Genomic DNA, 144,179 nt, shown 5'->3' with positions numbered 1-144,179 from the left:
TGGCTATATTTTGAATAGTTTTATTTAAATATTTTGGAGAAACCTCAATACATATGAAAATAATTATTCATTCTCTTTTCTCCATGATATTTTCTCTGAGATGACTTTAGCACTTAAAATTTGATCATTAATACCATTTTATGATTATTGCCTTCCATTCCAGTCTAGTCAGGGTCCTTTATGAAGTGTCACTGTGAAATCTACTTTTTGCAGTTGTTATAATGGTGAGGCAATGGCCAAGTTTATCTTGCTACCAATGTGGATCCTGAAGTTTGCAGTTTGATTAAGTACCTAAGTATCAGACAGCTTTCCATATCTAAAAGTGTAATAAAATGCATTTTTAAAAGTGGAAGATTGATTTTTATTATCCTTTATTACTTTAGACTTTTATACCATTTCTTTTTATTCTGTTTAATAAGAAAATTGTGAAGTCTGTTTCTGAAAACCACGAGTTCATTTTATACCTGCATAGTTAAGTGATGTGAGAGGTGAGATTATTATCATTGAAGTATTACGACAGCTAAGTATTCTTTGACCACTGAATAGAAAAGAAAACTAAATTAGAAAGGTATGACTTGTAAAGTGGATAATTACATAAAGTGCCTAATAAGGCAAATGCATAAAATAATATTTTAAGTAATTTTTGAAATAATTATTTGTCTCATAGAGTCAGTGAAATGTAAAAACAAACCAACACAAGACTAGAAAGTTCTCAGCTATGACTTGTGTGAAAAAGGCTCTCAAATCTTTATCTCAACATTCCAAGGAAACTTTTGATTATACATTTTCTATTGGTAGACACCAACTAATAGTCATTTTATTGGATTTCCAAGACTTAGCACAATGCTTACCACCTACAAGGGTTTATTTATTTCTATTGTATTTAACTTCAGTTTTGACCAGAATTGAAATTTACTGATAAATTTCAGTTGGACTTTTAAAATCTTTTCACTTGACATTACTAAATATTCTACTGAAATATCACATGCATTATATTTCTAAAAGGAACCACGTATTCCACCCTACTCTTTGTGCCACAAAATGGCTTCCTTTTTTCTGTGTTCTCATTAGATTTTTTAATGATAAAGTATCTCAAACATACAGTAAATTAGAGAGACTAATACAATAAACTCCAAAATGCCTATCACCTAAATGCAATAAGACTGTTGCTTCATCTGTTTTAACTCTTCGCCCTCCTCTTCACTTCCCTCTTACTGAATTGTTTTGCAACAAAACCAGATATTATGTCATGTTATTTTACTGTTACATGCTTATTACAATATACATCTCTACAAGCGTGGGCATTTGTTTTAAAGGCCTAATTAGGTTTAGGTCCCTCTAGCCAATAATAATTCATAAGTGATACCATATACTTCATATTGAATTACATCAAGAATATAAATGCCTGGCTTTCCCACTTTTAGTAAGGTTTAAGTAGTTCAGTGAGGTCAGGGGGTGACATCCATTTCTTCCAATTGTAAGATTTTCCATTCACCTTTCATTTATTGGATTCGTCCATTGATAGGCATTACTAAACCTACTAGTTTATTAGTGATTATAAAGTATTGATCTTCTACTTTTATTATATTTTTATATTTATTATTTAGGGTGGTTTCATAAAGAAATACTTTTACTCATCAACTAAACCTATTTAGTAACCCTGAAATATGGTTTCCCCTGTTAAGACAAGATTCTCTCCAGGTAATTGACAATTTTGGTGTGTGTACTTATTGTAGTTAAAATGGTGTTGATGGAGTCCATTTATTTGACTGTTTTTCTTTTTATTCATTTTACTTTCTCCTGTGTGTGTATTAATAGGAGCTCATAACTTTATCAAATAGTCTATATTTGACATTTATGATAATTTTGACATTATATTCACAAGGGCAAGAAGTTACTGTGTTTTCTTTGCCATTGTGGTCCCATTGCTCAGTACAGCAAGTACATGGCACCATGTAAGTGCTTAAAAAATGTTAAGTGAGAGAATACGTTAATTATTTAAGGCACTTATGTTGCAATTACAGTGTAGTTTGATAGTAAAACATTAGACAATCAAAATACCTCAGTATTCTACACTCTAGGATGTACTTTTTATATCCACATCTACACTTTTTGCTCAAAAAATCAAATGCATTCTTTTGTTAAACAATGGTTAGTATTAATTAACAAAGAGGATGCTTCTGTGCAGAAATTTCCACCATAATAATTATGTTACATATTGCACAGATAATTTAAAATTTAAAATTGTTTACATTAGAAGGTTTGGGTAAAATATTTACTTCCGCTTTGGTTATTTAAAAATTTTTTTTCACCAATTTAAACTTTTAAGATATTAAGAAAAGGTCATCATGACCAAAATTATATTTTTTTGTAGAAGTTTTCACATTTTTGACTCAAACTTAATTTCATTTTACTGCTCTAAAAATCTTTCACTGAGTTGTTTTTTTTTTCCGCAAGACAGAAAGTAACTGGCATTAGAAATATACACTAATAAAATAAGTAGCATTTTTTAAAAAATAAAGCAACCAGAAGAATTATACTGAAAATTAGAAGCAAATGAATTCAATCAAATACATTCTTAACTTCTATAATAGGTCATATTTATGGAAGTTTTAAAAAATTAAAAATAAACACAAAAATAACCAACTTTGTTTCTATTAAGGAGTCTCAGTACTATGAACTAAAAGCCACTATCCAGTTCTAATAAAATATAGTAACTGATATTGCTAATAACCCACCTTGGCCCTGATTATAATTTGCTATTTATATAATTTATGTGGAAATGAAGATATTAATACATTATGTTAAAATGTTTGTTGTTGCTGTTACTGGTGAACAACCATAATAAGGTGTAAAAATTGGAAGTACTAATAAATGAACACTTTACAGCTTCATCAAAACTTTCATGTTAATAATTATTGTGACTTTTACTTTCTTTTATTCACTGTCATTTATAACTTGAATACTCTAGACGCATGTGAATTATCTTTAACATTCATGAAATACGGAGTGCACACCAAGCATAGAGGGAAACAATGTCATATCACCACAGGAGGAGTTGGGCCAGTGCTGGCTAGACATAGGAACACTCAGAGAGATCCTCTACTCCCACCACGGGAATCTAGATTTCTTGTTTTTCTTTTTTCTTTTTCTTTCTTTTTGTTTTTTTTTCCCCCAAGACTTATATCTGAAAAGACTCCTTAGAATGCAGCGTCTTTGACAGCTCATGTTCTTACATAAGGGTCATTGTAGTCAATAGTTGGATCACTAGAGACTTTATGGAAAGGCATTGGGGATGGAGTGTGCAGTTTAATACGTTCTTCAAAAATGTTTCAAGCCTGGTAATTGGGCTGTTTTCAATATGCTGCCAACCGTTGACCAACATGGGTATGAACTGTGTGGGTTCAGTTTCTGCCTCTGCTATACCTGAGACAAAACAGCAAGACCAATCCCTCTGCTGCTTCCTCCTCTTCAGCCCATTTAATGTGAAGATGACAAGGATGAAGACTTTTATGATGATTCACTTCCATAGTAATAGTAAATAAATTTATCTTCCTTATGATGTCTTTAATAACACTGTCTTTTCTCTAGCTTACTTTATGGTAAGAATATAGTATACAGTATATAATATATATTGCATGCAAAATATGTGTCAATCAACTGGTTATCAGTAAGGCTTCTGGTCAACAGTAGGCTATTAGTAATTGAGTTTTGGAGGAGTCAAAATGTATTGGCAGATTTCTGGCTGAGTGGAGGGTTGTTCCCCTAACCCTCACATTGTTCAAAGGGGTCAACAGTTTTGTTTGTGGTTTGGGTAGGGAAAGTCAACACCTCAAAATTCTCAAAATTCCCTTTCTTTCACTGTGTTTCCTTATGTTGCTTAGATATGATACTTGTTAATAGATATGGCCCCATTTTGCTTTTTTCTTATAAATTTTGTCTGGTATTTTTTGTCTTGTAATCAAGAGTTTAGTTCATTTACAGTACTGTGATTAGGAACTTCTTTGAATTCACTTCCAAAATCTTATTTCATGCTTCCTATTTGACCTGCCTAATTGCCAGCTTGACCTATTCTTTAAGTTTGTAGTTTTAATTATATATAAACATATATTAGTCTGCTCAGGTTGCCATGACAAAATATCATAGATTAGACGGCTTAAAAATACATTTATTTTGGCATAGTTCTGGAGGCTGGCAGCCCATGATCAAGGTGCCTGAAAACTTGGTTTCTAGAGAGGGCTGGCTTCCTGGCTTAGAGACAGCCATCTTCTCTCTGTCTTCACATGAGATTTCCTCTGAGTGCACACAGAGACAGGTCTGTACTGTCTATTCCTCTTCTTAAGGACACCTCTCCCATAGGATTAAGAATCCACCACTATGGCCTTATTTAACATTAAAAACCCCTATAAAGGCTCTATCCCTAACTACAATCACTTTGGGGATTGGGTTTCAACATACTTTGGGAGCACACAATTCAGTCCATAACTATAAGTCTGTCTTACAAAAATTCTCTTTTATTTTTGCAATTATGTTTGGTCACTGTTGTAGGTTGGGTCCTCAAGAAGTGAGTACTGAAATGGATTTTAGGTATTTGAGATGTTAATTTTGTATTATCATCTGTGAATGAAAAGGAAAAAAAGCAGAACTGCGCAAAGGAAGAACTGGGATGCAGGCCTGTCCAGAATTCAGCCAACACTTCTAGGGAGCTCGGGAGCAAGTATTGCCTGACAGAGTAACCCACATAAAGCTGAAACAGCTAAGCCTTTATACCCCCACCTTGCTTTAATATCAGTTGCAGCTTGATTCTGAAAGCGTATAACTTCAGGTATAGGGGCTCTCTGAAGCTGATGAAGACCTTGAAAGATGTGAAACCTAGAGATTGGCTGCTAATTGCCTTCTCTACTGCTGGGCAATGAGTCCTTTCTTCAATAAGGATCTCAGCAGCTCATCTCAATGTGTACCACAGTCCCTTTTCAAAACTTTGATAGTCACCTGTTTCTTTGTTATGTATCTTTTATTTTAAAAATTATACACCATATAAAAGTATTTTAATATTTCAGTTTTTACAGTTATAGTTTTCTATTTGCCTTTTCCTTGTAAATATGATTTACTTTTGTTATTAATTCATATTTCTTGATAACTGCTCTAAGACAACTTTCTAAAGATTGGGTTTGAAGAGCAATCATCCATAAAGGGTGTTTGCTTCTTCCAGGAACTTGCAGTTAAAACCAATTTAGTACTTAGTTTTGTGTGGAGGCTTTGCCTGGTTTTGGTGGGGAAAGTTGCAGGAATAAGGCAGAGTAGATCAAGATTTCTACCCAATTGAGTGTGGTTAGAAAATTCTTAGAGAAGACTTTAAAATTATTTTTAACTTTACCCTGAAACAAGAGCCCATCTAATATGTATTTCCACAGTATTTTCTTGTGGGAAAGCTTTTTGTCATTCACCCATATAGGGCGATGAATTACAGGGGTCCTATCTCCAAATCTATTGGTCACATTGCTCAGACCTAAGTTTTATCTATCAGTAAAGGGTTCTCCCACTTTTTATTATCTTCATCATACATACAAAATCAAGCTTTTTTTTTTTTTTTTTTTTTTTAATTGAGACAGAGTCTTGCCCTGTAACTCAAGATGGAGTGCAGTGGTGCCATTTTGGCTCACTGCAATCTCTGCCTCCCGAGTTAAAGCAATTCTCCTGCCTCAGCCTCCTGAGTAGCTGGGATTACAGGTGAGCGCCACCATTCCTGGCTAATTTTTTTTATTTTATTTTTAGTAGAGATGGGGTTTCACCATGTTGGCCAGACTGGTCTCCAACTCCTGACCTCTAGTGACCCGCCAGCCTCCGCCTCCCAAAATGTTGGGATTACAGGTGTGGGCTACCGCACCCAGCACAAAATCAAGCTCTGATGAATGCACCTGAATATTTCCCAACTGCATACAAAATCCTCTTTCAATCATATTAGTAACTTTATGAGGTACTCAGTGAAGATTTTAAAATATTTGTATGGTGGCACAAAGAATTTTTAAATATAGGTTCATAAATAAAAATGCCAATATTTTTTGTCTGGTTAAATCTGTGCCCTAATAGACAAGACGATGGCAAAAAGTAATACCTGTGAATGTCTCTTTGGGTAGAAAAAGCTTTATGCTAAGACAGATCTCAATTCTCATTTAACGTGTCTTCTTCAATAAGGTTTATTTTCCTTAGCAGACTATCAGAATTTTATACATTAGCAAAAACTGACTTAATAGGTACATACATAAGTAATTTATCTTCTTAGTTCCTAATCTTTGTTTTAATAGGTACTAAAAAATCTGCTGTGATTATCAGTTAAATCAATTTATTAGATTATGCCAAGTAAAATGCTTCATTCAATTTTGAGGTAGGAGCAAATTTTTTTATACTTTAACATTTACACCTCCAATTTTTCATTCTACACTCAAGGTTTGTTTACCAGAAAGAAAAAAAATTGATAAATGTTATCAGTGTACATTTTTCTCACACATATTAATATTAGTAGAAATATATTTTAAGGGACAGTTACATTATTATTAATCTAGCATAGACATAAGAGTGTCTAAAAATATCAAAAATGATAAACTAATATCTAGGTAATAATCTAACCTTCAACTTCCCTTTGGAAAAACAATAATTTATCACTTGTAAATGTTGCATTAATAGAGCCACATCTGCAGATGGCCTGAGGTGGAAATTATCTATTCAATGGCAATTTTATTCTACTCCCATTGTATTAGGAACAACAATAAACTATGCTAAGTAACCAAGCTTTTTTTTTTCTTTTTACATTTCCAGACGAAAACATTGGATATATATCCCTAGGAAATAGCCCTTATTTTAGTAGCTCCTAATTAAATATGTGATTAAAATAAATTATGCCTTTTGTTTAAATACTGGAGAATTTACTCATTTATAAGTAAGAAAATAAGTTCTTGTTTTACCATCAGTGTCTGCATTATTACCACACAAATAGATGAGCCTTCAATTTTAATAAATGTGTTTGTGGTAGATGTTATATATTTCGCACAGAATTGGTATAGATATACATACTCTTCTAGGAATCTCCAAAAATTCAGTAACACTTTATTTATCCAGTAGATATTTATTAAGAACTAAAGATGTAAAGAAAACTTGTCAAAATAGATGCTCCCCAGTCAAAGTGAAATGTTTAGAAAATCAGGACAGATACAAACTTTGTAAAAATAGAATTTTGTAGGAAAATTTGCATTCCCCAGTTTGGCTGATTTTGAATAACCAATTATTTTTCATAAAAGTTATAGTGATTTTATACAGCTTATGCATCTCTCTGAAAATGATTTTCAAACATGAAACTTTATGAATGGATCAAGTAGATATCATTGTGTTACTGGCAGTGAATCTCTATGGGTTTACAGCAACCTCAATTCTTACCCCCTCGGAAGAAAGAATTTGACTGAAGGGTATAAGGCAAAGTGAGAGACTGAGGCAAATTTTAGAGCAAGAGTGAAAGTTTATTTACAAACTTTAGAGCAGGAATGAAAGGAAGTAAAGGACACTTGGAAGAGGGCCAAGCATGCGACGTGAGAGATCAAATGCCCCATTTGACTGTTGACTTAGGGGTTTATCTGTTGACATACTTCCGGGGTCTTGCATCCCTTCTCCCCTGATTCCTCCCTTGGGGTGGGCTGTCAACATGCACAGTGTGTTGACTAGAGGCTCACCTGAGGCGTTTTCTCCTTACCAGCCAAATGTTCCTAAAGGTCATAGGCCAGTTAAACTCTGCCATTTTGTCTCTTAATGATCATGCTTTAGCCCACTTGCGCAACTCCTGGGATCTTATTGGGAAGCTGCTGACCACGTTTCAGGTGTTTCTGTTTATTGGGAGACTGTCTTTCCCTGGCTCTGGCTGTGACCAATTATTACTTTGGAGAGGCAGTGTGACAACTGCCTGACCATCACCTGATTGTCGCCTGACATTCCTACTGGTGGGGAGAGCCCTCTCCTGCCCTGCTCATGCCTAACTAGCTACCTACTGTGACAATTTAAGATCAATGAGACTTTCAGCAAATTATTCTCTTACTCTTAATTCCATCATCTGTAAGTAGTTATAATACCCATAGTAAAGTGCTGATACAGTTCCTGGACAAAGTAGGAAATCAACAAATGGTAATGCTAACAATTAATATTATTGTATTATAGCATATAGAATAGCATACTAAGAATACAGTATTAAAATCATTAATGCCATTACCTTAAGTACTTTAATATAAACTAAAAATAATTTATTTTGATGCTTTATTCTTTATATTCTAGAATTAAATTTTTAGTTTTTTTAATGAATTATTGGTGTTTGTGGCTAAGACAATAACTTCTTTTCTCACCTTGTTGAAGTTCTCTCAACAGTTAACTTTATTTTATTATTCAATTGTTGCTGAACTTCATCTAAGTGCCACATATTAATCGTCCCCAAACTCTTAGATGAGTTTAGCTATTACTTTCTTATTCAAGGCTTTCCCTACATTTTCACCAAGGCCTTGGTTTTAGTTATGAACTTAAAGTTATTTTAAAATAGACTCTTTTCTGTAAGTGATGTTTCTTCAATATCTTTTTCAAAATATGAACTGCAAATTTCTTGTAAGACTATGAAGGCCTTTGTTTTTTAGTGAAGTTTCGGCCTCAGACTTCTCAGATCTTATCCTGCTGGCTCTACCTTGCATCCAGTAATTCTGCTGTGCTGGCCTCCAGGAATGTTAAATTCTCTCTTATAATAAAAAGCTTTTTCAAATTAAAGATAACCTGAAACTTGGTTTCTTATTGTGAAGAAGAGTAATGCAAACTGTTTCCTTTGTTATAGCCAAAACTAAACAAAATAAAAATGTACACAGAGCTGCCATATTTTGTGAAGTAATAATGCTAAAAATAACTAATATATTTCAAATAAATAACATGTTCTAAACAGGGAAGTATAAACTGTGTAGATATTATTTTGTATAACATTTTCAAATGTCTTTCAAGACAGATAAACACATTTTCTTTCCATGAAAGATGATTGGGGGACTTTATCCCCAGGATACTGTATGCTAAATCTGTACTGATTCTCATGTACTTTATTAGTAAGAGAGCTCGTGTATCATCCAATCAGTACCTAATTATATTTATTTTAGGTTTTAAAAAAGAATTAATGCATATCTACGATCTTTGTTTGTTAAAGAACAGAAACATAAACTTTTCTGTTTGAGGAAGTCGAAAGTTGTTAGATATTAGTAGCTGAACCACCAGTGAATTCCAGAATGGTTTTTAGGAAAAGGCATATCTAAAAGGAATTTACAAAAACAGAAAATGCATCACAATGTCCAGTTATTTAGTAAAGGTGAAAGGAAACATTTGATTATTATATATAGCATTGCATTATAAGAGTAGCTAACATCCATTTTGTGTTTACTATTCTTGTTTTTTTTTTTTTGGCACCATGCTTAGTGCTTTACCTATATTGTCATAATTTATTATAACAACTTTTGAAGTAGATAAAGTAGATATATTATCATCCTCTTTTTACAAATAAGAAAACTAAGACTTAGGAAAATTAAATACATTTTCCATGATCACAGTAGACATTCACAAAATGGTAATTCTAATCATCACGGATATTATGAATTTAATTATTTCAATGACAATATAATGATGTAGAGATGTTCAGAGTCAGAATTGAATAATTCTAGAGATGAGGGAAGTGGGCTTTATGCATGAGGTATCTTTAGAGTCAGACTCTGAAGTATGGGAAGAGTTTAGAAATGTAAATCAACAGGTTAAAAAGTGAGAAAACTTCAGCCAGAGAAAAGTGTTGGAATGTGACATCCAGTGCCACATCTAATGAATGATTACCTGAAGGTAATTCTCCAACAGTATAACTTAAATTAATCTTATAAAAAACAAGACTCCAGGTATGAAAAATAAAAACAATAACATTTTCTTCACGAAATTACTAGAATTCATTTTTAACACTGTGCTTTAGAACAAATGAATCAAAGCATCTGCTTTATATAGTGTAAAATTAAAATAATTCTTTTGGCATTCAGCACTTTCCAAACATTTGTCTGTTATGAATATGATGAAACTGATTGGCATCAGAGATGGTTAGACTTTTTTGAAAAAAAAAAAAAGTGGAAAATTAGAACCAATTGAGGAGCATTCAATGAAATACTTCCTATGTTTTCTAAAAATATAAAAGCTGTCATATATAGTTTTGAATCATTTGACACAAAAAATAAGTCGAAGGCTGGGTGCCGTGACTCATGCCTGTAATCCCAGCACTTTGGGAAGCTGAAGCGGGTGGATCACCTGAAGTCAGGAATTCAAGACTAGCCTGGCCAAGATGGTGAAATCCTGTCTCTACTAAAAATACAAAAATTACCCAGGTATGATGGCGGGTGCTGTAATCCCAGCTACTCAGGTGGCTAAGGCGGGAGAATCGCTTGATCCCACGAGTTGGAGGTAGCAGTGAGCCAAGATTGCACCACTGCACTCCAGCCTGGGTGACAGGGTGAGACTCCATCTCAAAAGAAGGAAGGAAGGAAGGAAGGAAGGAAGGGAGGGAGGGAGGGAGGAGAAAGGTCTACTTAAACAGTCACTCTCATGTATAATCTTTACTCCTTCTCTTGTCCATCTATACAGTGGCTTGGGACTTGAAGACCCCTCCCAAACCTCACTCTAACATGATGCCAAAAGACAAGAAGAAGTACTGGAAAGACCACTGGTATATCTCATCACCATTCCTCTGATTCATTTTCTGTTTACTCTGGGACAGGAATAGAAATGAAACAGATGTCTCATTTAATTAGTGCTTTAGTTGTTTATCTATCAATTGTTGCTGCTTGGTCTATCACCTGCCCATCAAAGCTTGTGCATGGCACCATCAAAACACCAGCTCTCTCATGAGTGTCTTGTGTAGATTCTTCAAAGGGCTACCATTGCACTGTCTTAGGATGAGATACACAGGACCACTCCTAACTCCTTCATTTAATAGTACTCCTTCAGTAGTATCCCCTGTGACTTCTTCCTATTGAAGATCCTTTTGGGCAGATAACAATCTAGGATGGGGAATGGTAACATTATTAAAGTATAGCTCTAATCTTTTTTTTTTTTTTTGGTGGGGGGGATGGAGTCTCGCTCTGTTGCCCAGGCTGGAGTGCAGTGGCATGATCTCGGCTCACTGCAAGCTCTGCCTAGCTATCTTAAATACTATCCTAGGTAACGACAGTAGCCTTTAATGAAACCCATAAGGAAACTAGAGTATGTAACTGTCTGAGATGATAATCTACTTCAAAATCTGCATTTATGGTGAAGAAGAGAAGGCCTGTCATTGCTGATTAGTATTATAAATGAGGGAGTTCTTTTAAGTATTCTATGGAACAATAGAGTTCAGAGTATCTTCCTTATGTGACACTCGAACCCCTATAAATTACCCCACAAAGAAAGCTCCCTGTTGGCTCAGAGGCTAGGAGTTGGCCTGATTGGGGGTGCAGGGGAGTAGAGGGCTGTGAAGGAAGGACTATGGGATAAGCATGAAACCTCCCAAGGCCTGGAACTGACTTTACTCTGGGCTTGCTTGTTTCATGTGTTCAGTTTGGATCTGGACCTGGGTCTCTGAAGGAGATGGGCTTGTTGTCTTTGGGAGACATGTAACGATACCTTAAAATAAATGATGCTTGCAGTGTGACTCCTTTGGTCCACTTAACCCTCAAGAAATTCACTTGTCCCTGTTACTCCAAACTATGGGAGTTGAAACTATTCATCTACTATCCTACTATTTTCCCATTATCTCTCTCTACTTTTTCCTTTGCTCAGGTAAGCACAGAGCAGGCCAACAGACTTACTTTTTAGAAAACTATCATATTAGAGAATAAAATATGAAATACCCTAGATTGTTAAAGACACTTGGAGCCCTCTTCAATTGGATTTTAGTGGGAAGAAAAGAAATGACACCTTGTCTATTATGTTGATAATTTGCAAGCCAAAGGATTTTCTTTCTGTCATTCCCCAGTCATCTTTCATGTAAGAGATGAATGATATGTGTGTATGGGGTGAGAGAGGGATAATAGAGTCTCTTGGTAGTATTTAAAGACAAGTCTTCTATAAGGAGCCTAATCTCACCCCCAGGACACCCAATGGTTAAAAGGATTTTAAAAATCTGAAATTCAAGAACTGATTCAAGGAATAGAGATCAGTTAACTTTTATTATTAATATATGGCCTGCTGGCATAAATGTGAGTAGGCCCCGAAGACGATCAATTAAGACCTGACAGAAGTGACAAGTAATGTAATACCATACTCTGGCTGGTGGTAGGTATCTGGTTTTGAAGTTTCAAATCTATATTTAAATTAGATTTGCTTTTTATTTATTCAGGAAATAAGTATGCATAGATTTTTTAAAAATCTACTTTTCTTTTATATGATTCCTATCTGACGTTTCACAGTAAAAATTGTAGGTGAGATTCCTATCTGACCTGGACAATATTGTGCAGTAACCTCTAAGTGAAGTACTTACTATTTATATATTTAATATGTGTGATTTTGAATGCTTTCATAAGACCAGATGCTTTATTTGATTAATTTTGTATAGAATTGCAGAAAAGTCTTCCAGCCTTAGTTCAACTACCATTTCCTCAGAGAAATGTTAACTGATGACTCTCTACTTACTTCATTTACAATCTTTTCATCATGCTCTGTCCTGTATTGTACAAACTAACATCTATATTTTATTAAATTACTTACCAGTTATTCATTTTCATTCTTCTCCAAATTAAAATATAGACTTTTTGAAGACAGATACCATTCCTGTCTTTTGCACTGCAATATATTTATTACTCAGAACAGTGCCTCACACATAGCTGGTACTCATTAAATACCTGTTGAATAGATAATTAATAGAAGAAATAAGAAGACAAAGTCAGTATGTTGGACTGTCAAGAGTGTTAGAAAAACCAAAAGTGTTATTCTGTCAAGTAGGAACTCAATAAAAACTCAATAGATATTGATCAATACTTTATTTCACCTCCAATCTTACTAAATTATCACTGATCTGTGAATTTGTATTGGTTGAATAATTGGAAGTGTGAATGAGTGGGTGATTATGTTCAGCTGCTGTGTGCTGGTATCTCTTTTTCCCTACATTCTGCCACATTTGTGTGTTCACTTTGTTAAAAAATCAATAAAAAGAGCTTTAATTCAATCTTCCCCATACTGCACTCATATCTGGAAATGGGGCTCAAGATGTACCTTTTAAAATGATTTTTTGCATATTCTTTTAAGATAAGAAAGATTCAATCTTTAGTGTGTGTGTATGGGGAGGGGGCATTGGCTGGTCATTCATCTTTTCATTGGATAATCTTACAATTAATCTTACAGTGCATTTTTTTAATTTGGAAAAGATAATATGAGATTAAGAATAAATATATTTTCTCATGTATGTTTCAATAGGTTGTTTTCTTACTATTTATAAAATGCAGAATTTTTTATTTTGAAAAAATAGGGATCTCTCTCTTCCTCTAAATTATCGAAATAATACAATAAATATACTAAAAATATAAAACTATGGTGAGGAATTGTCTCTAATCCTCCTTCCCTGAAAACCACTTTTCTTTCTTTTTTTGTGGTTAATTTATTCTAATTTTTGCTCACATAAATGCATTTTTTACCAGTTATAATACTTATTTACATGTAGTCTTGCTTTTATAAAATTGCTATTGCTTAAATGTTTATACGACAACATGGATTATAGTTATGGTCATTAATTGATAACTACCCCAGTCATAGGATTCATTTCTATATTTCTAAATAGCAATTTCTATATTGTTGGTTTAAATAAGAGCATAATGAACATGTGTATGTCTTTCCCCATAGTTTGCATTATTTCCATATAAGTTCCTATAAACAGAATCAGAATGGTCAAAGATAATAAACAAAAATTCAGCTAACCTAATTTGGTGAATACTCTGATGTTGCTACATTTTTACTTTTCAACATTGGGTATTTCATCTCAGATTCCATTATGTAGAGTTTATGTGTTGATTATTTCAAGTAACATAATTGTTCTCATTATTCTAAAATATAATGTCTTGATCACTTTAGTAGGAGCAAATAAATTTAAACATATTTTTATATTTAGTACATTGCAAACTGTTTTACTAAAAAATATGTGTTGAATAAGATATAGAAGACTTAAAAATTCTAATTAGCTACTTAATGAGACTTTAGGAGGGTACTGAGATTTCTTCAATAAGGCGAAACAAATGAAAAACCTCGAGAAGTAATTTATATATTTAAATGATATTCAAATCTATGCTTATGGATTGAAAAAAATCAAACACATAATTTACTTTATCCAAATTACAAAGCCAAAATGCCTATTAACTGGAGATTTGAAGAAGAAAGCTTATCTGTAATGAGCCTTCCAAAGTCCACTTCTAAGAATATCAATCCAACTTAATGACATTAGAGAAAGATAAGACAAAACAAAACAAAACAAAACTTGCTTGTTGAGTTTTCTCTGGCATACATTTAACTTTACTTTTGATTTGATCAATAAAAGATATTTACCACGAGTAATAAAGTACGTAATGCTTTTACATTTGCATGGATTTTACACATACGGGTCAAAAAGGTTTTAATATTTAATCTTCCACTCTTAAGTTGACTAAAAGTAGTTTTGCTTTCAGTATTCACCCCAATTCTCCCTTCTAGGTACATCATTTATGTTTCCCCATTGTCATAGATCAAGAAGCAGGGGCAAATTGAAAGAAACTGGTAGATTCTGTAGTTCAATATCCTCTCCAAATAAGCATTTTGTTCTTATTTTACTACCTCAAAGAAGTAATAAATTTATTTTTTAAACATTTTATAGATAAGAAATAGTAACTTAGTGGAATTGAATAAATTTAGTCCTGGTCAAAAAGCATGTTATTAGCAGACCTACATATATATATATATATATATATAAAATTTACTTATTATCAAAAATATTATATATTTATATATTTATAAATTTTTATATATAAATTTATGTAACTTATATATATAAATTTATATATCTCATGACTTTTTTCACTTTACAAATGCATCATTATAAATAACATATTGCAATAGAGTAAAATTAAAATTTTGCTTACTATCACGTTTTAGTGAAGTTTAGCTTTATAGGGATCTATAACTTCCATTTTAATTTTCATGAGAAAAACTTAAATTCTGTGAGAAATGATTAAAAAACAACAGTAAGAACAAACAAATTTTTCTGCTTTTTATATGTGTCAGAAAAATATCCTATAGAAAACTGCTCATAATCTTTTTGACATGGAATAAGACTGCTTTTCTACATCGCATCCAATGTAGAAAAAAAGATACCAGTTTCTCTAGATCTGTAACAGAGAAGTTAAATCATTTAAATAGGGGTAATTGGAGGTTTTAAATTTGAGAATCGCCTTGATAAATTTTCCCATTTGTGACAAAGAACATCTGACCCTGTCTTAGCTTCTGTCATGTCTACTTTTGTATAAAGGAGCATGTTTCATAAATAATATCTGAACTTTCAAAAAATAAAACCATCTCTGAAATATTCTGAGAAAATATTTCTTCTCTGGGATCATGATGAATTAAAAAAAGATAAATACAAAACTAAGATGGAAGTCTGCTACTTATTAGATGATATTGATAAGTCAATTAATCCAGTTTATCTCAAAATATGGGCCAAGAACACCTGAATTGGTATTATCTGTGTTGTATGTTAAAAATACAAGTTTCTATCCTCACTACAGGCCTATGGGATCAGAATTCCTGATGATAAGTTATCAGATATAGTGTGCATGTCTGCAAGCATTCAGGTGATCATTATGCAGGATCCTTATTTTAGATTCAGGAATAAAATCTCCTTACAGATTTGTCATGACAACTAAATTAACTTGGTAAAGTGATAAGGATAGAACAAGCTCATAATAATTTTAAATGTTATTCCCTTGTTCTTTTATCCTTGACAGAGATTTTGTTATATCTTTCTCTTAATTTTTTTGGTGAAGTACTTACTTTGGAGCATTTCTCTGTTTAATTATTTGCTTTCACGGTAAATATTTTCAACATGTAACTATGCCCATGTAAGTATACAGGTAAGTAACCATGAGATAATTGCACATGCTCTCCATAATTCATGAGAGAGAGTCACTACATTAAACATTTGGATGATGTATGGCAAAATTGCATCAATGTTGGAAGTAGGGTAGTTTAAACTCTACTGTTATTAGTGTGCCCAAACAAACTATTCTCTAAAGGATCAGGAAACACTTCAGGAAAGTCACTAGTCAGAATGATGGAGGAGAGACTGGAAAAATAGGAGACAAATGTGTGACACATATTTCTTCTAACTTGTTTCTCTACAGTTACAGTCTTCTATGAAGGGACGTTGTAAAGTCACATTAGGTCTTGTCCATGAATTTCTCTCCAGTCACAAACTAATTTTCTAGCCACACGTCATTTCCTCCAGGATCTCTAATATGCCACAAACAAATGTTTTTGCCTTTGCTTAATTCATCTCTTTGCATCAGACATAATTTCTCATCTCTGAGCCTGAAGAAAATCCTATTCATTTTACAATAGATTTTAGGAATCACCTGTAAGAAAGCCTTTCTCGATATTTCCCCAAATTAGAAGAAACCATGCCTTCCTTTTTAATCACATCTTATTTTGTGCTCACGTTGTATTAATCATGTCTTTTATTTTCTATATCCTGATACTTTAACACCTACACCCCTGCTCTCCCTGGAGGAACTGTCCCTCTCAGGGTTATCAGGTTCACAGAGATAGTATACAATGTGCCTGTCTGTGAACTTTTCAAAAACAAAGCAACCAATGGAGAGCCACACCACAACTGCCTGCTTCACTGGGCCGCTATGTCCCTGCCCTAGTCATCCCAGGTTCAGGTACCACAAAATGAAGGAAAACCTCTATGCCCTAGAGCATACTTAAATTATTCAAACTAACCAATACTAAGTCATCTTACCCTTCTCTATTTGTTCTTTCCTGCAGAAACTACAATAAAGGCTCTTTCCCACAGTTCTCCCATCTCTTCTACCCTTGTACCTAACCCTCATGCCTCCCTGAGTGGCTCCCCAAGGCATGGCATAGCCCTTTTCCTTGAACTGTGAGTGATCAACTATCCTCTCAATGACAATAGCCTTCTGATTTTTTGTCCTTACTATATTTCAAATGTTTTAATTAATGCACTATATTTTAAAACAAGAAATCCATAGGATTGGTACTTACCTTGGTCAATGAATTCACAGCCTCTTCTTTGGGGCTCACTAAAGTTTAATATGTCCTCACTTGGATAGAAGTCCTTAAACCCACACCTTTTCTCCCTTTCGTGGTCTTAAGACCTTGAATATTATTTGTTTACATTTATGTCTCTGACCATTCTTCCTGTATGCCTTCTGGTGTTTTGCTTCTAAAGGGGTGATCTGGGAAGCAGCAGCACCCCCATCTTCTGGGAGCTTATTAGAAATACGGAATGCCAGGGTCTGAATCAAAATTAACATTTTAACAAGATGCCAGGTGACTCATATGCATGTTAAATTTTTATCAGCATTGCTTTAGGATAGCAATTCCTTTATTCTTTTCAACTAGATGACCTTAGGTATTAAAACTACATTATACTTCAGAAGTTGAATGCTTTTTTTCCTCTATCTGTGTACACAACAATTAGTGTTGGATGGCTCTCAGTACCTTTGTCCTCTTTTCTATTTATTTTTCCACAGTTTTTGTTTGATTTTATGATCAATCTATCTGTATACTAATATTACATTCACCTGAATTCCAGAGACTTTCTTAGAAAACCTCAAAATATTTTTCTGCTCTTACATAAAATTATAATGCTTTTTCTTTCTTATTGTGTTTTCTTTTCTACTTCTGAATAAATCGTATTATAAGATTCAAAATATCCCAAAGGTAGACTTTGCCAATTTTATTATTTGTCCCTGGAACTGTAAAGATGTACAAAATATATTTCATCTCAACACCAACTCATCGTAAAGGCAGATGCCAGTTTTTCTTTTTCTTTTTTTTTATATTTTTGTATGTGCATTGATGAACTGTGTTAGTTCTCTATAGAATAAATTTATTAACTTTATCATGAATTATTCACCACCATGATTCAAATTTAAGTATATATAATATGTACTAGTCAAACTTAAGAGCACAGGAAGACATTATTTCTAAGATATTGTGAAAAAATAACATAAGTCCTCAGAGTTAGCAGCTCTAAACTTCCTGAGTAAACTGTACTTAGGTATGACTGGCTTGTTAAAAGATTAAGAAATCTGTTTTAAAGATGGGTGTTCATTAAAAGTATGCTTTTCCTCCTTGAGATTTTAAAATTATTTGGGGTATCTTCAGAAGGTGATGATTGTGATTAATATGAAGCTTTATTTGGATAGCAAGTTGTTTGTTAATTCTTTAAATTTTTGTATATGAACATGGAAAGGGATTCAGGAGCATAGATGAAGATTATTCTGGAAATAAATTAAGAGTTTGTTGAAGTTGAGTAAAGAGATTAAAATAACAATAAGAAGAGTAAAATGGCAGTCGACCAACTACCTGCTGCCTGATAGCACTGAACCAAAGCCCTAAAGAGCATATAATATTTCTCTTTTTATTTTGTACTCAGTTTAGATTGAATCATATAGGATTTTGTGAATTATTAATTTAAGTCCCAAACAATCCTCCCCTGATCCTCATAATGTATTCAGAGTTATACTTTCTCCAACAGGAGACATGTTGTTGAAGGTATAAAATACTTCAAATATCTTACAATGTGGAAAACTCATTTTATTTTCTTGAAGGAATTTTGCACCAAATTCTGTTTGCATCTTCCTCTAGTTATTCAAACTTCCTGAAATTGGGATTAGACTAGGATAATTTTTACTAATATGAATCCAAGAATACCCAGCCTTGCATTTGAGCACCCACTCAGAGTTCGTGTTTTCAGGATCTACGAAGAAAATAATTAAACAAAGCAAAGCAGCTATTACTAGCAGAAGTCCTTCCATCCCAACCCCAAGCCCCAGTGTAGTATAATTGTCAAGTATATTAAGCTAACAACCTAGAATAAGTTTCGCCTAATTTTTCTAGGGCCAAATGACTTATAGTGAAAGCAAATGGAGGTTCAATTCTTACAACTTTATTCCCATTTGTTCACAATTTCATATTTAGCATTCTCATTTGAGGAATGTCTATCTAAGGAATACCTGCCATTAAGAATCAGAATACCTTTTGGGGAAGTGAAAATCAGCCCTCCAGGTATAAGACTATTAATGAGACCTGGACAAGGCCGTGGAAACAATGTTTCTATACAAGACTCTAACGCGGATGTTTTATAAAGAAAATAAAAACTTTTATAAACCATAAAACTTCCTTCTGGGAGACTTGCTGCTTTGTTACCAATAATATTCTCAATCCCAATTTCATTCCACTTGCTTCACAGACAAAGATTACTGAGATATTAACTGCTGACTGATCATGGGGTATAGTTGACATAAAATAACAGCACATATTTAAAGTGTATTATGTTGATATAGGTAAGCATACCCGTATCCAAAACCACAGTTAAGATAATAAACATACCCATCACAAAGAAAGCTTTCCATTCTCTCTCTTCTATGTCTCTTCTCAGTTATCTTTCCATCCTCAAGCAATCACTGATTAAATTTGTGTCACTACAGAGGTGTTTGTATTTTCTGGACAATTTTCTCAATGTAATCATACAGTATGTACTCTGTTATTCTGTCTGTCCTCCATTCAGGAACTTGCTGATGGCTGTTATTGTGTGTCAAGAGTTTGTTTCATTTCACTTCTCAGTAACCATATAGCACAATATGTATTTCTGTTTACATATTGGTAGCCATTAGAGTCGGTTTGAATTTTGGACATTAGCTTTCGTTTCCCTCAGTAAATACCTAGGAGTAGAATGGTTGGGCCATATGGTAGATGTAAGAATAACTTTTAAGAACTTGCCAAACTGTTTTCTACAAGTGGATCTACCCATTTACATTCCCACCAGCAGTAAATGCACATTCAGGTTGTTCCAAATCTCCTCCAACCCTTGGTATAGTCAATCTTCAATTTGAGACATTTTGATGAGTGTGTTGTGGTACCTCATTGGATTCTAATTTTTATTTCCCTAATGAATAATGATGCTGAGCATTTTTATGTGTTTATTTGCCATCTGTGCATCTTCTTCAATGAAAAGTCTGTTGGTTTTTTATTACTGAGGTTAACAAGAGTTCTTATACATTCTGAACACAGTACTTAAACAAATGTGTGATTTTAAGATATTTTCTCATAGTTTGTAGCTTGTTTCTGATTCTCTTAATGATGCCTTTTGAAGTTCATGTTGGTGAAGTTTAACTATTTATACCCTAATAAATCATCCTTTTGGTATAAGATATAAGAAATCTTTGCCTAATCCAAGCATAAATATTTTAAAAATTGCTTTCCTTGACATTTTGGAATTTAGGGTTACTGAACTTTTAGCTATTTTTATATGGTATAAGATATTTGTAACCATCTTATTTCCTGGCCTGCTTTTAGGCTGTTGGCTAGTTCTTGGTGTGGGGAGCCTTGAGTCCTAAACCTCTCTGTCAGTGCCAGTCTCCACCAGAGAAAGGCAGAGGGTCTGTCCTGGAACCGTGGTTGTTATACAAGCTAGAGTATTCCTATCCAGCAGAGGAGTTATGCTTTTATATATGATTAAGAAAGCATGAATCAAACAAGAGGTTTTCCTACTTACAGCTGAAGGAAAATATATTGAATAAAATGCTTTCCTGATGTGTCCCTCAGGATCATGGTAAGAGAGGAAGGGAGGCCCGGATTAAAGAGGAGAACAGAAAAGGTGATTCTGGAGCCAGAAGAAAGTCCACCCTCCTCCCTTTAACCTCCAGAATCACCCAGGGCTCCTGGATGGTAAGGGCAGTCTGAGCTGTTGGATCTGGAGAGTCAAGCCTTGGGATCCATCAGTCCTGCTGGCCCATTTGTGAGACTGGCTGTGGACCTGGTAACCTATGCCTCCATGGACAATCTGCTTTCCAGTGGTCCCCACCACAGGCTGGACAGGGTCAAGTGGCTTCCTCTTGCTGCTGTGGCAATCCTTCTTAAAATGCCCTAGTTTGACACACATGTAGCAATTAGCAGGTGCTCCTTGGGGATTTTGAGTTTTATAGGTCTGAAGAGCAGCCACTAGAGCCTCTGCCTTTTTCTTGTGTCTCTTCTCTTTTTCCTGGGCTTCCTTCTGACCCCTATTGTAAAAGACCAAGGTGGCCACCTTCAGAAGGTTTTCTAAAGTGCCATCTGGTCCTATGGCCTGCTTTTGCAGCTTCCTCCTGATAATAGGGGGTGCCTGAGTAATAAGCTTATCCTTCACAAATAGCTGTTCCTCAACCGAATCAGGAGATAGGGAGGTGTTCTTCACCAAGGTCTCTCCTAGACTTTCTAGAAAAGTAGATGAATTCTCATCTGGTCCTAATTCTAGTCTTTGTAAGTTCTCCACTATGTACATTTTAAAGTATTTTCTCCCTCATTCTCCCATGTTATCACTAGCGTCCCTTATAGGGTCCTCCAATGGCTACTACTGTCTTTCCAGTTGGATAAAGCTCTTCCCTCTCTCTGGCACTATATGAAATACAAAGCTAATCTCCAAATTTCTTAGCTGTTTGCAGGGCTGCCTATTTCTCAGCAGTGGTCAGGGTTTGATTTAAGAGTAACACATTATCCTCCCAGGAGAATTTAGATGCTATTTGAAATTAAATTCTGGAAGGCCTATATACATGAGTGAAGTTGGGGCTTTCTCAGAGCAAACTTTAGGGTCTGAGGGTTAAAGAAGTCCCAGTGATCCAGGCTGCACTCAAGGGTAGTGTCAGCTGAAGACTGGTTGTTACCCATCTGGAAAGAGAGGGGAGAAAAGTTGTATCTTACTCTCCTTCCCCTTTTATGGTCACCTGGGATATATGTGTGTGTATATATATATATATATATTTGTGTGTGTGTGTGTGTGTGTATATATATACACACACATATATGTATAATATCTCTCTCTCGCCATATAATGCCTCATCCAAAACTTATCGAAAATTTTGCTTATTAGGTGTAAGCAAATTAATGGGCCGAATTCAGCTTGCCATCTGGCAAATCTCTCCATGCCAAATCGCTTATGCAATGTGAGGTCACTGTTTTTGCGCTCCAAGTACAGAGTTCAATAGTTGCAACAAAGACCTTTGACCCAGAAATCAAAAACTGTTTACTTTCTGTCCATTTGGAACAAACGTTTGATAACCTCTGATCTAGATTCCAGCTAATACATGACCACAATTCATGCATAGTTTTTAAATTTTTAATAAAAATGTTAATAAAAATAATTTAATTTTAATAAAAAATAATTAAAATCAAATGAAATTAAACATTAAGCTTTCCAGTCACATTGCATTTCAGGTGCATTGTAGCAACATGTGACTGTTGGGCTGATACAGAATATTTCCATCATCACAGAAAGTTGTCTTGGATGGTGCTTGGTTTAACCTTTCTGTTCCCAGACTGTTCAGTAAGTTTCACCAGCTACTTGCCAACACTTTCTGTAGCCATCGAAGGGAAGCCAGAGAACATTCAAGCCCACATAACATCCCTGTCTTGTTAGGAAGTGAAGAGTGTTTATCTCATCACTGATCTCCTTTGTAAGTTCCACCCAGTAAATCCACACCTAAAAAAAGATTATTGACTCAGTGAAACACAAAGAAAAGGGGATAAAGGAGTGTTTTCAACCACTGCTAAAAAGTTCCAATGTTTGTGCTGCATTTAGAATAATGTACAAAAAATTTTATTGTAACTTTGCAGATTTAGAGTAATTCGTATTTTCCATATGTTTGATGAAGGAAAAATTTAAAACTCTGACACTTTTCCTTGTTCATGCATTTAGTTAATAAGCTTAAAATTGTCATAAGAGGTATGCCTCACTAGTTTGCCATTCAATTGGTTTATTTTTTCTGACAGAGAGAAATGAAGAAGTTTACATGTGTTTTAATTAGGTAGTCTTGAAAGTTATTGAAAAAACTTTTGACCATCCTACACATAAATGTGTTTTCTAAAAAAACTTTTTATGTTTTGTAAATAGAATTTAAAAAATAAAACATTGGCAAAATACTTTGACTAAATGTTCTAGTTAATTTTTCTTCAGATACGGTTTAATATTTTTGATAGACAAAATTTAAACAATAAACACTGGATACCAGGGATCCATACCAGTAGAAGAATAATTTCAGACAATGAAATTATATATTTTTTCTCTTTATTAATCACTTTTATCAGCAACCTTATAGGAAGACTTCCCTAATAAAGAAGGAAATACATCTTTTTCCTCCAGAGCATGTAGGCAAACAGAAAATATTTAATAAAATTGTATGTGTTATATTTGTTTTGCAATTTAATCACTATATTGTATAATATAATTACATTGATTTATGAAAACTTAAAAGTTGCAAAATAAGAGGAAACTATGTACTTTTTTCTTTCTTCAAAAAAATGCAAAAATTGAATTGTAAAGTTTATCTGCTATTATTGTCTCCTGCATTTATTTTGACCCCTCCACTTAGTGTCATTAATTTTACTTTAACCTGGTAATTAACTCTTAAATTTTTTTTTTTTACAAAATGAGAAAAATAGCCTACCAGATTTCTTTTTTTCTTTATAAAAATCCAAGTTTTCACCTGGGATCATTTTCTTGTGCCTAAAAAACTTCTTTATAATTTCTTGTGGTGCATGCTTGCTAGGGACAAATCTCTAAGTTTGTTTTTCTGAAAATGGCTTTATTTCAGCTTCCTTTTCGAAAGTCTTTTTAGCTGGTATAGGTTGATTCTTAAAATGTTTTTAGTACTTTAAAGACGTCACTTTATTGTCTTTTATTCATCATACTAGATGAAAAACCTATAGTCATTCTGTTGCAGTAGGTGGCTAGTCAGTCATAAGTAGGACATTAGAGGGCCCTGGCCACCCAACCCTGCCAGGAATGTCAGGCAACACATCAAGTGATGGTCCACATTGACACACTGCCTCTCTAAAATAATAATTGGTTGCAACCAGAGCCAAGGAAAGGCAGTTTCCCAATAAATGGAAACACCTGAACTTAGTGGTCAGTAGCTTCCTGATAAAGTCTCAGGAGCTGGGTGAGTGGACTCAAGCATGTCCCTTAAAAGGCAAAATGGCCAAATATAACTGGTATATGATCTTCCTCCAGGAATGCTACATTGGTAAGGGAAGAACACCTCAAGTGAGCATGCATACAACACTGGTAAACACTCTGTGCATACTCCCCTCCCAAGTGCTATCAGGCCATTGTGCATGTGGACAACCCGCCCCAAGGGAGGAATCAGAGAAGACGGATCACAAGACCCTGGAAGTATACCAACATATAAAACCCCAAGTGAAAAGGTTAAACCGTGCACCTGTCTTTCAAGTCACTGGCTTCACCGTCTTCCAAGTGTACTTCCCTTCCTTTCATTTCTGCTCTAGAGTTTTAAATAAACTTTTACTCCTGCTCTAAAACTTGCCTTAGTCTTTCCCTCTCCTTATGCCCCTCAGTCAAGTTCTTTCTTCTGAGGAGGCAAGAATTGAGGATTGTGATTGCTGCAGGTTCTTATGGATTCACTGCCAGTAACTTGCATACTCGCCATTAGTAACAATTTTTTTATTGTTCCCTATATGTAATTATTTTCCCCTCTGACTGCTTTTACAGTTTACTCTTTCCACTTTTTTTTTCAGCCATTTGATTATAAGGTTCATAGTCGTAGCTTTATTTTTGTTTTACCTGTTTTCTGTTTGTTGAACTAGTGGAAATCTCTGAGTTTATAAGATTATTATTATTATTATTTCTTCTTTTTTTTGTTTTTTTTTTTTTTTTTTTTTTTTTTTTTTTTTTTTTTTTTTTTTTTTTTTTTGAGGCAGAGTCTCACTCTGTCGCCCAGGCTGGAGTGCAAGGGCGCAATCTCGGCTCACTGCAAGCTCCGCCTCCCTGGTTCACGCCATTCTCCTGCCTCAGCCTCCCCAGCAGCTGGGACTACAGGCGCCCACCACCACGCCCGACTAATTTTTTGGTAGAGACGGGGTTTCACCGTGTTAGCCAGGATGGTCTCTATCTCCTGACCTCATGATCCGTCTGCCTCGGCCTCCCAAAGTGCTCAAAGTGCTGGGATTGTAGGCGTGAGCCACCGCGCCTGGACAAGATTAGTTTTTTTATTTGTGAAACTGTTGCATAGTTTCTTCAGCTGCCCCCACAACTCTCATTTTCTTAGACCCCAGTATGTTTCACTTCCAGATGCTGTCCTACAAATCCCCGAGGCTGTGTCCGTTTTTGTACAGCACTTTTCCTCTTGGTGCCTCAGACTGAACAGTTTCTATTCCTGTGTTTTCAAGTTTACAAATGTAAAGTTCTGTTGTGTATAAAATACTTTTAATCTCATCCAGTGAAATTTTTATTTCATATGTTTTATTTTCATCTCTAGAAATTACTTTACTATGACTGCTATCACAAATTACCACAAACCAGGTGGCTTAAAACCACAGAAATGGCCGGACGCTGTGTCTCACGCCTATAATCCCAGCACTAGAGGAGGCTGAGGAGGGCAGATAACCTAAGCTCAGCAGTTCGAGACCAGACTGGGCAACATGATAAAACCCCGTCTCTTGTATAAAAAAATACAAAAATAAGCCTGGTGTGGTGGCAGGCGCCTGTAGTCCCAGGTATTCAGGAGGCTGAGGCATAACAATTGCTTCAACCCAAGAGGCGGAGGTTGCAGTGAGCCGAGATCATGCTACTGCACTCAAGCCTGGGTAACAAATTAAGGCTCAGTCTGAAACAAACAAATAAACAAGCAAAAACAATGAGAAAAAAACCCACAGAAATGTATTATCCCAAGTTATGAAAGCCAGAAATCTGAAATCAATGTCTCAGCATGATTACACTTCCTCCAGAGTATCTAGGTTCTTTTATTTGTTTCTTCCAACTTTTGGGTAGCTGCTCGGCACTGCCTGACATTTCTTGGCTTGTGGCTTCATCACTCTGATATCTGCCTCCATCTTCACATCATTTGCTTCCCTGTGTATGTGTGTCAGCTCCATAGGTACCTCTCTTAGACATGACAGAATTAAGGGCCAACTCAAATAATGTAGAATAAGCTCCTTCACACAAGATGTTTAATTTAATTACATCTTTGCCACATAAAGTAATTTATAGTCTTTTGCCAAATAACAGGCTATTCAGTTATTCTAGAAAAAGAAAATGAATGTAACTTTGAAGGAAGTGACTTTTTTTAGTCTACTGTAGACTTCTGGCCTCCCAAGAGTTGTGTGTGGTCCACATACAAAATAATCACTTGTTCATTCTAACATTCCCCAGTGTCTCAGTCCAATACAACATCCATTTGTAACCAAAACCTCATCTAAATGTCATCAGTCCTAAATCTCATCATTTAAATCAGGTATGTGTGAGACTTTTAGTATGCCCTTGAAGCAAAATTCCTCTGTAGCTATGCACCTGTGAAATTAGAAAACAGGCTGTTTCCAACATACAACGGTGGAACAGGCATGGAATAATGGTCATAAATATTCTCATTCTAAAGGGGAGAAAATTGAAATAATATATCGATTTCTGTTCCCAAGCAAGTTCAAAATCTAGCAGAGAAATTTTCATTCGTTTTCAAGGCCTGCAAATAATTATTTGTGACTCACAGTGCTGTCCTCTAGGCCCAACACTCAGCCCTTAAAATCATTTTTCCTTTTTTCAACTTTTCCTCTTCAGTTGCACAAACATGAGAAAAATAGAAAAAAGAAAAATAATTCTACAGTGTGCATCTGAGTGGTTTTATCAGCTGGTTTTCTGCCCGTGGATTTTTTCGTTTTTCTACTTTTCCTTTTCAGATGCACAAACACGTGCATCTAAAGGGTTTTATCAGCCGGCTTCCTGCCTATAGAACTTTGGGACTCTGACAGATTTCTCTAATGTCATTCTGGCTCTATCGCTTTCAGTTCACTGTTTCTGTTTGTATACCGTGTTCAAAAACTTTGTAGGTCACCTGACAGGGATTCAGACCATTAGACAGGACAGTCCTCCACAGATATTTCCTGGATAATCCTATGTCTATTCTTGCTTTCTGCTGAGATAATTGAGTTGATCCATGAGTCACATGCCTAATGTTTTCATAAAAATTTGCCCAGCCACACACTTGGGCTTCTCTCCAGAGCACATCTTCCTTAAAATGAATCTCCTAATTTTAGCATCTTTTGCAATCTGGATAGGCTGAGGATTTCCCAAATCATCAAATGCTGGTTCATTTTTGCTTAACAGTTCATTTCTCAGTTTATCTCATGTTGCTCACATTTTACAGCAGCAAGAAGAAACCAGGCTGCCCCTCCAACACTTTGCTTGGAGATCTCCTTGTTTAAATATCCAGATTCATTACTTACAAATTCTGCTTTGCACCCAACAGTGGAACACAATTCAGCCAAGTTTTCTGCCACCATATGACAAGGATAGCCTTTCCTCCAGTTTCCAATAATGTGTTTCTCATTTTCTTATGAGCCTTTACCAGAATTATCTTTCATACCCATATTTCTACCAGCAGTTACTTTAAGGCAATCTAGGATTTTTCTATGATGTTTCTTAAAATCCTACCCAGTGCCAACATCTCCTAAGGTTGTTGTAACAAATTACCACAAACTGTGGCTTCAAACCACAGAAATGTAATCTCTCCAAGTCTGGAGGCCAAAAGTCTGATACAAAAGTGTAGGCAAAGTCACAGTCCATATGAAGGCCATAGAAGAAAATCCATTTCTGGCCTTCTCCAATTACTAATGGTTGTCTAGCATTCCTTTACTTCTGACTACAGCTTTTTCTGCTCAGTCTTATTCACACTCCTTTCTCCTCCCAGCATCTTAACTCACTCTACCTCACTCTTATAAGGATACTTTCGTGTCCACCAACATAATCCAGGACAAACTCCTCCTCTCAAAATCATTAACTTCATGACATTTTCTTGCCATATTAGGTAATATTCACAGGTTCAGGATATTAGATTATGGGCATATCTTTGTGGTCAATATGCAACCTACTACTTTGCATTTAGATTGTTTACATATTTCATTTATCTCTTCATTATATACATGTTATTCTATAAAGACTTTAGCAAATTTATCTTAAATCTATATTTAGAGTCCATCTGTTAATTCCATTACATCTATTATTTCTATTTTTTTTTTTAATTGGCTGACTTTGCTCCAGGTAATTGTTGACCCACTCCTGGTTATTTAAATACGTAGTAGTTTTTTAATTGCGTGATGAATGTTGCAAATTTTACCTGGTTGTGTGGTCAATTTCACTATTTTCTTTTAAAGAGGAGTAGTGGACTTTCTTCTGGCAGGCAGCATAAATTGCATTTGGATTAGCTTGATCCTTTCCAGATTTGTTTTTAAGCTTTTATAGAACGGACTTAGAGAAGCTTTCACTCTAGGATCAATTCTACTCTTCTTTTTAGGTTTAAGAATTGGAGTTCTTAATGAATAGTCTTGATTCTCTTCTCTGATTGGTTAGAATTTGACCATCTTCTAATGTTAACTCCTTAGTTAGAGGTCTACAGTGTTCCACCTATAGGTGTCTAGTCATTCTTTTTACAGATACGAAGTTCTGCCCTATGACTCATTTAATATTTAGCCAAACACTCAAGAAAATTCCAAGCAAAATTTTCAAAATCTTTTCTGAAAATATGTCATTTCAAGAATTTTTGCTTCTTAAATTCTAGCTGTATCAAGAAACTGGCACTTCAATCTCTGTCTCCACAACTGGACAAAACTGCCTGTGCTGTGTGTGTGTGTCACAATGCTGAAATTGGGTCTAGGCAGAAAGTTGAAGTCATCTCAAGGGTTTTCTTGATTGTTACCCTTCTCTCATTTATTACATATGTGTACTGTCTAGTACCAAATGTCTAAAAATATTTGTTATATATTTTGTCTATTTTACAAGTTTCTTGTGGAAAAGAAAATGGTGAGTTAATTCTAGCCAGAAGAAGTAGCAGCTTAGATTTCAAGCTAAATAATACTTATTTTCATATATGACTAATCAAGAGATTATTTTCCAAAATAACATATTAGCTCCCAATAAGATTGAACTGAAAACTATAGTAATTATTTTCATCATAAAATTCTGATTGTTAAAAAATTATAATGGTAGATGAAAATTGAGAAACTTGATGACTCAACAACAACAACAACAACAACAAAAACCTACTTCTTGAAAGGCAAGTGGAGCTAGAATTCACTGGTTTCTTTTTCTAGATAATTTTACCATGGAAGAAATTAATACTATCAGTAGTTAAGCATAAATCTCAAAAGAGGCCCACTCTATTCTACTTTTAAATCATTAAGGGAGTGAAATAGTGCTTTCAAACAATATTATAGACCCCTTAATTTGTTCTACTAACTTCTTTGGAGCTCACAGAGTAAACTCCTGATGAGTGTTGGATGGAAAGCATATGGCAATGGCAATATGCAATCACAGAAATCTTTAAGTTTTTACTTGTGCTTTCTTGTCATGCTTAGGCTGGATGGTATTTCTTTGGCCAACCATTGGGTAAAGTAGAAATGAGAACAGATATATTTGTTTATTCTTGAAATAAAATTCACTCAAGCACAGTAAGTAACATAGAAGTCAGAATATATTTACATCCGTAAAACATTTAAGCAGTATCTTATTGTAGAAATGTATACTTTTTCAATCTTCAGAAATGTTTCAAAAATACAATGTAATGAAGATTACTAAAATTATATGAATTACTGAAATTATTCAAATGTTTCTATTACATTTGCAACTGTTTTAATATAGAGTTCATATTCAACCAGAATTTTATGATAAAGGTAAATGATAACAGCATAGGGCATTGGGCAGGCCTTAGACAGGAGTTTCTCTAAGACAACTGCATGTTGAGACGTACCTAAGAGTGAGAGACAGGTGACAGTGTTAAACTTTACCTGAGCCCTATGCTCCTGGAAAAGAGAAACTGTTAAGATTCACAATGGGCAATACATAGAAACAATTTACGTGTCCACTGATGGAATAATGGATAGAGAAAGTGGAATGTTATTCAGCTTTAGAAAGGGAAATTCTGTCATTTGCTACAACCTGAGTGGACTCAGTAGAAATTATGTAAGTGAAATAAGCCAGACACCAACAGAATAATATTACATGATCTCACTTATATGTGGAATCTATCTATCTATATATATGTATTTATGTATATATGAAATAAAACAGTGGTTTTATGTGTATATATGAAATAAAACATCTCCAAGAATGGGTGGAGATGGGGGAGGAAATGGGGAGATGTAGGTTAAAGGATGCAAAGTAGCAGATATGTAAGATGAACTTGTTCAAGTCTAGAGATCTAATGTATAATGTGAAGACCATAGTTAGTAAAAATGTAATTTATAAGAGATTTTTGTTAAATAAGTAGACTTTAGCTGCTCTTGTTATAAAAAGATAACTATTGGAAATGACAGATATGTTAATTTGTTTCACTATAGAAACCAGTTTACTATCTATATGTATTCTGCAGCATCGTGTTGTAAACCTCAATTATGCACAATAAAATTTATATGAAAAAAGAATTCTCCCCACTCTTGTATTCCTGGCATTGGCTTCATGCAAAAAAATAATTTTCTCTACATGACTTCTGGAAGGATCAGAGATGTCCCGTCCGTTGTTTACAGAAATAGATGTTTTAAATTCCTATTTTTTTTTTCCTCATAAATGATTAGCTGAACTGTTTCTACCTACTAACCTATCTGAACAAAACACCTACTAATGTCACTTGACATAACTTTAGGTAAATTTATTTCCTTCCCCAGGCTCCTAAATTTTGAGTCACCATAAGCTTGAGTTGAGAATTCTTTTCCCTAGAATTTCCTGAAGAAAAGATATTGCCTCGTCAACTAAGCATGCCAGCAGCTCATCATATTTCCATGTATCAAGTTCTCTCCGCATGTTAACTCCTGTCTATGAAAGAACAATCCTCTCTGCCTGACATTTAAGACCCCTGCAGATCTTATAGACAAGCATGCTCTCTGTTGTAGCAATAACCCCTCCCCTATTGCAATGATCCCTTTTCCATTACAACAATATTTTCAATTAAAGCCTGTCTTTACTTAGGTCAAAATTTATTTTTATTTGACAAGGGTGACAATAAGATAAACAAATAAATGAATCTCTCTTTTTTGGTTGTTCCTTTTACTGTTTGAGGAACAAAGTTTTGTGTCACTCTTGCCTGATGGTTTTTTTATGTCTCTACTCAAACTATTATCATTGCAATTTTGAATAACAAAATTGCATTCTCTATTCTTTAAATATTATATGAAAAACAAAATTGCAGTCTCAATTCAATATTATATAGTTATGAAATCGTAGTTACAGAAACAAAACATGCTCCTTTCCTTGAAAGACCTTAGTGTTCAAGATTAAGTTATTAGATAATAACTTTCACTAGGGAAGATGAATGCAGTTCTCTACAGACTTGCAGAGAAAATGGGGTTAGCTTCAAGAAGGAAGTAAGAGTTTAAGATTCTCTAGAATTTTCATTGGGGAGATTGGAGCAGGTAGATGTTCAAGTAAGGGAATCACTATAAATGAGTTTTAGAAATGAGTGAGGATTTATTATACAATAGGAACAAATTGATTATAATTGATTGACCATACTAACAATAATGTAAGTACATATATGTATACACACATATATAATGGTAAAAACAAATACTGCAATTATGTATGCATAGATTTCATATTTATGGAGGAGATTTAAAAGTTTGAGAAATAGAAACATGTTCAATGTTTGTCAGCAGGACAATAACCTGATTAAAAGGGAACTTTAGTGATGGAGTGGTAAAGAAAAATTCGAAAATTGTGATTTCTAGAATGAGATTATTTTAAATATTAGGCAATAGTAAAAAAAAAAAAAAAAATTCATTCATTTCTATATGGGTTTATCTGAGAGTTCTAAATTCTTATTCTACAACCCTTACTTTATCCCTAGAGTTAAAATTTAGTGTCTGAAGGTATTGTGACATTAGTTTATACAGGTGGCTTATGTTTGTTTTTGTCTTTACACAAGTGAGAAATCCAATAGATAATCTAGGTTGTCCAAATAATGAAGGAAATTTAGGGGCTAGAACTCAGAGTTTTGAAGTAAATCATTTTTGAGATTTTATTTTTTCTCCTCAAAGTATTACTACTAATTATAGGCTGTTGTAACAAAGAAATCCAAGCACATAAAAGGGCTCAAAACCTATAGAAATTTCTTTTTTGCTCACATGGCATTCTAAGACTGTCTTTCAGCAGTCCTTTTATGAGGTGATTCTGAATTCCAGGCTTCCATTATTTTGTGGTTCCCTGGGTCCTAGATTACCATTATTCCTTGCATCCTGGCAGCTTGTTTCATATTCACAGAAATTTTAGGTCTTTTTTTTCCATGTACAATCCTCTGAAATGAAAAGGTTGCTTCATTTTTGTTGTTCTACGTTCAACTCAACCACTCTTTCACATTTTAGTAGCAGTTAATTTAAAAAATAGAGTTGGATAAGAGATCTTTTATTCAGAGATTACAAAAAATGAATTCTTTTGTTTGTTTGTTTTTTAGACTCGGAAGTTTCAATGGGCCTTATTGCCCTAAACCCTGATTAATCTTATTTTCTACTTTTTTTAAAATTAAGAAGTAGCTTGATTTTCTACTATGCAATGCACCCAGAAACTAACATTCTATATTCTTCTTCATTTCCCCTTGAAAACAAATCAGTATTTGTCTGAATTCACCTCTTTCTTATGAAGGAATAACCAGCATACACTAATATTCTCTTTCTGGCCGTCTTCCTTGAGGCTCTAGATTCGATAGGCAATTCAAGTTATTGTAGGCAACAGTTTGTTCCCTGTGTTTTGATACTTTACAAAATAAGTTTTCTTATTTCCAATCTTCAAGGTATGATTCTTCATTGCCTTCCATATGACTACTAAGTTAATGCCACATAGTGTAGCTTTCATTATGGCAGCAGCACAGTTCTTGCACTAATATCTGCATTAATTAGAAATACTAGTTTTATAATAAACTGTGATATCAGTTTTGTATATTATCCCACCCTTATTTATATAACATGACTAAAATACACATTTCTGGGGTCCAAATTGTGCACATAATTAAAACTTTCTCATTTGCCATAGCTGTTTGTACTTCAGCAGCTTCATTAGAGTAGTTTGATTCAATTTAACAGATTTTGTTAGACACTTAATAGTCATTTTAGTGTCAAAGATGAGTAAGATGAAATCTCCATCAAGTAGCTTTCAATTTATCAAAGATGGACACAAAATAGAAATCATTAATATAATATGTGATAATTCAAATATATATATATGTGTTGTATGTGTGTTATATTGTGTCCAGAATTTATTCCTTCCGGTGGGTTATTGGTCTCACAGACTTCAAGAATGAAGCCGTGGACCCTAGCAGTTGAGTGTTACAGCCCTTAAAGGTGGCGCATCTGGAGCTGTTTGTTCCTCCTGGTGGGTTCGTGGTCTTGCTGACTTCAGGAATGAAGCCGCAGACCTCCACAGTGAGTGTTACAGCTCATAAAGGTAGCGTTGACCCAAAGAGTGAGCAGTAATAAGAAGATTTATTGTGAAGAGTTAAAGAACAAAGCTTCCACAGCGTGCAAAGGGACCCAAGTGAGTTGCCGCTGCTGACTCCGGTAGCCAGCTTTTATTCCCTTATTTTGCCCTTCCCATGTCCTGCTGATTGGTCCATTTTACAGAGTGCTGATTGGTCCATTTTATAGAGTGCTGATTCTTCTGTTTTACAAAATGCTGATTGGTGCATTTATAAACCTTTAGCTAGACACAGAGCACTGATGGGTGTGTTTTTACAGAGTGCTGATTGGTGTGTTTACAAACCTTTAGCTAAACACAGAGCACTGATTGGTGTGTTTACAATTCTTTAGCTAGACAGAAAAGTTCTCCAAGTCCCCACTGGACCCAAAAGCCCAGCTGACTTCACCTCTCAATTCCCCCTCTAAATGGGACACCCCAACTACTGCTGGGAATTGGGCAAGGACTGCTCTAGCTACTTCCTGCTGAATAGGGGCAAAGAAGGGGCCCTCAGTTGTAGTGTCCTCCAGAGAGGAACTATTTAAGCCAGTGAAAGGGCCAGCGGGTTGGTCCAGGGGTCCTCGGTAGAAGTCGTTGTTCCATTTGTGGAACATTTGATGTTCCATTTGTAAGATCATCTGTAGCTTGATGACTTCAATCCTAGAGGAAACAAATTTGACAAGAAGGTTAAAAACACAAGGCCCAAAGGCCAGTAATAGCAAGATGAGCAAGATGGCTGCCATGAGACCTAGAAAGGGGATAAGTCATGTTGCCCTACTCCTGAGGTTGGTATAAGAGTTTGAAAGGCATTGTCTGATTTTAGAAGCCTTTTCCTGTAAACGCCAGGTGGCATCTCATACCATCCCTGACTGGTTAGTGTAAAAACAACACTCTGCCCCTAAGAAGGTGCAGAGTTCTCTTTTTCTCAGCACTGAGGAGGTCTAGACCTCAGTGGTTTTGAAGAGTCACTGCCACCAAAGAATCTATTTGGGATTGTAATTACTATCCTTACAGGATAGATTTTGTTATTTCTTGCAAACTCTCTGAAAAATCCTTTGAGAGTGTGTGGTAGTAGGATAATGAAGTAAGTAAACCTGCTATTCCAGCTACTGTAGCAGTGGCCATTTCTAACCCTATAAGTAGGGGTATTAGTTTTATGGCCCTGCGCTGAGGGACTTGAGTTTTGAGGGGCACAGGTAGGGTCTGATTTCCATAAAATTAGAAATTAGGAAAATACATGTTACACAGTTAACTTATATAAAACTTTATTTTTATTGAAAACCTTATAAGTTTAGGATTTTAATTTTTCCTGGCTATTAATTAAACCTCATTCAGTCCATATTAACTTAGAATTGGTATAGATGGCTCCTTCCTGATTCTGTAAGTACTTTTATTTTTATTTATTTATTTTTTATTATTATTATACTTTAAGTTCTAGGGTACATGTGCATAACATGCAGGTTTGTTACATATGTATACTTGTGCCATGTTGGTGTGCTGCACCCATCAACTCGTCAGCACCCATCAACTCGTCATTTACATCAGGTATAACTCCCAATGCAATCCCTCCCCCCTCCCCCCTTCCCCCTTCCCCCTCCCCATGATAGGCCCCAGTGTGTGATGTTCCCCTTCCCGAGTCCAAGTGATCTCATTGTTCAGTTCCCACCTATGAGTGAGAACATGTGGTGTTTGGTTTTCTGTTCTTGTGATAGTTTGCTAAGAATGATGGTTTCCAGCTGCATCCATGTCCCTACAAAGGACACAAACTCATCCTTTTTTATGGCTGCATAGTATTCCATGGTGTATATGTGCCACATTTTCTTAATCCAGTCTGTCACCGATGGACATTTGGGTTGATTCCAAGTCTTTGCTATTGTGAATAGTGCCGCAATAAACATACGTGTGCATGTGTCTTTATAGCAGCATGATTTATAATCCTTTGGGTATATCCCCAGTAATGGGATGGCTGGGTCATATGGTACATCTAGTTCTAGATCCTTGAGGAATCGCCATACTGTTTTCCATAATGGTTGAACTAGTTTACAATCCCACCAACAGTGTAAAAGTGTTCCTATTTCTCCACATCCTCTCTAGCACCTGTTGTTTCCTGACTTTTTAATGATCGCCATTCTAACTGGTGTGAGATGCTATCTCATTGTGGTTTTGATTTGCATTTCTCTGATGGCCAGTGATGATGAGCATTTTTTCATATGTCTGTTGGCTGTATGAATGTCTTCTTTTGAGAAATGTCTGTTCATATCCTTTGCCCACTTTTTGATGGGGTTGTTTGTTTTTTTCTTGTAAATTTGTTTGAGTTCTTTGTAGGTTCTGGATATTAGCCCTTTGTCAGATGAGTAGATTGCAAAAATTTTCTCCCATTCTGTAGGTTGCCTGTTCACTCTGATGGTAGTTTCTTCTGCTGTGCAGAAGCTCTTTAGTTTAACGAGATCCCATTTGTCAATTTTGGCTTTTGCTGCCGTTGCTTTTGGTGTTTTAGACATGAAGTCTTTGCCCATGCCTATGTCCCGAATGGTACTACCTAGGTTTTCCTCTAGGGTTTTTGTGGTATTAGGTCTAACATTTAAGTCTCTAATTCATCTTGAATTAATTTTCGTATAAGGAGTAAGGAAAGGATCCAGTTTCACCTTTCTGCAAACCTGAGAGAAACAAGAAATGGGGAAAGGATTCCCTATTTAATAAATGGTGCTGGGAAAACTGATTCTGTAAGTACTTTAAGGTTTGGCTGAGTGCAAACAACTCGCAAGTTTGAGCAGACCAATTATTAGGCAATTTTCCTAACTCTGCTTCTGGAAGAGTTCCCTTATCACTTATGAATACCCATTGTGTCTTTTCCCCTTCATCAGGAGGGAAGAACCATCTATCTTCCTGTCCTGAAGGGAGTTCCTCCTAGGTCTGGTCGGACCTTTGTATGGTAATGAATTAAGATTTAGATCTCCTGTTAGTAAACCTGCTGGGTTAAGAGTTTTTCTGGCCTCAGTGCTTTTGGGCTATGCCCTTGTTTACACTGACAACAAGGTGGTATTGGAGTGTTATAGGGTTACAGAGAAGACTTTCAATTATCAATTATAGGTTTTAAATTTACCCTGGCTTTTAAAGGAATAGGGTACACTGTTTTTTCTTTACTGCTTCTCTGTTTCTTTTTCTTTGACTTCTTTGTCTCTCTCTTTCCCTCTTTCTGACTCCCTCTTTGTCTGTCTCTTCCTCTCTCTCTTTGACTTTCTGTGTCTCTCTTTCTCTCTCTCTCTCTCTGACTCCCTCTTTGTCTCTGTCTCTTCCTCTCTCTCTCTTTCTCTGACTTTCTGTCTCTTTCTCTCTCCTTTCTGCTGGTCTTTCCCTGCCTCTGCCAGCTGCTTATGCTGCTGTTCTCCCCTCTCCTTCCCCTTTTGATGGATTTGGAAGTGCAAGATTGCCACCTCCTTGGGTTTTTGCACTACATGCAATAACTCCATGGTTTCCTTGGGATATTTAATGGGGGTTCCCCCAGAGGTTGGTAACTCCCTTTCTTTCCATATTGCAGCATGGGCATGTAGGATTAGATAAGCAGACTTACTATCTGTATACACATTTATTTTTCTTCCCCTTCCCAGTTCTAAGGCTCGGGTAAGTGCCACTAGTTCTGCTAGCTGGGTGCTGGTCCCTGGGGGAAGAGGCTTACTTTCAAGTACAGTTACATCACTAACTATGGCATAACCTGCCCTTCGTATCCCATTCTCCACAAATGAACTTCCATCAGTATATAAGTTAAAGTCAGGATTTGCTAAGGGGAATTCTAAGAGATCATCTTGGGTGTCATAAGTCTGGACTATAATTTGTTGGCAGTCATGCTCGATTGATTCCTCATCCTCTGGGAGAAAAGTGGCAGGGTTGAGGGCCACACATGTGCATATTTGAAGCACCAGTCTCTCAAGGAGCAGCGCCTGTATCTAAGCAGGTGGTTGTCTGATAGCCATAAACTTCCTTTGGCACCTAGTATGCCATTTACATCATGAGTAGTCCAGACAGTGAGATCCTTTCCTTGTAGCCTCTGACACTAAGATTTCCACCACTGCAACTACCCATAAACAGTGAGGCCAGTCTTTTGCTACTATATCAGTTTCCTTACTTAAGTATGCCTCTGGTTGTGGGCTTGTCCCATGAGTCTGAGTAAGGACCCCAAGAGCTAGTCCTGCTGTCTCTCTGTGATGAATAAAAAGAAGTTTCATTCGGTGGGAAGGCTTAAGGCTGGAGCTTGAGTTTGTTCCTTCCAATGCCCAGACTTCAGGGTTGATTCCCTCCTCAAGCAGGGACAAAAGGGGGTAACTTGTTCCCCATATTCATGTAGATAATAGCGCCAGCTTTGGCTAATATGTCCCTCCCGAATAACAGTATGGAACTTTCAGGCATAACAAGAACGGCATGTGAAAAGAGAAAAGTCTCCCAATTACAACTTAGGAGGTGGGAGAAATACCTGGTTACAGGCCATCCTAGGATTCCTCCAATGGTAACAGACCTTGAGAACAGCTGTCCAGGACAGGAGATGAACACTGAGAAAGCCATGCCAGTGTCCAGGAGGAAGTCGATTTCCTGGCCCTCAATGGTTAAACGTACCTGGGGCTCAGTGAGGGTATTGACATGAGCTGATGCTTGCCCCGGGCACCCGCAGTCCTGTTGTTCGATCATCTGGTTGGGGGCTTCTGGCCCAGAGAACCTTTGTCCTCTGGGGCAGTGAGCCTTCCAGTGATTGCCTCGGCATAGTGGACATGAGCGAGTGGGCAGCTTGTTTCTCATAGGACAATCTTTTTTAAAGTGTCCTTGCAAACCACACTGATAACAAGCCCTACCACGTGATTGGCCTGCTCATGTGAAGGCCATGACTAAGGCTGCAGCCTTTCTCTGATCTCTCTTTCCTTTTCGGCCTGTTCCCCTTGGTCCCTATTATAGAATACTGAGGTTGCCAGGTTTAATAATGCCTCCAGATTTTGTTCAGGGCCCAGGGCTCGCTTTTGGAGCTTACTCCTGATATCGGCAGCTGATTAGGCAATAAACTTATCTTTTAGGATCAATTGGCCCTTTATGAGTTGAGTGACAGGGCAGTATATTTTCTTAAGGCCTCCTGAAGCCACTCGAGAAAGGCAAAAGGATTTTCTTCCTTTCCCTGAGTTATAGTGGACATCACTGAATAATTCATGGGCTTTTTCCTAATTCTCCTTAGTCCTTCTAGAACACAGGTCAACAGGTGTTTACGACTCCACTCCCCATGATCTGAGTTGAGGTCCCAGTGGAGATCCATACTGGGATGACTTGCTGACCTGTAGGGGATTTGTCCCTTGCTTCGGCTGTCATTCTATCATTTACTTGACTAAGATATCAGATATCTCCAAATTCTTGGGCTGCAGCTAAAGCCGCATTCTTTTCATTAAAGGCCAGGGTTTGATCTAACAATAGTGTGACATCTCTCCAAGAGAGATCGAAGATTTGCCCTAGACCCTGTAGGACATTTATATACCTATCAGGATCATCTGAAAACTTTCCCAGATCTACCTTGATCTGCTTTAAATCAGAGAGGGAGAAGAGAAGGGGACATGTACTCGGGTTGGGCCAAATTCCCTTCCCCTTACAGCTTGAAGGGGACATAACCAATAGCTGAGGGGGGAGGGGGTTGTAGTCCTTTGGATATTTCTTTGCTTGTTTCCTTCTGGGCGGAGGAGATTAGAGGAGGCTTATCATTAATAGGAAGCGGAGCTATAGGGAGGCTAGGATATGGAGGTAAACTAAAAGTTCCTCCTGTGGGATGTAAATTGCAAGCTTTGCATAGTCATGTATTCTCCTTCAATGAAAAGAAAGCTTAGACATAAGGTATTTCACTCCATTTGCCTTCCCTCTTACAGAAAATGCCAAGCTGCAGGATAGTATTGTAATTTATACTTCCCTCAGGTGGCCATTTTTCCCCATCAGACAGAGAATACTGGGGCCAAGCCATGGTGCAGAAAAAAAATGAGCTGCCTCTTTTTCAGGGTTTGTGGGTCAAATTGGTCCCAATGGCTTAGGATGCATTTTAAGGGTGAGCCTGTTGATGCCTGAGTGTTTCCCATCTGAAAGACAAAACTGCCCACGGTTTTGGTTTGTTTGTTTCTTCCCCTGCCCAAGAACCCACAACAGTCCCTGGACCCTGCTGATCAGAATAGGTGCACTCACCAGTGCAGCAGCAGAAACACCTCTTGCCCAGGAACCCGCAATGGTCCCTGGACCCTGCTGATTAGAATAGTTGTGCTCACCGATGCAGCAGCAGAAACACTAGTTTTCCTCCTAGACCACAAGGAGGACCAAGGAAGGTCAGATTTAGTGGCCCTTACCAACACATTCTTGAAAACCTGTTAGAGTCCTAAGCATTCTCCCGTTAGTATTGGGACTTTACTTCTGTCCTATAAAGATGTTATGCTCCAAAAATGAAGTAGAGGACCATACTCTGAGGGAAGGAAGGGATCCTAACTTTAGGAATAGCTTTTGTTAAGCTTGCTTATCTGAGGAGGGATCCTAATATTCCAGATAGTCCCCCCTATGATGGGGTTTGGGCAAAAATTACACCTTTCTGATTGGTGAGCCTGGGTGCCTAAAGAAGGAAGTAGAGTCCTGAAGTTCATACTAGAAATCATTCTTATAGGAGAAACTAGAAAAGCACCAGAGACAGGGAGTGGTTTTTAGAAGCGGGACTAGCCTCAGAGAAGAGAGATGGGAGGAAGTTTGTCTGACAGGTATTACGACACAGGAGGCAAGGGTCAGGATAGATAGGATAGACAGGCGAGTCTCGCTTGGGTGACACAACTTTGAGAGTTCCACTCATGGCTGTAGGGTCAACCAACTTGTTGTTGGGACCCCGGAGCTGAATGGCCCCCCTCTCTGTTGACCCTCGGCTCAGCCCGGAAGTACATGAAAAGCAGAAGCTGACTCCAGGCAAACCAACACTCCCAACTCTGAAGAGTCAGGGATTGTTAGAGAGCCCTTTCCCAGAAAGCCTGACACCTGTGTCTTTAGTCTGGTGGACACGCTAGTGATTTTTAACTGGCCAACAGGTGCCCAGTATTTAGCCCCAAATTCCAAGGAAAAATAGGACAGAATAGCAAGTGAAAGGGGTCCAATGGCACTCACCCCTGGTGACTGTCCCTTCATGGTTGCCAAAATGTGTCCAGAATTTATTACTTCTGGTGGGTTCTTGGTCTTGCTGACTTCAAGAACCTGTGAACCCTCGCAGTGAGTGTTACACCTCTTAAAGGTGACGCCTCTGGAGTTGTTTGTTCCTTCTGCTGGGTTCATGGTCTTGCTGACTTCAGGAGTGAAACCACAGAACTCCACAGTGTTACAGCTCATAAAGGTAGTGCAGACCCAAAGAGTGAGCAGCAGCAAGATTTATTGTGAAGAGTGAAAGAGCAAAGCTTCCACAGCATGGAAAGGCAACTGAGTGGGTTGCCACTGCTGGCTCGGGAGACCAGCTTTTATTCCCTTATTTGGTCCCGCCTACATCCTGCTGATTGTTCCGCTTTACAGAGTGCTGATTGGTGCATTTACAAACCTTTAGCTAGACACAGAGCACTGATTGGTGTGTTCACAGTCCTTTAGCTAGACAGAAAAGTTCTCCAAGTCCCCACCCAACACAGAAGCCCAGCTGGCTTCACCTCTCAATATAATATATATATATGTATATGTGTGTGTGTGTATATATATGTATGTATGAAAGCACAAAGAAAAGTTCCTTAGTTCAACTTGGGATTTAGGAAAATTTTCACTTTTTATGATAGCCTACATTAATGCTGAAATTCAGCTCCCTCCCCCTAAAAATGAGAAAAGAACTGGATGTGGTGGCTCACACCCATAACCCCAGCACTCTGGGAGGCCAAGGCAGGTGGATCACTTGAGGTTAGAAGTTCAAGACCCTTCTCGGCAGCATGATGAAACCACCTTGCTACTAAAAATACAAAAATTAGCTGGACGTGGTGGTACACACCTGTAATCTCAGCTATTTGGGGGGCTGAGACATGAGAATTGCTTGAACCCTGGAGGTGGAAGTTGCAGTGACCAGAGATCATACCACTGCACTCCAACCTGGGCAACAGAGCAAGACTCCATTGCAATGAAAAAAGAAAAAAGGAAAGGACGTTTCTAGGCTGACTCTGCACAAAGTTCCAGAGAAATAAAATAACACGGATAGGATTTTTCAAATACTATAGACTCTGATTTACTACAAGAACTACATTTTACATCATCAAGAATACCAACACTGACACACAAAATTGAAAATTTTTCAAAAATATTTACTCTTTTTACATGTAAATCACTGTAATAGTGTATATTCCATTCTATTAATTTTCCGATCAAAGGCCATTATAGGCCACATGTCATATTTGAAACTCTGGTATATTTTATGTAGGAAACCACAGGTAGTCAGATATTTCTCATAAACTTTCTAATGTTACCATTTGAATGTTTATTCAGATTTTTTACACATCTTTCTTATGTAACTATTGACTAAACATATATCATTAATTAAACACAAAAATGTTTCAAATGAAATAGGATTAAGTAACATAGATTTAATATAATAATGGATATTGATTTATAGAAACTAAGTCATAGATGTTGGATTAAAAATAGAAATGTATATGTTTGTCTTATTGCTGTCAACTTTATTACTAGACATAATATTATTATCACTGATGAAATTATTAACAACTAAGCCATTGTTTTAATGGCTAATTCCAAACAGCATATGTTAAATAAATCATTGTGAGAAAATTTTTTGGAGGTTTTTGTCACTGAATTAATAAACACAAATTGATATTTACAAAAATTATCTCTATGATATATTTCATTGCAATATGAATGTCCAGTTGTGTTTGTAGTTATTTTACCTTTGGTATGCCTAGATTTTTGTATTTTATAATTATGCCCCAATTATCATATCTCTTTTCCTTATGTATTAGTCAAACCAGCTTCTACTTAGTCTAATGTAATAGCTTGTTCTATACGGCATTCATGTATTTAAATTCATACCTGTTTGTTTTTCAAAGTCATTGCCAATTAAAAAATACTACCTGGTGACAATATGGTTTTAAACACGAATGTGAACTTAGGCAATTAGACATGATAATTATGAGGCATTACTTAGTTTTAAAGTGTGAGGGGAGGTTATGTAATTTTTTTTCAAACATAGAGTTAAAATACAATTTTGTTCATTCTTGAACCTCTGAGAACAGTCCCATGAACCAACAAAGGTCTTTGAATTCCAGTTGAAGAATCACTCTACGGATTATGAGGAGTCACTGATCCATTAGGAAAAAGAAGAATTAAAAACAATTATGCATTAAATAAAGACTGAAAAATGTAGATGAGATATGATCAGCATTAGCATTTCTTATTTGGCCATAACAATACTCTCAATTTGCAAATCTAAGTACTGATAAACCTGAAATCATTTATCACATTGACTTGGAAATGACCTCAGATCCTTTTGGGTTAATGCTTTAAGCTTGCATTTTTGCCATTAAAAAAAAATCAATTAATGTAACTATAAGAACTGTGGTTAGAATATTCGACTCATTTTGAATTATTAAATTGATTTTTGCTTATTCTGTCTAGTGCACTTGTAGCTTATTAGTAAAGCAGAAGGTTATAATAGTAAAGGCTTCCAGATCTATGCACTTTGAAGCCTTCAATAATCATTTTGCATTCAATATCAATTAATCTCACTTCGCTATTGATGTCAACTTTCCTGTTACTTTAATCATATTTTAAACTATAGGGGAATCACTATTATTGCAGAGATACAATAAGACTTTTCAGTGAATTTTATAAAAGGTAAGATCTTTTAAATTCATTTGTTCATTCAGTTTAATCTAAAAATGCCCGTACAGTAAACGGAACACACCCTGTAAAAAATGTTTGTTTACTCTTAGAGATTTTCAAATAATAAATGTTTACACTTAAACAAAACCAATACTACAATATTTCTTCTGTAGTTTAACTGAAACAAAAATAAGCTCCCTAAGTATAAGGGTTAATAAAACTTAAGACTATACATTTTTGAAACAATTTTGATTTTTTAAAAAATCAACTTCAATCAGTTATCACAAGTACATATTTTTTGTATACTGGAGCAGAATTACATTTTGGTGCCATATAAGGGAAATAATTCATCTTTCATAACCATTTAGCTTTTCTTATTTCATCCACAGAGACTTTTTAAAAAATAAACTTTTTTATTTTAGAATACTTGTAGATTAACAGAAACATGAAAATATAATATGTGTATCTTTGGGGTATCTTGTATATCCCACATCCAATTTCCCCTATTAATAACATTTATCATTAGTATGGTACCTTTGTCACAACCAACAGGCTGATATTTGCATATCATTACTAGGTAAAGTTGTTGGTTTTTACCCGATAACCATTGTCTGTCCCAGGACCCCATTCAGAATACCACATTACATTTAGTTGTCATGTCTACTAAGCTCCACTATACTGTGATGGTTTTTCAGACTCCTTATTCTTGGTGTCCCTGATAGTCTTGAAGAATACTAGTTTACTATTTTGTAGACTGTACATCAGTTTAGATTGTCTCATACTGTCTCATGGTTAGACTTGGGTTACGGATTTATGAGTAAAGTGCCATTCTCATCACGTCATATCAAGGGTACGTATTATCAACATGACTTATTATTGTGTAACCTTAATCACTTGAGGTAACATTTGTAAGGCTTCTCCACCATAAAGTTACTCTTTTCTTTTTTTTCCATGCTAAACTCTTGCAAAGAAAATAACTATTTGCCACCCATCCATAACAGTGGAGAATTGTGATTTACTTCCTCAAGGGTGACATATCTTCATATCTTCAACCGCTTTTTTTTTTTTTCCAGCATCTCCTTAGTCTCTATTACTACAGCTCATCTTCTTACTTCCTCCCCTAACACTAGAATTAGCCATTTATCCAATGAGTCCTGACTTCTTTCACTGAAAAGTGGCATTAGAAACCAGGATTTGTTTATTGTATATCCTTGTTTCTATGGAGATGTCACTGCTTTTAAGTCTTCTCAGTTAACAGAACTGGGAGATGTATGTATATACAACCTATCTATCTATCTACATATATAAACACCCCAATTTCTATTATTATTTCTATTTTATATATAATATATGTATATAGATATAGATACAGAGAGAGAAAGAGAGAGAGAGTTAACTTATTGATTTCTCTGTTCTAATTTGGTACCCCGTTTATTCTAATCTTCCCCCTTGCTTATTTATAACTTCCAACTTCAACAATGAGAATCATGGCTCCCACAATCCTCTAAACATTTAGTCTTTTGTTCATTTTCATTTTACATGTGTAATGGTTTTAGAACTGTTAGCTCATACCCTGATGGGAAACAACATCTTCAACTAGAGTAGAGTGTTTATTTACAGTTCTTTTGATCTTTAGTTTTCTACTGTAGCTTTTTCAGAACCCACTCCTGCATTCTATTCAGTGAGATTATTTCAAACATTTATAATTCAGTTAAACCTTTTATTGATGTCTACTTTCCTTCCTATGGTGCACTAATTTCCTCATTGATTCTTTACATTTGTATACATTGTGGTTCCCCCTGTGTGTGGAAAGGCTCTTTGGATATTGACAAATGTAGTGTCATATATGTATCACTACATTGTCACACAGAATAGTTTCACCTACATAAAAACAAAACAAAACAAAACTGTGCTTGATGTATTTCATGCCCTCTCCCTTTATTAACCACTTGCAACCATTGATCTGTTTTTGTCTCCCTAGTTTTTCTTTCCAGAATGTCATACAAATAGAATGATTCAGTATATAGCCCTTTCAGACTGTTTTCTTTAACTTAGCAATGCATATAAGATTCACACAAGTTATTATGTGAGCTAACAGTTTATTCTTTTTATTGCTGAATAATATTTGATATTCCTGTATATAAATGTACTGAGGTTTGTTTTTCCATTCACGTATTGAAGGACATATTGTTTGATCCACAGTTAGGTAATTATAAATAAAGCAGCTATAAAATATTTGTGTGCAGATTTTCTTTCTTTTTCTTTTCTTTTTCTTTTTTTTTTTTTTTTGAGACAGGCCTTGCTCTGTCGTCCAGGTTGGAGTGGCCATGATCATGGCTCACTACAGCCTTGACCTCCTGGGCTCAAGCGATCTCCTCCACTCAGCCTCTCCAGTAGCTGAGACTACAGGTGCACACCACCACACTCAGCTAATTTTTATTTTTGTTTTTTTTTGTGGAGATGGGGATCTCTCTCTGTTGCCCAGACTAGCCTCAAACTCCTGGCTTCCAGCGATTGTCCCATCTCAGCCTAACCAAGTGGTGGGATTACAGGAATAAGCCACCATGCCTGGCCATTGTGAAGATGTTTGTGTTGAAATACATTTTCAAATCAATTTGCTTAATATTTATATAGTGAAAAGGCTAGCACAAATTTTGAGAAGATAATTACTGCACAACACTCTGGATAGAATTGATATCAATATCATTAAAAGGACCATACTGCCCAAAGCAATCTACAGTTTTAATGTAACTCCTATCAAAATACTAATGTTATCTTTTCACAAAAATAGTAAAAACAATCATAAAATTTACATGAAAGCAAAAATGAACCCTGGTGGCCAAAGCAATTCTCACCAAAAGAACAAAGCTTGAGGCATCACATTAGATTACAAGGCTATAATAACCAGAACAGGGTAGTACTGGTATAAAAATGATACATACATTAATGGAACAGAATAGAGACTGCAAACCTATACTGGGGAAAGGACATCCTATTCAATAAATGGTGCTGATAAAATCAGTTCATCATGTGCAGGTGAATGAAACTGGACTCTTCTCACCATAAGCAAAAACTAACTTAAGATGAATTAAAGACTTAAGTGTGAGTCCTGAAACTACACAATCACCAGAAGAAAACTTAGGGAACTCTTTTCTGGACATTTACCTAAGCAAAGAATTCATAACTAAGACCTCAAAAGCAAATGTGACAAAAACAAAATTAGATAAATGAGACTTACTTAAACTAAAAAGCTTCTGCACAGAAAAAGAAACAATCAACAGAGTGAACAGAAAATCTGAAGATTAGGAGAAAATGTTTGTAAACTATGCATCCAACAAAGGACTAATATCCAGAATCTACAACGAACTCAAACAACTCAACAAAAACACAACAACAAAAGTTGCCTTATTAAAAAGTGGGCAAGGGACATGAATAGATGTTTTTCAGAAGATGGTCAACAAGCATATGAAGAAATGCTTAACATCACTAATCATCGGAGAAATGTAATAAAAATAACAATGAGATACTGTCTTATGCCAGTCAGAATGGCTGTAAATAAAAAGTAAAAAAGTAACAGATGTCAATGAGGATGCAGAGAAAAAGGATTGTTTATATACTATTGATGGGAATGTTGATTAGTACAACGTCTATGAAAAACAGTATGGAGATTTCTCAAAGAACAAAAAAATAGAACTACCATTTGATCTAGCAATCTCAAAGTGTCTACCCAAAGGAAAAGAAATCATCAAAAAGATACCTGCACTTGTATGTTTATCATAGGTCTACTCACAATAGAAAAGGTATGGAATCAGCCTAAGTTGATGATTGAACAAAGAAAATGTGATTTTATATATACAACATATACTTCTCAGCCATAAAAAAGAATGAAATCATGTCTTTTGCAGAGACATGAGTGTGGAGGCCATTATCTTAAGTGAAATAACTTAGAAACAGAAAGTAAATAATGCATGTTCTCACTTATAAGTGGGAGCTAAATAATGTGTACAAATGGACATACGGAGTGGAATAATAGACACTGGAGATTTGGAGGAGTGTGAGTGTGAGAAAGGGGTGAGGGATGAGAAATTACTTAATGGGTACAATGCACACTATTTGGGTGATGGCTACACTAAAAGTTCAGACTTCACCATTAAGTAATTTATCCATGTAATAAAACTGTACTTGAAGTCCCTAAATCTATAAAATAAAATTTTAAAGGAAAAAATTAATATCAGTGGCAAAAATAAAACTTTGTATTTCAATAACAAATAAACTACATTTTTAATTTTTATGGGTATACAGTAGATATATTCATGGGGTACATGAAATATTTTGATACAGGCATGCAATGCATAATAATCACAAGGTAAATGATGTATCCATCATCTAAAGCATCTTTGTGTTACAAATATGCTAATTAAATAGAATGTGGGTAAAACCAATGAATAGGTAAATCATAGAAAAAAACTTTGACCATAAATATGTTTAAATATTTTGAGTTTCATTAGTAATCAGAGTTGAAAAACTAGAAAAAGATTTCAACTGTATGTTATCATATTGCATTCACACATTCGAAAAGAAATTACAGTTAAAGCCTTTGAACATCACAGGCTTGAACTGTGTGATCCATTTATACATGGATTTTCTTTTGCCTCTGCCACCCATGAGACAACAAGACCACCCCTTCCTCTTCCTCCTCCTCAGCCTACTCGACATGAAGACCACAAGGATGAAGATCTTTCTGATAATCCACTGCCACTTAATAAATAGTAAATACATTTTCATTCCTTTTTTATTTTCTTAATAACATTTTCTTTTCTCTAGCTTATTTCATTGTAAGAATATAGTATGTAATACATATAACATATATAACATACAAAATACGTGTTAATTGACTGTTTTAGCAGTCAAGCTTTTGGTCAATAGTAGGCTATTAGTAGTTAAGTTTTGAGGGAGTCAAAAATTACACACAGATTTTAAACCACTCAAGGAATTGATTCTACCAACCCCTATGGTATTCAAGGGTCAATTGTATTATGACAATTATACAAATTTGGCAAGTATGTTAATAAATGCTAGTATCCTTTTTAATCGGAATATAAACCAGATCAGCTAATTTGGAAAATAATTTACCCTGTAAAATAGAAAATTCACATACTCAACTATTGTGTAATTCTGCTCCAATGCATAGTCTGTAGAAAATTATTGCATATGTGCTCAAGAAGATGCTCCTGGAACAGAAGGATTTTTTAAAGACATAGGCAATTATCTGTAGCTCTTTCTGCTTAGATACACTCAACTTCACCATAGATGCTTGCTTTTTTGTGGCTACCTAAGTGCAATCCCTTGAGCCTCTTGACATTGATTTCTTCCTATTTCTGTGCTATCCAACCCTCCCTGTCTACAAGTAGGTCAGTGGAATCTCGTAAAATTCTTTCTTTTGCAAACACATTGCTTCTCTGCCTCCTATTGGCACAAATAATCATTTGCCTTTAAAAATCAAAGGACAAGACAAGGAATGGCATTCGTCTGGTTCAGAATGTACGATAATTGTGAAATAAAGATAATTATTAAAAACATAATATTGAGACTGAAAATTAACTTTGTAATTATGTAGTTGAAGTGATTTTTCAAGCTATGGTTATTGGAATCTCACGATTCTTGTGAGATGCCACAGGGAGTAATTGCAGGACTTGTACCCCATTTAAAGCAGCATTACTTTCAAACGATTGGTATATTTGAATCCCATATTTGTTGAAAAGCTGTTGAATAAAGTTTTAAAACCACTTATCCATCCAGCTTACTTCTTTGGTTTGTGAGAAAACTGAAAACGTAAGTGGCATGAATCAATTAAAAAATGAAGTTTATTTAGTTTTCAGAATGGAGCAAAGAGGACAGTGATTATGATATAACAAACACTTAAGGGAAATAGGACTTTTTAATCCACAGAAACAAAGACTTTCAGGAAGAAGGCAATGTTGCTTTGTATAGGTGGCTGTCATGGCCAAGACAGTTTAGAGTTATTTTTACTTTTCAACAAAAAGTAAGCTACAGATGGATAGAGCTTTCTCCTTCTAATTGTAAGGCTTGTCAAGATTAGATGGACAGTATTTGGTGCTGATGACTTACATATCATTGGATTTCAAGCACTGACTATGTATCCACTTGGTCTCTACCGTATGATATGGTAGAGGCTCTATGGAAGTATAACTTCACTAAAGCTTACGTCTACATTTTACACAGATAAAATTGCATATTTCTTACAGCAGAAATATAGTTTTATATTTTGTCACACACAAGGAGAATGCTGCTGTGCCATACCAAGCTTGAAGAAAAGGATTTTATCAAGTGAATTCTGTGTGCAATGATTAAACTTGTTTGAATAATCTTCCCAAGTTATTTGATCTTACTAAATACATAACAGATTTTTGTAAAGGCCCAATCCCCTGAATTACTCTACTGAATTTATTTTCTTAAATCACTATTCTCAGCATAGAATTTCTTTACTCACAAATGCTTAACTAATTCAATTTTGCAGAGAACAAGCTCACATTACTTACATAGCATTCAAGGTATACCACTGAAAAATTACTTTTCCTAAAATATTTACCACTATTTATCAGCATGAACACTTTGCTCTTACACAATTACCTATCCATAGTCCCTCAGGTAAATTTTGTTCTTGCTCATTTCTCTATTATTATTTCTATCACGTACTCTGTTTCTATCTCTTCCTTTGTTTCTAAATCTCTGTCTTTGTCTCTCACTCTGGCTTTTTCTCTCTATATTTCTACACTTGATACTTGAGTAGATGCTCATCACAGATTCCTTTTACCATCTCCTCCTTTTCTACTAAGAGTTCCTTCAGTCTCTTTCCTGGGTGTCTTTTTCTTCTGTTTCTATACAGTCTCTTTAAGTATTTTTTTTTTTCTTTTTCCATGTCTTTAAATACAACCTAAATACTGATGTATCACAAATATATATATTTCCAGCCATGACATTTAAACTCAGTTCCAGACTTATACACAGCTGCCTACTTCACGTCTTCACTCCGTTGTCTCACAGGTATCTCATCAAAGAGTGCCATTGCACTCTTCATTTTTTTCTCCAAATTTGTTCCTTCATAATTATTTCTCGTCTCTGAAAAGTGATCACAATCTATCCATTTACTCAAGTCAGGAGCTTATATGTCACTTATGTCCTCACCCTCCAATGTTTACTTTCAGCAAGCTCTACTTATTTTATCTCCAGAATGCATTTCAAAGCTATACACTTCTTTATATCCGTCCTGTTAATATTCTTGTCCGAGCAACTTTCATTTTTTTTCTTGTCTGGAGTACTAAAATAGAGTAGTTTCTGGAAGTTTTATGTAGTTATTCTTAAATATAAGTAAAATCCACTCATCTTGCTTGTATAGTTCATTAATTTTTTAGGAAATATGAAACCATTACCACAATCTGGTTTAAATTTCTGCATCATCCCAGGGGGTTCCTTTTGTCTGTTTGAAGTCAATTCCCACTACTAACGCAGCCTCAGGAAACCACTGGTCTGCTTTTGGTTTCTATAAAATTGTTTTTCTTTTGGAAATTAAATATAGATGAAATTACATATTTTGTGTTTGATGTTTCATGTCATGTGATTTTCAGTGTTCTTCCATATTATTTTGTGTTTTGTGTTTTTTTTTTTTTGCTGAATAATATTTCACTCTATGGAAATACCCCGCTTGAAAAGTGTCCAGTTTGAACTTTTGAATAGTGTCCAGTTTGGCTGCTATGGAAATATATGCACATTTGAAGAGCACGGCTATAAATATTCATGTACAATTTTTGTGTGGATATAGGTTTTTGCTTATCTTGGGTAGATTCCTAGGAATAAAATTGCTGGGTAGTAAAGCAAAATTATATTTAAATTTTCAAGAAATTTACAAAACATTTTTCCAAATAAATGTACCATTTACATTCTAACCCAAAATATGTGAGTGTTCAAGATTGTCCACATCCACACCAAAATTTATTACTATTGGCATTATAGGTTAAATTATGTCTTCCTCAAAAAAAGATACGTTGGCGTTCTAACCCCTAGTGCCTCAGAATGTGATGGTATTTAGAGAGAGTCTTTTTTTTTTTTTTTTAAGGCAAAGATGGAAGGAGGAGAAAGTAAGAAGAAAGCTGGAGACAGAAGCAGAGTCTTTACAGAGATAAGCAAGTTAAAATATGATTACTAGGGTGAGCCTAACCCAATATGACTGTGGTGTTTACAAAACAGGGAAATGTGAACACACGGGAGACATACAAAGGCAGCACACCATGGCCATGTGAAGATAAATGCAGAAAGATCTGGAAAAGATCTGTTCTTCACAGCTCTCAGAACAAACCAACACTGATGACACATTGATTTCAGACTTACAGTCTCCAAAACTCTTAGACAATACTTTAAGCCATTCAGTTTGTGGTAGGCACATTGTTACATCAGCCCTAACAAATTAATACAACTGGCTTTTTCTATTTAAACAATTTTGATCAGTTTGTAGTGGTAGCTCATTGTTGTTTAGTTTGAATTCTCCTAATGACTAATGATGTTGAGAATATTTTCATGTGCTCTTAGCTACTCATAATTTCTTTAGTGAAATGTGCACTAAAACATTTAGACTATTCTAAAATTAGATTTTTTGGTCCCACCATTGAGTTTAAAAATCTATTTGTGTATTCTGGATACAAGTCCAGAGTATTATTTGTAATTATTTTCTTCCAGTCTATCTCTTGCCGCTTCGTTTTCTTAGTGAGTTTTCTTTTATTGTTTAATTATTTATTTATGTATTTTTTAAAAACATAACTCCATTGAGGTATATTTGTTATTTAATAAAATTTTCAGACTCAAAATGTATAATTTGACTAGTCTGAATATGTAAATACCCATGAAACTATCACCACAATCAAGATAATTAATAAGCGCATCAACCCTAAAAGATTTATTGTAATTCCCCCACTCTCTGGCCACAGGAGCAGTGAGGGAATTACAATAAATCTTTTAGGGATGATGTACATGTTAATTAGTAGAAAACGTATCTTATAGTCTAAGATAAGTGTTGATCTGGTTTGTATCACTGTGGGTAATTTTGTATTTTTCTCCAATTTTATATAAATGGAGTCATACTATGTCTACACATTTTTTCAAAAGGAGAGTCAGGTTTCTTTCACTTAGTATATTTATTTTGAAATTTGTCCATATCATTACATTTATTGATAATTCCTTTTTTACTACAGTGTCATATTCCAGTATACAAGTACACCACAATATGTTTATTATTTCCATGCTGGTAGACTTCACCTAGCAATGTCCTGGTAAACTAAGTCTCCCGAGGGGATACAGGGGATAACCTGATGTATAATGTTTGCTGATTTTCATGTTGTAAGTGTTCACAGTATGGCTGATTTCTACTATTTCGCAAATCTCCTGACTGCTTAGCTCCTGCAAGCTGGTAGGAGCTGCCTCCTTCACACTATTGGATGTCCAAATGCAGCCCATGTGCTTAAGAGGAAAGTTTACCCTAATTCTAGCTCTAGTATGACCCTAGTTTTACTCAAGTTAAACAGCAGGTCACACATACTTACTAGTCATGGTGTTAGTTGAGGGACTAATCCTATGTGAGGAGACATTGACTGAAAGCTTCTTGAAAGGAAATATCTCTGTCTCTGCCTCTGAAAATCTATAAAGAAAGAATTTATCTCTTACAGCTGTTTAAATAAAAACAGAAAAAGCATATAGCCCTAGAAAGATGCTGGCCTAACATTTAACCCTAACTTCCAATAAAAAATAAAGGTAGCCAATAAAAAATAGAGATAGCCTTAAAATGAAGCATATACCCTACATAAAGAGATGGATAGAGAGAAAATGAATCCTTGCCTGCCATCCACACTCTTCCATACTGTTCAGACATGTACACCAATAATTTGTTGATATTGTTTAAGGCAGTTTGGATTTTTTTTGACACCTGTAATGGAAAATTTCCTAAATGATATAGCCACATGTCTAAGACAGGTTGTAGCAGTTTTTTCTACATATATCCCTGACTTCCTTTTAGATCAGTGGAGATATGTAACAATCTAGCCAAATTCATTCTAATCTGGTTATCTGGCCTATCCACTTATTTACTAAGCAGCTAAACCTCAACTTTATGACCTATGTAATAAAATATAAATCCTTCTTTAATTCAGTATATCTATGTACAAAACAAACAACAAAAATGCAAAATATGATTCTGGATAATTAATATAATGGAGAAGCACATAAGATAATACAGGTAAAAAGTGTGCCAGCACACGTGTGTGTAACGAGATGAGAGATGTTACAGAGTAAAAAGTGGCCACAACTAAAATATTATAAAATGAAGGAGTCCAATGCAAAATCATGTATTAATTAATTAATTGATTTTAGTTAATTTTGGGGTAAGAGATTAATTGCATTGTTTCTGTTCTCCGTTATCAGTCCTTTCTATCAGCATTTGCCACTTTCCGTAATTCCTTTCTTTCTCAAATATTTCATTTCAAACTTATGGCCCACAACATCTAGGAATCCAGGCCGAGTGAAAGTAAATGATGCTCTATTAGTTTCTTATTGCTGCTACAGCAAATTACCACAAACTGAGTGCTTAAAACAACACAAATTTATCTCAGAATTCTGGGAGTCAACTTTCTAAAACTGGCCTCAACTAACATCAAGTTGTTACTAGAGCTAGCTCCTTCTGATGGCTCTGAAGAAATAATCCACTTTTTGTTTTTTGTTTGTTTGTTTGTTTGTTTAGTTTCTAGCGGCCACCTGCATTTTTGGCTCATGGCCCTTTGGACATCTTTCGGGCCAATTATTTAACCTGTCACAAATGCTAAGTGATTACATCTTCATTATTTGATCTGAACTCTTAAAAATAATCCTATTGAACTATTTCAATGTAAACTAGGCTCAAATAATTCTTACTTCTCTTATATTTCCTTTTATCCAAATGCTGTCTAGTCTTTGGGGTCAAGTATGTATCAATTCTTGATCATTTCTCTGTATCTTCAACTGTTTAGCCCAGAGTGATTTCCCACTTTTTGAAAAAGTTTTGCCCTTATCACAATTATTTCCTTGACCCTAATAATATATTACCCTGAATTGCTATTTTTATTTATGCTTTGTCTTTCATTTGCAAATTAATTGGAAATTGCTTATGTACTCTTTAGCCTTTTCTTAAAGTAACCTGCTAAGTATTTACAGGTTAATTTTAAGTATATTTGTCCAGGTATGAAAAATAAACTCACTGTAACCCACTCTGTGAAAATGGTTTCTTTTTATTTATATCCCTTATAATTCATTCTCTTCACTAATAAAGTACCATAGATTATAACTGCTGAAATGTGGAAAGCATATTTTATAGTAGACAGAATTTAGAAAATTGATTTTCATAGATTTTTAGGATTTGTAACATTAGCTTTGAATACTATCAGTCTCCTCTATTTAACATCATAACTATTACAGAATGGATATTATTTTTAAGAAAATTATCTATGTTTTTCCTTGTCTTCATTTCATCCTCCCTAGCGTTTAAGTATTCTTTTTATATTTAAAAAAATATAGCAATGAATTTCTCCTGGAAAGAGTGTTAAAGACATCATACTGAAGTAATGTTTTTGTTACTTTCAAGGATATTTATGCATATACAATCTTATCATAGTATCAGAAATATCCATATTTTATGATCAGCAAATGTTGGAAGGTATTCTTGAGTAACTTGTGTTACACAGATTCTTGAACATTTCCTAAGAATTTATCTCTAAATTTAAATTAACACATTTAGTCTACTTACTTCTCACCCATGTATTCAAGTGGATCTTATTTAAATGCTATTTTCCAGAGCTGTTTTATGACCATAAGAATTCCTTTTAAAACAAAGTCTTTTTTTTTTATTTTCAAGCTTCATTTTTCTCAATATCTTTAGTACAAATCCCCAAATACACAAATGTGACTGAAAATTTCAAATCGATAAGTTTTAGTTATACTCGAATGTTGGTAACACCTCCACCTAAAGAACTAGGCATGCCCTGAAACTGAGAATGAAGAGGCAACTTAATGGCACAAAACAATAATCTACTTATTTTATACATAAAATATACAAATAACTTGAACTCTAATTCCTTAATGTGAAAGTCGAGTTTATTAACCCACCAAACTGAGTACACAAATCTCCTGATACTGAAATACACTGGGGAGAAGCATATGGTAATGCATATTATAGTGATTCACTGTCCAGCAGAGGGAAGATTTCCTCAATTTCAGCCATGTAACCACACTGTATTACCGCACACAGGGTTCTTCTCAGCAATTTGCCATATGAAATAAACATGAAGCAACTTCCATAAAAATGATTTATTTTCCTTTTTAAAGAACCTGCTTATCATAAACCAGCATACTATAGCATGTTGGAGAGGAAGCATGGGTTTCATTTCCAGTAAGAAAAGAATACGCTCCTCTGCCTTATTGTATTTGTGTTAACATTTGTAGAAAATATCGGGGGTATTTTTATGGCCTTATCAAGAGCAGCAGATGAAAAGAGGAAAGTAATCCATGGACCTCCAGAACTTGATACCATTGTGTTGAAAGTTGTCGTCATTGTTAGGTTTTACTTACCAGTCCTATTATGCCTATTCTATTCATAAGAAGAAAAAACTATGTCAGAAAGTCAGTTTAGTTGTTGTGTATTAGCTTGTTCTGATGGTTTAATTTAATACTGATAGGTTTTTAGTCATTCTTCTAAAATTCGCTGCTCGGATATGTGTTCCTGATGCTTTCAAGAAAATAACTAAAAAAAAAAAAAAAGCTGGAAAATGAGTAAAAAAAAAACTTTGGAGGCCAGGTGCAATGGCTCACACCTGTAATCCCAGCACTTTGGGAAGCCTTAGAGGGTGGATCAAGAGGTCAAGAGATCGAGACCACACTGGCCAACATAGTGAAACCCTGTCTCTACTAAAAACAAAAAAAATACAAAATACAGTAATTAGCTGGGCAGGGTGGCGTGTACCTGTAGTCCCAGCTACTTGGGAGGCTGAGACAGGAGAATCACTTGAACCTGGCAGGTGGAGGTTGCATTAAGCCCAGATCGTGCCACTGAACTCCAGCCTGGGCAGCTGAGCCAGACTCCATCTAAAAAAAAAAAAATTGGATACATTTGAAAAATGTTTGGTTTGACTTCTGTCCCTCTTAATTTGGGTATGTTCTTCTGTAAATGCATAGAAATATACTGGAGTTCTTTAAAGTTTATGAAATTTTAAAGGACATTTATAATACCTTTAGATAATTATTAGAATGAAAAGAAAGTTTTCTGAGTTCTGGTATAAGACTGTGTGTTTTATATTCACCCATACACAGTTTTACAATGCTCTTTGTCTTTCAAATACTGAAGAATGAAGGAAATCAAAGCTTTCTTTATTTTTCTCATATATTCTCCATGTCTGTATTTCATTTATGTGCAGAACCTATTTTAAATGCATATCACTGTTTTTTGAAAGGAGTATGCTTCCTTGCCTGTTAAAAAGGTCCAGAATAACAAACAGAGTAAGAATTTATAGAGGACAGAATGTTGGGCATTCAAGATTACATCATCACAAAAGCCAGACCTAATTATATCTTGAACACCAAGCTGTTGATTTAAATATATTGTGAGAATGCTATAAAAAGATGGCATTATATAAGTAAATGTTCTTTTAAGTATTAACAGTTATCATTTAAATTTCAAAGATTCTTGAGACAATTTTTAGATTTCTTCTAAAGTTACATAAACCCATATCCTAAGAAAAAATAACAGCAGTTTCATTATGTTTTTAAAAAATAATAGAGAAGATTCTTGACAATTGCTTGAAATGTGTATTTTTATCTGATGTTTAGGGGTAGTTTTGTTTTCCTAAGATGAATTAGGGGATAGTTTTGACAATGATATAGTACTCCAAGATTTAGTTGATTTGCTGGGTTCAGCTTTTAGCATTACAAAATCAGTAAGATAACATGCTTCAAAGTAAATGAATGAATATTATAACCCCTAAAAAATTTGCATGTTAAGAAAATGAAATGTTGAGTAGCCTCCAAATATTGATTCTCAAACTAAAAGAGTAATTGAAATATATCTTAAAGAATTATAAAGTGTAGACAATGTTAAAAATTACTTTATTAATCGTTTGAGTACATTTCGTAAAATAAGTGTTTAGCAGTTTGTTCCAGAAGTTGATACATAAAGACTGTCCGCATCAGAAGTGTGTCTACAGTCATATTACTTTGTTTCATACTTATGAAGGGCCGGTTTTCAAATTTATTAATACCAGGATTAGTGTGGCATATGTTAAATAATGTTGATTTATACGTTAGGAAAGAGGGGCTTATAAAATTATCCTCCCTTTTTAATGCTGACAATTTTTTTTTTTAATTTAAATGAAAATATAACGGCACAGAGCTAGTATTTATATTATTTACATAATTTTAGTATAATTATAAGTTTAAATTTTCTATATGAACTAGTGTGTTAATAGATAAAAATGTTAATCTACTGTGATACCAGACTTGATGTTATTATCATGCGTATGTCTCTCTTTTTTTATTAAAAGATATTTAAAGATTTTTACATTTGCCTAAATATATTAGAAGAAACTCTCTTACTAGAGCCATTGTTTTCATTAAACTGACAATTATTTCCTGAGTCCTTGTATTCACCCAGAACTTTGAAGGTAGTAGATTCTCAGTTATGAGTAAGATAAAAATAAAACCTCTCTTTTCTTGGGAATGCATATGTTATGGAAAGTGTGATGAGAAATATTTAAAAAGAACAACAGAGTTACAAGAGAGCCATACAACAAAAGAACATAATCTAGTTTATCTTCTAATTGTTTTCAAAACTTCCTTATAACAGTCCATTTTATATTTAATTAATATTTTTCCTTGTGTTACCCACACTCATGCTATTTCCTCCAAGGGGTGGGGAATCTTTCTGCATTTACGTTTATATAACTCAGTTGGCCGAGTGCAGTGGCTCACGCCTGTAATCCCAGCACTTTGGGAAGTCGAGCCTGTGGATCGCTTGCAGTAAGGAGTTTGAGATCAGCCATGCAGTGGCTCACACCTGTAATCCCAGCACTTTGGGAGGTCGAGCCTGTGGATCACTTGCAGTAAGGAGTTTGAGATCAGCCTGGCCAACATGGTGAAACCCCATCTCTACTAAAAATACAAAAATTACCTGGGTGTGGTGGTGCCCGCCTGTAATTCCATCCAGTCCGGAGTCTGAGGCAGGAGAATCGCTTGACGGCATTGGTGTGTGGCGGGGAGCTGTATATTCTGTTTACGTGTTATATCATTTGCCTTTGCTATTTTATTCAGCATGCCCACTGATAATAATATGAAACAAAGAAAATAGACAAATATGAATAAAAGCAACAATCCAAGTCAAACAAGGCCAAGAATTAAAGTGCTGTTAAGTATGATCATCTGATTTTTAAGACCAGGTAAGCAAAAGTTGGCTGATGTTTCCAAAACTTGCTGAAAGACAATAATTAGATTTTTAAAAACATATTAGAAACTACTTTCTTGGATTAACATTTGATTTGAATTTGGGTTGCAATAGCTAAAAATAAAAATAAAAATTTTATTTTGGGAGCACAATTAACATTTTTGTAGGTATATTTCTTTTCTGAACTATGATTTTAGACATTTCTATCAAGGTATTTCTGCTGAATGTGCTTTTCATTCAGTGTTTCACTTTGTTTAGAAGCTTTAATAAAATAGTTTACTAATTGTCATCCAGACTCCTTGCTTATGCAGATATTTTGGAAGGATGTGCTTTAGAGAGTACATAAACAAACAAACAAACATCAAAATATTCATTGAAACATAAGTAAAATGCAAACAAAATAAAATATGACCTATTTAATTTACATACATTTTAATGCTTTTTTTTAGTTAAAAGTGCTCTGAAATCTAAACATTACAGTAAGCAGATGATATTTAAAATACAGTAACATTTACTTAATATCATTCCAAACATTTGAATCCTTAATGATTAGGAAAATAAAAGCAAAAGTGTACATTCACCAGTTTCATAGGTATTTTTACAATTGCCAGGGGAACATAGACTTAAAAATTTTTATTGAATCTATAAATATTAAAGTATTAATGTGTATTTATATTAAAATTGGATTGAAATTATAGTTACCTACTTTCAAACCACCTGAAATATGTAAGTGTTGAATTTGAATGTCTACATATATAAGAAAAGAACAAAATTCAATACTAATTAAAAGAAGTCATAGGACAGGAGTGGCTAGTGTATCACAGAGTTTTAGATAACTAAACCCTAAAAAGATGTATATGTGTTTGAGTGTATATATATATTCAAAATATATACATATGTAAATAAATACTCATACATATAATATATAATCTTTTTTTTTTTTTTTTCCAGAGATGGGTCTCGCTCTGTAGCCCATGCTGGAGTGCAGTGGTGCGACGCAACCTCCACCTCCCAGGTTCTAGCAATTCTCCTGCCTCAGCCTCCCATGTAGCTGGGACTACAGGCACATGCTGCCACAACCAGTTAATTAATTAATTTATTTATTTTTTTTGTATTTTAGTAGTAGCTGGGACTACAGGCACATGCCGTCACATCCAGCTACTTTCTTTCTTCTTTTTTTTTTTTTTGTATTTTAGTAAAGACTGGGTTTCACAGTGTTGCCCAGGCTGGTCTTGAACTCCTGAGCTCAGGCAATTCACTTGGCTCAGCCTCCCAAAGTGCTAGGATTACAGGAATGAGCCACCATGCCCAGCCATCTAATCTAATCTTAAACATACACACAGAAACATAAACACATATAGCTATATCCCCTTTCTTTTAACTGTCATTTAATGTTTAATAGTTTGGATGTTTTTTATAGATTGACTCTTTCAAAATCTGAATCACAGGGTATATTTTCCTTTAAGGATGTTTGAAAGTCTCTAGATTAGAAAATTCAATCATTAATATAATTTGGTGAAGAAACCAATGAAGAGATAATGTTGCTGTCAAAATTAATAATAATTAGAAGCATCATTGATTATTTGCCTTGTAGATGAACTCACAGTAGAAATATATTTATAAGAAAAAGATTAAGATGTTTATGCATAGTTTGTATTTTCAAATATATTTTTCTTTTAAATGTTATATAATATTTCATAAAATAATAAGTTAAAAATTTTCCAGAATATGTATTTGGTAATTTTATTGAAATTGCATAATAATTATAAAGAAATATTCATAAGCAAATGTTCTCATTCTGCATTAGCACAGCAATTATTTAAAGTTTTAATTTCCTTGAAAAGATTCTGTTTACACATATATCCCATGGATTTATTCAATAAAAACGTATTGTAGGGAAGAAAAGTTATAAAATATTTTTTTTCCTTTGTCCTATTCCCCCTATGTACATACAGGTTAACTGCTGCACAGAATTGTTAAGAATTTCTACCCTCTAACTCCGATCTTGTCTAATTATTTATGGTGATCACTGTTGTGTTCAATCAGAACTGTAATTAAGCACATTTAGAACACCAAGACCACTTTTAAAACTATAGAATAGAATGGTTACATAAATCTTAAGCTTGCTAATTTTTATATTATTTGTACAGTCTAAAGTTTGGTAAACTAATACAAGTTGAAAAAATCCCCACTCACGTGTTTACAGCAAATTTTATAACTTAAGAAGTTTTAAAGCAAACTGTAATGAAATGTTTGTATTGCATTACTTTCTTCTTGAGTGAAATCTAGTATGAAGCCTTGAATATCATCCAAGCATTATTAACTATTAAAATATTTTAATAGAGTCTTTGGAAACACATTTTTATTGGAGGAATTTGGGGTTATGTTCGTAAAGTAATGTTTAGAGAAGGTTAACAACAAACAACAATGTAAATGTATAATTTTTTTAATCAATTCTTTTTATGTCTTTGCTTTAGATTTTTTTGAACTGAAGATTTAAAAATACTTTTATAACAATGTATTGATTTCTTTCTGCATTTGTGTAACTTTATGTCACGTTGCTGTTGGTTGAATTTCTAAAATCATCCATCTGATATACAAATGAATTGAAATTTGGTAAATTAGATCCATATTGTCTTAATACTTATTCTGGTATAACAAGTCAGATTTGAATGCAAAGATAATGAAAAAATAAAGCTCAGTATCTCAAGTCAATGTGCATGCACATATCAGGCTGTGTTTGCTAATTTGTCCAGTGGTGGTTAACATTAAGTACAGTTACAACACTTGCCTACACAGAAAACCACAGAACAATTGCTAGGAATTAAGTGACGTATGTTTAAATTCATTCACATGAAATATTTTGAGCAGCTCTTGGTTCCAATTAATTGTTGCGTTAATGTGCATAACTTTGTTGTCTAATTTGCTAAAAAGAATGAAATTGGAAACAGCTTAGTTTTTAATAAATTCTTGCAAAGTCAGTGATAGTAAGGTCAAACTTAGATAAATCATATTCGACAAGGAAACTATGGTATAGGGAGTGAGTGCCACATTAATTTCAGTCTCATTTTTCTGTCTTGTCTACCACACACACATAAAATAACACAAACGCCTTTTTCAAAAGTGGGAACAAAGAAACAATAAAAATTCAATGCTAATGGAATTTGTCAATTCTAAAACAATAAAATACTCAGAGCAATGAAGGCAGTTGCCTGTCATTGGTAAAAAATGGAGGAGGAAAATCAATATTTATTTATCTGAAAGAAACAACTGTGGCTTGTAGTATTGATATTTTCAACAGGATGAAAAAGCTTTTTACAGAAAGAGTTCACTTAAAAAAACCCTAAAAGGTATTCTATGCATTAGGTTGATCATTACATCATGACAGTAGATATTTTAAAGGAATATAAAGTTTCCTATGTTTACTAAAAATGTCATATTTCTAAACATTATTATAATTGGCTGTGTTGTGTTATAGAGATTAATCAATGCCAACTACATATATTTAGTTCAACAAGTTAGTGTGCTTAAACAGATTTTTTTCTTCTGTGAGGCGAACAAAAAAAAGCTTCTTATTCTGAGCTCTCAGCCCAAGATGCTTGCTGATCACAGCATTTATTATTGGCACCTTGAACAAATCTCTGTTTTCTACTTTGGCCTGCTGCCCTTGGGGACACATCTATGGATTAGAGAGGCTCTGCTGTGGGTGACTTTTGGTTGTTATTTAACTTTGATGCAGCTGAGATCTCTTTAACTAATGCTAGCTTGCTGACCTTTGGCTCCAAGTAGAAGGAATTTATTTGAAAATGAAATGTATCTTGGGGCATTCCCTAGTGTTAGAAACGTGTAATCCCAGCACTTTGGGAGGCCGAGACGGGCGGATCACGAGGTCAGGAGATCGAGACCATCCTGGCTAACGCGGTGAAACCCCGTCTCTACTAAAAAATACAAAAAAACCTAGCCGGGCGCGGTGGCCGGCGCCTGTAGTCCCAGCTACACGGGAGGCTGAGGCAGGAGAATGGCGTAAACCCGGGAGGCGGAGCTTGCAGTGAGCTGAGATCCGGCCACTGCACTCCAGCCTGGGCGACAGAGCGAGACTCCGTCTCAAAAAAAAAAAAAAAAAAAAATATAGCATTGTTTGCTCTCCATTGACCTCTACTTTCAGTGTATTCTGTGACCTAACGTCATTTTAATAGCTATCATTTCCTCTTAAGATCAAACAGGGTTAAAATGAACCTACACCAAATACTTGTTTCTTTATTAATTTTATTTGAAATCCTTCTGCAGTTGACACCAATATAAATGTTCACTTTCACTAAAACGCCATTTTATTTCAAAACCTGTCAGCTTTTTCTAACAAGATAGATGCACATTATCTTATGAGTTTCTGTTTTCTTCATTTCAATTACATAATAATTATATTTTCAGGTTGAAAAAGGGTTGGTTATGCCAAGAAAATAAATACTTATGCAATAGAATACATAGAAGCATGTTTATTAATAGATATATTTGAATAAAAGGAAAGCGAAGAGGTGAATAAAATCTATTGGGTGATATTTTAGCACTTAAAAGAAATACAATAATTAAATCTTTATTAATACATTGTCTATTACTAATAGTATGTATTCATATAACTTTGTCCAAACATTAAGTACTATGATGTGATAAATAAAAACTTTTCATGATAAAATCAGCCTTTTTGAAAGGATAAATTATTTATGAAACACCATCAGTTTGTAAAGATATAGCTAATGTTATGGTGTCAGCCTTTCTGCATTCCTGTTTTTTTAAAATTCATTTAGTCACAAAGACTCTCTCATAAATATGTTTTAGTTCATCATTCTTTGCACTAATGAGGCCATTGAATACTTGGGCCACTCTGATTGGCCACAAACCCAAGAAGAGCTAATCCTGGATTTTCAACTGACCTGATGTGATCTTGACTGTCTGGTGACGTAATTTAGTATCTGATAGGCCTGATTCTTCAGGTGAATCCTTTTATACTCTCTGGAATTGAGGTGAAGTAAAACCTCCCACAGCAAGAAACATGCTAATCTTTTAGGCTATAAAATGCTGTCTCTGTATTGTTTTGGACATGTTTAAAGTACCTGAGCAGCCTGAACCAGACGTAAGTTAATGAGAATCTCAGTCTGGCATACAATAATCAGAGATAGAATCATTAACTGGATATAATAAAAACTGTAAATGCCTCCCATTTTCACTGGGATGAAAATGTGGTGTTTCTGTTACTGAGAAGGAAGGTCTAGACTGCTGTTAGGTTGAGGAGCTAGGGAAACTTGCTTTGATCTAAAGACCTGGTCTTATTTTAATTCTCACAGTAGTACAAGAACAGCCTTCTACGCAAAGCAGTTAGGTTTCTAAATTATGGGTATGGAGTCATGAATGGACCAAAGAAACACATGCTTATATGTAGTATTCCTTGAATATTCATTTTCTCAGATATCATTTTATTAAAACACAGTGATTTTTGTTATAAAAATGTGTTTCAATTAATAATCCTCATTTCATATGTTTATGTTTATACTAAAACGTAAAAAAAGAATTTCTTGCATTTTCATTCTAACTGGAGGGCTTACTCAGTGTACATGACCAAGAAGAAAAAGACAGAAATAATTCCGAATAATTAAGAAAAATATGCATAAATTACTAAGATGCTAATATGAAAATATACTCATTTGGTATCTATAGACACATAAAGTAATAGCATGAGACATTTTGCTTTGCAATTAATTTACACTATGAATGTAAGCACATTCACATTTGTATTGAAAATCTTTAAAATTTGTTGCATTTAATATAATGAGTAATCACCTAACAGTTTATATTCTCAGATATTATTGTTTTAAAAAACATAAATATCTTTGTACAGAAAGCAGTGCATGATGACAATATTTATAGAACACTCACCGACAATCCCAACACTTACCTATTTCTCTGATTGCCTATAGGACCTGCTATCATCCTTCACTGTGCAGTAGTTTAAGAAGGATTATAGCACTGCCTATTAACTGTTCTGTTTCTAACCTACTCTCGCTTTTTTTTTTTTGAGACGGAATCTTGCTCTGTCACCCAGGCTGGAGTGCAGCGGCACGATCTCGGCTCACTGCAACCTCCATCTCCTGAGTTCAAGCGATTGGCCTGCCTCAGCCCCCAAGTAACTGGGATTACAGGTGCATGCCACCATGCCTGGCTAATTTTTGGATTTTTAGTAGAGATGAGGTTTCACCATGTTGGCCAGGCTTATCTCGAACTCCTGACCTCAGGTGATCTACCCACCTCGACCTTACAAAGTGCTGGGATTACAGGTGTGAGCCACTGCGCCCAGCCTATCCTACTCTCTTAAATCTATTTTCAGCACAGCACAAACAGAAATTCCATTAAAAATGCCTGTCAAACTATGTCAACCCTCTGCTAAAAACCTTCCAATGTCTTCTTGTCCTTTTCAGCGTAAAATCACCGTAAAAAGATGGTGTAGTAGCCAAAGGGTCTCGCTCCATGAACTCTCTGACCCCATCCCCTATCTTTTTTCCTAACTCAGTCTACTATAGCCACATTGCCCCTTTGGTTTTGTTTTCTGCATTAAGGCATTTGCTTTTGATATTTCTCTCTAGAATACTCTTTCCCCAGATAGCCTCATGACTTGTTTTCTCACCTAACTCAAGTCTTTATTTAAATACCAAGTTTTAGAAAAGGCTTTACTGATCTACCTAATTAAAATTGTATGAATACTATCATCATCATCAGTTTCCCACTTTTCACCGTTAGTTTTTTCTGTGGCACTTATTACCATCTGACAAACTCATATGTGTTTATTGTCCATCTTACTCTATCTGGCTTATTGAAGGCAGATATTTCATTAACAGCTATATTCACAGTCTCTGGAACAGTACCCAACACACAGGTACTTGATAAATATTTGCTAAATGACTTAATGGATGACTGAAAAAATACCATTATTCTTTTTTTTCTTTTTTGAGACAGTCTCTCTCTGTCACCCAGGCTGCAGTGCTGTGGTGTGAACTTGGCTCACCGCAACGCAGCCCACAAGGCTTAAGTGACCATCACGCCCAGCTATGTGTTGGTGGTGGTGTTGTTGTTGTTGTATGTTTAGTTAAGACAGGGGTCTCAACATGTTGCTCAGGCTGGTCTTGCACTCCTGAGCTTGATTCAGCAACTTTGTTTCCCACGTTTCCCAAAACTTATACTCAAACTGTTGAATTTTCCCTATGATTGATAAATCCAAACTGGGATACTCAATTCTAGTAATCAAGCTTAATAAAGGTTATGCTTCTGAATATTTGCCAAACAAAACTATTGACTCACACAGTGACAATGAACTAGAATTAGGAGATCTTAGTACTAATTATACAAGCATTTTATCAACTGTTAGCCTCATCATTTTATCTCTGAAATGAAAACCCTGGATTAAATCAAGCATTCTGAGTCCAGAAAATCAGGAATTTTGGGTAGGATGAAGATGCATTTGGAAAATTATACAACTTCACAATTGTATAATTTCACAATTGAATGTTATAATTATATAATATATAATTGTATAATGTTCACCAAGTATGATCAGTGGATTAAATAATATTTAGGCCAGTTATGTGTGTATATTTGTAGTTTTCAAACACATGTATGTATTACTGTGATTAACAAAAAATAATTTTTTAAAAATACAAAATTGTATCAAAAAATATTCAGTGAGATCCTAGAATATGTTGGGCACTATGCTGAGTACTACAAGCAAGTAATAAAAGTTATGTGTAAATGATAGTGATTTAGTGCTCATCTTTCAGTCATAAAATTGATTCCTGAAACATCATAAAGCAAAATAACACTGCGCGAAAGGTAAATTTTCTCCTAAATAACACTGCTTTGTGAATTAGCCATAATATATAACAGATTATTTTTCAGCTAATCTTACCATTGTCTAACTTTAGATCTTTATGTATTTCTTCAGTTATTTTTAGAGTTAAAGCTGAGTCTCCTTTTTGTACTAAAATTTTATGAGCATAGATTACTTCAGCTTATTATGTCCCGTGAGTTCAGTGTGTTTCTAAGATGATGAGCTTAGGTTTATCTAATCATTGAAATGTAGGTACATCATAGGTTGAATTTTGGACATTTCATCATTTTCTTTCTTTGTTTTTTTTTTTTTTTTTTTAAGACAGCCCTAGAGGAATTAAAGACACACAAACAGAAATATAGAAGTGTGAAGTGGGGAATCAGGGGTCTCACAGCCTTCAGAGCCGAGAACCCCGAAAAGAGATTTACCCACGTATTTATTAACAGCAAAGCAGTCATTAGCATTGTTTCTATAGATATTAAATTAACTAAAAGTATCCCTTAGGGGAAACGAAGGGATGGGCTGAATTAATTGCAGCGGGAACACACTCTTAAGACACAGATCACTCAGGCTTTTGTTTGTGGCTTAAGAATGGCTTTAAGCGGTTTTCCGCCCTGGGCAAGCCAGGTGTTCCTTGACCTCATGCCCGTAAACCCACAACCTGCCAGCTTGGGTGTTACGGCATTATGGACATGTTACATTGCTGCAGAGATTTTGTTTATGGCAAGTTTTGGGGGGGCCTTGCTCCCAACAAAAGGCATTACATACCTACACAATGAACACCAAACTCTACATAAAATGCAATGCCTCTTGGGTTCTGGTCATTTCCCCGCGGCTCTCATCTTCTTGAAGTTTCCAAACACTGAACTTGTAAAGTACTTATTGTCAGAATTACTAACTCCTCTTACACCTCCATGCCTTCACACCAGACAAACCTGCTGCCTAAGATGCACTTCAAATTGATTTTTCCCTCTCTGCCTTTCTTCCCCACTATACCACTGTATAATAGATACAAAATGTACCTAACTTTCCCAGACGGTTTTCTTAAGTCAGATATGCACATATTTTGTTTGATACCACACAAATAGGTATAGAGAATGACTTTGAATAAAGTCAAATATCAATATAAATGTAAGAATTTATATTATATCAGTTATCTATTTATTAGGCTCTTTTTATGAAGATTAGGCCCATGTCTTCAAGAGGCTCTCAGGTTGGTATAGAGTTTCTGAAACCTTGGAAATGGATAGGATGTGATTACATAATAAGTAGAAAATGTATTTAAGGAGTACAAATTTGTAAGAGTGATGGCAGAGAAGCAAAGAAAGGGAGAGAAGGCCAGGTTATGAATTACCTTACATAAAATTCAGCATAAATATTTTATTTTCTGGGTAAAGGATAGACACCAATGAAGATTTCTCATGCTGTAGATAGAACCATTCATATTTAACATGGGATGTAGTGTAAATTGATATATTTAACATTCTATCACATGCGACGAAATCTCCTGAAAACTAATGGATAACACTTACTATGGTGTTTAGTGAATATTTTGTATATTTTTTAATTCCAAGCATTTTTTCCCACTTCTTAAAGCAGAATCCTTTTTTTTTTTTTTTTTTTAATTGAATTGACCTTTTTACCATTCATCTCCTATGGTTTAAGTAAGGCTAACCCCACTCTTTCTCCGTGCATAAGTTTATGAGCCAGGCTTGGAAAATGAGAGCAACTCATTACACTGTCTTGAGTGACTAGATATTTAATAACCTAATGGAAATACGCTTTAGAATTTTTTCCTAGAACCTTTAAGAAATTGAGTCTTTGTCCGGTGTCTGGATAACCAGGGGCAGTCCGCAATTATTTTGACACCTTATGGGAGAGTCTACTTGAGAAGAAAGTAAAAATAAAGAAAATAAGATAAATGAGGATGGGGTAGTTGGGCCCATGGTGTTGGAGTTAAATCTCTGAATAGCTTTGGCCTGTAGGTATATACCACCCAAAGATTCCTGATTAATACAGAGTATCTTCACCGTGACAATAATGAATTAAAAAATGATTACAAATAAGTCCTATGCTAAACCATTTTAACAGATATTTTGTCTGTTTTAATATTTTTGAAAGTCTTAAATTGTGTTTTAATACAACTTGGTAAGCACTTATATAGTCTAAAACATATATCAATCTTAGTTATTTAAAGGTTGCAGATATTGCTAAATATTTTAATATGGAAATATATTCTTTGAGTCACTTAACCATCTAATGCTGACATTACAAAGACAAAGTTTCAGAAGTTCCATTGAGAAATTCTTCGATATTGGTGGCTCATCTTTCTTTCAACTTTACTTGTTAATAAGCTTAAGGATGATTTCCTTGCATTTTTTGAGTTCTCTGTAGAAGTGTGACAATTTAGGCTCCTTTAGAAGTCTCAGAGTCAAGAAATTTCGAAAGCAGCTATTTATACAGGAAAATGCCTCTCTAATATCACATTTAGTTTATTAATATTTTAAAATATTAATTGACTCTCATTATGTCCCCGCCATTTTTCTCATTTTGTAAGTAAAATGATGAGCACAAATAAACATAGACTCTGCTGTTATTCAGCTTTTTGGCCAACTGAGAAGCCTAACAGTGAACACCTAATTACAAAAATAAATTAATGATTAAATACTTATGCAACTTCTCTGAAAAATGTTATAACACTAAAAGATATACAACAAAATTACCTATCCTGGAGTTGAGAGATGAGAGATATTTTTCCTTGGGGTAGTAGAAGTAGCTTAAACTGAGTGTATAAGGTTGGGCATATTTTAATAAGGCAAGGAATCAGAAAAGTAAAATGATCCTTTTGAAGAGATACTAGTCAAAGGCTAATATGGCTCCAGTGTAGAGAATGAATCTGGGATAGTTGTTTAAAAAATAAGACTTAAGAGATAGGGAAGTAATAATTACGCACAGCCTCAAAGGCCACATAAAACACTTAGCAGTACGTTAAATGTTGAAATAATGTGAGTTATTAAAGTAATCAAATAAAACTAGAGAAGCAGTTTTAACTAATTATTATAACATGTTATAATTTAAGAGCTACAACTACATGATGTGCATTTGAGGGTGACAACAGCATACCAACTATAAGTACTTGTTGAGAAGATGTGAGAGACATGAAGAGAAATGACATATGTATATGTATGTATATTCACATTTTCATTGTCTCTCTCTCTATATATATATGTATATGTATATATATATTCATGTTCAGGAGACTTAGTATTGAGGTAAGAGAAGAAAGATGCCTAGAAAAAAGTTTCCAGCGATCTGCAGAGCAGTCTTCTTAGCATTGATTTGTGCATTATGAATGAATATTACCCTAGCCTAGAGAAAGAAACCTTGGAAAGGAATAGGTAGAATAATACTAGGATCTCAGTTAAGGCCAGGGAAAGTCCATGTATCCAGTAAGAATGTAAATGCCTTATAAAGCAAAGATCATTTGGTAAAATCCTAAGACTCCAAAGGTGGAATTACTTTATTTTTCTTTTGCTTATTCACAGCAACTTGACTACAAGCAAGAAAAACAATAATTCAATGCTACTTAAGCAATACAAAATTCTGCACTCAAAAATGTACAATTAACAATATGTGGTACCTGAACAAAAATTATGGGGCATAGAACAAAGCAGGAAAATATGACCAGTGGCCAGGAGAAAAATCAGTCAGTAAAACTGGGCCCAAAAGTGATGGATCAAGATGATAAACTACTAAACAATAATGTTAAAATATCTATTATGAGTATGCTTCATATGTTCAAGAAGGTAGAGGAGGACATGAGCATGTTAAATAAATGGAAGATATTAAAAGATACACATGAGAAATCAAGAGATAAAAATTCAATATCTATAGAAGCAATTAGTGCAGAAAACAATAATAGTATATTTGAAATAGATAAATGAAAACTTACCAAGATAAAGCAAAGGAAAATGAAAGGATCTAAAAACAATAAAGCATCAGTGGCCTTTGGGAAAATATTACATAATTTAAACTATATGTAATTAGTACCCCAGAAAAATAGATGAGAAACAAGAAAAAGTAACAATATTTAAAGAAATGATGAACAAGGCCGGGCACAGTGGCTCACGCCTGTAATCCCCAAACTTTAAGAGGCTGAGGCAGGTGGATCACAAAGTCAGGAGTTTGAGACCAGCCTGACCAACATGGTGAAACCCTGTCTCTACTAAAAATACAAAAATTAGCTGGGCGTGGTAGTGAACAACTGTAATCCCAGCTACTCAGGAGGCCGAGGCAGGAGAATCACTTGAACCCTGGAGGCAGAGGTTGCAGTGAGCCAAGACTGCACCATTGTACTCCAGCCTGGTGACACAGTGAGACTCCATCTTAAAAAGAAAAAAAAAAAAGAAGAAAAGAAATGATGAACAAAATTTTCCAAATTTTTTGAAAACCAAATCCATTAATGCTTGAAACTAAATGATATACAAAAAGGAAAAAAAAGGTGTAAAAAAAATCCAAAGGCTCATTATAATTAAATCAAATACTATTATACAAAGACAATTAGTCTATAAAGAAAGAAAATCTTAAAAGCAGCAAACACTTATATTAAGTACAGAGGAAAGAGTACCCTTAATAACGGTAAATTAGACTTTATTTTAAAAAATTGCAATAACACTATTAAAATAAATGTGAAAGCCATGGGTTGTGAGAAAATATTTGCAAAACATATATTGGATAACTTTTATTCAGAATATGCAAAGTACTATTGCAATTTAGTAATAATAAGATAAACAATCTAATTTTCCTAAAAATGGGCAGAGCATTTGAATAAACACTTCACCAAAGGAGTTATATGATTGGATTTTAAGCATATATAAAATGATGCAAATAAAAACCACAGTGGGCTGGGCATGATGGCTCATGACTGTAATCCCAGCACTTTGGGAGGCCAAGGTGGGAGGATCACGAGGTCAGGAGATCAAGACCATCCTGGCTAACATGGTTAAACCCTGTCTCTACTAAAAATACAAAAATTTAGCTAGGCGTGGTGGCACACACCTGTAGTCCCAGCTACTCAGGAGGCTGAGGCAGGAGAATTGCTTGAATCCAGGAGGCAGAAGTTGCAGTGATCCAAGATCACACCACTGTACTACAGCCTGGGTGACAGAGCAAGATTATGTCTTTAAAAAAAATCACAGTGAAATGATCACATACTAAATTGAAAGGCTGAAATTGAAAAAATAAATAAATAAATAAATAACGACCAGGAAATGAGAACAATTAAAGCTTTTATACATTTCTGATGAGAATACAAGATATTACATCAACTTTGAGAAAGAGTTTTACCGTGTTTACTAAGGTTAAACAATCACATATAACATGGTCCAGCATTCCTACTCTAGGTATCTTCAAAGGGAAATAAAAATCTATATTTACAAAAAAAGTGTGAGGCTGATGTTTATGGACTTCCTATGTTATCTCTGAAAATGGGAAACAACATGAATATTCATCAATATAAATATGTATTGATTTATCCATGTAATGGAATACCACTCAGTAATAAAAAGAAATTAACTACTGATACATGCAACAACATGGATGAATCTCTGAAGCATATCCTAAATAAAAGAAAGTAGGCACACAAGAGTACACAAATTTAATTTTATTTATATGAGATACTGCAAATAAAAGAAAAAAAGAACTAGAGAGACATAAAGCAGATCAGTGATGTGCAGAGACTGGTGATCAAGGAGAGTTTTAGTTATGCTCATATGAGTAAAGATTTCAACCTTTTCTAATTCAATGTAATGTTGGCTTTGAGCTTGTTATACATGGCCTTTTTGTGTTTAGGTCCATTCTTTCTATACCTTACTTGTTCAGAGTTTTTATTATAAAGGGATGTTGAATTCTTTCAAATGCTTTTTCTACCTTTATTTAGATGACAATACAGTCTTTTGTCCTTCATTCTGTTGATGTGATGTATCCAGTTTATTGGTTTGAATATGTTGAACCATCCTTGCATTCCTGTGATACATGTCACCTGATTATGGTGTATAATATTTTTAATATAATGTTGAATTTATAGAGCATTGTGTTGAGAATTTTTGCATGTATGTTAATCAGTGATATTGTCCAGTAATTTTCTTTTTTTGTTGTGCTCTTGTCTGACGTTTTATCAGAGTAATGGTGACCTTATGTAATAAGTTAAGAAGGAATCCCGCTGCTTTGATTTTTTTTTTTTTTTTGAATTGTTGAGAAAAACTAGTGTTAACTTTTTAAAAATTTGGTAGAATTTAGAAATAAAGCCATCCATTCCTTGGCTTTTATTAGTTGGGAGACTTTATTTTACAACTTAAATCTTGTTACACATTATTAGTCTATTCAGATTTCCTATTTTTTTTTGTTGTTGTTGTTCAATCTTGGTAGGTTCTATATTTCTAGGAATGTATCCATCTCCTTAGATTTTCTAATTTGTTGCCATACAGTTGTTCATAAAAATCTGTAATGATCCTTCATATTTCTGTGGTATCAGAAGAAATGTCTACTCTTATATTTCTTATTTGATTTATTTGGGTCTTTCTTTCATACTTAGCCTAGCTAATGGTTTGTTAATTTTGTTTATTTTTAATGCTTTTTCATTAAAATTGAAATAATGCTATTTCATTTTAATGCTTTCTTTATACTGAACTTTTGTATTTTTAAGTCTCTATTTTGTTTATTTCTGCTGTGATCTTTGTTATTTTTTCTAATTTTGGTTTTGGTTTGTTCTTGATGTTCTAGTTTCTTGAGGTGTATCATTTGATTATTTATATAAAATCTTTCTACATTTATGATGTAGGTATTTATTGACATAAATTCACTCAGCACTGCTTTTGATTTATCTTATACGTTTTTATTCATTGTATGTCTATTTTTATCTGTTTTAATGAATTTTTAAATTTCTTTCTTGACCTATTGGTTGTTTAATTTCCATGTATTTGTATATTTTCTAATCTCATTAATCTTATTATTCAAATTTCATTCAGCTGTGATCAAAAAAATACCTAAAATTTTAATTTTTTAAAAATACATGAGCCTTGTTTTGTAACCTAGCATATGGTCTACCTTAGAGAATGTTCTAAGTGCTAATGAGAAGTATGTGTTATTCTGCCACTGTTGGATGAAATGCTCTGTAAATGTCTACTAGGTCCATTTGGTCTATAGTGAAGTTTATTTGTTGATTTTCTGCCTAAATGATCAGTGCAGTCCTGAGAGTGGGCCTTGAAATTTTCAGCTATTATTGTATTAGGGTCTATCTCTCTCTTGATGTCTAATAATATTTGCCTTATAGGACAGAGTACTCTGGTATTGGGTAGATATATATTCATAGTTGTTAGACCTTCTTTCTGAATCAATTCCTTTATTATTATCTAGTGATCTTTTTTGTCTTTACTTACAGTTTTTAACTTAAATTATATCCCATCTAAGTATAGCTAATCCTGCTCATTTTTGGTTTCTGTTTGTGTAGGATATCTTTTTCTATTGCTTCACTTTCAATCTGTGTGTCTTTACTGTTGAAGTGAATTTCTTATAGGCAGCTTGTAGTTTGGTCTCATTTTTATTAATTCATTTAGCCAGTGTATTTTAAATAAAGAATATTATCCATTTACACTTAATATTATTATTGATGAATGAAGACTTATTATTATCATCTTGTTGTGTTATTTCTAGTTGTTTTATAGATCATTTGTTTCTTTGTTTTATTATTTATCTTTGCAGTTTGCTGGTTTTACTACTCTCGCCTCTCTTTTTCTCATTTGTATGTCTGCTCTACCAGTAAGTTTTATAATTTTGTATGTTCTCAAGATAATTATTATCCTTTATTTTCTGAAGTAGAGCTCTTTTAAGCATTTCTTTTAAGACTAGTCTACTGGTGATCAATTCCCTCAGTTTTGTTTGCTAGGGAATAACTTCATTTCTCATCCATTTTTGAAGTATAGTTCTACTAGCAATAGTATTCTTAGCCAGCAGAAATTTTTTTTCTTTCAGCACTTTGAATATACCATCCTATTCCCTCCTGGCCTGTAAGGTTTCTGTTGAGAAATCTGCTGTTAGTCTGATGGGGATTTTCTAATACTAATCTTGATACATTTATCTTGCTATTTTTAGAATGTTCTCTTTGTCTTATGACACTTTGACTATATTATGTCCAAAAGAAGACTTTTTGTATTGAAACAATTTGGAAATTTTTAAGCTTCGTGAATCTGGATATTCTTCTCTCTCTCAAGACTTGGAAGTTTTTCAACTATCATTGCATTAAATAATTTTTGTATACCTTTTACCATTTCTTTTCCTTCTGGATATTTTATAATGTGAAATTTGTTCACTCAGTGGTATTTCATAAGTTCTATAGGCTTTCTTTATTCTTTTATATTCCTTTCCCTTTCTTTTTGTTCAGTTGGGTTATTTCAAAAAACTTTTATTCAAGCTTAGAGATTATTTCTTCTGCGTGACATAGTATGCTATTAAAGCTCTCATTTGCATGTCTTCTTTTATTAATTGATGTCTTCAGTTTCAAGAATTTTATTTTATTTTATTTTTATTTTTAGATAGACTCACTCTGTCACCAAGCCTGGAGTGCAATGGTGCAATTTCTGCTCGCTGCAACCTCTGCCTCCCAGTTTCAAGCAATTCTTCTGCTTCAGTCTCCCAAGTAGTTGTGACCACAGGCATGTGCCAGCACACCTGGCTAATTTTTGTATTTTTAAGTAGAGACAGGGTTTCACCCTATCAGCCAGGCTGGCTTCAAACTCCCGACCTCATGATTCAGCCACCTCGGCCTCCCAAAGTGCTGGGATTACAGGTGTGAGACACCATGCCCAGGCCTGGTTCTTTTTTATGATAAAAATGTATTTTAAAAAAATTATTCACATCATGAATTCTTTCTTTGATTGTGTTGCATTGCCTGACTGTATTCTTTTTTTCACCTCACTGGTTTTCTTAAGATTATTACTTTGAATCCTTTTTAAGGTGATTCATAAATTTCCATTTATTTGGGCTCATTTACTGGAGAATTAGTGTTTTCTTTAGAGGTATCATGTTTCTTTAATTTTTTCTGTTTCTTGGGTCCCTGCATTGATATATGTGCATCTGATGAAACAGTTGCTCCTTCCAATTTTGTACTGGGCTGATATTGTTTGGCGATGTCACCACCCAAATCTCACCTTGAATTCCCACATGTTGTGAAAGGAACCTGGTGGGAGGTGATTGAATTACAGGGTCAGGTCTTTCCTGTGCTGTTCTCATGATAGTGAATAATTCTCACAAAATCTGATGACTTTATAAGGTGGAATTTCCCTGCACAAGCTCTCTCTTTGCCTGCCGCCATTTATATAAGATATGACTTGCTCTTCCTTGCCTTCTGCCATGATTATGAGGATTTTCCAGCCACATGATACTGTAAGTCCAATTAAACCTCTTTCCTTTGTAAATTTCCCAATCTTGGGTATGTGTTTGTCAGCAGCATGAAGACAGACTAATACACAGGGCTTTTGTGGGAAAAGATTTTCACCTGTAGATGTGTCCTACAGCATCTGTTGGATAAAGCATGTTGGCTTTGTCCTGGGTGAATACAGTAGTATAGTTTCCATGTAGTTTCTTCAACTATAGTCAACATCACTTGTGCCTTTCAATTCCTCAGTAGCTTAGGCTGCAGAAGTTTGTAAGACTAGTCCAACCACTCTGCTCTGCTACCCAGGGGGTGAGATGCTAGGCTGTCCCTTGCTCTGGGGAGGTATGGAGCTGGTTTGCCTTTGTCTCTGCTCAAATGCTGCTCTACTGGGAGCAGGGCACTGGGGTGGTCAACATCCAGGAGATGTGAGGGGCTGTTTGGCTTTCAGCTTAGGTGGAGTGCCAGCTACTATTTTGGGGAATCTTTAAAATGAAGTCAAAGGTATTTAACATTTTTTGAAAAATGTAACAATATTTCCCCCACCACTTTTTTTTTTTTTTTTTTTTTTTTTTTTTTTTTACAAAATACTTCTTTGGTTCAAGATAGCTATGTGCCTCAACAAATCCGAAAATGGTCTTCTGGATCTCCACAGTTTCAACTCCTTGACGAGGCTCCGTAAAGACAAGATATCCTTCATTTTGGATGACAGGTCAGTCACAGTAAACAGACACAGATCAAGTAGATTTCTAACTGCATCCTTTCACTGAGATAAAACACTCAAATTTACCCTATGTTTACCTGTGCAGTGCACAAACATAGGCACTTAAAAGAAATAAGCATTGACTTAACACTACCATGTTTAACATAACGCATTAAACCATAATGTTTAATAAAGAACAATTCACAATTCTGCATGCATATCTAAGCAAGAAGTTGGAAAGCAGTTAGAATAAGACAGTTAAATGTGTGCTTTTTTTTACAACCTCCTTTATTACTGAAAATGCTCTTACATATTTATTTCTTAGATTTGTAAAAAGATCACCTACTGGAAGTTTTAAATAGACTGCAAATTTTAAAAATGAGTTTGTTCAAAATATTTATTACAAATATAAATATCTACCAAATTTTCAAATACTAAGATATTTATACTATTAGTAACCATGTAGGAAAAATTATTTTTTGGAGTTCCATGAAAAAAAATGATATATAACGGCAATGTCATTATTATACTTAAGAAAATTAAGACCAATTCCTTGGCATTATTTCGTATCTAACCAGTGTATCCTCAATTCCCCTTAAAATATCTATAATTTTGTATTAGATACTTGGTTCATTCAAATTAAGATATAAATGGATAGATTCAGACTTCCTGTTTACTCATAGGTTTGAACAGATAATATATGAGACCTACTAATAACATCTGTTGATAAGTGTGTTTTATCTACCCCCAATAGGCAGAGTTAATGTGTTTTTGCTCTGATGCATAACCAGTTCTAGTCTAGAAAATTTTAGAAGCTTAAAGATTCTATATGGAAGAGTTTCAACAAATGTAATTTATTACATTTTGCATTGCATACGTTACAAAGGTTTAGTGTAGACAGAAGAGATTGACGTTTTCAACATTTTAAAAATTCTTATGTTAATTGTTCACATAAATTTTCTTCATCTTGGTTATTTCACACATAATATCTTGCAGAAGAATGAAATTGGAACCTTGTCTCACATCATAGACAGAAGTCCACTCAAAATGGATAAAAGATTTAAACATAAGATTTGAAACTATAAATCTACTAGAAGAAAACATAGGGGAGAAACTCCACAACATTAATCTGGGAGAGAATTTCTTTGATAAAACTTCAAAAGCACTGACAATAAAAGCAAAAAAAAAAGGAAAAAAAAAATTGTATCTAATTAAATATCTTCTACAAAGCAAAAGAAACAATTAACAGAGTGAAGATGAGAGGTGAAGCCAGCAGGACTTCTGGGTTGGGTGGGAACTTGGAAAACTTTTCTGTCTGGCTAGAGGATTATAAACGTACCAGTCAGCACTCTGTAAAAACACACCAATCAGTGTTCTGTGTCTAGCTAAAGATTTGTAAACGCACCAATCAGCAATCTGTAAAAACACACCAATCAGCGCTCTGTAAAATGGACCAATCAGCACTCTGTAAAATGAACCATTCAGCAGGATGTGGGCAGGGCCAAATAAGGGAATAAAAGTTGGCTGACCAGAGCCAGCAGCAGCAACCCTATCAGGTCCCCTTCCACACTGTGGAAACTTTGTTCTTTCTCTCTTCACAATAAATCTTGGTGCTGCTTGCTCTTTGGATCCACACCAGCTTTATGAACTGTAACACTCACTGTGAAGGTCTACAGCTTCATTCTTGAAGTCAGCAAGACCACGAACCCACCAGGAGGAAGAAATAACTCCGGACGCACCACCTTTAAGAGCTGTAACACTCACTACGAAGGTCTGTGGCTTCACTCCAGAAGTCAGCAAGACCACAAACCCACCAGAAGGAAGAAATTCTGGACACAACTGAACATCTGAAGGAACAAACTCCAGACACACCATCTTTAAGAACTGTAACACTCACCACGAGGGTCCATGGTTTCATTTTTGAAGTCAGCCAGACCAAGAACCCACCGGAAGGAACCAATTCTAGACACAAAGAGATAGCCACAGATTAGGATAAAATATTTGCAGACCATCCATTAAATAAGGGACTAATATCCAAAATACATGAAAAATTCTAATAACTCAGTGGCAAAAAATAAATAAATAAGTAAACAAATTTAAAAATGGGCAAAAGATTTGAACAGACATTTCTCAAAAGAAGAGTTATAAATGGCCATAAAATATATTTTAAAATGCCCAGCATCTTTAATTATCAAGGCAATGCAAATTAAGCAACAGTGAATTGTCTCCTCACACTTGTTTCAATGGCTGTTATCAAAATAATAAATAATAAGTGTTGGGAAGAATGTGGAGAAAAGGGAACCCATGTACACTTTTGACAGGAATGTAAATTAGTACAATCATTTTGGAAATTAGTATGGCATTTCCTCAAAAAACTAAAAATCGAACTACCATATGATCAGGCAATCTCATTCCTGGATATGTATTCAAAGGAATTAAAATTGTTATGTTGAAGAAATATCTTCCCTCCTATGTTTATTTCAGCATTTTTCACAATAACCAAGGTATGAAAGTAACCTAAGTGTGCGTCAACAGATGAATGGTTAAAGAAAATGTGCTAAATATAGACAATAAAATACTATGCAGCCTTAATAAAGAAGAAAATTCAGACATACACAACAACATGGATGGAACTAGAGGACACTATGCTAAGTGGATAAGCAAGGCATACAAAGACTTGTGCTATATGATGTCACTTATTTGTGGAATCTAAGAAAGTCAATCTCAAAAGAAGTAAAAAGGTGGTTACTCTCTAAGAGGGAGGGGAAAAAGGGAAAAAATAAGATGTTGATAAAAGTGCATAAAGTTTTAGTTAGATTGGAAGAATAAGTTTTAGTGCTTTATTGCACTTCGTGGTGACCACAGTTAATACAAATGTATTGCATACCTCAAAATTGCCAAAATAGATTTTTAACATCCTCACCACCCTCTCTCTCTCTCTCTCTGTCTCTCTCTATATATACAAGTTATATATATATGCTTGTAAGGAGATTAATATGTTCATTATCTTGAATGAATCTTTCTACAATGCGTACATAGATCAAAACATGACATTGTACCCCATAAGTATACATAATGATTATTTGTCAATTAAAATACATTAATAAATAAGAACAAAACTCAACTTTATTGTTTGAGTATCTCTTCTACTTGAATCTTATATCACCACCCAGGTTTCAGATTAGGGACTTGCCATGGGAATCAGAATATGCAATTTAGCTGCACTACCTTGAAGAAATAAATTAATCTCACTGGCTTTAGGTTTCTCACCTAGATATTCTCTGAATGTTCTGGAGTTCAGTTTTCCATGTTTCCTTTCAGTTAAATACATCTGTGATTACTTTCTTGTACCTGCTTCAGAATAAGCATAGGATTAGTCCATTTAAAATGTTCAACGTATCAGAATCTTATAATGGTAAAGTTATGTGACTATGTGCTTAAAATATGCTTAAATATTTGAATAATCACAATAATCATACACTGTAAAACTTCAGGAGAAGTAATATAGTTTATGGCCTTGATGTATATGCTATTGATTTTTTCCCTCAAATTTCTTAGTATTTACCATCGGTCAAAAACACCAGTCACCTGGCAAGCAGCAAATGAACAACCAGATAGCATTTGTAATAATACAAATTCCTGGCCACAATGTCTAGAAATTAATATGCCAATGGTTTGTGTTCAGCCTCACTAATCTGTAATTTTAAAAAGCACATCAGTAGATTCTGGCAGGTAGGTAGGTTTGAAAATCTGTAATATTTCTTTCCCTCACATAGTATTCCCATGTATTTTGTTGAAAGTGATGATATAACATATGTGCAAGATTATTAATTCTTCAACAAACTCACATGAACATTGAGGAATAAACCATGAACAAAACACAAGAATTCTATTCTTTGAAAATGTAAGAATACACTTTGTTATAATATCAATTATTCCTTTTCTTATGTGGTATCTGAATTGACTAAAATCAGATTAGTGACTACAATTAGCTACAACTATAATAACATATTAAAGCAATCTTCAGGATAGTTACTGGGTGGCTTTAGACTGATCCAGTTCTCTCCCCTTTATGCCTCTATTCTCAAAAACAATTATAGAATATGCTGTGAATACAAAATCCTAAGAGGTATTGGCTAGAATGGTCCAGGTCTTGTTCCAGTCCCTGCTAGAACAGGATGTTCTATAATACCTTAGTCCAGTGATTCCTGTGACTTGCAGGATATAAAAACCTATGGTGGACTGCTTTCTGGGCTCCTTCAACTATGGTGCACATAAGGCACACAAGGATGATACTCCATCTGCCCTGAGCAGCTTTCCCAAGACTTGAGTAATCAGCTTATCATGAATCCTAGGCTTTCATTGTTCCTTGCTGCTTAGAGAGTAATAAAATTGCTTTACTTAACCTTTTGTTTTAGTGTTCTGTCTCAGTGGACTCACGCAAGTACAAATTGCATGCCATGATGTAGCAGGCTGAAGTGGTAACCAGTGCACAGTGAATGTGCTTTACACAATCCATTATAAAAAGCTCTATAACATATGCAAAATGCATATAAATATATGAAAGCTAATATGTTTTAGTGTTTAAGTCTGCTTTAACAAAAACTCAATGTATTCTTTATTGGGTTAGGAATCACATATACTGTATAAAAATAACAACCTTAACTAATTTCTACAATAATATATAGTCACTTTATATGTGTGTGTATATACACACACACTATATATACACACACAATATATATAACATACTCTCTATATAATAGTGGATTACATATACTATATGTATACTATAGTATATTACATATATATTATATGTATACTATAGTATATAACATATATACTATTATATGTATACCATCATATATTACATATATGATTATATATAATGTATATGTGAACTATTATATATTAATAAATAATAATATTATATCCCCCTTATATTTTTTGAGAAATACATTTTGAAAATAATTTTCCTTTTTTAAAAATTTTACTTTACGTTCTGGGATACATGTGCAGAATGTGCAGGTTAGTTATATAGGTGCACGTGTGCCATGGTGGTATGATACACCTATTGACCTGTCCTCTAAGTTCCCTCCCCTCACCTCCCACCTCCAAACAGGCCCTGTTGTGTGTTGTTCCCCTCCCTGTGTTGAGGTGTTCTCATTGTTCAACTCCCACTTATGAGAACCTGCGGTGTTTGGTTTTCTGTTCCTGTGCTAGTTTGCTGAGGATGATGGCTTCCAGCTTCATCCACGTCCCTGCAAAGAACATGATCTCATTCCTTTTTATGATGGCATAGTGTTCCATGGTATATATGTACCACATTTTCTTTATCCAGTCTATCACTGATGAGCATTTGGATTGGTTCATGACTTTGTGATTGCAAATGGTGCTACAATAAACATACATGTGAATGTGTCCTTATAGTAGAATGATTTATATTCCTTTGGGTGTATACCCAGTAATGGATTGCTGTGTCATATGGTATTTCTGGTTCTAGATCCTTGAGTAATAGCCATACTGTCTTCCACAATAGTTGAACTAATTTACATTTCCAACAGTGTAAAAGAGTTTCTATTTCTCCATAACCTCACCAGCATCTATTGTTTCTGGACTGCTTAATAATTGCCAATTCTGAATCTCATTGTGATTTTGATTTGCATTTCTCCAATGATCAATGACGTTGGGCTTCTTTTCATATGTTTGTTGGCCATGTACATTTCTTCTTTTGAGAAGTGTCTCTTCACGTCCTTTGACCACTTTTTGATGGAGTTGTTTTTTTCTTGTAAATTTGTTTAAGTTCCTTGTAAATCGTGGATATTAGGCTTTTGACAGATGGGTAGATTGCAAAAAATTTTCTCCCGTTCTGTAGGTTGCCTGTTTACTCTGAAGGTAGTTCCTTTTGCTGTGCAGAAGCTGTTTAGTTTAATTAGATCCCATTTGTCAATTTTGCCTTTTGTTGCAATTGCTTTTGGCATTTTCTTCATAAAGTCTTTGCCCATGCCTATGTCCTGAATGGTATTGCCTAGGTTTTCTTCTAGGATTTTTATGCTTTTGGGTTTTACATTTAAGTATTTAATTCATATTGAGATAATTTTTGTATAAGGTCTAAGGAAGGGTTCCAGTTACAGTTTTCTGCATATGGTTAGTTTTTCTAGGACCATTTATTGAATAGGAGATCCTTTCCCCATTGCTTGTTTTTGTCAGGTTTGTCAAAGATCAGACAATTGTAGATGTGTGGCATTATTTCTGAAGTCTCTATTCTGTTCCATTGGGCTATCTGTCTGTTTTGTGACCAGTACCATGCTATTTTGGTCACTGTAGCCTTGTAGTATAGTTTGAAGTCAGGTAGCATGATGTCTCCAGCTCTGTTCTTTTTGCTTACAATTGTCTTGGCTATATGGGTTCTTCTTTGATCCCATATAAAATTTAAAATCATTTTTTTCTAATTCTGTGAAGAATGTCAATGGTAGTTTGATTGGAATAGCATTGAATCTATAAATTACTTTAGGCAGTATGGTCATTTTCATGATATTGATTCTGCCTATCCATGAGGATGGAATGTTTTTTCATTTGTTTGTGTCCTCTCTTATTTCCTTGAGCAGTGGTCTGTAGTTCTCCTTGAAAAGGTCCTTCACATCCCTTATTAGCTGTATTCCTAGGTATTTTATTCTCTTTGTAGCAATTGTGAATGGGAGTTTATTCATGATTTGGCTCTCTGCTTGCCTATTGTTGGTGTAAAGGGATGCTTGCGATTTTTGCACATTGATTTTATATCCTGAGGCTTTGCTGAAGTTGCTTATCAGCTAAAAGAGTTTTGGGGCTGAGATGATGGGGTTTTCTATATATAAAATCATGTCATCTGCAAATAGAGACAATCTGACTTCTTCTCCTCCTATTCAAATATGTTTTGTTTCTTTCTCTTTCCTGATTGCCCTACCCAGAACTTCCAATATGATGTTGAATAGGAATGGTGAGAGAGGGCATTCTTGTCTGGTACCAGTTTTCAAAGGGAATGCTTCCAGCTTTTGCCCATTCAATATGATATTGGCTGTGGGTTTGTCATAAATAGCTCTTATTATTTTGAGATATATTCCATCAATATCTAATTTATTGAGAGTTTTTAACATAAAAGGGTGTTGAATTTTCTGCATCTATTGAGATAATCATGTGATTTTTGTATTTGAGTCTGTTTATGCCATGAATTACATTTGTCGATTTGTGTATTTTGAACCAACCTTGCATCCCAGGGAAGAAGCTGACTTGATTGTGGTGGATAAGTTTTTTGATGTGCTGCTGGATTTGATTTGCCAGTACTTTATTGAGGATTTTTGCACCAATATTCATCAGGGATATTGGCCTGAAGTTTTGTTGTTGTTGGTGTTGTGTCTCTGCCAAGTTTCAGTATCAGGATGATGCTGGCTTCATGAAATTAGTCAGGGAGAAGTCCCTTCTTTTCAATTCTTTGGAATAGCTTCAGAAAGAATAGTACCAGTTTTTTAAAAATTTATTTATTTTATTTTATTTTTTGTACCTCTGGTAGAATTTGGCTGTAAATCCATCTTTTCCTAGGCTTTTATTGGTTGATAGGCTGTTAATTACTGCCTCAATTTCACAATTTGTTATTGGTCTATTCAGGGATTCGACTTCTTTCTGGTTTAGTCTTGGGAGGGTTATGTGTCCAAGAATTTAACCATTTCTTCTTTTTCTTCTTCTATTTCCATATTAAATCACCACTGCCACAAAGTAAGAAAAAATAAATACCTGTGTCAAATTATTCTATCTATTCTCCATCAACAGAGTCCAAATTACTGATTTAGACTGAAACTTCTGTAAAGCTTCATTATCCTGGTGTCTTAAACCAATCAGAAATGTATTTCAGTATATAAATACCTAACAATACTATGAGGGGAGGAGGATATTTGCTTAATCTAAGTCATAAAATACATCTAGAGATTTGCTTTCCTACTCTTATTACCATCCTGGCCTACCGTCTCAGAGCATTATCGCTTATGTTGCTGTTGCTCATTAGATTTCTTCACTAAAACATCAGGGTTTTAGGATATTTATTCCCTTCCCTTTTTTCAACTCCTATAGAATTTTATTTGATTCATTTGTCTTTGACTTTCTGTGTGCATTTTGCATTATTCCCAACTTATTATTCTTCTTTATTAATTCATCGTCAATTCTCTCTGGTCTAGGACTAAGATTTCACTTTTACTTCAAAGTCCAGTGTCAAAATATTTGTCGTGTCCTCCAGAGTACTGGAGATCAGCTAATACATTCATATTTAAATAAAGATCTTTGAATTTACACTCATTCCCTAGAGTCTCTAAAAATTCTTGATGGTCTATATATCTCCAAATCATCTCAGATTAGAATTTCTTGCTTCTATGAATTTTTCAACCTTAGCTCTCTTATATCATGCCCCTCTCCCCACTCTATTCTTAAATACTATTTCTCAATGTTGAGCACCTTCCTGAGAAGTGTATTGCTCCCAATAATATGTGCTAATTATTTTGAGAGTATAGCGGGGTATTTCCACATAAAACAACATAACAACTAGTATATCACTGAATATTAGACATCACCAGTTCTAGCATTTGATTATTATTGCCACAGGAAATCCTCTCATATCATCTTCAATGGAGGTTCCCCTGACATAGCAATTCTCACCCAAATCCTGTTACATTTTCAGGCAAAGCATTTCATTTCAAGGTAGTCACTTAGCCTTACATCTAACTAAAATCAAAGTTATATATTGGATAAATTATGTTGGCAGTTTCTAAACTAAAGATATCTTTCTGTTTTTGATAAGCATTGTTCTTACTCTCTTCCCATCTTTATAATCAATTCTGCATTTCTTTTAACTACCTTCTGTTATTCTTCCTTTCCTTAGCTAGGAAGTCATTTCTGTCAAAGATGTCCCAATTCTTTCATTCATAGAGAGTCTTCTTTCCCTCCGAATTATCTGTATCAATTCTTGTTAATTTGTGTTTCAATACCTCATACCTAAACTGGTGCAACTGTTTTTTAAATCAGTCTCGACACTACCAATGTCACCTTGCAGCAGTTCATGCAAATGCTGACAGAAGAAAGTGAAGAATGGCAACCTAGCTAGAGGTAGTACCTAAGTTTACAGCAGTAATTTTTAAAAATTAACCTTAAACCATTTATACTCTTAGCACTTTATCCCAATATTTAATAATTCTGTACTAGCCTTAGGATAAAAGTGAATGCTGCTTGTCTAGTAATCAAGGCCTTTTGAAATTTGATATTATGTGCACTTTATTGTAGTCCAGGCTGTTTACTCACTGCTAAATACACCACGGACATCTCTCTCTTTTGCCTGTGTTCCTGCTACTGCACTTGCCTGTTTTATCCTTTCTTTTTTTTTTCTACCTATGTACAACCTATTTTTTAAGACTCACTGTAATTTTATCTCTATCTTTGTTTTGTACTCTGACAGTGCTTGGAAAACTGAAATTCATAAATTCTGCCTCACTGGAAGAAGAAAGTAGAGATTCAAGCAAGTCAACAACTTGTAGATTCAGATATTAATAACTCTGATGACTTTGGCCCACCACCTCACTGGGGCTCCATCACCAAATTAGGAATAAGGATTACACAGGGGACTTCTTACTGTTTAGAAAAATAAAGTCCCAAAAAACTATTTAAATATTTTACTAGATAAGGAGTTAACTCTTTGTTTTTGTTTCTGGTGTTTGCAAGATGCTTTTCAAATATATCTTCTTATTTGTATTCATCAAAATGATTGCTAACATATTTTTAACAGTAGAAAAAGGTAAAATTGATTCTTTTGCCTAAAATAAATATTATGCTAAAGGTATGCTTAAAGTAACTAAATACAATGCAGTGATAATAATAGATATTTTAAATTGTAATTATTTGAAAATATTTTTAAATTATTGCTTTTTATTTTTCAAATGACATGAAATTTAATGTATATATTATGACAATACAGAAGGTGTTATGTCCCCATTTTGTAATTAAAAACACGAAAAACTATACTTCATCTTCTGACATTTTCTTCTCAGTGACATAAAATATGTTGTTGTCTCCAGTTACATAATTTTATTAAACAAAAAGCTGCAAATTCTAAAAATTAAATTCATCTCTACATAAAAATAAAAGAAATCAATTCCAGGAAGGGACATGCATCTCTGCTATAGACTTGAAGTAACTTATCATAGTAAAAAAATCATCTTTTTATGAAATAAATCTAGTGTGAAAATAAATTATAGGTACCTATGCAGTAATATCAATTATGCTTTCATCTGTTCAGGGTTCATAACTTGCAGTGGGCTTCACTCTGAGTCTTGATTATTTTTCTTTATACTTGCCTCCAAAACTTTCATATTTCAGATGTTCTTTAAAAACATGTATTTAACACCTCTTGGTGGATTTATTTCCTTTGTAAATAACCTTCATGGGCCCATTAATTCTATCACATCCATCTAGATTTTATTTTCTCCTATCATAAAAATGGACATTGACTTTAGCAATATTCTATCTTTATTGATAGTGACAGCTTCTTAATTTTGGCATATTTACCCAGGTTAGAATTTTTGAGATGTGAGTTAGGTGCTCTTTGAAATTATAAGCTGCTTTAGCAGAAGGGTGGTCAGGAAAGTAGAGTTGAAATTTATTTTATGAATAAGACAATGGAAATATCTACAAATTATTGTTATATTGCAATTAAATATTTGAAAACACATTACTTACTTAGATATACTATTATAATGACATATAAGTTATGTCTCTCTTTAAAAGTAACACACATTTTGTTCTTGCTAAAGAATGCCTATTGTAGATCTTCCTGATTTACTCTCATTCTATATCATTGATCCTTTTTTCTTCTTTCTGTTAATGGTTTGTTTATTTATTTATTTATTTATTACTTCTTCTAAAAAAAAGATACACATTCAGAACCTGTAGTTTTCTTACACAGGTATACATATGCCATGGTGGTTTGCTGCACCTATGGACCCGTCCTCTAAGTTCACTCTCCTAGCCCCTGACCCCCTGACAGGCCCTGGTGTGTGAGATTCCCCTCTCTGTGACCCTGTGTTTTCAATGTTCAGCTCCCATTTGTGAGTGAGAATGTGCAGTGCTTGGTTTTCTATTTCTGTGTTAGTTTGCTGAGGATGATGGCTTCCAGCTTCATCCATGTCCCTGCAAAGGACATAATCTCATTCCTTTCTATGACTGCATAGTGTTCAATGCTGCATATGTACCACAACAGTCTATCACTGTTGGGCATTTCGATTGGTTCCATGACTTTGCTATTTCAAAAAGTGCTGCAATCAACATATGTTTCCTTGTGTCTTTATAGTAGAATTATTTATATTCCCTGAGGCATTTAATCAGTAATGGGATTGCTAGGTCAAATGGTATTTATGGTTCTAGGAACTTGAGGAATCGCCATACTGTCTTCCACAATAGTTGCACTAATTTACATTTCCACCAACAGTGTAAAAGTGTTTCTATTTCTCCACAGCCTCGTCAGCATCTATTGTTTCCTGACTTTTTAATAATAACCATTCTGACTGGCATATGATGGTATCTCATTGTGGTTTCAATTTGCATTTCTCTGATGATCAGTGATGTTGAACATCTCTCAATCAGCGCTGTTTATGACAAACCCAGAGCCAATATCATATTGAATGGACAAAAGCTGGAAGCATTCCTTTTAAAAACTGGTACATGACAAGAATGTCCTTTCTCACCATTCCTATTCAACATCATATTGGAAGTTCTGGCCAGAGCAATCAGCCAAGAGAAAGAAATAAAGGGTATTCAAATAGGTAGAGAGGAAGTCAAATTGTCTCTGTTTGCAGATGACATAATTTTATATTTAGAAAACCACATCATCTCAGCCCAAAAACCGCTTGAACTGATAAGCAACTTCAACAAAGTCTCAGGATACAAAATCAATGTGCAAAAGTCACAAACATCCCTTTACACCAACAACAGGTAAGCAGAGAGCCAAATCACGAATAAACTCCCATTCACAATCACTACAAAGAGAATAAAATACCTAGGAATATGGCTAACAAGGGATATGAAGGACCTCTTCAAGGAGAACTACAAACCACTGCTCAAGGAAATAAGAGAGGACACAAAGGAAAAAATATTCCATCCTCATGGATAGGAAGAATCAATATTGTGAAAATGGCTATACTGTCCGAAATAATTTATAGATTCAATGCTATTTCCATCAAACTACCACTGACATTCTCCACAGAATTAGAAAAAAAATTATTTCAAATTTCATGTGGAATCAAAGAAAAACCCATATAGCCAAGAAAATCCCAAGCAAAAATAACAAAGCTGGAGATATCATGTTATCTGACTTCAAACTGTACCACCAAGCTACAGTGACCAAAACAGCATGGTGCTGGACCCAAAACAGACATATATACCAATGGAAGAGAACAGAGATCTCAGAAATGACACCACACATCTACAAGCATCTGATCTTCAACAGACCTAGTAGGTAAATGGTGCTGGGAAAACTGGGTAGCCATATGCAGAAAACTGTAACTGGACCCCTTCTTTACACCTTATAAAAAAAAAAAATTCTCAAGATGCATTAAAGACTTAAATGTAAAACTCAAAACCATAGGAACCCTAGAAGAATAGGCAATACCATTCAGAACATAGGCACGGGCAAAGACTTCATGATGAAAACACCAAAAGCAATTGTAACAAAAGCCAAAATTGACAAATGGGATCTAATTAAACTAAAGAGTTTCTGTAGAGCAAAAGAAACTACCATCAGAGTGAACAGACAACCTACAGAGTGGGAGAAATTTTTTGCAATCTATTCACCTGACAAAGGTCTAATATCCAGAATTTACAAGGAGTTTAAACAAATCTACAAGAAAAAAAAAAAAAACTCCATCAAAAAGTAGGCAATGGATATGAACAGACACTTCTCAAAAGAAGACATTTACACAGCCAACAAACATATCCTTGTCTTTTCCTTTTCTATATTCTTCTCTTAAAGTTCAGCAAGTGGTTTTATCATTCATTATAATTATTGTTGTTGTTTAAAATTTCTTTATTTATATATGACTTACAGAAGAGTTAATCCAGGGTACTATTTTTGTTACAAAATCAAGACTACCTCTGTGTATTTTATGACATTGCAATGCAGTGTCTTCTAGTTATTGAAATGATATTCTACGAAAAATAATTTTAGAAAGGGAGGATGTAAACTTTTAATCACTGATTAGCACCTTATTCAGTCTTTGCCTTGGATCCAGAGAAAAACCAGTACCAAAAAAAAAAAAAAAAAAAAATCTTACATAGAGTATTCTGAATGTTAGTGAGCATTCTTTTTGAGACTTATATTGAGAGTCATTTCTCTTATAATGAAACAAAATCAAAAGCTGTACAAAGATGTACATAGTAATTACAATAATCATTGGAACTAAAAATATGCTAAAATATTGCACTATCTTTCTTTATGGGAACATATTGTTTCCATCTAAATGATCATCTGTACTGAAGGAATGTCTTCGTCTCCTCTTATTCATGTTTCAGGTTAATGAGGGTATGGTCAATTAAGGAGTCTACTCTTTTTTTAAAATCAGTGCCAATTGACCTTACTCAACTTGTTACTCTGCTAGGCATGCCATAAGAAAAGTCTCATAGACTGAGTAACTTAAACAAAGGAAATTTATTCTCTCACAGTTCTGGAGAACGGAAGTCCTAAGTCAAGGGTCATTATGGTTAGGTTTTTGGTGAAGGCTCTCTTCCTGACAGATGACTTTTCGCTGTGTGCTCACGTTGCCTCTCCTAGGTGAATGTTCAAGGACAGAATGAGGGATCTATCCTCTTCTTATAAAGCCACCATTTCCATCAGATTAGGCCTCCACCCTTATGACTTCATTTAATCTTAATCACCTCCTAAAAGTCTTACCTTTAAACAGAGTCACATTGAAGGTTAGGGCCTTAAGATATGAATTTTAAGGAACACAATTCAGTCTGTAACACTTCATTTTACTTCCAAACCTGATCCTTTTTTAACTTACCCCTTGATGCTCATGTTTCAAGATTACCCTTACTGCATAATAAGGGCTATTAGTATCCCTTCCTGTAATATAGAGGAAAGACACATTGTCTTTTGCCCATATGAGTCCCATAAACAATTCTAAACACATGTATTTCCTAAAGTTCTTGTTCTATTTCTAGTAACTCTAATGTTTTACACCATCCTAAAGCATCTGGCTTGATGAAACAGTAGAACCCTGACTAATATACCTGTTCTCAATTTATGAGTTAGTTAAATCTATCTTGGGTAGAGATAACAGAAAATTGTTCTGGCTACTTCAATTAATGAAGCAAATTATTGGTAGGGTTCTGGGACATTAGACATATTACAAGGAATAGCTGAATTGCTGAACTATTATAGCTAAGAATGTGGAAAACCAGATTCCTACAAGATAATTCAGTAGTAACGGACTTTTTGGACTTTTTCTCCAGAATCTGTAAAAATGAAGTTCAGCTCCAGGGACACTTCAGTGCTATGCTTAAGAGTGGTTAATAATAGGTGTTTTTATTTGTTTGTTTGTTTGTTTGTTTTACTTTGACTCAGAATCTGATTGACCCATTTAGATTAGATATCTACCTTGGAGTTAATTACAGATAGCCACTTAGGAAGATTACAATGTACATGACAACTGGGACCTGCTTTTCTGATTGGGGTGCTTATCTAATACAGGAAGCAGTTATGAGCTGGGAAGTTAATCCAAGATTAATCTACATTGACTGCAAAACATTAACAAACATATAAGAAAGAAATATGACAAATAAATTGAATAATAAAAATGGTAAAAATAAAACCAGTACATGTAGAATCACAGAAGTTTTGCTAACTCTGAAGGAAAAAACTCAAAGTGAAAACATCCAAAGGATTATATTCCTTTATAATTCACAATTTAATATCAGTCATTATCACCTTACAGTATTATCAACATTAAACAAGGAATATATCAAGATTATACAATTAGGCACAATTTTCTTTCTTGGCCGAAACAGGGCAAATGTACTCAATTTATTCACCCTGTCCAATCTTCTCCTGATAAATCCCACTAGGTTTTATCCAAAATAAAAAGAAAATTTCCTAGTGCTTTGCTCTGCCCAAAATATTTTAAATATATACAGTCTTTGGAAATATCCACATCAGTGTGCAACAAAATATTCTTCAAATGTTTCACTCCCTTAACCTGCTAAGGGAATTTATTGGATTATCTCACTGATTGCCATGGTAAAAATAGGATGTAGTACAGAATGTAGATCTCATAGTATCCCCAATGAATAGTCACACAAAATAAGACCATACTATCCTAAGATGATGTAGTCATAGTGTTAAATTCTACATTTTCTTCAAACATTTTTTGTCCATATTGTACCATGTCAGAACAACTTCATAACTTTAATTGCACATGATTAATTCTGGAAAAGTGCTGTAGCTACATATATTATTACACTTGCATATTTTCACTTCAGCCTGTAATTTATGTGAATATTACTAAAACATATATGCTTTTTAAATGGATAGCATAAAGCAGTATTGTCTAATGCAATAGCCACTAGTCAAATATAGCTATTTAACATTTAAAGTTTGTTTTTTATACTTAATTTTTTAAATTTTTTTAATGTTTATGGGTACATGGTAGGTGTGTATATTTATAGGGTAAATATACAAACCCAGTTGTTTTCATACAGTCATGCAATGTGAAATAAGCACATCATAGAGAATGAGATATCCATTCCCTCAAGCATTTATCCTTTGAGTTACAAACAATTCAATTACATTTTAAGTCATGCGAAAATATACAACTAAGTTATTATTGACTATAGTGACTCTGTTGTACTATCAAATAATAGGGTTACCAGTGGGGAGGTGCAGATGGTTAATAGGAGTATTTGAAATTTGACTAGTTCAAATGTCATCTGCTGTAAATGTAAAATAGACACTATATTTTGAATTTTGAAGACTTAATGTAAGAATATATGAAATATTTCAATAATCTTGGATTGCATATTGAAATAATATTAAATACATATTATTTAAGTGTTATATATTAAAAATAATTCTACCTCCTTTATTGGCTTTTAGGAAATATTATACTTAGAAAATTCAAAATTACATGCATGGTTTCAGTATTTTTCTATTGAGTGATAATGGCCTAAAGTTAAAATACATACTATGTAAAAGTTTAAAGCAAATACCTTTCTAAAGAGCAGGATATAAATCTAAATTACGATTGAAAAAACACTCAATATGTCATAGGTTTTTATTTTTTTTTCTGGTCAAAATGAAACTGGCACTATGTTTCTTAACATTGCAGTCTAATACTGTCTAAGATGTGTGCACATAGGTTTGCTGATAAAATTGTTTGGTAAAAATTAAAGAAAATGTTATCAATACCAGGAAGAGTATGCTTTTATTCTCCACTAAAAAAAAATGTTTCAATATCAGATAATTGCTTTTATAACAAATGGCATATATGCCTAATATGTTGTTCTTTGAAGTCAATTTGCTACTAAAAATATTTATTTTTATAGTAGAGTCAACTAAATGGTCCTTTTTTCTTTGACAAGCTCTCACTCACACTTGCACTTGCCTCTCCTTGACCTCTCTCTTTTATTACAGAACAACTGTAGTGTAAAATACTATATATAAAACAGTGGGTTATTTTAATTCCCCTTATTATCAAGAGGACAATGAACAGATTAAATGAATGACTCCTTTTTCAACATTCAATTTTCTCAACGTGGGGAACGTATAGTGTTATGAACTGAATTGTGTTCTCCCAAATTTCTTATGTTGAAGCCTTAATCATTGATGTCGTGGTACCGGGAACTAGGTCTTTAGGGTAAGATGGGATCATAAGGGTGGATCCCTCATAATGAAATGACTGCCCTTATGAAAAGAGACACCAGTAGGCTTGCTTTGTCTTTGCCATGTGAGGATACAGCACAGAAGTGGTTGTCTGCAAGTTAGGAAGTGGGCCCTCACTGGAACCTAAAAGGCTGGCACCCTGATTTCAGACTTCTGGACTCCAGTGCTGTGAGAAAATAAATGTGTATTGTTTAAGCCACCGAATATGTGATATTTTGTTATTGCATGCTGAACAGACAGAGACATATGGTAACTTAATTCATAATAAATAGCATTCATGGTAAATTCATTAAATACTGAGGAAACTCTTGAGAATTAACTGGATTTGGGGTAAAAGTTATGTTATTTTTTTAAAAATACATGTAATTGCTCAATGAGTTGGGATTATACATGTTTTACTAAAAAATTATTGAAAAATTTTTACTCTTTCAAGAAGAGAAGAAATTAGGATTTCCCATAACTTTTGGTGGCTTTGTTTAATTGTATACAGTTTGAGTAATCAAAAGCAGAAGTTTCGTAACATAATTTTCTTACATATTACTGTTTACTGTTCATGAAATTTTTGCTTCCAAGAAAGCTCTCGACAATTTACAGAATGGCCTGAAATTTATGTTTATATTTATCCATTTCCAGGATTTGAATTATGTTTAATTACCATCATTTTCCTACCTGATTAACTAAATTTTCTTTTTGAAATAAAATAAAAAGTGGAATTGTTCAAGACAGAATATTGTAGACTCAATAATCTGGTGAGTCATATGAAAGTACTTAATTTTTTACCAAAAAATACATTTTTAATTTGTATAAATCCCCCGTTTTCCTCTGCATAGACTCAGACTTGGCATACCATTGCTAACTAATTCATAACAAATTGAATTTTGAAATGTTTTAAATATACTGTAGAATAAATTGTCTGTCTTTGATGAACAAATTGCTACTCATTTCTTAGGAAAATTATTGTTTTATGCTTATTTATCCAGTCTTGTCCAAATAAAGACATAATTAATTTGAAGAAAGCTTGAAATTTCAAGTTGCCTTGATATTGAAGGTTAATTTTTTCTTATTCCTTAATATTTACTTTCTCTTTATGATAGTGACAGAAACTTTTTTTAATTTATAAAAGAAATTGTTAGCAATGCTTTACAAATGGATTCTGCAAACTGTGATTCAGTAGAGATGATACCTATAATTACATTTGAATATTCTCTTACATATGTTCTGACAAGATTGCATTAAATCACAGTTATTGCCCCCAGCTAGTCTTTAGTGTTTTTGTTTCTAGCCTAGATTCCTACCTAGAAAACCAGTGAATTCTTCATTCTACATGAAACTGTATTAATAGATAGTTCTCTATTATCTTTCCTGTTTCTGTGTTCACTGGTCTTTAAGGGTTGAGTGAACCCCTTTGTCATTGTTATTATCACATCTCACAAATATGTATAAGACAAGATTGAATAGACATTAAACAGCCTTCCATAGTCTGATGTCAAATATATTTTTTTCTCTACTTTCATTCTGAAGTCGAACTAAGATATTAATTATATTTCTTTTTGGCAAAGAAGCCTTTGTCTCTAACATCTTACTAAAGCAAAAACCCAACTTTTTAGTGGATTTTAAAAAATTGTAGCTCCCTGATGAAATATAAAAGTAAAACTGAAATTATTTTTTTGCACTAATGAAATTATAGTATTTCTCTCAATCTAGGATCCAAGTCCTTAAATATCAAGTTCATTCTAAAGTAATTGTCAGTGAGGCCTAGAAAGTAAATCATAATAAACATAATTAAAAGAAGACAATACTGAATTTCCGGATCCAAAATTCTATTGGTAATTCTAAATGTGCCTCTCTACATTAGCTAACTGAACTACATGACTGCAAATAGACTTTCTGTAGAACATATCAGTTTCATTAGCAGTGATTAGTTCATATAAGTGCACATTATTTCCTAAATATCATGTGAAATTAGAATGTAAGATTGAATTCAGAAACACAGGTTATATTATTCTAAAGCTTGCAATAACAGATGATCAATTTGAAAGATGGTCTTTTCTTCAACAAAGAACTGAGTAATAATATTTTGCCTGTGATTTGGTAGCTTTTATATCCCCAATGATAAAGGTCTTTTCACTTGGAAAACCTATTGCCTGTTTCTCATTATTTTTCCACACAGAAAACCATACATTAGGTCACATGGCAGCTTATAGTCAGTCACCACTTAAGTTAATTACAAGAAAATATTTTACTATTTAGCCCTGAAATTTTATAATGTTAAAAAAATTGAAAAAAAAGTTAAAGTGGAATCCAACGCAAATTCTTCTTTGTTTTTCCTCTTTCTGAGTTTTCCTTGAAAACATTTCAAAGAATTGCAAATCTTTTTGTTCACGTATTCTCTATGTCATGAAAATATAGTTGATGACTTTTATTGGTTATAAATAGAAGACAAATATATTCAATTAATGTATCAATAATTTGTACCTATTAAGATGTATTACCTTACATAACATTACTATTTTCAAAATTAGGATATGCATGTTCTCATGATTTGTGATTCTCATTAATGTCCAAAAACAAACATTAAGAAAACATTTTTAAAATCCTTATACTGTATTCTAATGAGAAAAAGTGTTTGTTTTCTAAAAAATAAGTTCTTATTTAGTGTGTCATAGCAAACATAAATTTAATTTTAATAACCTAAATAAAGGAATTAAAAATAAGCCCAATATGATTTGTAATAGTATTAACTAAGCAATACTAATATTATTTAAATATATAATTTGATATAAACAATTAAAATATTTCATAACATATTTATGTATATATTTGTATAGATATATAACTTTATACTAAAAAGCATTACAATATCTAATAAGAAATATTTAATATTTTCCACAAAGTAAATGAAGTAAATGCTAAATGCATCTGCAATAGTGAAGGTATAGCAATCTTCTTCAGTTTGTTTTCTTATTTTAATCCTGTGTCTCCTCCCTACACTTTTCTTTTCTAGTTAATCTTCAGTTTAGGTACCAGGCCAACAGGAATAAGGAAAGACATTATCGGTGGTGCTATAAGGAAATACAGTTGATGATCATTTAAGAAGAAGCATCATCATTGTTTCATTGTTCCTTTTAAAAGCAATGAAAGACTAAATCATATTAATAGGCAAAAGATTAAATAAAGATCTTTAAAATTACACAAACAACAATTGGTGCTAAAAATAGCTTATTACTTAGTAACAAAAATAATTACTACTATTTTATGTCTTAATAAATATATGCCAGGAATATATTCTGTGGTTTACACATGATATTTCATTAATCCATATAATGGCAATATCATGAAATTATTAATTTTCTCATGTTTCAAGATATGAAAACAACAATCTAGAATCCAAGACATAACTGTAAATCCTAAAGTTTTTTGTTTTTGTTTTTGTTTTTGTTTTTCTTTTTTTGAGACAGAGTCTTGCTCTGTCACGCAGGCTGGAGTGCAGTAGCATGATCTGGGTTCACTGCAATCTCCACTTCCACGGTTCAAGCAATTCTCACTCAGCCTCTGGAGTGGCTGGGACTACAGGCACACACCACCATATCTGGCTAATTTTTGTAACTTTAGTAGAGACAGGGTCTCATCATATTGCCCAGGCTGGTCTCGAACTCCTGAGCTCAAGCGATCCACCGCTTCTGCTTCCCAAAGTGCTGGGATTACAGGCGTGAGCCATTGCCCGGCCTAAAGCCTAAGGTTTTAATTTTTAATCAGTTTACGTATTTATTGAGTCTAAGAAATGATAGACAAAAGTAACAACAGATAAAAATCTAGCTGGAAATATTGCCTTTTCTTCAATGTTACACAAACTGGGCAGAGTTTACATAATTGCAACTTCGTATTAAATATAGAGACTAGACATTTCTGAGCTGCAATGTAGCTGAATCGGCTGGCAATTGTAAGACCACTGATTTTGAACAGAACTGAGCCATTTCAGGTTTCACTTAAGCATCGCATGTGTGCGTGTGTGTACGTTTAATTTTCAGCCTTTTAAAAATTGTTTTCCTAATCATAATGCTCTTTAAGTCCTCAGCAGCTAACTACTCGATGCAGGTTTTGTTAGTTCACTGAGTTAAATGTTATATTTCAATGATCAGAGCACTTTGCCAATCACAAAAATTCAAAAACAAAAGTTTTTAAACTTTTTAAACTGAATGAACTCACAATGTGTAGAAATATACTAAAATTATTTGGGATGTAATGTATCATACCCAGTTCATTTAATTATAAATGAATAATTTTTATGTTTATTTCTATAGGCCAGGAAATCTATGCATTAAAAAGAGGGGGAAAAAACTATACTTCTTCCATTTATTTAGCATCCCTTAGCACTCCCCTGGCAATGCCACCAAACAAATTAATTTGAATCTAAATTAATTTTATTGACCACTCATTAGGTTTTGTGCTAAGTACTGAGAAGTTGAAGACTAACTTTTGCACTCAAAGGGTTTTCAGTCTGGTAGATAAAAATGAGTAAAAATAAGAGATATAAAGATACGAATATATGCAATGAAAAGAAGTCTTTTGATGTGTATTATTTTGGGTATCTGAACTCTTATGCTAAACTGCCTGAGTTCTTACTTACTAGTGAGTTGTCTAAGGCAACCTGTAAAAATCTCTCAATGGTTTTCACATATAACATTAAATAATAATTGTTTTTGTCACTGAGTTCTAGAAAGTTAGATATAAATTGACAGCATCAAAATGGAGGGAAACTGGATCCTGAGTCACTTAAAAGGAAAACCTCAGAACACCTATCTTTAATTTTATCTGAGCAATAAATAATCATTTGTGTACTAAGTCATGCAATTTGGGGGTATATTTGGTTTCCTTGGACCTACAGTATGGCCCAGCCTAACAATATGGAAAGTGGCATCTTGATGTTTTGTGCTGCTGTAATAAAATTCTAAGCTAGGAGAAACTGGCTTGGTAACTGGGGAGTAGCTTGCAACAAGCTGTTTGAATTCTTCTATGAAGTTTTTGCCTTTTTACCCCAAGACTGCCTCCTTTATGTTTTATTCAAAATGTGCCTCATTCAAAAAATATTTAATAAAATACTGTTTACAAAAATCAAGGATTTGGGTATCTTAAAAATAAACAAGACATTTATCACGCTTCAAGAAGCATACAAGATAAAGAAGGTAGATATGCAGGAAAATAATTGAAATTTAGAATAATTGGAATCTAGAATATTTCCCTATGAAGTAATATAATAAGTGCTAAGGGAGTATAGAGGGTGTGCAATAAACTAAATTTGCAGGTATCAAGGAGTGCTTTGCAGAAAGGGAAGTATTTATATAATGTTTTAAAGGAAAAACGAGAGTTTGACATACTAAAATGATTATAAGCTTCTGCAAAGAGAGTAAACAGCAATCTGCCATCCAAAGAGAGTGAATGTCAATCTTCAAAGGCAAGGAAAAAAAGGGCAGATTCAGAGAATCACAAGTGGCCTACATTGCGGGAGACTGAACCGACATTGCAACAAATCTGGAAAGGTTTGCAAGAGTCATATAATAAAGATTTTTATAAAAAGACAAATAATTTGTTAATATCTTATGATTAACAGGGATATTGAAATTATATAAAGGGTGAATGAGAAAAAGAGAGAGAATGAGAAAGATTTGAGTCAGGAAGAAATGTTTGAAAAAAAGATATTGTTGTATGAAAGAATGAAACTAGATCCCAGCTGCACCATATATAAAAATTAACTCAAGATAGATTAAAGATTAAAATGTCAGTCCTCAAGCTATAAAAATCCTAGAAGAAAACCTGGGAAATACCCTTCTCAACATAGCCCTTGGTAAAAAAATTTTGGCTAAGTCCCCAAAAGCAATAGCAACAAAAACAAAATTAACAACAGGGACCTAATTAAACTAAAGAGCTTCTGCACAGCAGAAGACTCTATCAACAGAGTAAATGGACAACCTACAGAATGAGAGAAATTATTCGCAAACTATACATCAGACAAAGGTATAATACCCATAAACTGTAAGACTGTAAGATACTTAAATCAACAAACAAAAAACAAATAATCCTGTGAAAAAATAGGCAAAGGGAATGAACAGACACTTCTCAAAAGACAAACAAGGAGCCAACGAACATAAGATAAAATGCTCATCATCCCTAATCATCAGAAAAATGCAAATTAAAATCACAATGAGATACCATCTTATACCACTCAGAGTGGCTATTATTAAAAAGTCAAATAACAGATGCTGGTGAGGCTGCAGAGAAAAGGGAACACTTGTACACTGTTGATACATTGTAAATTAGTTCAGCCACTGGGGAAAGCAATTTGGAGATTTCTCAAAGAATTTAAAGTAGAGCTACCATTCGACCAGCAATTCCATTATCCAGTTTATACCCAAAGGAAAATAAATCATTCTACCGAAAAGACACATGCATTCGTATATTTATCACAATGCTATTCACAATAGCAAAAGCATGAAATCAATCTAGATACCCATCAATGGTAGACTGAACAAAGAAAATGTGGCATGTATACACTATGGAATACTATGCAGCCATAAAAAAAGAACAAAATCATGTCCTTTGCAGCAACATGGATACAGATGGAGGCCATTATCCTAAGTGAATTAACGTACGAACAAAAAACCAAATACCACATATTCTCACTTACAAGTGGGAGCTAAACTTTAGGTACTCATGGACATAAAGATGGGAACAATAGACCCTGTTAACTACTAGCGGCAGGAGAAAGAAAGTGGAAAAATGGGTTGTAAAACGATTTGTTGGATATTATGCTCACTATTTGGGTGGCAGCATCCGTACCCCAAACCTCAGCATCATGCTATATACCCATGTAACAAACCTGCACAGGTATCTCCTTTAAACTAAAAGTTGAACCTGTGTTAAAAAGATATTGTTCTTGTGGTGAGATACAGTGAAGTCCTGAATTAAGCAGTGGTCAGTGATGAGTAAAGGAGAGATGTGAGTAGCATTTGGGAATCAATTGGATGTGAAGGGGGAAAGAAACAAAAGAAGTAGATTATGACTTCCTGAATTGGAGAGCTTTATATAAAATATAAATAGGTACAACACTGCATAAATACATATGTTGGAAGAGAAAATTTGGGGAATATCCTAATGAGTGCTCTTGATAGCTATGTTGAGGGACTTACAGGACACATAGGGAATAATGCTCATTAACCTGAGAAATTGGGTAATCTTATTACATTACAGGCATGAGGTTTATTGTTTTGTCAAACAAACATAAAGTCCACAAGGAAAAAGGCAATCTCTCCAGAGGACAGAAAGTGCTCGTTTGCAGGTGTCACACCTCTTCCTTTATTCAATTATCCTGGCTGGTAATGAACAGGATGATTATTTCTTCAAAAAATTATAGTAAACCATGTTTAGATGTGTATATCTTAATAACTACAGTGACAATAAAAAGTAATTGTTATTCTGTGATGTCTTCATTTCCTATTTTGAAATTGCCAAATTTTCTAATGTCTTTATGCTTCATTATAACACAGATTATGTCAATCACTAAGTTGGTCTTTAGCATTGCAACTGTTACGGAGCAGGTGTCATGTCTTTAAAAGTGTTTCTGAGTAATGGGAAGCACCAAATCATTCACCTGAGGGAGCTTAATACATACCCATCCAGATGCTCATCATTTGTAAACTACTCCCGGGTGTAAGTTGGGTACTTTGGCAAGGTGTCAATGTGTTAATAAGAATTATTCTGATTTTTATTATCTTATGTCATTGAGATGTTATAGAATAATAACATCAGTACACTAGATGATGATCATGATCATCACCAAATAATCAACACACAATGTATTTTGGGGTATGCGTTAGGTACCGTGAGGAGTTGATTAACACCTTCAGAATTGAGAATTTATTGATGGTAATAAAGATTACATGTTTTGTGCAAGTAGCATATTCACTTCTATTTTTTTGTTAACTTTTAATGTATTATTTAAATGCTACATTATTTTACTTAGAAAAAATTAAGTGATATGTATTTGTACATCCCATTTTTAATAGATTTATGTCATATCATTCAATTTTTAAGACTAATGTAGAATTTAATTTTTCAGAACGTGTTGTAGGTAGTCTACAGTACATTTTGCACTAATTTTTTTTGCATAAACACTAGCATATATACATATGCAAAAATATGACTTGGTTCCAACAAAAGTGTAATTTTTGTTCCTTTTATATTCTCCACATCTCATAGCATACGATTTACCAGATATACATAAGCCAATGAGTCAGATGTCATATCAGAATTAACTGCGTTGAGCATGCAGGTGCATATGAAAAGTTGTAATCAAACTTAATTGCCTATATAATCATGGAAAATATATGAAAATTATGATAACTTTATAAAAAATAATTATGAAGATTGAAAGATAATGAATTTTAGACCTTGTTATTGAGATCATTTCATTACTACCACTATCACTAAATTTTAACAAGGAGAGCAGTAGACACAGTTTATTTTAAACTTCAATTTATGTACATAATTGCTTTTATACATATAAGAGTCATCAAAATTGAATCAGTAAAGGTTTCATCATCAAGTAAAACCAAATACGTTAAAAAATTCTTGGTTGTAACTTTTTCAGGAGCCATATGACATTCTTCTGCAATGAACTGGAAGAGTTATAATTATCACTAGACTTCACTTCGTTATTCTTATATCCACTATAATAGTAATTGCCAAGAATTTTACAGCTAAAATACTTCAGCTGGCTGATGTCCCTTAAGGATCATAAATTAACAGATTGTGGCCCTGTACTTCCATGCTCACCCTGATGTCCTCCTTACAGGCTTTCAGTAATCAGACAGCTGTATTGTTTTGTTTGGTTTTGTTTGGTTTTAAACAAACCAATCATTAATGTTAAAATCCAAGTAAAAAGTAAACATTAATTAACACTTCAGATAGTAAAAAGCTCAATATCAATATTTTTATTATGTCCAATTTTACAAAAGAAAAGCCATCTTTTCAGTCATTTTCAAATACTAGCCTGAAAATGAGGGTGTGAAAATATCTGTTATTTTATTATTTACTATCGTTGATATGTATCATTGATGACTGGACATGATTTCTATTTGGAAGATTCATAATAAGTTGAATTCAGACATCCTTAAAGGTGGTATATTGTCAGGAGACTAATATTTTAGATATAAAGGGATGGGATTGTGTTACCTAGAATAAAAGTGAATCAATAATATCTGAGTTTCACTTTTAAGACTGCCATAAACAAAAATAGTTAATATCAACAAAAGAACATTGAAATACATTTGACCATCATTATTCACAGATCCCATGTTTGTACTACCTTTTTAAAATAAACTCAAGCTATGGTTTTGTCTTTTAATAACTCATTTTTAAATTATGTGAAGAGATAAGTATTATTTTTGAGTTATAAAACATTATCTATAACCTATGTTTTAAATTAATGACTTTCAAGATCTAGAAGGATAAGTGGGAAAGGAGTAATTATGACTTGTGTTTAAGAAAAACAGAAGCTATAATCGGCAAGTATCCAAAGGGTAAACTCTGAATAAGAATAGGAAACCAAACCACAAATTGAGTAACAGACTGCCCAGAAAGTGTTATCTAAATGCAAGAAACTCATTTATATTGGCTGATAGCATGCATAGCAAACATAAGTCAGTCTTAATAAAAGACAGAAAAGCTTGAAATTGTAAGTACTATTTTTTCTAAATAATCTTACACTTTTCTTTATTGAAGGCCTAAAGCCAAATTAAAAGCAAGAACCAGCTAGAGAGCTGAATATGTCCATAGTTAAAATGCGAGAATAAGTACATGAATACTTTAGTTGAGTTTTTTATGTTTCTTTCAAGGAACCCAAATCTATTAATATAAGGATTCTTCAAATAGATTATTTTCTTAAACCCGGTAAGATTCAATACATAATCCCAATCTCATTAGATATGCAATGTGTACTGTATGTGTGTATGTAGAAATGTGTAGACAATTTTCATAAAATGGAGCAAATATCTTCATTTGCAAAAGTTCTGCTGTATTAATATATCATAAATTGTATGTTTCTGCCCTCAGAAGAGCACAAATTACATTTCATTTGTTTTGACTGAATTCTAGAGTGATGTTAGGATCAAATTTCACTATTTTTGGTAGGGGAAAAAAGTAATTTGAATTACTAGCCAAGAGCCAAGTCAAGAGACTTCAAAGTTTAAACATTCCTCTATTTATGGGTTTCTATAATAGGTCTGGATATGGGATTAATGCTCATAATATTTTTAAAAAGTCAATTCTATTAATTCCTTGTAAGATATTAATTGTGTATTTCAGAGATACAGGTCTCTACCTTGTGGTAGCATCTCTTTTTCATTTGTCATCTAACCCACATGTTCTTGATTCAATGTATTTTCAATAAAGTATTAAAATCTATTCAAAAAATTGTGCTTGAAATTATACTGCAAAAATAATTGGATTAATTGTCCTATTAAGACTGAAACCAGAGAATATAATAATATTAAAAGTGCATAAATTTTGTAAGCTAAAGATAGAGAGAGACAGAGAGGCAGATAAAAGTCAGGCACAGAGAGAATAATTTTGTAGCTCATGAAAATATTGAATCTATAATTTCCAATACTGGGAATATGGGAACATTAATTCTGATAGTAATCTTAGAAATACCATCATGGAAGCCAAACTACATTATTTCTCAACCAAACATAATAATAAATGAACATTTAACAAAGAACATGTGAAATAAGAATGTGATTGAAATGGATTTTATCATTCATTTTCACTTTTAAAATAACATCATATTTGTATCACCCTTTCTGAAAATCATTGCAAAGCCTATGAATGTAAAAGTTATCTCTGAAATTTCAAAATAACAACGTTGTTGTTGTTTTGTTTTTTTCCTTTGGCTTATAGAAGTTTATTGTAGTTCTGAAGAGCTGAAGTCTGAAATCCAGATGTCAGCAGGACCACACTCCCACGTGGACTTCTCTTTTGTACTTGTGTCTTCCTCTCTTCTGTCCCTTTTTTAAATTTTATTTTTTATTTTAAATTTTGCTTTAAGTTCTGGGATACATGTGCAGAATGTGGTTTGTTACGTAGGTATACACGTACAATGGTGGTTTGCTGTGCCTATCAATCCATCATCTAGGTTTTAAGCTCTATATGTATTAGGTATTTGTCCTAATGCTCTCCCTCCCCTTGCCCCCGACTCCCCAACAGGCCTTGGAGTATGATGTTCCCCTCCCTGTGTCCATGTGTTCTCATTGCAGAACAACTATTTTTAAGAAGGATCTTTTGTTAAAGTTTGACATTAGCCATTGTGTCACACTCACAATATCTTCATTCCAATTTAACTGATGCTACTTTTCACCATCATTTCTTTCAACAAGATGATTTACAAAATGATACACAGAAGTATGTCCCACAGGACTTCAAGTTATCCAATTAATAACTCAATTTGATTATAAATTTAAATTAAGTGTACTGTCAATCCAACTTACAATTTTTAAATTAATGGAATGATTTAAATATCATAAGGATTTAGGTATCAATTTTTTTTCTGCTGAGAAAGTTTTCAAATCCTTTTAATAAAGAAAATGATGACATTTGTTATAATAAGGTTCAAAACCTCTCGTGAAATATCATTCATTTAATAGTTTGTATTTAACAAACCACCACTGCTTTAGAAAAAAATTTCCACAATGAACAGTTAAAGCAAATGTCATCTCTTTCTCAACCACTTTTATTTGTTTATTTAATGGAGAAAACATTAATAGAAATTCAAATACATTAGGATAGTATAATAATTCCATCACATTAATAATGCAGATGGCACTGGGAGGTTAATCACATCTAAAGTGAACAGGTTTTGTTCATAATGTTATTTTTTTAGACACTGCCCACTCCCACCTCTGCAAGAAAATGCACTAGGTTCTTATCCTGGTTTTCTAACAAAATGTTATGCATGTGGGCATACAGTCTTTAATAAAGATGACTAAATCACTCATTCCACACTTATTACCACCTTAAAAATTAATATGACATTTAAAGTAATAACTTTGTTAGAATATTTTAAAACTGTTTAGTACCCTACAGAACTGATACTTGAAAATACAGAATTACTAAATTCAATTTCAAAGCACTATGTGTGGCATACCTTGTTACAGTATTCATTTATTGAATGATTATCTATTTTACTAACTCGACATGCACTGCACTAAAGAGAAAATATACAAAGCATACAATAGATGTTCTTGCCTCCAGGTTTGCAGTCCATTGGGAAAGATTGGCCGTAGTCAAATAATCACACAAATAAAGGTAAAATTACAACTGAAAGATGAAATGAGGACTATGCGGGAAGAAGACATGTAATAACGCAACTTGGTTTATAAAAACAAATGACAATATTAAGAAACAAAAACATTGGTGTACCTAGTTTGTGTATTTTAAGTCAAGCACTTTGAAAGATGGCATTGAAGTAAGGGCCAGGTCATAGAATGTTTTCAATGGCATGTTGAGGAATATGTATTTAAATATGTAGGTCATGAGGCCTGTGGAATGTTTGAAATAACTTACTAATAGTGTGAACAACAGGCATGATTGGCTTGACAGAGAAGAATAAATTCAGTCAGAAAAGTTTCCTAATATCTTTGGAACAAGAAAATGAGTATCTGAGTTAATGCGGTGAAGGTTAGACTCACTTGGGGGTTTGCCGATATAAAAATAGATTTTTAGTAAATATATTTTGAGTCGCTGACAGTTGTTAATAATATTCTCTTGCTTATAAAATAGGTATTTTTGTCATTACTAATCTGAGATAAACGGGGATTCAATGTTTTCTTAATGACTTTTAGACCAACTCATTATCTTTAAGAAAGTGGACAATACCATTAAAAATTACTTTTTGAGCATTCATTGTTCCAGTGCCATGTTTTATACGAAGAAAACTGAATTGAAAATACACATGGGAGTCTCTTGACTTAACCAACTAAAGAACTCTCCAAATTGTCCATAGTACTGCATAGTATAGTATTATGGTACTAAGTCACATCTATTCTATTTCTGAAAAATAAATAAATCCTATAGCATCAATAATAAAAACATGCATCTATAATTATTAGGTAGAATATACTTTAATTTTATCAAAGAAAAGTGAAAAAAGCAACTCCCACTACATTATTTTAGAAAAGGCTATTTTTATTTTCTGATTGGTACCTCTTTTACAGGTCTGCCTTCAATTTTAAATTTGCATTTGTAACATGAACCTTTTCAAAAAACTGTAACCAAATTTTTGATAGTTTTCAATTAACCACTTCTTTTAAGTCAAGGATATATTCTATTTGTTTTGCTTTAATATAGCTTTCAGTTAAAGAAAACATACAAAATATACAAAGCACACAGATAGATATATACATACACATACAAAGCAATCTATTACAAATGACAACTAAAAGCATTAATTATGTTTTCTTATAGGATAAACTTATTACAAAAGATGTCTCACTAATAACAATTGAGAAGAAAATAAAATTAAAGCAATTTGTAATAATACTGTGTCCTGAGTTGTTTCCTTCCAGTGGGTTGGTGGTCTCACTGACTTCAAGAATGGAGCCAGGGACCTTCCCAGTGAGTGTTACAGCTCTTAAAGATAGCACAGACCCAAAGAGTGAGAAGCAGCAAGATTTATTGTGAAGAGCGAAAAAACAAAGCTTCCACGGCGTGGAAAGAGACCTGAGCCGATTGCCACTGCTGGCTGGGATTGCCAACTTTTATTCCCTTATTTGTCCCATATCATGTTCTGTTTTTGTCCTATCAGAATGCCCTTTTTCCAATCCTTCCTGCAATTGGCTACTTTTAGGATCCTGCTGATTGGTCAATTTTACAGAGTGCTGATTGGTCCATTTTACAGACCACTGATTGGTCCATTTTGCAGAGTGCTGATTGGTGCATTTTACAATCCCCTTGTAAGACAAAAGTTCTCCAAGTCCACACTCCACCCAGGAAGTCCAGCTGGCTTCACCTCTCAATACTATTTTGGAATTTTATAATAATTTTTCTTTCTCAAATTAAGCAAACACATATGTACTTTTTCATTTCCATGGAGTATAAATTCCTCGGTTTTGTAATGAGTACTCAAGTGTCAACACTAGTGCATCATAGAGTTCAGGTCACAAATTTCTCAACATTTTTTCCCTGATTTCCAAAAATAAGAACATCAAAACAATATTCTAGATCCTAATATTACATACATACCAAGTTTCTAAGTCTTACAATTGTAGAGTTTGTGAGTACACTAGAAGGTGAACAGGTGTATTATTATAGTTCAAAACAATCAGACCAAGGTAAATACTAGCCATGAGTATTTGTTTTGTGATATTACTAAAAGCACATATAGCATAACAATCCTTATAGTCAAAAGTACTTGCCTTTCTTGGCACAACGATTATAAAAAATTCCATGGCTAAGATCAACACCGAACTTAAGAGATCAAAACTTACTAGTCAAGACAACCTGTAAGCTCCTCTCAGCTTGGCTAAATTTTAGGCGGGTTTCTTCTTGACTTCAGGCCTCTGATCTTCTCTTCCTTAAAGCACTTACCTTAGAAAACTTGTAATCGCTGTTCCTTTGAGACATAAATCTATCTAAAAGCCTCTTGAAAATTTTATGACCCGGGAATGTCTTCCTCCTGGGCTTGGGGCCATCACTTTGAAATCTACACATCAAGGAAGATAGTACTGCTATCTTCCAGTTTCCTTGGAAGGATAGTAGACTAACTTCTGTGAGTTCCTTGCCCCAGGTAGTAAAACAACCCCTCACAAAGATACCGAGAAAGTTTGCTTTTCCTCTGGGTAAAGCTAGCAAACACAAATGGTCTGTGTTCTCCCTCTTACCCGGTGCTTAACCCTAACCAGCATTTTCAGGTGCTGCCCAAAAGAGAACTGATTTTTCTAAATTTATCACAGCATGCCATAAGGACCACTTAGCTACCTAACACATACAGGTATCTGGGGTTTGATTAAGGAGGGAGAGAACTGGAGAGAGGCAAGCAGGAATATCTCAGCAGGCCATCCAAGGGTCAAATGGGTCTTATGTCAAACAGTTGTGGATCAGACATCACAAACTAGTGGGACCTTCTTGTTATGTGGGGGTGCCTACCAAAATATAAAATGATCAGACTTTTATAATATTTTTAAAAAGATAACTTTGTTGCTGTTTTGGGAAAGAGACTGTGTTGTTGGGTGGATGGTGAATAAAGGTACAAGCAACCATGTCAGTTAGTAGGTAATAGAACTAAAAATGATTAGAAATTATTCACTTACATGTATAGGTCATCAGTGGCTTATCTGAAACCAGATTAGATGTGTTTCAGGCTACTGTAATGGGTTTTCTAACAAAAGATATTACCATTTCTGCAACAAAGTGTGTAAATATTCATAGGTGGACAATTTAAAAGTGTGGAGAGCCCCCATCATTTCAGATAGTTTTCCTTCCCTTCCATGTGAGTTAAGTTAGAGGCATGGTTTCTCACCAAGGAAGCAGGATACATGAAATGCCCATGGAGGAATATATGATGAATGAATGACTTGGATATGACTTGGAGTGAATAAATAGGAATGTGAAAAGACATAAGGAGCTTAGATTAGTGTTTGATAATCAAAGAAAGAGACAGTCCTTATTACACAAGCTGGGAAATGTCCATAGCTAGCGGCGATGTTTGATAGTGCAAACTCAGTTTTATTGCATTTAATGGTCTCCTATAACTTCTCTCTTCCCATCTATGTTGTGCTCTCTTAATTCTCTCACATGCAAAATGTGTTTCTAGAACTAAGAGATCTTTTGTTCTAATTTTTCAATCAATAAAATGTCTTTTAGGACAGCTATCTTAGCCATCATAAGTAATAGGCTTGTTGTATTTGTATCTAATTATGTTAAATAAAAATCTACATACATAAGCATATTATCAGATTGAACATAAAAAGTCATGATATTTATCATATTAAGGCAGCATCAGATTATTGTGATGAAACATGGCCCCCAGATACAGAAGTCCTGGGCTAAATCCTGGATCTCACATTAGCTGTGTAATCTTAAACAAGTTACTTAATTCCTCTTTTTCCAAGTGGAAATAATTATGATTCCTCACAGAGTTGTTGTGACAATGAAGTGAGTTAACTTTCGTAAAGCATATGAACGGTACTGGGCATATTTTAGAACTATATCCATATTTATGTATTAAATTAAACAAGTAAATTATTAAATAAGTAAACTAAAAATGAAAATAGTGTATTAAGTTTCATATTGTGGCTTAAAGAATTCAACTTTTTATTTATTTTCAAAACATCTAATTTACAAATCACTTCAAGTAGGCCAAACGTGGTGCCTTACACCTATTATCCCAGCACTTTGGGAGGCTGAGATATGTGGATAAACTGAGTCCAGGAATTTGAGACCAGCCTGGGCAACATGGCGAAACCCTGTGTCTACAAAACATACAAAAATTAACCAGGCATGGTGACACGTGCCTGTGGAACCAGCTACCTAGGCGGCTGAGGTGGGAGAATCACCTGGCCTCGGGAGATCAAGGTTGCAGTAAACTATGATAATGTCACTGTGTTCTAGCCTGGGTGACTGTGTGAAACTGTCTCAAAAATTAAAAAATAATCACTTCAGATATATGTGAGTACACACAAGCACACATACACAATATTTGTTGTCAAGCACTCATATCTATGGTAGTCAGCTTTTTAAAGATATGTATTTTGTGATCAGAAATAAGTCAATTTTATTCTAATTTTTAAAAATAAATTTCAGGCCGGGCGCGGTGGCTCAAGCCTGTAATCCCAGCACTTTGGGAGGCCGAGACGGGTGGATCACGAGGTCAGGAGATCGAGACCATCCTCGCTAACATGGTGAAACCCCGTCTCTACTAAAAAATACAAAAAACTAGCCGGGCGATGTGGCGGATGCCTGTAGTCCCAGCTACTCGGGAGGCTGAGGCAGGAGAATAGCGTGAACCCGGGAGGCGGAGCTTGCAGTGAGCTGAGATCCGGCCACTGCACTCCAGCCTGGGCAACAGAGTGAGACTCCGTCTCAAAAAAAAAAAATAAAAATAAATAAATAAATAAATAAATAAATAAATTTCAAATGACATTTCTCGGGGAGAATTTAATTAAAAGCCTGAAGAGAGAGAGACAGAGAGAGAGAGAGAGAACTATTTTTGTTTTGGTAAACTCATATTAGCTTACTTCAGTAGGTTAGTATGAGTATTATTAGTGATGAAAATACATTGTTCTTCTCAAGTTAATTTACTTCTTTATTCTTCTGTGTAACCTTAATGACTAGTGGGTTTAACAGTTTCTTACCTTTTATGAAGTATGATCTTTGAAACTATTATTGCTATTATTTTTTGTTGTATTTGTGACAACAGCAATGTATTAGCTCAATGCATGGGAACCTTAAAATATATCTGTAAGTCAATGATGGGTCTCTGTCTTATTGCTGCCCTAGAGGTCGGTGGCATCCAAAATTATATATATACATTTTTTCGATATGATCCTTATATACTGGGGATTCATTGCTCATTTTTACTCACTTATAAAAACTCTTTTGATTCCACTATGATGGATTCGTATCAAAGTGATATTTTTGCTGTTAGAAAAAAAGGTTTATTTGCATATGAATTGGTTCTTCTCCATACTTCTTCTTTCATAACATTTATATTAAAAACATATCTATCATACATGCTTAAAATCTCCACCATTAACATTTGTATATCTAGAAAGTGTCTAGAAAATAAAAGCCTTTGTTTGAGATGTTTACATTAGTTCCATACCTTTATAAGAAATCACTCTAGGCTTAATTCTTGAATAGAACACCTTAAATTTCTGATATTTTAAATATGTTTTTCATGACTCAATTACTTAAAGTTCTAAAATAAGAAACTGAGTTATCTCAAAAAGTATTATATTTAATAAATTTTTGTTTCACTTGCTTATTAGGTGCTAAGAAATGATTAAAAGAAAGGCCATGATTTTTCAAAACTGACCAACTGTATAAAATGCAAAAATAATCTAAGTATTTAAAAAGTGGAAATCTTACTTCTATAAAATTTTAATTTAACATCGTATTTCAGCAACTTTCAGTAATATTAAAAAATGAGAAAATTAAATATTTTTATATAACAAGATTCTGACATTTTAAAAAGTGTTATTTTCATACTACAATTAAAATATTAACATGTCTTGCATGGGGTTATTAATAGTTTCCTGTGTGGAGGAACACATGAATATGTCTATAGTTTTGTCTGTAGTTCAAGTAATTTCAGTCTATTTTTACAGACATTCCAAAGAGACTTTATTATATTTAGTAGAAATATAACAAATATAAATTTATTGTATTTAGCAGAAATTATTATATATATTATAATAAACAATATATTCATTATATGTTATGATGAATATGTCATTTCATTTTTAAATACCTCCTTTTTTTGCTAAGAATGTAACCTATAGATATGAGTAGCATTTAAAAGGATGTTTTGAATTCACAGTAGTAAAATTAAAACTGCATTGACTTAAATGTGTGCAGATCTTTGGAGAATGATGGATAGCTAATATATCTGCATATGATGAATACAAGATCGTAGAGAAATGTGCAAATTATTTCAAAAATCTGGCTCTTCCAACATTTATCTCTTGATTCTTAGAAAGATAAGTAAATCAGAAAAATAGCAGAGAAAGGTTTGATATTTTTGATCGAGATATTACTGTTGCTAAATACATTTGATTCTCCTATATTTATTTAAAATAATGCACATTCCTTTTGTTATACAGAGTGATGATACTATTAGAATAATATTTAACAACACACATAATGAAATAGTCTCTTATGCAGAGAAATATGACTTGATTTTTTTTTTTTTTCCTGAAGAGCTGCTATATTTTCTGAGATGGCTATTTATCATTTTTCCACCTATATCTCAGGAAATTTGGTATTCAATTCATGATTTAAATGTCCTAAGAATATATGTTTTTAATTTAAATGCTCTATATACTTTTAAAAAAAAAGATTATTTTCCAATGTGGAGAGGTAGGGTCTCCCCTTCTGGATAAAGGTGGTCCTCACTGACATCACAGAAGGGACTAAAGTTGAGGATTATGGGTAATAGAAATGTGAACATGATTGGGGAATCTTTCATCCTTACATCTTCTGAAGGTGAAGGCCTAGGCTCCCTTGTTGAAATTTACTGGCATGGATGAGTTGAGGTCATGATTTTTTATATATGGTGGTTTTCTGGAGTAGAGCAGTCATCTAAAATCTCTCTGCCTTGCTAAGTTACTTCTCTCCTGGTCTTTTGGCTACAGAATAGGCCTTTGTTGGCACTTTTTTGGTCTGCAACCATTGGTGTTTCCAGGTTGTCAACTTCTCTAGTTCCAAATTTGGCAGATATGAGGCAAAAAGAAAATTTAGGGGACTCACCACCTTGTCATTTCTCATGTCCCAAGGTCCCTAAGCAGTATTCCACTTATTGTCTTACAGTCTTATTTATGTCTTATATTTAATGTCCAGGATTTTTAGTTGTACTTAGTGGGAGGAGTAGGGAAAGGTACATGTATTTCATCTTTTTAGAAGGTAACTGGTGAGCCATAGTATTCACTACCATCTAGGGGTAATGAGACTACTTCCCTCCAGGCAGTGTCAGTAGAAATTATGTGGGGAGGAGTAATGAGTCACTCTTACCACCCTCAACCAAAGAGGTATCACTGGAAGCCTACTGTGGAGCTCAAACTTTCAAATATTCACCTCAATACAGCAGTAACAAGGAGTCCACCTGCAAACATTAGGTGTCAGCAAAGACCAAGTGAAAAATTTCCATTTTTATTCCCTCATGGTGGTAAACCATGTTTAAAATATCTAGGAAAACAGAAGATTCAAATAAAAACCAATCTTATACTATGATGCATGTTTAAATTAAACTACTTATCATATCAAGAACTGGAAAGGTTTTAAGCTGAGTGATAAAAGGTAATCAACAGACACCAACATTGAGATGAAAGACATATTGGAAGTATCTGGCAAAAATGTGAAAGCATTCATTATAGAAAACTTTCAATGAATGGTTAGAGACATGCTTGAAAAATGATGAAAACATAGAAAGTCTCACCAAAGAAGTAGAAGATATAAAGAAGGACCAACCGAAAATGTTAAAACTGAAAAATACACTAACTAGGAAAGAAACTTAATGGATAGGCTTAATAGCAGAACGGAGGGAACAGAAAAAAATAGGATCACTGAACTGGAAGATACAATATAAATTACTCAATCTAAACAACAGGGAGAAAACAGGCTGAAACTAACGAACAGAGCCTGATGGGCCGGTGGGACTATAACAAAAGTTCTCATATTTATGACACTGGATTTCTGGAAGAGAAAAAAGCAGGCAAGGATGTAACAATAATCAAATAAATAATCATTGAAAGCTCCTCAAATTTAGCAATATAAAATGTCTGAACATGGTAGTTCTAAATGTGTACAGAGGAAGCAATTAAAATAAGCATCACATAAATGGAAGAGAATAAAGGCATATAAAGAGAGGTAAGATTTCTTTCTATACTTCACTCAAAATGGTAAAATAGTGACAACAGTGCATTGTTTTAGTTAATGTATATATAATATAGTACCTAAGATGCCACTAAAAATACTATACAAAAGGATACACCCAAAAGCACTATAGATTAATCCAAAAGCAAATATAGAAAGAAAAATGTAAGTAACACTTAAAAAGTTGGTGAAAAAGTAAATGAAAAACAGAAAGAAAAAAACAGAAGGTAAAAATTGGCAAAGTGGACTAAAAACATTACCCAACTATGGCCAGGCGCGGTGGCTCACGCCTGTAATGCCAGCACTTTGGGCGGCCGAGATGGGCGGATCACGAGGTCGGGAGATCAAGACCATCCTGGCTAACATGGTGAAACCCAGTCTCCACTAAAAATACAAAAAAATTAGCCGGGCGTGGTGGCGGGAGCCTATAGTCCCAGCTACTCCAGAGACCTGAGGCAGGAGAATGGCGTGAACCCGGGAGGCGGAGCTTGCAGTGAGCCGAGATCGCTCCACTGCACTCCAGCCTGAGCGACAGAGCGAAGACTCCGTTTCAAAAAAAAAAAAAAAGAAAAAAAAAAAAAAAAGAAAATTGCCCAACTATATCCTTTCTACAAGAACATTATTTCAAACACAACAATAGAGACAAGTTGAAAGGAAAAGTGTGGAAAAAACTATACCATGCAAAAACTCAGAAAGAGCAGGTGTTCATTAATATCAGATAAAGTAGACTTCAGAGAAAAGCATACTATCAGAGTAGGGTATATTATATAATGTTAAAAGAGTCAGTCTTCCAAGAAACATGACACCAGTGGAGCTACAAAATACGTGAAGAAAAACTTACAGATTTAAAAGAACATATAGACAAGTTCACAATTTACTAGGAGACATCCACATTCCTCACTCAACAATTGATAAAAAAGCTAGATATAGATTCAGCAAGTATATGGAGGATCACAACAACATTATTTAATTGATATTTACAGAAAACTTCACCTCAAAAGAGCAGGATTGGCATTATTTTTCAAGTGCACAGAACACATACCAAGATGGGCCACATCCTGGGGGCCATATAAGTCTTAACAATTTTAAAACAATTGAAGTCATACAATATGTGGCTCGAACTAGAAATCAGTAATAGATAGAATAGGATAATCTCTTAAGACTTGTATACAACACATCTAAATAATCCACTGGTCACTGAGGAGCTATCAAGGAAAATTTAAAAGTGCCTTGCACGGAACGAAAATGAATATAATACATATTTAAATGTGTGGGACACAGACAACAGTGCTGAAAGATAAATTTATAGTACTAAATGCTTACATTTGGTGCTATGAAAATGAGAAAATGACTCCAATAATCCTTTTTTTTAACAGTTTTTTACTAAGTCCCCACCTCAGTAATCTGGAAAACGAGGTCCACAAAGCAAGCAGAATAAAAGAAATAATAAAAATAAGAGTTGAAAGTTACAAGAGAAAAACAATAGAAAAAAATAATCAAAGAAACAAGAACTTTAAAAAAAAAAAAAAATCGATAAAATTGACCAAACTTTGCAAGAGTGGCAGTGTAAAAAGAAGAGAAGACACAAGCAACTAGTAATACAGATCTCACAGATATCAAAAGGATATCTATAAACTTACAGGCCGGGCGCACTTTGGGAGGCCGAGGCGGGTGGATCACGAGATCAAGAGATCCAGACCATTCTGGACAACATGGTGAAACCGTATCTCTACTAAAAATACAAAAATTAGTCGGGCGTGGTGCCGCGCGCCTGTAGTCCCAGCTATTAGGGAGGGTGAAGCGGGAGAATCGCTTGACCTCGGGAGGCGGAGGTTGCAGTGAGCCGAGATCACGCCACTAGGCTCCAGCCTGGCGACAGAGCAAGACTCTGTCTCAAAGAAAAAAAAACAAGAAATCTTACAAACAACATAAATTTAACCACTTAGATGAAATGGACTACTCACCCAAGGTAAAATAGTTTGAAAAGCCTTTTAACTATTAAGAAAACTGAATTTGTATTTAAATATTCCAAAAATAGAAATGTGGCATCTCCAAGTGGTTTCCCTGGAGAATTCTGCCAAATGTTTAAAGGATAATTACTATCAAGTCTTCAAATTATCTTCGAAAGTATAAGTAGTACTTTCCATTTCATTTCATAAAATGAGTACTACTCTGATATGTAAACTAGATCATGAAAATATGAAAAAAGGAAACTGCAGATCAACATTCCTCTTGAATATAGAAGCAAAAAATTAGTAACAAAATATTGCCAAATAAAATTCAGCAATATTTATGAAGATTTACAAACTATGAAGAAGTGAGTTTTATTCGAGGTATGTAAGATTGTTCAACAGTTGAAAATCAATCAATGTAACCTACTACATTAACAGAAAAAAAAAACAAAACACACACACACACACACGATCATAGCAATCAATGCTGAAAACGCATTTTAACAAAATCCAATATCTATTCATGATAAAGTATCTCAGGAAAATAGGAATAGAGAGGGAATTCCTCAACCTGGTTAAAAAAAAAAAAAATTACAGAATTTTACAGCTAACATAATATTAACGGTGAAACATAAATTATTTTCTCCTAGGTTCAGAAAAACGTCAAGTACATCTGTTCTCACCACTCTTAATCAACATAATGCTGGAAACTCTAGCCCATGCAGTAGTTAACAAAGGGAATAAATAGCATACAGATTGTAAACTAAGAAATGCAGCTATCCTTCTTTACAAATATGATTGTTTACCTAGAAAATCGCAAGGCATCTATAAAACATATCCTAAAACTCTTACAGCTAGGAATGCCACATGGTATAAGATAAACATACAAAAAATAGTATTTCTATACTAGCAATAAAGCAAAATTAAAAATATCATACCATTTATATTTGTTCAAAATAAATAAAATATTCAGATGCAAATCCAAATACAAGTTCAGGACTTGTATTATGAAAACTACAAATGCTAATGAAAGAAATAAAAGAATCCATAAATAAATGGACATACCATGCTCATGTATTAGAAGAGTCAACATATTACAGATGTCAGTTTTCCCCAAATTGATGTACTAGTTAAAATAAATTTCTTTTTTTTTTTTTTTGAAAGGGAGTCTCTCTCTGTCGCCCAGGCAGGAGTGCAGTGGTGTGATCTCTGCTCACTGCAAGCTCCGCCTCCCGGGTTCACGCCATTCTCCTGCCTCAGCCTCCCGAGTAGCTGGGACTACAGGCGCTCGCACCAGGCCCGGCTAATTTTTTTGTATTTTTAGTAGAGACGGGGTTTCACCATGTTAGCCAGGATGGTCTCAGTCTCCCGACTTCGTAATCTGCCCGTCTCGGCCTCCCAAAGTGCTGGGATTACAGGCGTGAGCCACGGCGCCCGGCCCCAACTAAATTTCTATGTCCCAGTAACAAGTTTTGTAGCTAATAATAATACTCTAAAATTTATAAAGTCAAAGGAACTAGAAAAGCTAAGACAATTTTTTAAAGGAAGAATAAAGTGGGAGGAATCTCTCTATCCAATCTCATGATTTATTACATAGCTACCACAATCAAGACTGAAGTATTGGCAGAGATACAAACAAATAGATCCACAGTACTGAAGAGGGAATCCAGAAAGAGACAAATTTGTCCATTTATTTTTTGACACAGGTGCACAGGAAATTAAATTGAATAAAGATAACCTTTTCAACAAATGATGTTGGAGAAAGTAGACATACTTAGGAAAAAATATGAACCGTGACCTAAGTCTTTATTATATGAAAATTAATTTAAAATGAGTCATAGACTTAAGTGTAAAACTATAAAACTTGTAGGAAAAAATGGGGAGAATAATTATGATATGGAGTTCTTAGACTTGACAACAAAAGCTCAAAATATAAAAGGAAAAATTGATAAATTGGACTTCATCAAATTTAAAACTTTTTCTCTTTAAAATAAGTTGTTAAGAAGATAAAAAGCCATCTACAGACTTGGAGAAAATGTATGCAAACTACGTATCTGACAAAGGATTAGTATTTAGAATACATAATAATTCTCAAAATGCAAATAAAAATTGAATTAGAAAATGATCAAATGAGATTGAGACATTTCAATGAAGATAATACCACATCGCAAATAAACATGTGAAAAGATGTTCAATGACATTAGCCAATTGTAAATTAACCTCAAAATGTAATTACTTCACAGCTATCAGAAGGACTGAAGTAAAAAATAGGGTCAACACCAAATGCTGGTGATTATGCGGAGAAACTGGATTACTCATTGCTGATAAGAACATAAAATGGTACAGCCACTCTAGAAAACAAATTGGCAGATAAAAAAAGAAAACAAAAATCATACAACTACCCAGCAACTACGTTCTTCGTCAGTTAAAGCAGAGAAATGAAAATATACTTACACTTAAATCCATATACAAATGTTTTAGTGATAAATCAAAAGTGAAAACAACTCAGCTGTCTTGAGTGAAGTGAAACAAATTGTGGTACATCTGTACCATGAGGTCCTGCTTAGCAGTAAATAGGAGCACATTATTGACTGATATATGCAAACACCTGAGTGAATCTCTAGCTAATGATGCTCAATTAGAAAAACAGCTTATCTCAAATATTACATGCTGTGATTTATTTACATAACCTTTTAATGACAAAATCATATAAATGTAGAACAGACTAGTGGTTGCCAGGTATTAAGGAAGGAAGGTGGGGTGGGAGGGAAAGTTGGGTCACTATCAAAGGGCAACATGAGGGATCCTCATGGTGATGGAAATTCTCTCCCTCTATCTTGGCTGTATCAATGTCAGTATCCTAGTTGTAATTCTGCAATTATCTTAAAAAGAAAGTTTAATTTGAAAAAATATGACCTAGCAATAGAGAAAAAAGTTCTTCCACCCAATTTTGTATGTGTAAAGTCAATACAGACACAAAGTAGTATGTTCATTGACATGGTTAAGCAGTGTCTTCTTTATCTGAACAATGAAAACGACCTTTTTCTCTATTATTATCTTAACATAAGAAGTAAAAATGGCCTACCTTTGCTAGGTATTACATGTCAGAGTCTTTCCTAAGTGATTTATCTGAAAATATACACTTAATTGTAACACAGTCTTATGGGAGAGACATTTTGCAATCTATTTTACAAGTCAGGAAACTAAAGCAAAGGGATATTATGTCCAAGGACATACAGCTAATAAGTTTGAGAATTATATGTACATAAATCCATTTTATTAATTTTTCCCCCATAATGAAGGGATGTTAATAGACATTACATATTGTACCAACAATGTATGATAGGTCAATTATAGTGATTATCATTTTTAAAATTTGACAAGTGAACAAAAAGCCAGTTAACATTTTTAAGTAAATCTAAGAATGACAATAGGTAGAGTGTTGAATACAATTCCAATAAAATATGCTATACCAAGAGTCTGACTCTTTGTCTGACAATATCATTTTTCATAAATCAATCATTGCTGGATCATACACTTCTTTCTATCAATATTTTGTAATATAACCTTTTATAATGTGAGTCTAGAAAAATCTGACATGTGCTAGTTATCAAATATTCTGTTGATTATCTTATAGCAAGTGGACTAAAATTGGCACAATTGCCAAGAAAAATAACTATTTTATGAATAAAATCAACAATTTTGCTAAAAATAGCAAAACTGAAAGTTGTATGAGGCTATATGCTAGAAAGTACAAATTTTTGATTTAATTAAATAAAACATCATTAATATGTTTGAGATTCTATTATACAAGGAACTCTTAGTTTCTTGAAAGTATGTAAAGATAAGGTATTAAAATACTCTCCTTCATATCAGTGTCTTAATTCAACACCAACATGAAGGAGGTAAGACACATATATAAATATTCTTCAGTAGAGGAAACGGGGTACAACTGGAAAGATTTATATGAAGCATAATGAAGAGAAAATAAAATCTTCCGTGAATGAACTTAGAAAATTTACCTGGAATTAGAGCCCAAATTTCTCTGTTGCTGAGTCGAGAAGCCTTTTACAGTCCTCAGAGTCATATGTAAACTTTTATAACTATTATCAGTTGGTAGGGTGAAGTTCAGAGCAGGTTTGGAAGAGAGCTGAGATCAGAAAAGCCTCCAAGAATGCAATACTGTGTAGAGGATGACTCGGATGTTCTGCTTTGATGAACAGTTGCTTCCACTGGGCGGCACCTGCAATTCTTCACAGGACTCCCTCCGCCTTTAGAAGGGCCGGTGACCCCACTTTGCCTGCTGCTATTGAAAACCAGAAGTAATTGACACATTTGAGAATAGGTGAGCCCCACTCTGCTGCCCCCGTAGGACAATGCTGAAAGTAACTTACACACTAGTGTTCCCACATCCTGAAGCGTTTCGTCTGTAGGAATTTGGTATAAAGTCACACTCTTTGAAGTCTTCTTCCCTGATTTGCTTCTTTCATTTCTTTACTTTTTTCTCTTAGGAGCATTTTCTTAATAAATCACAAGCACATATATCCTTATTTCAGATTCTGCTTCTGACTTAAGCCATGACAGATGGCTATTAGGATTACAGAAAAACAGGTGAGATATCAATATTCAGAGATGGAATTAAACAAATGAGCATTTTCCATAAAAAAACATCCCATTCTCAGGAAACCATGGGATATTTTCAAGGAACAGTGAATGATCTGTGTGTTGAATAAAAAAAGGTTTGGATCTGTTAAGAATACTCATACAATCAGATAAAGAATTTGTCTTTAGTTCAGTAAGCAAAATTGAATCTAAAAGATTTGATCTTGCTGAGTATAATGATGACTATAATTTAGCGAGATACGATTGGTTTCTGAATGCAAAATGTAAAGAAAATATGTACCCATTCCCTAGGGTGGCCACAACAAATTACCACAACTGTGTGGCTTAATACAGCAGAAATTTATTCTCCACAATTCTGGCAGCCAGAAGTCTGAAATCAAGGTTTATGCATGGCCACACTTTTTCTGGAATCCTTTCTTGCATCTCCCAGCTTCTAATGGTTGTCACTATTCCTTGTGGCTGTATTACTACAATTTGCCTTGGTTTTCCTATGACCTTCTCATTGAGTCACTTCCTCTTCTGTCTTTAATTCAAGGCACAAGGAGCCCAAAGCGGCTGAGTGGTAATCTTAAATTCTGGTTCAATGAAATCATTGTTGGGTCTCTTAGAAGTACACTTGTCTTTGGATTTAGAGACCACTCAGATAATGCAGGACAATCTCATCTAGAAATTCTTAACTAATTACATCTGCAAATTTTTTTTTCCAAATATAGTCACATCCACAGGTTCTGTGTTGAGTAAGTGAGCATATCTTCTGGAAGTCACCATTCAACCCAGTGCAGGGTAATGAATGGTTTGACAGATCCACCTGCTCTCAAAGAATCTCAGCTAAAGAATCACTGAGGTGCTTTCAGCTCAAATCAGGGGATCAGTGGCCAATGCTTAATCCCAAAGTTAATTTCTCCAAACCCTGAGAGCAAAACCATGAAAATTTACAAAGAAAGTTATATAAGAGATTCTATGGTGAAGTTTCAATATAAGTAAAGAGTCCTGGAGAATGAAAATAGAATTGTGGTTAATGCAATGCATGGGTTATAAAAGACTAGGGGGCGGCTTGGCACGGTGGCTCATGTCTGTAGCCTCAGCACTTTTGCAGGCCCAGATGGGTGGATCACCTGAGCCCAGTAGTTCAAGACCAGCCTGGGCAACATGGCGAAACCCCTTCTCTACAGAATACAAAAAAATTAGTCAGATGTGGTGGCATGCAAGTGTAGTTCCAGCTACTCTAGAGGCTATAATGGGAGGATTGCTTGAGAAAAGAGAGGCCACACATGAGCAATGATAACACTGCTGTACTCCAGACTGGACAACAGAGCAAGACCCTGTCTCAAACAAAAAGATGAAGGGGTGTAATTGAAGACCCAAGAGTTCAAATCTAAATAGGTACTTATCTAATTGTATATCAAATTTAATATTTTAAAAGTTGAAATATTATATATAAACATATTTTTGTGTACATATATGCAAAAATATATGTCTCCAGAATGTGAAGGAAATGTTAATAAAAACATTTGACTTAATCCTTGATAAAAATATCATTTTCAGCTATCTCACTGAAGAGTTCTAGAAGTCTGTTACTCTGTATACCAGTAGTCATGAGGATCAATCATAATATAGCGCTCTGGTGTCTAGATCTCAAACTTTGCTTACTCTCAACTATAGCTGTCATGGTGAAGCCCATTCTTAACACCTTCCAGCTGTCACAGGATTACTTATTATTACTGTTTCCTTCCCTTGCTTCTTCAGCCCTAAGAGTAGTATGGACTTACAGCTCTCTAAATCTCTGGGTACTGCAGTTTTCATTTTCTCTCCATTTAGCCCTGTTCTTATCTCAGTAAGTAGTCCCTTAATTAAAACTTCTGCATTTTAAATATCCCAGATTGTTTTCTTTACAACCAGGCCATGACTGATACAATGATTTGCTAATGTATGATAGTATAAGCATAATAACGATAAAGCTAAAATCATTCAAAAGTTTTGTTTGGAATTACATATAAGTAGGGTACTCAATTAGATAAGCAAATATTATTTTTGTCTTAAATCTGAGTACAATTGGTCTATGTTTTAAGATCTTTGAAATTTGAAATGCCTTAGAGACTCAGCTATTTTAGAATTTAACTTAGCAGTTTAAAATGTTTCAAGGAAATTTAATTAACTAAGTTTGCAAATGGTATTAATTGTTCAGTGGAATTTAATCTTTCAAACATAAGTTAATTGAATTATCAGTCAACGCACAAAAGGAATTGAGCACTATTAATTTTGAAAACATACAAGATTATAGGAAAATTCACTAGATTTATGGCAGGCATTTAGAGTTGCAAGGGAAAACGGGTTATTATATTCATAATCTTTGTTGATGCTCATAATCTTAAAAAACTGACTATTGATTAAAACACACAAAAACTCTCTTAGATATTAAATACTCATATGATAAAATGTAAGTGTTGCTATACATCTGTCCTAATAGTCAAAACTCCTCTAAAACCTTTATTAATGCAACTGTAATATTAGCAGTAAAATTGAATAATATAGAGAAAAATACGTTTTGAAATGTTCTTCCCCTTTTCATAAGATATTTAAAATAACCTGATGACTTTTAGATAAACTGTATGTTATATTGTTGAAGAAGTTAAGCAGAATCATTTAAATCAATCATATAATTTTATCATCACATTGTAATCTCCATTGTTTATTAATCTGTTCAAGGTAATCTGTTCAAGATAAAGTAACAAGGAGACCCTTTATTGCTAAAATGATTCATCCATTTTCTAGAGCTCATTAATTGCTCTGGCAAATTTACAGCAATGGAGCTAATATGTCCCTGATTATCTGGCTACACCGACTCTTCAGGGTTTAAAATAGCTTTCCATTTTGCAGTACTATGAACAAGCTTGTCAGACCTCTTTGATTTGTCTCCGTTTTCAACCGGCAGGGAAAATGCCTCAAAAAAGACGTTTGTTTCTCTGTTTGGAGCAGTAGCTTTGATGAGTATAAGAAGGTAAAGCTTGTATTGTTATTTGTTTGGTCATTGAGACATTTTAGTGTTTGTGAATATAGTATTTACATTTTTCTGATCTTTCAGAATTCATATTCCATGCCTATTTTATAAAACTTCACTTAATTTCATTTTTGTGTGATTTTTAATAGGAAAACAATGTTTAAGTTTCTCTGTGAGATATATATGATAGAATACTACTCAGTCGTAAAAAGGAAGAAAATAGTGGCATTCACAGCAACCTGGATGGGATTGGAGACTATTATTCTAAGGAAAGTAGTTCAGGAATGGAAAACCACACATTGTATGTTCTCACTCATAAGTGGGAGCTAAGCTATCAGGATGCAAAGTTGTAAGACTTTGCACAATGAACTTTGGGCTTTCAGGAGAAAAAGGTGGGAGGGAGGTGAGAAATAAAAGAAAAAGTTGGAAAAAATATTTAACTTTATGCATATTTTCATTGCTTTAAATATTCTATTCAATTTATGATTTTTATTATTTAATATTCTTATCCTATTTAGCATTAAAATTTTAATTAGTTTTTTGTTACCTATTAATTTTATGATGTTTTCAAAATTTTTATATTCTGTTGTGAGTTTTAATTCTCTTATTCTTAATCTCCTAATTTCTCTTAAGCACTTAATTTGTTTAATTTCACATATCTTGTATTTTATTGTTATATTTTCCTTTAAATTAGAAGAAAACTTATTCTCATTTACTTGATTACAGTTTACCTTTTAAAAATGAATGTCTTTAATGAGTGAATTTCCAAAAAATAGAAAGATGTATTTCTCTGTAATGGGCTGCATAATACTCTCCCAAAGATACCACACTCTAATCCCCAGAACCTGTGAATAAGTTATTCTATGGCAAAAGGGACTACGCAGATATAAGATACAGATCTTGAGATATTTGGATTAGGTTGTGGGTACAACCTAATCATGTGACTTCCTGAAATTGATGAGGAAAGCAGAAGTGTGGATCAGAGAGAAGAAAAGAGAAAGAGAGATTCAAATATGGAAAGGACTCAATCTGCCCTTGCTAGCTTTTTAGAAGGAGGAAAGGAAACATGAGCCAGGGAGTAAGGGTGGTGCCCCGAAGATGGGAAGAGCCTTCATTTGTCAGCCTACAAGGAAATGGAAACCTCTGTGGAGACCTGTGTTGCACTTATATACTACAGAAATGTAAAATAATAAATTTTCGTTGTTTCAAGTAATTGAGTTTTGGAAATTCTTACAGCAGCAACAGAAAACTAATGCATTCTTTAATATTTTATTTTCATTTTTATCATACACATAGTATAAAATAAATAATATAGAAAGATTTATTTAAAAACAAGCAAACAAACAAAGCATTCCAAACCCCACCTTCCCAGTACATGCTCACATTATCAGGTCCCAACTCCCAAAGAGAAACTCTTTGACATTTTTCTGTTTTTCTTTCTGCCCTTTACATAAAGAACAACTTTTTTAGAAGCGGGAGGGTAATTCAGATTGACATTTGTTATTGACACATACAATAAAATAGGAGTTTTGCTCAATTATACTATACATTACTCTTCCCCCTTTTCATTTTTAATTTATCTTGGTTATCACAATGTTTTCAAATAATACAATGAAACCTCAATTATATTTTTTAAATTTTAGATGGAGTTTCTTGATTCCCTACTTTGTTAGGTTTTCTGATAGAGTCTTCTTAGATATTCTACTTTGTTCTGGGCCATATGTCTGAATAAAACCCCCAACCCCTTGCATTTAAATGTGGCCATGTGATGAGTCCTAGTAATGGACCAGGAGTGGAAGCTGTTTGCATCACTTGCAGGATTTACTTATGCATGCTTTCCATGCTTCTGTTCTCTTGCCTTCTACCATCTAGTTGTAGGAGAGTATCATGTTATTGGAAAACCAATTTGAATACAATACAGTGGCAAGATAAAGAGATGTTGGGTTCTTGAGTAACATCTCATTTTTGACTTTACAATAATAACAAAAAAACTTATAGTATGTTTGAGCCATTATATATTTCAAGGAGTGTTTGTTGTAGTAGTTTACATTGTCTTACAAATACTGGATTACATTACTACCTCTAAACATTCCCCTTATCACTCCTTTTTGTGGAGGAAAGATAGTAATGTAGATAAACAGTGGACCAGAGAAAAGAGGTCAAGAGAAAATTTTCTATGTTTCCTAGAACTTGCCATTCTATGCCTTTATTCCAAAAGCCCAAATCTTTTCCTGTCCTTTGACTCTTCAAACTGACTTTGTTATTTCCAATACACACCTATTTTATCTTAACTAACAAAACAAGCAATTATTTGATGCTTGTGACCAAAAGTTGCAAATAGTATGATAGGAAAACATTAGTATTTTATATAGGTATGTTACAGTTTTATGAGCTAATTAGAGATATGCAAGCCATTATGTTTCTATCTCTCTTTTTTATTCTGTATTGAATGTAACAGATCTCAGAACAAAGTAGTTTACTTTTCTAGCAACTATAGGCTTTCCCTTCATTTTGTCACCTTATTCTCTGATCACTGAATATTCACATTTTGTAATTTATGCCATCTCAAATACTTCATTCAATAAGAAAGGACGTAAATAAATATGATATCCATTTCTACATTACTGTTACTCTAAGTTATAAAGTAATTACAATTACAGAGTGTGATCATTACTACTTCTCTATTTTATATAATAATGTTATTAATGATTCATTATGAGATAAAAGATTAATTTCCATATCCTATTTCTCAGAACGCTGAGTCTCTGGAGAAGTGTTTTAAGAGTTTCTGATAAATAATAGTTAAATTACCTAATGAACAACTTCACAACTCTCTGATAAATTGGTTTTTCTATATGAAATTATATGAAATAAATCTTACTAAATGTATTTGATACTCTATTATTAAGGAAATTTCATACTATTATATTACGTGTAAAAATCCAATACTGGTAATGTCCTCAGTGTAAGAAACGCACGCGTGCACACACACACACACAATCGAAGTTCAAGAAAAATGTTCAACCTTATCTTACTACTAAATTGTTTATTCAATAAATCCAAATTATTGTGGTATGTATTCAAGTAAAAATTAATTCTATATGCTAACTCATTATTAATTTTTAATATGCAAATTTTATACCAGAGACCAGTCAATATTTTTCATAGTTCTTATATTTAAAACTGCTAAGTTTTAGGTTTAGCAAACCCTTTTCTACAAATAGCGGGAAAAATATACAAAAATTTATTGTAGTTTTTCAGCAGCAATACACTTTGCTACTTGCTGTATTCTCTGTAAGCCGACACTTTTTTGTCATAACCAATTTTAAAGCACTTAACATAATCTATTGTGTTACAATGCATATTTAGTTCATTTGTGATTAGTAAATAGAGAAAATGCATCTTACTGGATTTTACTGGTTTATACATGACTTTTTCTAACATGGTCACTCTGGTGTGCCACTAAGTAGTAGAAGCTAAATGCAAAACATATTAGCAAAATAGGAGGCAGCAGGAGACAAAGAGCTAGCGTGCTATGCATAACACCATTCTCTCAGTGTTCTTCCTGTTGGCTACTTAGACTTGTGAGTCTTGCTTTTGTTTCCATTACTTAGTAACCACAATTCTTCCTTACACTCTTTATTACTCTATCTTCATCTTTCTCTTCTTTTAAAATAAAGTTCTCTGTTTTTGAAGTATTTTTAATGACTTATTAGCAATTTAAAACTTTTAAGCTATGTTTTTTTATAGGACTTTAGTTACAAAGCTGCGTTTTGAGTTAATTGCCCCAACTTTATTTTCTCATAATCTCTTTATAGTTAATATCAGAGTTTACAGAATGCATATATCATATTATAAAAGGACACTCTAATTTCTTACCTTTGGGTATTGAATTGCAGATAATTCTCTGTACTTGTGATGTCTAGAAAATACATCGATTACTGCTCTTATTACTGTGCTACCGTCACCATTACTATCTCCAACTATTAATTGTACTACTATTACCATTACCACGACCTCCAATACCTATTATCTACTGAGTCCCTATGTTATTCTAGGTATGCATGAGATGCTTTAAGATATTGTTCATATATTGCTGACATCAACTCTATAAGGTATTATTTTACAGATGAAAGAATCAGTACTTAGAAAATAAAATAATTTGTGAAATTATTGCACAGTAGTAGATGAATAAACCAGGAATCAAAGTTTAATTTATCTTAAGTCAAATGCTGAACTCTTAAATATCATGATATGTTGCTCTGTCCATTTCATATATTAGCCTCAATAAATGTAAACACATCAGATTCATTTTGTAAATGGCATTAAATATAACTATTATTAGTGTAGCACTGTGTCAGTTTGAGCCTTCGTTTTTCAGTCATTCTTCTGCAGAATTTTACAAAACCAAAGTGGTTCAGCAAGGTGGATTCATCAGCCTTAGAAGACTATTTGTATACGGGCCAAGATTCATCCTAGAAATTTACTGAGCTTGTGTATAGCAATGAAGTTTTGATCTAATTCTCCACGGACATGCCCAGAAAACAGAAAAGAGGAACTAAGAGGTGTGTATATGTGTGTGTTTTGTTAGAAAAGATGTTAAAGAATGTTTTTGGTTAGAACCCATTTTAGTGGAAAGGGGTCTAGAAATGTTAAGCTTGACCCATGAGAAATATTTTCTGTCTGAGAGAGGAGTGATTCTGAGTAGAAGTTAGGTTACCTGAATTTGCACCAAGGAGAGCAGCTTTAGCACCTAACATGGGAAAGCAGTGGGGACTATGATAGTCTGGGACATCTAAACCAGGTAGACCCACATAGCGTACTAGTGACATATAGTGATATAGTAGGCATACTGTGGAAATGGATTTGTTTCTGAGGACTACTGAGACATCTTTAGCAATCTGGAGAAACTCTTACTGGTGTAAGTGGGCTGTAGGTATTTTGCTAGAAATTTTATATGAGCAGATGGAAACACAAGAAACAAAGGTAATTTGTAACCACTTATTATAAAGTTTTTAATGTATTTCCATTGTAATTTAAATAAAATATTTTATTTCAGAGTATGATATAATCTTACTAATACTTCAAAAATATGAAAATAATATTAAGAGGTGGTTACAGAAAGATAAGTATTGTACCTTTAATTTCATTTTTATCAGAGAAAAAGTGATTTTAGTCTAACTTATTCACAATAGGGTTCCGTATTTGAGTTTTCTAACAATGTGTTCCAATATAATAATAAACTACATATGAATGTAGTGAAGAATAGGGATATAGTATAAGTCATGAAATTATTCAAGTCTTTTTCTTGTCAAAAAGGTAAAGAAAGAATAAAAAATACAATATTAAAATAAGTTTGAGCTTTTTTGGTTTTCCAAACAAAAGTGTATTTAAAACAATTTTCTTTAGGAAGTACTCCAACACTGTACAGTTTTTGTCCACATAGCTACCCTTACCAAATTCACCTATAAACAAACTCTCATGACACTTACTTTCCCATTGTAGAGAATTTTAAAACTGAACCAAATGTTGAACATAAGTCCTCTTTTTAAAAAACTATTAGATGACAAAACAGGGGACTCTGATCCTAGAACTCAAAGAAGCAAATGAAGTGAGCAGCACTCTCACCCTGGCAACCTTCTTGGGAACGTTTTTCCAGACTGCGGCTTAGGAAGGTGGAACTCATGCAGCCAGCTGCAGCCTTGCTCAGCTGAAGAGGCAGAGATAACATGCAATCTTGCTGAAGTAGTTAGAATATGTGTGTGGTGCATATAAGAGAAAGGGGGTATTATTAGGAGGTATCTCCAGAAGAGTGCTTCAGGATTCTCCTTGGGTCTTTGGTAATGACTCAGCTGTGCATGTCAAGGACATGCACACAGGGAATACTTCATGCAGCCACTGGGATGATCAAAAGTACTGGGATTTTGTTGTGCTGGTATATGTTGACATTTCTCCCAAACCAGATTAACAAGATCTTGCTGAGCATTTCAAGAATTCCAGATGAGAGTTCTGAAAGGTAAGTCATTAAAATAAAGATTAAGCCCTAGACTACAATTTCATGGGAGAAATACATGAGAGAAAAACAATGACATAAAAAGAAATAAAAAGAAAATAAAGGTGTTAAACTGAGTCAGAGAAAATCAAGATGAATTTTAGTACTTTTAAATCCTGCTATTACAAAACTCAACTTTTAAAGTAAAAAAATACCCCAAATCTACACTCTCTCAAGTGCATCACTCAGAATGTCAAATAGACAATTAAAAATTATAAAATATGCAAAAATTTGGGAAGATATGATGCATGTGGAATAAGTAATAAATCACCAACTTACTGTATACTTTCTCCCACACTCTTTGTTCTACGAATTTTTCATCTCGAGTAACTGCAATGACTTGCTTATTGTCTGAGCCACACTTCGTTCCATGGTTCACAAAGGTGGCCAAGAGTATAGAAAATGGCATATGCTAAAATCACACTTCAACTCTAAGTCTTAACCATTGTCTTCACTTCTAGCTTTTTTAGTGAGTTTATTTGTTCCTTACATTTCAATAATCCTGCTATTGAAAAGATGCTACCTTCAAGAAACTCTCTTATAGAAACTAATATACACTTCTCCCATAGACATATTTTATATACAATATGTAGTAAACAAATAAAAAAATTCCAAAATAAGTTTGATACATTCTCTGTGCAAGTGAGAATCATTTGTGGTACAGTGGACACAGTAGATTCAGATTCCTGATTTTTAACTTGTTGTAATGAGATCTTAAAATTCACATTCAGTGATAACTTCAATTCCTTTGGTCAATTTGATGATTTGTAAGACCCAACTTATTTTCACTACATCTTTTTCTGCTAGTATTTTCTGTTTGCTGCAATTCATTCTGGTAGAAATAGGACTCAAGACAAGTCTAACATATGTAGAATAAAGGGTTGCAAATTATTTAAACTGTTTGAATGGTATAGAGGTATGGAAGTTCTACTGGTATTTGGGAAAATTTACTGCTTACTTCCTATCTGTCTTTTTGTTAATCATTTTAGTCTGTATCAATTTTTTAATGGATAGCCAGGTAAGTAGTTTTATTTAAGGTTTTAAAGTATTACTCTATTTATATCTGTGAGGAAATTATTTACTTACCAATACTTGTGAGATAGCAAGAATGCCTATTGAATATTAAAATTGCTCTTCTGCTCTTGAAAGGTAAGCATAGAAAAACATTTCACCACTGTAGTAATAATATTCTCAGATTATTTACTGAAAGTATTAACCAGCAATAGGGGAAAATAGATATTTGTGAGTATCATGAAGCAAGAGTTTAGATTTTTTCTAATGGTATCTTATAGCCAAAGCCTTTCTTGAAATGTCACCAATGACCACCCATTGCTTTGAATTTGTTTTCTCATTGTTATGAACTTGTTACCCTCATCCAGCTGTACTGACAGATGGTTGGTAACTTCCTTACTATTTTACTTTGAGTTACTGCCAAGTAAAATTCCAAGGGTATTCATAAATACCACTGTGATGTACTAACATTAATGTAACATTAGCAAGGTTTCTGAGTCCCTAGTCTATAGTATATTTAAGCCTAATATTCTTATCAATGTACTTGCAAAATACAGTTTAGATTACACAGCTATTATGTCAGCAAATTATAATCAGAAAGCAATAAACAGGGGTCAGATGGGAGGCAGGGGATATAACTAGTGTCCTACAGGATTAATCTTAGAGTTAGAGTTTTATACTTCCATCAATGTCTGGAATGATGGACCGGAAAGAACAAGAATTTTGATTGTAAATCATGCCACATTAGGCTATGTTTCACCTTGGATAAAAAACAAATTAGTATTAAAAGTGTCCTTTATAAATATATATAAAAAAGATGTGACTGAAATGGTGAAATCCAGTGCAATAACACTGATGGTGAAGGAACAAAATACTCAATTCAACAACAGCTGTTGGTTCTTTGATATTACAAAAGAAAAAAATGTCATCGTAAGTCTGTAAAAGTCTACTATAGTTACTAAAAAACTCACATTTCTGAATAAAGTTAATACTATTCAAAGTAAAATAATAATTGTTATTAAGTCTATTCTCTTTAAACATCTTATTTTGATTAGAAAATACATTAAAGTACTGTATTTTAGAAGATGTACATGTAGATTTAAGCAAAGAACTAATGAAATAGGGAAGGCGCACTGAGCACATATGCTTGTCTTTTCCTTCTGCTCAAATGCAGAAGAATTTTCTTTTTTTTTTTTTTTTTTTTTGAGACAGAGTCTCATTCTGTCACCCAGGCTGAAGTGCAGTGGTGTTATCATGGCTTATTGTGGCCTTGACCTTCTGGGTTCAAGTGATCCTCCTAATCTCAGCTTCCCAAGCAGCTGGGGCCACAGGCACATACCACCATGCCAGGCTAATTTATTTGTTTCTTGTGGAGACGGGTTTTCACCATGTTGCCCAGGCTGGTCTCAAACTCCTGAGCTCAAGCAATCTGCCTGCCTTGGCCTCCAAAAGTGCTGGGATTACAGGAGTGAGTCACCATGTCCAGACAGAATTATTGTTTTTAATCTATTCCTGCTTGATTGAAAACTATGGTGATTCTGTGAAAGATGGCAGCTGAAGGAGATTGTATTTAAGAATAATTCAGAGCCTAAAGTGTGCAGACATGAACTGAAGATTAAGAAAAAAATAGGTATGATTCTAGAGTTATAGAGGTAGGTAGGTATTGTTTTATATACATATTTTTTAGAGTCAGAGTTTTGCTCTGTCGCCCAAGCTGAAGTGCAGTTTTAAATTTCTGGGCTCAAGTGATCCTCCCTCCTTAGCCTATTGAGTAGCTAGGGCTACAGTTGCACACAAACATGCCAAGCCATATATCTTTTTAACTTTTTTAGAGATGGGGTCTCACTATGTTTCCCAGGGTGGTCTCGAGCTCCTGGACTCAAGGACTCTTGCTGCCTTGGCCTCCCAAAATGTTGAGATCACTGGTATGAGTCAACCTGCCTGGCTGGGTAATATATGTTGATTCTTCAGGGGAGACTTTGGAGAATTTGTGGAGGTATCACATTTATTTTTGTTTATCATATCTCTTCCATTTGGGTGATACAGAGCAGACACACCTTTCTCTCCTCCAAGTGGAGCACTTGAATCATAGAGAAGTTAACCTACTGACTATAACCAAGGAGGAAGGAATGAATATCAACACAACAGGAAAGTAAACAAGTGAAGATGGAGAGGAAGAGGGCTCCAAGAAGAGAAAAGATATGTTAAAGGATCTTCCTATCAGCTGATGAAATGGATCATCACACCCAGCAACAAGTCCGACCCTTCTTCCACTATTACTGCAGTCAAAATCCAAGATATCCCTGCCCAGTTCAAATGTAACCTTATAAGAGAGACCATCTTTGCCCATTCAACTAAAATAAACTACTTCTGCCTATAATTTTTTACTCTATTCCATAATTTTAATTTCATCAGAGAACTTATCAGCATTTACACCATCTAGTTTACTTGTTTACACCAGACGCACAAAAACCCATATACCATGCTAGGTATATCACACATGGAGTGTGTGTATCATGAAGTCATATTACTCAGTTTAAAAAAAATTCTTCTCGAAATATCAGGACATTTCTAAAATTATCATAATATTGGTGCAATTAAAATTAGGAGCCAAAAAACCACATACTAATAAAAACTTGGGTATCAAAGGCAAAACTATTATTGGGAAAAACAATAAGTCACTTTAGAAAATTTCAAAATATTTATTTAAAAATATATGTGAGGCAGTAAACAGTACTCAGAGGGATTCTTGTAACTTTAAGTGCTTACAAAAGACAAAAAGGCTAAAAAATAATAAGCTCATTTTTCAAATTTAGATGCTAAAAACCTAATTTTAAAAACTAAAAGAAAGCAGTGAGTAGATAATCAAAACAATGTTTTATGAGACAGAAATCACACAAGTGTCGTAAGTTATAAAGAATCATTAACTATTTACAAAGAATTAATTACTACTAGGGAGTAAAAAGATAACTATGAGAATATTTTAGGGCTATGGGAATGAACTCAAGGAGGGAAGAATCATGGTAGAAGGTCTCCCTCTTAAGGCTGGAATTCAGGATCTATTGGAGAGGGTGCGCTTGGCGTCATCTCTGGAGAGCAGAGAAATTTGTTGGGTTGCCCCAGGCCTGGGCTGCCCTACAGTCTGCAGGCTTATACTGTTGGTCAGGGAGCCAGGGGCTAGGGCTCCTCTCCGAGGTATTAATGAAACTCATAAGGAAGCAGTCTTTCAAACTTGTTAGGAAGTCACCTGTGTAATGTGGCCAGGTGAAATGGGGTAGGGTAGGAGGAGGACTGCTGAACTCAATACTGGGAAGCTAGCGAGGGCACACATGGAACTTATAGTGGGAACTTTAGTAGTGCCCGTGTGGGTACTATCAAACATGCTGAGGGTGAGGGTCACTGGGTGTCCCACATATCAACCAAACACCTTCTAGAACTGGAAGTTAGAAAGCACACCAGAATCTGCAAGATAATGCCTCTTTCATCTGAAGCATCTCTCCTGTGTCCTCTGTTCACAGGGCTTTGAGACCGCTGGGAAGAGAGAGATCTGGCAGTATCACAAGCAGGACAATGAAGACTAGATTTGGTGCTAAGAGGTAATAGATGGACAACTAGCATGACTAACAGCAATCCAGGAAACAGATACAATAGAGAGGATAAACAGAGCTAAAACTTGCTTCTCCGAAAAGTGCTAATAAAATGCCAAATTTCTAGCAAGATTGATTAAGATAACTAGGGAAGGAAGAAGTAAATACAAATGAAAACATTTACAAAAAGAGAAGTGATCAAACCATGCAAGAATGTAGAAAAGTATATGCAAATGCATATGAAACCATGGATTAAATGTTCAAATGTCTAGAACAAATAAAATAAAAAATCGATTCAAAAGAAAATTAAAGGAAACAATAGTTAACAGATGCTAATAAATAAAACACTGGGTGTTGATCAATAGGCACATCTTACCAGAATCTCAAGGAATGGACTATTGTTATACAAACTCCTTTAGGCAACTGATAAAGAGGGTATATACAGTCAGACTCATCATATGAAGTGAATTTTAACCTCATAGAATAAAGTGTTGTAACTTAGTATACCTTTGTAGAGTTTTGTTAAGGGAAAACTGAAACCTTATCTTAGTCATAATAATAAATAGAGATGCCATAATCCTTACAAATATCAGCAACTGGAATGTAGCAGTGTTTTTAAAATAAAATTTTAAATATTTAAAAATATTTAATACATCACGACAAAATTGAGATTATAAAAGCGATGCAAGAGTATTGTAACATTAGAAAGTTATAAATGCCGCTACCACATTAATAGCCTAGGAGAAAAATAATACAATCATCTCACAGCTACAAAAAAAGATTTTCTAAAATTCAATATATTTCATAATAATATAGCAAGCCTTAAATGTAATAAATAATATATATTAAAAATTAATAACAAACACAATTGAGAATCTTTGAAAATAATTTATTTGTAAACATGGAATATAACAGAGTTGACATTATTACAGGTTCTAGTCTACATCATACTCAAGTTCCAGCCAAAGGAGTATAACAAAGGAAATAAATCAAAAGCAAATAATCATAGGGAAAGAAATAAAATTAACATTCTAACTGGAAAATTCAAAAGATATATCGACTCATTATTTGTATAGTGAGAATTTATCAACATGATTAGTTATAAGAAGCATTATATAAAAATCAGTTGCAATTTCACATTGTAGGAACAAGGTGTGAATTTTAAAATGAACCATTTTTTAAAAAATCTATAGGTATTATTAGACAGATATGAATAAACATAAAAGTAAACATAACAAGTAAAATATTAAACAGCAAAGATATTTACAAAGTTCTAACACTGGGAAGTTTAGCTCATATTCTTAGAAAATAGGATTTTAGTATGGTAAATATGTTAGTTCTTTTCAAATTTATTGAAGGATTCAACACAATTTTAAGAAAGATTTAATAGGATTTTTAACAAAACTTTGGTAAATGGATTTTCAAATTTATATGGAAGAGAAGTTTCTAGAAAAGCAAAAATACAGTTTTTTGAGAATTCTGTATATGAAGCTATAGTAAATCAAAGAGTGTTGTACTGAAACTGAGATGAACAAGTTAACCAACTAGGTATAGAGAAATTATGAAACTAGGATATGATTGTATGGGATTGTTTGACTAAGGCAAATTGGTAGAGAAACTAGGGATTATTTGCCAAATGATCCTGGGACAATACCTTACATATATAATACATTTAAAAAATAGTAAAACAAATTAGTTCCCTAAAATGACTCAAATATACAGATCAACTCCAGATGAATTAAGAACTTAAATTAGAAAAAGTGAAACTTGAAAACTTCTAGAAGAATATATAGAGGAATATGAGGATAGCGTCTAACTTTGTGGTAGAGAATTTCTTACATAAGATAAAAAATACAGACTTTACAAAAAATATGGATACATTTTCTACCTTAAAATTAAGAACTGTTAATTAAGATTTACAAATTAGAGATGAAAGTCACAAGAGAGTTGACAAAGGTTTAGTGTAAAAAATATAAAGAACTCCTATATATCATTTAGAAAAGAAAAAAACCAAATTAAAACCAAGAAAATTAATGCAGACATTTTACAATGGAACAAATATGTATGACCAACCAGTATGCTTTTAAAAAGATTTATTAATATCAGAAGAACAAACATGTATAAATTATGCCAAATAGATGCATTATTAATAACCAGAAAAACAAAAACATATAAATTATGCTCAGTAGATTGCCAAAAAACATATAGTTTGATAACAGAAATTTTGTGAGACGATTTTCATTCACTAGAGCTCCTACATATTGATTTATAAAATTGGTGCAACCATTTTAATAATACTACTGTAAATTCAAGAATTTACATAGCCCCTTTGCAGAAATGTTGTCACTTGACTTTCACTCCCCAAAATCCACTATAGCACCAATATTTGCAAGAGCCCAACATTGGAAACAACCCTAGTGTTCATCATTTCAAATCAACAAGCTAATAGGTATTCATTCATATATATGTGTTAAAATAAACTACAGCTGCATGCAAAAGCATGGGTGTATATAGGGAACTCTATAGTATATAAGTGTGTGTGTATGTATATATGGTATCTGTTATATATGTAAATATAATTGGTAAAGAAGCATATATAGTATATATGTATAATAGTATAAGTATATAGTATATGAGTATATATATTATATTGTATAAGAATATATATTGCATATAGTATGTGAGGCATATAAGAACACTTTTGTTTCTTCAAAATCTAAGACAATAACACATTGTTTAGACATATTAACATGTTTTATATATTTCATGTAATAAATTAAGTAAAGTAATAATAAAAAATACAAAACTCTAGACAGTGGGTACATAGGAAGATGCAAATTATTGATAATGTCTAGTGGGTCCCCATATGCTCATTGTACTAAACATACCTACATAAATATTTGCTTAAATTATGCAAGTCTAAGTATATATATGTTCAAATTATGTATGTATATCTTACATAATTATATATCATAAAATTACATATCCTTTTGAAATATTCAAATAAATAATTTTTAAAATTATTGCTCATTTTATAAAATAATAATGTGCCCACTGTTATTAATTAAACAATGAAGAATTATCTATTTAAATAATTTACCTAAAGAGTATATTTGTCTAATATTTTCCAAAACCACATCTGATGTTACCAGTGATAACACTCCTGCCTGCCTCCTTCATTCTTTTTTTGTTATTTAAACTAAGATAAAAAATATGATTTTATATTTAAAAGCAAGAATATAACTTTACTACATGTGTAATATACTGACTTCAAGCTGCAGAGTTGGGAAGAGATGCACACAATCAGCTCTACAATGATAATAACAGTATAAAAAATTTTCCTTGAAAACGTAGAACTTCTTAATTCCTTTGTAACTCACTCAATTAATTCATAGTATAAATATAATAACACTATAGTCATGTCTATGTTGATGTACACTGCAGTTTTTTTCAACTTAAAATGTTTGATTCATTTTGATAATAGCATTTTTATTTTACATTGATTATAGGATCAAATAACTAACACTTTAACATAAAAATAATGTACATTTTTCTAAAAGATAGTGGCAACTTAGATTCACCTACAGCAATTTATATGAGTAAAATTTCCTATGTCGTCTGTCACAGGTGGATATCATGAGTAAAGTGTATTACAACTTTATTTTGTCTTTGATTAATAATCTAAACTTTTAAAGATTTATTGAGAAAAATTCTGTGTCTTATCAGGTGGTCTAACTTGGTCAATGTTGTATATGAATATGAGCAGAATCTGTATGCCACTATTCATGGATGGGTTATGAATCACTGAAAGAGAGGCATTATAATTTCCAATTATTATTATGTATGCATGTGTTTCTCCCTTTAATTTCATTAATTCTTGCATTTTTATTATGAGGATATACATTTAGGATTGAAATTTATTCTTCGTGAATTGACTTTTATTGTTAAAAAAAATCCTTCTTTATCTCTAGTGCTTCTCTTCCTTTCGGTCTATTGTGTTTGATGTTAAAATTGCCACAATCTTCTCATGGTTAGTATTTAGATTATATATTATTTTGTATCTATTTGTTTTTAAACTGCCTGGTTGAGCAGGGTGGCTAACGCCCGTATTTTCAGCACTTTGGGAGGCTGAAATAGGAGGAGGATAGCTTGAGGCCAGGAGTTCAAGGCTAACGTGAGCTATAATCACACCACTGGACTCTGAGCTCCAGCCTGGGTGACAGAATGGGACACTGTCTCAAGATAAAAAACAAAACACAAAAACGAAAGAGTCTATTTATTTATTTATTAAGATGGAGTCTTGCTCTGTCACCCAGGCTGGAGTGCAGTGGTGCAATCTCGGCTCACTGCAACCTCCGCCTCCCGGGTTTATGCCATTCTCCTGCCTCAGCCTCCCAAGTAGCTGGGGTTACAGGTATGTGCCACCACACCTGGCTAACTTTTGTATTTTTAGTAAAGACAGAGTTCGAGACCACGCTGGTCTTGAATTCCTGACCACGTGATCCACCCACCTCGGCCTCCAAAAGTGCTAGGATTACAGGCCTGAGCCACCACACTTGGTCAAAAGTGTCTTATTTTTAAAGACTTTTTTTTTTTTTTTTTTTTTTTTGCGTGTGTGTGTGTGTGTGTGTGTGTAAATTGGATGTATTTGGATTATGTTTTGCAAGGTTAATTGCAATCTGATTCGTATAATTGTTGTTTTCAGATCATTTATATTTAATCCAATTTTGGCAATATGTAAGTTCACATATTTTTGTTTGTTTTAAGTTTGTCACATCTGTTTTATTCTTCCTCCATATTTCCATTTCTGCCTCCTTTAGATGGATTGAGTATATTTTTAGTTCCCTATTTTCCATCCTTATATTATTATTTTAGTTATGCCTTTTTGTGTGTTTATGTGTATTTGTGTGTATATTTTAGTAGTTGTTACAGATATATCAGTATGGGTATTTTATGTGTAGCACTGACATATTCTATTATTTCTTGAAGAATTAGGAATTTTAAAATAGTAAATTTTTAACTACTATTCCAATATTTTTTGCTTTTATTGTCAAATATTTTCTTGATAAACCCTTATACTCCACAATACATTATTTCCATTTTGTATTTAAGTAGTCACTAGTCTTTTAAATAAATATATAAGCTATACACACATGAATATGTATATATGTGTGTGCATCTGTGTATTTGTAGTATGTGTGTGTATTAAAAAAATTTTTAAAGGCCAAATTTACTTACATTTGTACCCCTTCAAGTGTTTCTCATCCCTTTGCTCCCAAATGGGGTTTTCTTAATTTTCTGAAGCCTAAAAGTTTTATTTTAGCGCTTTTCATTTTAAAGGTCCGCTGGAGACAAATTCTTTCAGACTTTTAAAATGTCTTCATTTCACCATTTTTTTTTTTTTTTTTTTTTTTTTTGCGGGGGGTAACTATTTTGCTGACTATGAAAGAATTGTCTTTCTATCAAGCATTTTAAATATATTATTCAATTTTATTCTAGTCTTTATTCTTTCTAATGTGAGATCAACCACCACCACCCCCCTTTTTTTTCCTGACTGATTTCAAGACCTTTTCTTCACTGTCAGCTTTCACCAATCTATGATTTTTTCTAGATACCGCTTTCTCCTTCTCCTTTCTGCTGGATAATTGCCAAGTTTTTACAACTGTGGTTTGATGTCTTCCATCAGTTTTGGGAAATTATTGGGAATTATATCTTCAAATAATTCATTTTGGCTTTATTCTCTTTCTCTTCTCCTCAGATATCAAATATGCATATATCATATGTTAGGCCATTTGCTGTTGTTCCACAAATCTCAATCTTTTTGTTTGCTGGTTTGTTTTGTTTTACTCTTTATTGTATCAATATTTTCTATTGATCTGTCTTTATGTTCATTAATTTGTTCCTTCACTGGATCTGCTTGTTAATAAACCTATCACAAGAAATCTCCATTTGTATTTTAATTCGAGCACCAAGGTTTATCTCTTTTGAAACTTGCCATCTTTCTAATGTGATTTCTGGTCAGTCCATGTGCCACGTTGTACATTTTTTATTAGATCCCTTAACCTTTTCAATAGCTGCTGCAGCTCTTATTTCAATAATAATAATTGCAATATCTAAGCCGCATCTTGTTTTATTAACTAATTTGATCTGGAAAATGAGTCTCACTGTTTTGCTTCTATATGTGTCTTACGATTTATAATTGAACATCAGACATTATGTATAAAGGAATATTGGAGAAAGAAAAAGTGATATTTTTTCCAGAAGAGGGTCACGTCCTTTTTGTTGTCAGGCCACTAATGTCAATGTAGTCTGTAGATGAGTTGGGTTTTCACTGTGTTGTTACTCTAGTTAGATACAGTTAATTACAGGCTTCAAATAATTTAACTGTTAAACTAGAAACTGTCTTTTAACAATGTTTGAGAACTAAGTGTCTACAGGCTTACCCCTTTCTCCTGCCCCGCTTTTAACCTTTATAGAGCCTATGTACCGGTGCCTCTGGAAGATTTCCCTCTGCTCTTGTGACTATCCTGGTCACAACAAGTCAGTTCTTGAAGGTTATTCTCCTTTATTTTTCCACCACACCCTCACGTTTCAGCAACCTTTTGTAAATTGTGCCTTGAGCTGGAGCTGGGAGTGAGGTTTCTCTCAGCAGTGTGCCTCCAGTCCCAGCCACAGGCTGATTCTGCTTCATGCTCATTGTAAGATGCTGCATCTGTCTTCTCTGACACCCTTCCTCAGGTTACATAGTTGCTGTCCCAAGCTCAGCGATAAGCCCAGAGGGTTTCTTTGTTTTTTGACACCTCTCTCACACTTTGGAGTTTTCTTGCCCTCCCCTGGCTATGAGAGGTCACTATTTCATGACATTCTTGACAGCCCAAAGGGCTTCTCTCAGTTCCCCTGCCCCGATCTTGTGAGCACTCAGGAAAAGGCTTAGAAAGAATTGATGGGTGGGTATTGACTCTCTTTGTGTCTGGGTTCCTAGGTATTATTAACCATTATGCCAACTCACACTTGGCCTTTAAAAATTTCGAAAATGTTCTATCTTCCTTCCTTTGGCTATAGCAGCTTTCTTTTCTCTTGCTATTGTGCCCTGGACAAAAGCAGCCGGAGGGCTCTTTTCTTCCATGGGTACCTCATCACTTTGGAATGTTTCGTTCTCTGATAGGCTTAAAAGCATGATTTTTGTAGGTAATATGACTTTTCTTATTCTTAAGCCAGAGCAAAGTTGTCTTGCGACTTTCTATACTAGAAATGAAAGCGGTGGAAGTCCTGGTCCATGATCTCAGAATGCACTCTGACAAACTGACCTCATTACCTAGTTATTTCTCATTATTTCCAATTCTTTGTGTATTTAAAAATAGTCTAAGAGCTACCAGCAGCTTAAGCTAGCCAATGGCAGAATACACGTTATGACATTCATTTGTAACCTTTCCAAACTAGAACAGTTACACAGTCATATTCTCCATGTATCATAGCCTTTTAATACTTAGCTTAGATTAAACTCAGTAATTTAACTATTGTTGGAAACAATCTCTTTCTGGCTTAATTTATTTCCTGGATTCATATTTGCATCATGCTGTGTTGAAGTAATATGTATATGTGATTCTTCCTTGCATCAGATTATAAACCCATTAAAATTAAGGATTATTTTATTCACCTCTCTATACTGATCGCATATCATGGGAACTGGCATCGATGATTAAATATAATTATAATATACTCTAGTTTACTCTAGTTGGCAAATGTTGATACACTTGTACATCATTATGTCCAATATTTTTTCTGATATATATAGATATATAAATTTTTTAAAGATATTTTTACATGGACTGGAAAATTCACTATTCAGAGGAACCATATTGAGAAGGACTTTACTGCTTGACGAATCTATTTATACAATGAAAATACATTCCATTAATAAACACAATTTGTGTTCAAACTTTACACACAAAGATTTTTTTTTTTTTTTTTTTTTTTTTTTGAGATGGAGTCTTGCTATGTCACCCAGGCTGGAATGCAGTGGCAGGATCTCGGCTCACTGCAACCTCTGCCTGCTTGGTACAAGCAATTCTCCTGCCTCAGCCTCCCAAGTAGCTGAGATTACAGGCTTGCGCCACCACACCCTGCTAATTTTTGTATTTTTAGTTGAGATGGTGTTTCATAATGTAGGCCAGGATGGTCTCTATCCCCGGGCGTCTTGATCTGCCTGCCTCAACCTCCCAAAGTGTTGGAGTTACAGGTGTGAGCCACTGTGCCAGGCCAAGATTTTTTTAAAAACAATTATTTATATACATAATAGCATTTTACGAAATCATTTAAATCTGTTTTGTTTTTAGTTTTTTGTTTACAGAAATAAATTGCATGCAATTTTAAATACCCTAATATTAAAAAAAAGCAAAGCTGTAGCTGTGGTTACTAGCTGAAAGTGTCAGACTTTTTTCTTTTAAACTCTCAAGATCTCTACAGCCTGTCTCTTTTTGTCTCTGTCTGTCTTTCTCTCTATATATATACACATACATATTTATATACATATACACACATGTATACACACACACACACACACATATATATTTCTTCCCAAAGGCAGACTGCTTTCAAATATATTAAAAGTCAGATTAAAGAAGGAGAAGGAAAATACTTTTCTCTGAAAGAGAGATAGTAAGTACCTGCCAGGAACAATAGAGAATTGAATTGAATCGAAAAAAAAAAATGTCATCTTCTGTTGCTACAAAATGTTTTGCTGAAAAGAGAGGAGCTCATCATAATTTGCATTTGTATTACTCTGTGTGAAGGCTGTTGTGGTTTTGGATTGCAGGAGAGGTCCAGGTGAGACTGGAGGAAACCCATTCAGTGTATTTTCATCCCAGGAAGCATCTTTATATCTTTCTCCTCCTAAATATCAGAACAGCACTAAGAAAAACTTCTAAATGGCTCCATGAGAGAAAAGGGAACTACAAAAGCCCACCCACTGCAGCCTCCATGAGCTGCAGCCTCTGTGGAATGGTGCTGAAATTCATTTCAATAATATTACATGCTTAAAAAATCAAAAAGTAGTGATTCCAGTAAGAACATCCTTTGCTTTCTTCCCAACATAAATTACAGAGAAACCACCCTTACCTCTCTGTTATCCCTGAACCCAAATGTATAATCCAAATGTGTCCTATTTACCATATATCCAATTAACTATCTCTTGAGATACATACAAAAAATAAATCCATGGAATCAAAGGAGACAAAAATCATCACTCTGTTCTATGTTCTGAGATTGTTTTT

This window comes from Papio anubis, chromosome 10 (assembly GCF_008728515.1).
Source record: "Papio anubis isolate 15944 chromosome 10, Panubis1.0, whole genome shotgun sequence".
NCBI classification, from domain to species: domain Eukaryota; kingdom Metazoa; phylum Chordata; class Mammalia; order Primates; family Cercopithecidae; genus Papio; species Papio anubis.
This window is presented reverse-complemented; position numbering follows the sequence as displayed.